This window comes from Hevea brasiliensis, chromosome 12 (assembly GCF_030052815.1).
Source record: "Hevea brasiliensis isolate MT/VB/25A 57/8 chromosome 12, ASM3005281v1, whole genome shotgun sequence".
In the NCBI taxonomy this organism is placed as follows: domain Eukaryota; kingdom Viridiplantae; phylum Streptophyta; class Magnoliopsida; order Malpighiales; family Euphorbiaceae; genus Hevea; species Hevea brasiliensis.
Window position 1 is genome coordinate 5,074,083 of NC_079504.1, and position 144,179 is coordinate 5,218,261.

Genomic DNA, 144,179 nt, shown 5'->3' on the forward strand with positions numbered 1-144,179 from the left:
GTTAGTGTTTTATTCAAACTTTAATTCTAATTGATAGATTTTATTTTATTTTTTTATTTGGGTTCAAAAGAAAGATGAAGCAACATAATTACTCAAAATCTTCCTTAATATCGTCTGCGTGCATATTGATAATATGACATTATAAAATAATAAATTATTAAAAAATTAATTATTAAATAAAAATACATCAAACATGATATATGATATTTAAATTTTATTTATTTTATAGAAAATAATTTATATAAAAAAAATTATATAATAAAAAAATAATAAAAAAAATATGAAAATTAAGAAAAAAAAAAAACTACAATTATAATAAAAGAAGAATAGCTTTATAAAAGATGCAATATGATATTGAGGCAGCGGTTTGTCGCTTAATTTGAATTCAAAGCAAAACGAACCAACCGAGAAAGCTTCAAAAAGGGCAAACCATGAGAGAGAGAGAGAGAGAGAGAGAGAAGCATTTAATTTAAAAAATTTAAATGATACAAGTAAGGCGGTGGAGTCGGTTTTGGCAGTTCAGAAAGATGTTGGGAGCGTGACCGGCACGTGGAGGTGTTGACAGGGCGTAGTAGGCCGTTAAGAGGGTGGGTAATTCAGTGGGGCTCACTTGGCAGCCTGGACTGACATAATTGCAGTACCGTTTTTCCCCGATTCTGCTTCTCAACTTTTGTCGTTATCTTTGCCAGCTCATCACCTTCCGTGCGTCCTTTTCTCTCTCTCTCTCATCCTTCTTTTCATTTCTTTATTTTTTTCTTTAAAAAATCCTTCACGTAAATGCTCTCCAGCCTGGCTCGGTCAAAGTCATCCCCGCTCCCTCTCACCTCCAACCGTACATTTATTTTATGAACAATTTTTCATCATCCGATATGAACCAAATTTTCATTATTTATTTAATAATCCCTCCATTTCGTCCTTAAAAAAAAAAAAAAACTCACTTTACAAGAAATTATATTATAAACATTTAATATAAAATAATAAAAATATATAAATTTTATAATTATTTATTTTTAAAAGAATATTTAATAATTTTAAGTTTTGAAATTCATTTTTATATTTATTTTTATCAAATTATCATTTTATATAAATTAATCTCAACTCCCATCCATTAAAAAAAAATTTGGGTCAGTAAAGTAATTATTTTATATAAACATATGATTTAGAATGATAATTTGATGTTAATAATTATAGTTACTTTTTTGAAAATAATTTAATTATTTTTTTATTAATTTATATAATTCATTCTAAATAAAATCATTATATTATAAAATTTTTCCTGCTTAAGAAAATAAAATTCCGCTCCAATCCTTCTATTAACTTACAAAACGGTCGTTTAACTTTTTAATACCGATATTTTCGAGATGAGTTGGCTTGCCTTCTATAGTTCTATTCCTTTTAACTGCGTCGCTTCAGTTAATTAATTGGGTGTGTGCCAAGTCATTCAATCAAGACCGTCCATCATTGGTTATGGGTACCGTGATGTGGTGGAACATGACGAGTCGTATTGCAGAAAACTGCAGATAAAAGCCATTTTTTTAAGAGTGGGGAGCGAGTGATTATGCGTGTAAGCTGGAGGTACCATGAAACGACGCGTGTCAATTTGACAGCTGTTTACTAGTAACTGCCTTGCTTGGAAGAATCCCCCACCCTCAACGGCTATGACCGGTCACTACAACCGGCCTAACAAGTCATCCTTATCCCTTCCATATATATATGCATCTCTACACCATTCACTCTGTTCTTTCATAAAAACCTAAGGTGAGGCTCCCCGTTCACCCCCACCACCATCGAGAAACAGACCTTTCTCAATGCCCAATTGATTTCCAGTACCTAGTTTATTTAATTCAAACCTTTTTCCTTAATTAATTTGATTAGGTTGTCATTAGGAAGTTAGGATTCTCTTAATCCATGGCTTCTACGGCGAGAAAAGACGTCGATCGGATCAAAGGTCCATGGAGTCCCGAAGAAGACGAGGCGTTGCGAAGACTGGTCCAAAACTATGGCCCTAGAAACTGGTCTTTAATAAGCAAATCGATTCCTGGTCGATCTGGCAAGTCGTGCCGGTTGCGATGGTGTAACCAGCTTTCCCCCGAGGTCGAACACAGGCCCTTTTCACTTGAAGAAGATGAAACCATTATCCGGGCCCATGCTCGTTTTGGCAACAAGTGGGCCACCATAGCTCGCCTCCTCAATGGCCGCACAGATAACGCCATCAAAAACCATTGGAACTCCACCCTCAAGCGAAAATGTTCTTCCTTCACTGACGACTTAAGCGACGATGCAGATGCCCGACAACCTCTCAAAAGATCCGCCAGCGTTGGAGCGGGCACCAACATCTCTGGTCCGGTTTCGGGTCTTCATTTGAACCCTAGCAGTCCTTCCGGATCCGATGTCAGTGATTCCAGCTTGGCCGGCATGTCATCTTCTCCAGTTTACAGGCCCCTGTCGAAAACGGGTTCCCTTGTCCCACCAGTTCTTTCAATCGATGCTGCCTCATCCACCACGGATCCGCCAACATCTCTGAGCCTTTCTCTTCCTGGATCCGATTCTTGCGAAGCCTCAATCCAAGTACCTAATTCCGGGTCAGGAACCGGATTCAATCGCGGAGTAAACCCGATACAAGATGTACAGACACCGGTTGCACCGCCAACTGCTGCTGGGGTGCAGCAAGCTCCAGCTGCACAACATAACGGAGTTGGGTATGAGAGGCAGTTTTTCAGTCCTGAGTTTTTGGCAGTGATGCAAGAGATGATACGGAAGGAAGTGAGAAATTACATGTCTGGTATAGAGCAGAATGGGCTGTGCTTGCAAACTGAAGCCATAAGGAACGCTGTAGTTAAGCGTATTGGCATTAGCAGAATCGAGTAGACAAACAAAGTAGTGTCTAGTGATCAAGATGATCCAGCAGAGTCGAGTCAGCAGGAATCGGGGAGAGAGAGGAGGTGTGGGATGAGAGAAAATGGAGTTGAAAATGATCCTTGTTTACTCAAGTTCCTTTAATCGTTGCTTTATACAGAAGAAATAATTTTGGTAGTGTACAGAGAAACAAAATGGTATTTAGAGTGTTTCTTTTATGGGAGAAGAAGAGGATCTCTGATGATAAGTGGAGATTAAAAAAAAAAAAAAACTTTTTGAATATAAACTTCAAGAGAAGAAAAATCTCCTTGTTGGTTCTGTGTTTTTCTTTTTTGTTGTTCTTTTTTAACCCCAGATATTTAAAGACATGATAAGTGAAAATAATGAAATAGAGGACTTAATGAGGTAACAGTTGACAAATTGAACAAGTGTTTTTCTTCTGGACACTACCTAGTATCCCACCATCGTCGATTTTACAGAATTAAAAGAGAGGGTATTTAATATAAATTTAATTTTATGTAAAAGTAAAGCTGTTTATATTGAAATATGAGATTTTATATAAACTAATTAAGATATATATATATATAATTTATTTTTTTTTAAAAAAAAAAATAGTACACTAAGAAATGCCATTATTGTTGTCGTTAGAAACAGAACACTTGATTATTTTTATTTTTATTTTTTTTTGTGAAAATGAATTTAGTTTATTAGTTTGGTAAGTAAAAGTGATAATCGAGTGGGTGGTACTTGCAAATATTTAAGGCATGTGAAAGAATTGAAGATATAAATTGGCAGTTTCCATTTCAGCATATAAAACATGCCATTCTTCAAGGACCCAACTGCATCTTTTGTGTCATCATTTTTGGACAGAAAAAAAAAAAAAAAAACCTGCATCTTTTCTGTTATGAGAAGGGATAAAAGATGATAGGAATTGCTGTAGTAATTTTTGGATTCAATAAACAAAATGCTAAACGCTATAAAATCTGATCGTTACAATGTTACATCAAATTTGATCATTAGGTCCAGAGCATGCACTCTAATAAAACAGATTTAACAGTATATATATATATATGTGAGACTTGGAGTTGCTCTCTTCTATACATAAGAAACATAGCTGAAGAACATGAAGGCTCAATTAGCTCAAAGAGAGAATAGATTTGCCTTGAAAAATATATGACAAAACCTTAGAAAAGAAGCCTATAAAAAAAAAAGGCAGAAAAAAAAAAAAAGAAATGATAAAAGACAAAAGAAGAGTGATAACTCTAGGAAGGCCAGCTGGGACAGAACTTTAACGAGAGTAGTTAGTAGTCCTATCGAGCCTACTCTTTATTGATTGCGTGAACTTTAATGGTGCTTGTATTGAGAATTCGGATCATTTTTCTCCCCCACGCATCACAGAAATGGGAGGACAAAATGGAAAATGTATAGGGCCTTAAAACATTGGCTAATAATCTTTTATTGCTAATAATACCTTGAAAAAAATTAAAATTCAGAAAAAAGGGATTGACAAAAAAAAATTCAGAAAAAAGGGAAAAAAACACCGAACAGATTTGTGACGCAAACTTTAGCATGCCACTAAAAGGTCAGCCCAGCCCAGCCCAGCCTAGCCCAGCCCAGCTAAGCTAGTAAGCTTCACCGCTAATTAGTTCTCTACTATTGTTGTCTAAAAGTCTTAAAACCTCACATGCTAGAATCTTGGGCCTCTAGGCCTTTTGTTCTGGCCTTTGATCAGACTCTATACATGATCGAAAAAGAATGGTGATTGAATTTTGCAGCATATAAAATTGAACACCCAATCTCTACAAGCAGAGAAATTGTTTACTACATGCATCCTTCTTGGCTAATGATCTCCATAGCTTAGAAGCATCTCTACGATTCGGTTAACCCAACTTGTTTCTTGCCTTCTGCCTTTCTTGCTTTGCGTCCTCTGGGCTATAAGCGGCATGAGCGCCCATTGCTGGGCTCTTTCCCGTCGCCATCTCCAACACCACCACCATAGACATCTAATTTATTTTGATGTTGCTAAAAAATTAAAAGATTCATATTTTGATGCATTTCTTGTCTAAATTATTTATTTATTTTCGCTTAGCTTTTGCTCCACTGCATGAATTTCACCGGCTCTATTTCATTTTTTTTTTTTACCTTGGATTTAGACAATAATAATTTATAAGGTGTTCTGTAATGAATTTTATTTTTTAATACATTAACTATTTTTGACAATTGATTAACATTGTTCAAGTTAAGTAATATTGAATATAAATGAATAAATTATTAGAATTAAAGTTAATGTCAAAATTTTAGGATCTGATTAATAAAATTAGAAATATTGACTAAAATTAAAAAATATTCATAAATATTTATATGCTTTTATCATTTGTTTTTTTCGTTATCACTTTGTAATTGACGAATGAAAATTCATCTATAGGAGCGTGTGGCATGGAATAGACAAAAATTAAAAAAAAAAAAATCAATTCAGCCGATCATCCTATTTTATTAATTTTATGTTTAAAAAATTTGAAATTTTTAGAATTTAAAATTTAATTTAAAAAATAAAACAATTTAAAAGAAATAAATTCATACTATAAGTGATATAATTTTTTAATAGGAGTTTAATTCATTTAATGAAGTATTTTATTAAACAATTTAAAACACTCATACTTCAATTATTTTTTTTTTATAAATAAATCAAAAGTTAGAAATTTAAGTGCATTTATTTTATTCATTCATTATTACAAACAAGAGAATCCAAATGAATATATTATCCTAAATTTTATTCTAACATATAATTTTATTATGAATTTTTTAATTGATTATTTTTTATAAAATTGAATTAATTTTTATATGAGAATCATTTAAAAGGGTGTGTATATATAAAAAGAAAATATTTAGAGCTCAAAATCCACTGATTTCTTAAAGCTCCAAGTAATATTTTGTAGCTCCATATGCGTCATCAGATTAATACATGTAAATAGGATAAAACATAAAAGCATTCCTAAAGCAAATTATTTATTGTACATCTGAGACTCATCGATCTCATCCCAATTGTTGCTTCGGATAGACATAATGCATTATCTAGGCAGGAAGAGAGAAAGCAAATTATAGACAAGACAACATACAAAGAAAAGCTAAGACTCAAGAAATTAGTAGAAGCAGGGCCTCTGTAGTTAAGGATGATTTTCATCACGCAAAAGCATCTCAACTACTTGGCCCATGTTGGGTCTTGCATCTCTGTCTTCCTCTACGCACTGCAAAGCAACTTCAGCTAGAATTTCTAATTTATCTGTGTCATAATCATTTCCCATTATGGGATCTATTATCTCTCCAACCCAGGATTCCTTTGCGGCTGCTCCAGACTTTTTCTCCCTCACCCATGCTACTAAACCTTTTTGCTCCACATTCTCACCATTGTCAACATATTCAACATCCATTGCCGGGTTCTTTCCTGTTACCATTTCCAGCACAACAATTCCATAGCTATAGACATCCACTTTAGAGGTGATGGGTAGATTGAAAATCCACTCAGGGGCCAGGTAACCTCTGGTTCCTCTCAATTTTGAGAAGCCTGAATTCTCAGTTTTAACTCTACTTACCAAACGGGATAGACCAAAGTCTGACACCTTTGGCCGGTAATCGGAGCCCAAGAGAATGTTTTGTGGCTTTATATCACAGTGCAGAACCCACTCTAAGCATTCTTCATGCAAATAAGCCAATCCTTTAGCAGTGCCCACGGCAATTTCAAATCTCTTCTTCCAATCAAGTGCTTTGGAAGAGAGGTTTTCTGCTAAGGATCCATGCTCCATATACTCGTAAACCAAAAGCCTATGCTTCCCGTCAGCACAATATCCCCACATGTCTATTAGGTTCATGTGATTAACCTTCCCAATGGTGCTTACTTCTGCTAGAAATTCAGCTTCTCCTTGGTGAGCTTCATTTAGTCGCTTAATTGCTGCAACTCGATCATCTGATAATTTGCCTTTATACACGATTCCTCCCGCTCCTTTTCCAATTTCTTCTTTGAAATTTCGTGTTGCCTTCTTCAGTGCTGCATAGGTAAACCTTTTGAAACCAGTCGCGGCCTGAACGTAGCCTTGTGTGATTTCGCCTCTGTTCAACTGGTTTCTTAGCAACAAAGCCCACACCAAAATTATGCCCAAAATCTCGAATACTCCAACCCCAATTGCAAACCAAAGCAAGAACTTCACAGACCAAGCCTTATGATTTATCACATACTTTCTTTCCAGCTCGATAACATTATGGGTGCTGTTACAAATAAAGGAGTTGAATTCGTCAACAGTCCAGTCATCGGAGAGCTGTCTTTCCTTAGGCACTTTCAAATATAGATCTCCTTCAAAGTTGGGCGAACGCTGTCCATTTAGCAAGAGCGTCTTGGCGAAACAATAAGGAATATCACTAGGATGGTCGTGCTTGATAAATTTAAATTGGAATCCTTTGCAATCGCATCTCTGCAAGCATTTGTTTTTACATTCGTCGAAGGTGGTATTAGGATAGAAACCGAAATCATACCCATAAAATTCAACATGACGGAGTTTAAGGAAAATAGCATCACTACTCGAACATGAAAGTTTAAATTCCGGTTCACAACCATAAGACCAGTCCGTATGGTTTACAATGTTATGCCCTGGAATGCAAGAACACATCCTACCAGAGCGATGATCATAGGAACAAACACTATTGGGTCCACAAATTCCATGAACAATGCATGGCTGAGAACTGAGCTGCCATGAAATAACCCAAGACCCATTTCCCTCTTCTCGACTGTACAAGCGAAGATTACCGTCGAAATCAAGCTTCAATCTTCTTTGGAGCTTCTCTCCGTAATCAGCAGAGAAAAAAGTGAAATTATCAGTAGAAGAAAAATTACCCAAGGAATCGAGCATGGCAATTCTACTGCTGTTGTACGTAGATCTCTGCTCTTCCCAGGGCAAAGACCCAGGATCTGGCCAGAAAACGCTTGAGATCTCAGGCCCATCATAAAGAAGACGGAGAACATTATCGTTGTCGAAATAGAACTTGTAAAACCCCGTAGAAAAGTTCCAACTGCTTCTTGACGAAATGAGCTGAGTGTTTCTGGTGAAGAGTTGTTGGGGAAGCAGAGTATCTGTGGGTGAATCAAAGCTTTGCCATGAAATAATACCATTCAAGTCGTGTAGAACAAGATTGCCTGAGTCGTATAGTTCCAGACGCAATGAAAAGAGCGAAGCAGTATTAGTGACCGACCAAACGGGTGATCGACCAGCATCAGTGAGGACAAGATTACCAGTTTTGAGTAGGGATAGCTTTGAAAGTCTCCCATTAACTGGTACGTCACGGTTCGCCATCCATACTAGAACACAATCACGATCCCTAGAGCATGAAGGTTGGGTGAACCATATGGCAAAGCAGTAAGCATTATTTCCAACAGGATAAAAACCAGCGGAGAATTTTCCTTTAGGTGAAATCAACAAGTGATCTAGATCCTCCACAGAGAGGGAGAAGCCTATGCTCAAAGTGTTTTGAGACGTTGGTGAACATGAATGTGGAGGAGAAATCGTCAGAAACAGAACAAGCAAGGAAAAAAAGGAACCCATTTGCAATTCTTCAAAGCTGAGAGCCTGAAACAGAGCATTTAAGAATGGCTGACGTACAACAACCATTGACACTTTTTTTTTTTTTCATCATAGGTCTTGATCTGGCTCGACGGCAACTCCAAATAGGAAACCTCTTGTTAGACCCATGAATCTCGTATTCAATACATAATACGGGTCTGTTTGACATTAGTTTTGAAAAGAGAAAAATACTCTTTTTAAATATGTTAATTAAATAATATTAAAAATTAATTTAAAATTAAATTTATATATTTTAATTATAAAAAATTCAAAATAATAAAATAATTATTTTTTAACAACATTAAAAATAATACTTTTTTCAAAAATACTTTTTTACTCAAAATTTTAATGTCAAATAATCAAACTCACACATGAAATTAATAAAATTTTATTTATTATAAATTTAAAATATAAATATTTAAAAATTATATATTTAATAAATAAATTTTATCATATATTTTTTATATGTTAAATTTATAAAAAAATAAATTTAAATATTAAAATTCATAATTTTATATATTTATATTTTACATTAATAATAAATTAAATTTACATAAATTTTCTCCCCTATTATCACTAAATCAAGAGTCTTTCCTACGGTGAGAGTATATATTTAATTAAAATTATAGATTCTCCGTATAAAATGTATGTTATCATTTTCTATGGATTAGACCAAAGCTAAATCAATAGATATTTTAATATTTCTAGAAAAAAGACATTTAAATATAAAACCTAATTCCCCTGAAAAAAAAAACAATAGAATAATTGACAATTTAGTTTTCATATTATATCGTAAAATACATAAGTGATCCCTCCATTAATTTTCAAAACTCAATGATTGCTTCTATAATATTTTATTGCATTCACAAATTAGTCTATCCATATTTTAAATTTTTTAATTCCTCTTCTCATTTTTTCACTCTCTCTCCCATCTCTCTTTTATCTCAATGTCCAGCAACCGCCTCACCCCTCTTTAATTTTTTTTTTAATAAAAAAATTAAAAAATAAGGACTCAACCTAAATCTACCTATCATATGAATAATACACATTTAATTATTAAATTAAGTCAAATTAAACTTTCTCTCTCTGTCTATCTAATCTTATTTCATAATAATATAAAAAAAATTAAGATGTAAAAGATAATTTTTAAAAATAAAAAACATCGACTAGTAAATCGTAAAGACTGAAATATCAATTACTTAAAAGAATAAAAACTCCTTATATCACTTTTAATTTTTTAAAATTATATTATAATTAATTTAAAATTAATTATATTACTTATAAAAAATTAAATATCAATTAAAATATAAAATTTAAGAAAAATATTGAAGAAAGAAAAAGTTATTTTTCTTATATTATTTGAATATAAAAAAGAAAAAATGTTTTCTAAAAAAGAGTTGGAAAGAAATGGAATATATAAATAATATGATTTTTATTTACAAATAAAATATAATTATAAAATATTTAAAATATAAATTATTTATTAAATATAATTCGAGGTTTTCCACATTCTCATCCGTGACAAAACTTATGTTATGCTAGTACACCTCATCAAGTCACGACTCACGAGAAAGAAATCAAAGAACGTGTTCACTCATCTTTCCATTTCTTCACTTTTCAATTATTTACTTTAAATTCATGGTAATGTATTCATAAAATTTATTCTATTTAAATTTGATTATATTATTAAATTTTAAATTTAATTAAATTTATTTTTAATTATTTCAACTAATTTTAAATTTAATTATTATTATTTAAAAAATATTTAAATTTATTCATATTTTATATTTTAAAAATTTAACAATTTCATAAACATTTAAAATTATATTTTATTTAAAATATAAAATTATTATTATAAAAAATATATATTTTATACTTAATTAATTATTTATATAAACGACTTCAAATAATGGATACATAACACATAAAATTTTAATTTAACGTAAACTTATATTATTCTCCAAATACGAATCCGTCTGAAATTCAATTATACATAATTTAAATCCATTTTATTAAAATTCGATCAAATTTGATACCCACATAAACTCAATTATTGCCATCTCTATTGCTAAGTTGAGATTTTTCTATTAATTATAGAGATTTTATATATTTATATTTTAAATTTATTATAGAAAAAAAATTACATGTTTCGCCTATATTTATTAATTATAGTTTAAATTTAAAATTTTTATTTTATTAAAAATACCGTATTACTATTCATCACGGTTTTTTGTTAATTAAAAATTTTAATCTAAAGCAATATGGTCAAATAATTTTTTTTATTAATGATTAACTTTTAAAAAATAATTTAAAATTGTATTTATTAAGTATCCCATGCTAGTGTTTGGAGTTTAAAAACAAAATTAGTGTTTTGAAATAATCTTTAAATTATAAATTTAAAAGCTCAAAATTCAATTAAAATGAAAAAGTAATGGAATCATCTTTCTTAATTTCAACCCACTCTCAAAGCTCAAAAAGAATTCTACCCCACTACATAATTTTACCTCACCCCCCACTTGAGTTCATGAAGAATTCTAAGCGACTCCCTAATTTTTCCTAAAATATTAGTTTCGTTGAAAACGCCAGAGAGAACATGAACCCTTAGTACTTCTAGATGGGCGCAAGGATGATGACAAATTAAGTCTTTTCAAGTATTTAATTTAATTGAATTATATTGAGTTGGGCTTAAATAGTATATATTGAATATTTATTTTTTAAATCTATTTATAATCAATATAAAAGATTTATTTTTATAATAACATTTACACAATTTTGTATATTATACTAAAATATTAAAATTTTAAATTCTAAATGATTAATAAAAACAGACAATTATATAAATTATTTAGTAAAAATATATAAAATTAAATGAATTTAGATAACTTTAAAACTTTAAATAAATTTTAATATTTGAAATTATTAGTTAAGTTTAAATTTAAGGAAGCTTACTTTTATAAAGATCGTATTCGTGTTCCACGGAGAGAGAATTTCCACAAAGGGATAGATGCTACTGTAGATGACTGTAACAACAAAAATTATTTTATTTAAATTAATATTCGATTGATATCCTTAATATCTAAATCATTTTAAATTTAATTAAAATTTATCCTCAAATATAGCAGTGAAACAAATATTTTATGTGAAGGGAAAAATGCTAAATGAACATTAATCTAGAGCGTGTTGGTTATCATTGTGGTTACGCAATTTAGAGCGTGTTGGTTATCATTGTGGTTTCTTTGTTTGTTTTTGTTTTCTTTGAAACAATAAATTGATTTTTATTTTTTATTTCGTGTTCTTTTAAAACAAATTTCTATTATTGTAAAATTTATTATTTTTGCTTCATATGCTATTTACAGTAAATACATTAAAATTTTTTAATCTCACTTTTCTCTCAATAATATTTATCTAGAAATTCAATATCTCAAATTTTATATCAGTGTGTACATAGTGGGTCAACAAAATATCTGAAAAGTGATTATAAATTGAATGAAAATATTTAAATATTTTTAGTTTTTTTTTCCTAACAAATGAAAAGGAAAAACCGAATTGAGTTGAACATGGCTTATTGATGTCCATCATAAAAAATGATAGCCTATTGCAAGTGATTAATGTAACTTAAAAGCAAAGGAAAAAAAATATGTAATTCTATGCGCTTGGTAGATTACAAATTTGATTTCCATATTTAATTATTTTATTAATAAAAAATTAATAAAACATATAAAATAAAGTACATATATTTTATAAAAATTTATTATATATCACTCATATAATAAGTGATAGATAAATTTAAATTTTATTTTTTTAATAAATAATAATAACAAGAGTAATAATAATAATTAAGTCACTAGCAGGAAGATGCAAAATGGTTGCCGGCTTGGACTTGTCCGGATAATGTCCAGATATTTTCCACTAAGCTAATTACCATATTATCAACCCATGGACGTCTCTTCATAAAAAAAATCTATTGAATCCGCGATTAATTTCTTACTTTATATAATATAAAAATGGCAAATTTTTAAATTTAATTTTTGTACTGTAAAATAAATAATTATTGAATATATTATAAGTTTTGGTTCAATAATAATAATACTATTATAGTAATCTTTAAAATTATAAAATTTTAAATTTAAATAGCAATTAAATGAAAAAATAAAATTCTTAAATTTTAAACATATATATTTTTTAAATTAAAAACATATTTTAATAGTAATTTGGCACAGTAACATAATCTGCAACGCATTATCCAAACATGTTGCTTTTTTTTTTTTTTTTTTTTTGTAAAATATAGAACGAAAATCCAAAAACGCAAACGTAAACGAATGTACCCTTAATTAACCATTAATTAAATTTAAGCCTTTTATTTCCTTTCGACAAAGAAATTATATATAATGATTTTATCTCTTTGTAATTAATTTAATTACATATATTTGCAGTTGTGAGTGTAACTTTGTAGTAACTATATATATAACTTGAAAATCTAAATTCAACTTCCTTTTTCTATGCATTTGTAATAAAAAAAATTAATTATATATATTTGTTGAATAAAAAAAGCTACACATTTTATTTATGAGTAAATAAAAAACTAACTTATTCCTAAATTTATGTATGTTTTTTCATTCATTATAGTATTTTCAAATTATAATTATATCATACATTGTGATAAATGTTCAGCTTTTATTCAATATTTTCATATTTTTTTTTAATTTTATATCTAAATATATATAAAATCAAAAAAAAAAAGTAAGTTGATTCAATGGAAGGGAATGGAAATCAAAAAAAAAAAAAAAAAAAAACATTTTTTATTTTTTTTTTTTAAAAAAAAAATTTTATTACACTTTTTTTTTTTTATACACATTATTTAATTTATAAATTTTATATAATAGACTTCAATTATTGTAAAATGAAATTAAAATACTTTTTAATATACTAATATGATAGTCTATTGACTAAAATTAAAAATTATTTTAATTTTATTTTATAAAAATTAAAATTTATTTAAAATTAAAATATTTAATAAAATATTTTAAAAATTTAAAATGTCGACAAAATTTTTTTTAAATAAAATTTAATTGTCAAATAGAAAATTCGGCCAAAAAAAAACTCCAACAAATTCAGTGCCCATTTCTCTCTTCCAAATAAAACTCACTAATTTCAACTCATAATCAGTCTGCATTGGACAGACCGCCATGTCTACTAGCGACCCAGACAGGACCGTTGTAGTACCATGTAATATCAATAAAATAAAATAAGATTTAGTGCAAACTCTAATTTAAATTTTAAATTTGATAAAATTTATAATTAATTTATATATTTTTAAAATTAAATAATTTAGTATATAAAATTTGTAAAATTTATAATTTAGTTTTTTTATTTATTATTAATTATAGCAGAAATAAATAAAATACTCTTAACTTTAAATATTTTTTAATTTAAATAATTTAGTTAATATAATTTTATATTATAAACGAAATAAATAAAATTAAGGGATTATTTATTTATAAAATTTAAATTAAAGAATTATTATAAAATATTTTTTTATAATATAAAATATCAAGGACTAAATTATATCATTAGAAAATATATAAAATTAATGTCATTTTGATCATTTTCATAATAACTAATTGTTAATTAGATGAAAGTTAAATAAAAAGATTAAATTATAAATTTTATAAAATTTTATGAATTAAATTATGAAATTTAAAAATATAAAAATTAAATTATATATTTTATCAAATTTTAGGAATTACTCTAAAATTTACGAGGGAAGTGATGGGTCCCAGTAGTGATGTGCGAGTGGCCAAGGCATAACATGATTGTATGGATAAATTTCCAGAAAATGACGTTATGCTCCGAGTGGACTATAACGAAGGAAATGACACATCACAAACGCTCAATTATAGAAGAAATAATATATTTTAGAACTTTTTGCTTGCACTTTCAAAAGTCATCAACAAAAGCCAATTGATAAAAAATATCAACAAGAGCGACAAAAAGAGAATATGGCCCACATGAGAAAATTGACCCCAAAGCATTGACGAGTAAAAGCTTTGTTGCGGAATTTTGCCCTGAGGCCCACAGCCAAGAAGATCAAACATCAGAGAGACAATTGGTGGAATATCTAGGTGAATAAATTATTATTATTTTTTTAATAGCAACAATATATTGCATTATTTATTTATTTATTTTTTTTCTGAAAGATAGTCGTAATTCATTAAAGGCTAAAACCCATTACAGCGAGAGGCTCTAATAGGGCAGAAAATAATAGGCCTCGAGGCCAAATATTGATAATAAGATATGATTTAAAAAGACCTAGTTAAACAAGTCACCCTAGCCCATAAAATTAAAACCCAATAGAAAGCTGGCTTAGGTGGGTCGCAATCGAACTCGCAAGCCCGAAGCAGAATAATCTCTAGCGCCGCATGGAGGGTCACCTCCCACCCGAAATCTCTGCGCCTTCGTCAAACGATCAACATTGATAGCCCCCATTTACGGCAGAGATAGCAACAAAGTTAGGCACCACACAATCTGTTGAGGCTCAAAACCATGGCACATTGAAAAAGACCCATGGGAGAAGAAACAAAAAGAGAAGGAGGAGATCCCTGATGGCATCTCAGTCTCTTGTAGCCAGAGAGGGCAATTACAATCCCGCAATGGACAGCCAACATTTTTACCCTCGGTTTCCCCTTTCACCTGAACCATTGCTTGAACCATAACCCAGGGCATAGAAAAAACTCTTTATACAGAGCCATGAAAAACTCAAGATCATCAAAGCTTCCATGGCCGTTAGCCAAAAGACACACACATGTAGCCATCAATTCCATCTGCTCAGATTTATGAGAATCCCTATCTATTAGAAGCCCAGATTTGCGAAACCCCAAAATATTAACTACAATCCACCTAAAAAAGGGAGAGAGAAGACCACCCCTGGGCAGAGAAGGAAGATAAGACCCCTTTACCCTTGAGGGGTAGAGGAGGTCGCACATGCCGATGAGGAAAAGAAACTTTACCCTAAAATGAAAAACGAAAGGAGAAAACCTATCCACTTACACTAAAAATGTATTGCATTATATCATTTTACAAAAATGAGCACAACTCATCTGGGATGACTATCAACCAACTACAAGGAAAGGAACTTTTAAAGCAAAGTTTTTCTAGACAATTGGCTGCTGCATTTGCTCTTCTACTAATCCATTTTATCTTAACTTGCGTGAGCAAACGTGCTTATTCTTGGATGGTTACAATCGTTGCTTTAATTTCCCAAGGACAATTCTTTGGTTGCAATAAGACTGTAAGAGTTAGTTTCAACTACACAGTTACGAGCTTTCATTGCTGTAGTAAGCTGGAGTCCAGTTAAAATCGCTTTTGCTTCAAATACTGAATTTTAATATTTCTTATTTTATATATATATATTTATAAACATGACAATTGTGAGAGAGGTTAGTTTTTTGAAACGACTGCGTTTTCACTAAACAAACTCTTTAATCTATAATCTATAATATATACCTAAAAATATAAATGAAGTGGACAATCAAAATTATCAAAAATTCATGAACACTTTATATGTTATCTACTTAATTCTTACCCTTTTATCAATGGATTTTCATTTCAATTATTTATAATTATAATATTAATATTCCCATTTTATTTAATTTCTTATGAGTATAAGTTGCCTATATTATAATTTATAGCATAATTCTAAATATGGCAGATTTCTATTTAATTATTATAAATAAAATTAATACCATAATTTTAAATATAACTATTAATAAAAAAAAAATTCTTAAACTTAATTTATTATAATTTTCAAAATAATAAAAAATTTAAAAATTTCAATTATTCAGATGAATTTTTAAATTTGTTTAAATTATAGCACATGATCACTTCTCAAATTTATTTACATGATATCAAACTTAGAAATTGGAAAAAAAAAATTACTTAAAAACTAAAAACATATATATGATCGCTTGAATAGATAAACGACGTTGTTTCATCAATTCCTAAATTGAGAAAACTGATTACTCTCCTTCGTTCCTCCGCTTTCCTCTCTTCACTACTTGAATGGATAGGAGAATTAACATTGGAGACTGACTTAGTCTCCACGAAGCTTAAGCGTCGGAAGCGTAAACACCAAACCTCATCAGGCTAACCCTTAGGATGTGAAGACTTAAAAAAACTATAATGGAATTGAAAGCTGCAAACCAAGCAAGAGAAAGACAAGCCCTTTAATTTGCTACAAAGCATCGTATATCTAATCAATTGACTGACCTTTATTTTCCCTTTTAGGTTTTAAATAAATTGGTATTATGATTTTAAACTTAGATTTTAAAGTTAATTTTAATTTTATTCAAATTAAATATTCACATGCTGTTTGCCCATTGCCATACTTAAGAGGCATTGTCTCGATTCTAATAATTTGCAGCTCTAATGAGCTCAGTTTGCTCAATATAATAACTTTGAATGGCTCGCCCATGCCATGGAATAGGAAGAACATAAGCGAATCATTCTACGTCGAATACACGACATTAAAGAGATGGGCCTCTGTCGCCCGAATCAGAAAATTGACCCAAAACATTCTGGAGTAAACCTTTGTTAAGAGTTTTGCCCTTAGGCCTAACCCAGATATAAGCGCGAAACCAGTCAGACACAGTTGTGGTGGAGAATCAGGCCCAGCTGGGGGGTGTTTTTTTTTGTTTTTTGAACTGCAAATGTTATTCCATTGCAATCTGGGCCCAGTATACAACCACAGAAGAAAGTCGGTAGGCCCAAAAGTCAAGCCCAGAAACATGGTAACCAAAACAAAGAAGGAAAAACCCAGTCAAGGAGTATTTTCTTTGAAGAATGGTCAAAATTATATTAGGACAATTATATCAATGGAAGCTGAAAAATTTTCAAAATTTGACATTTCAAAGTTTGGATTTTAGTTTTTGTTAATCAATAGTTTCAATGGAGATATTATACGTTTATAACAGATAAAATTGACGGTCAGTAAAGTACAACCATATAAAACAAATACCAAAAATCAATAGAAAATCTAGTAATGAACATTAATCCAGTAATCTTAGTAATTTTACATGAGTTCATATGTTAAAAACCATAGGCCTAAAACTTCGTTAAAATTTGTTTGGTTGAATTTCAAAATATAAAATTTTATGAAATTTAATTAAATTTGTATGTTTAGTTTTACAAAATTATTTATAGAAATTAGTTATAACTAAAATTATTTTTATTAAATTTAATAAATTTTAAAATAATATTCCTGTTATCTTTTGTTTAATCATTTATTAACTCTTCTTAAATGTTAAAAAAAAAAATTTAATATCAATCAAGGTGCCTTGTGTTTGTCACAAATACATGTCTTAATAATTGCACTTAAGTTTATTATACATTTAGTAATGACACCATTTAATTATTAGATAAATCTTTTATATTATACTCGCTTAACTCTACCTTAAAAGTTAGTTCAGGTTTGCAAACCCATATATATAACATCTAATACCTCCATGCAGAATTTATGTGGGATGCATCATTCCCGACTCTTTTAAATTGAATGTCTTTGTGAAACAATCAGGGTCATGACTCGTTCACTCCCACCTCTCCCGAAGAACTCTAAAAAACCTTTGTACATGGCTCACTGACCCATACGGAGTGAGACTTTAATATCAAATGATATGAATCTGCCTAACTCCAACTCAAAAGTTAGTTCACAATGGGAGTTTTGCAAATCCATATATACAACACCTAATACTTCTTTACAAAACTGATAAGGGACGCATTATGTGAAACATGAATCATATAAAATTTAATAAAATTCTGCTATTCAAACTGTGTTAACAAACAATGAAACTTATTTTTTAGGTAGATTTATTTTAAATAAGTTTTAAAATTTGTGATAAAATTCAATAAACAAAATAAAATAGTAGAAAGAGAATATTGAGATAGATTGAAATGGTCACAGGAAAAGGTTAATATATAATTGCCAATTGTGGAAAGAAGATGTATTGCGACATTTTTGTTTGACGGACATGGAAAGACCCCTGTTTCCTTATTTTCAAGATTAATTAGACGCGTCATTCTTCATAAAATCCAGAAAATAAAAAATATATATCATAAGGCAAAATTTTAATTTTTGAAAGAAATTGAATACAAAATAATAAAATTCAACATATGCAAGGAAAAAAAAAAGTATGAAATCAAAATCTCCATCTAATAATAATAACCAATCAACTTTAGTTTAATAGTACATGCTACATTTGTTTTCAATACTAAAAGATTTCGAATTCGTGTTTTAATAATAATAATAATAATAATAATAATAATAATAATCCCACTATCAAGAAACATAATTAAAAAAAAAAATTAAAAATCCCTTATGGCTGTTAATATATTTAGAGGAATGGTAATGAGTTGAGTATTTTTGGATATTCAATCTAATTAAATTCTAATACGATAGAATTTGATAGTATATAATTGAATTTGTGATGTATTCGAATTTGAGAAATAATATTCATGATGGATTCAGATTTTACATGTTAAGTATTAATTATTTAAAACTGTTTATATAAATAATTAGTTAAATATAAAATATATGTTTTTCAATAATATTTATATGTTTTATATTTTAAATAATAGAATTTAAATATTTTATGGAGTTATTAAATTTTAAAATATAAATGATTAATAAAAATATTTTTTTATATAAATTATTAATTAAAACATATAAAATTAAATAGATTTAGATATTATTCAAGTAATAATAATAATCGAGTTTTGATAAATTTAAATAATTGAGGATAAATTTTGATTTACTTTAATATAAATTCAGATAATATGAATATTAATTAAGTTTGAATTGAGTAAGGTGATTTGATGGTAATCCCTTATACATATGTGTGTAAAATAGTGATATGCAAATTAAAGGTTTTTGTTGAACTCAGTTTTTATGGAGGCCACCTCATGGATTTCTCCATCTGTTTATAGTCTCGATCGGATTTTATTTTTTAGCTAGAGAGGGTCTTTATTTCTAACATGGTGCCATGTATAATCTACTGGAAATCATTTATGTTATGCACACTTAAAATACTGCATTAAATGAAATTCTAGGTATTTAATCGTAACCAATTAATATTTCATAAGGCCAGAAATTCTAGCTAGGATCATTGCATTATTAAGAGAGAATATACTGATGCCAACCATTTGTTTTTGATTTGTAACTTGTGCTAGAATCGTGTCTCACACGTACACAAATTAAATTATTATTATTAGAAAACATTTGTCTACGAATATTATATTAAATTAAATAGGTGAGTGTTAAATACATTATACAATTATATTTGATCCGTGAATAATTTTTAAGGCTTTAATAAAAATAGTGATACGATTTTAGTGCAGAGAAGAAATTTCAATTTCTATTTTTTGATAAACAAATAATAATAATTATTATTATTATTATTATGAGAAAAAAAGATATAGGAAAAAGAAATAAACCCTGAAACCAAAACAATTATAGTTAACTTTTTGTAAGATTATTAATACATGAAATTTATATTTACATTTAATTTATTATAAATTTAAAACACAATAAAATAAATAAAATCCATATATTTATTTCTTAAATTTAAAGTCAAGATAAATTTTTCCCATTAATATAATAACGTCCTAATTAGTGATCATTCTCAAGATGCAAAAGCATCACTCATGGTAGGCCTGGCATCTTTGTCTTCCTCCACACATTGCAGGGCCAATGAAACCAGAGCTTCCATCTTAGCTTGGTCATATTTACCTTCTAACGTAGGATCTATGATCTCTTCAATCCATGATGTCACTCCTTTAGCTCTATTCTTCTTGTCCCTCACCAGTGTAACCAATCTTTTGTGCTCTATCTCCCCACTTGTTTGTAATCCATCACTTCCTATTGCTGCACTTTTTGCAGTCACCGTCCCCAGCACCACTACCCCATAACTGTAAAAATCTACTTGGATGTGATGGGCAGATTAAAAACCTACTCAGGAGCCATATACCCTCTAGTTACTCTTGTCTATGAGAAGCTTGAGTGATTTAGATCACCTCTGCTTAGTAGCTTGGATAAGCCAAAATCCGATACCTTTGGCTGGTACTCTGAGTCTAGTAGTATATTTTGAGGTTTTACATCGCAGTGTAGGACCCACTCTAAGCACTCTTCATGCATATAGGCAAGTCCTCTTGCAGTGCCTAGTGCGATCCCAAACCGCTTTTGCCAATCAAAAGCGTTCGAAGAGAGATTTTTCGTCAAGGAACCTTGTTCCATGTACTGGTACACCACAAGCCTGTGCTTCCCTTCTGCACAATAACCCCATATTTCTATCAAGTTTATGTGATTAAGCTTCCCAGTGGTGCTGATTTCTGCTTGAAATTCTGCTTCTCCTTGGTTAGCTACATTAAGAAGTTTGATTGCCGCAATTCGATTATCAGAAAGCGTCCCCTGTTGAAGAATGATTCAAAGTCAGTTACCAAAATATTAGTTTTTTTTACTGAGTTAGATATTGTTAATTTTGTTCCTTTATTTTCTACATTATGCTAGTATTTTGCTACTCTTTTTTCACTAATTTGTTATTGTGTAAAGCCTATTTACAGGCCTGTTGTTTGCTTCATTTTGGCAAGTGAATAAAATAGCAACTTCAGTCAATTATATCTCGTCTTTCTACTATAATTCCTCTGTTTTTCTGTTGCTTTGTTTAATTCCTAAATTAGCTCAAGCCTACTGCATTTTTTTTTTGTCACCATCTATCTGATAAAAGTCCTGTGTGGCAACCTCTTGTATTTACTGCAGATTTCCAACATTTGTGCTATCAGAGCCTGGTTCGTTTGTAACTGGGCGTAAAGATTCATGGCATCTAACGGCAATGTTGTGAGCATTTCTCAGCCATCAATTCCAGTTTTCAAAGGTGAAAGCTATGAATTTTGGAGTGTCAAGATGAAGACATTATTCAAGTCTCAAGATCTGTGGGACTTGGTTGAGAATGGATTTGCTGATCCAGATGAAGAGGCCAGGCTAAGAGAGAACAAGAAGAAAGACTCGAAAGCATTATTCTTCATTCAACAAGCAGTACATGAGTCAATTTTCTCAAAAATTGCAGCAGCAACTACTGCCAAAGAGGCTTGGATGACTTTGCAGACAGTGTTCCAAGGCTCCTCGAAGGTAATCACGGTGAAACTTCAAACTTTTCGTCGAGATTTTGAAATTTTGCATATGAAAAGTGGATAATCAGTGCAAGAGTTTTTGTCTATAGTAGCTACAATTGTTAATCAAATGAGGTCCTATGCAGAAAAGATTTCTGATCAAACCATAGTTGCAAAAATATTGCGAAGTTTGACTCCAAAGTTTGATCATGCAGTAGTAGCTATAGAAGAATCCAAAGACTTGGCTACCTACTCATTTGATGAATTGATGGGGTCACTGCAATCCCATGAGGCAAGACTGAACAGGTTAGATGAGAAGAATGAAGAAAAGGCTTTTCATGTGAGGGGGGAGGCATCACACCAGAAAAATGAGCAAAGAGAAGCAAGCAGTAGAGGACGTGGCAGAGGTGGATTTCGTGGAAGAGGTGGTCATGGCAGAGGATGAGGACAAGGTGATGAGCACCAAAATCAAAAACAGCAGCAGGGAGGCAACAAAAGTGGTGTTCAATGCTACTATTGTAAGCAATTTGGGCATATAAAAGCTGACTGCTGGGGAAGAAAAAAAAAAGAACAAGCAAGTTATGCAGAACAAGAAGAGGAGAAGCTCAAGCTTTTCATGTCTCATTAAGAAGAAATTATTGACAACAGCATTTGGTTCCTGGACAGTGGATGCTCTAATCACATGACTGGTGTGTGGTCACTATTCAAGGAGCTTGATGACACTTTCAAACAAAAAGTAACACTTGGAGACAGCAAGAAGATTCAAGTGGAAGGCAAAGGTACTGTGGCAATAAAAAACAATTATGGTAATGTAAAGCTTCTCTATGATGTCTATTACATTCCTAGTTTGTCACAGAATTTATTGAGTGTTGGGAAACTCATGGCTACTGGATATTCTATTGTGTTTGATGATGTGACTTGTGTGATTAGAGATAAAAAATCAGATCAAATTATAGTTGATGTTCACATGACACTAAACAAATTATTCCCACTTGAAATTTCTAGTGTTGAAAACCATGTACTTATTGTCAAAGAAACTAGTGAGTCAAGATTATGAAATTTACGATATGGGCATTTGAATGTAAAAGGTCTGAAATTGTTGAGTCAAAAGGAAATGTTTTTTGGGTTGCCTAAAATTGAGTCTTTAGATGTATGTGAAGGGTGTGTGTATGGAAAACAATGTAAGAAACCATTTCCTGTAAGGAAGTCTAGAAGGGCATCTAGTTGTCTTGAGCTTGTGCATGCTGACTTGGTTGGTCCCATGAAAACACAATTGTTTGGTGGGAGTAGATATTTTTTGTTATTTACAAATGATTATAGCCGGATGAGCTGGGTGTATTGTTTGCAATCCAAGTCAGAAAACATTTGAGAACTTTAAAAAGTTCAAGACACTTGTGGAGAAGCAAACTGGAAGTTGCATAAAGGCGCTGATTTAATCAATTTTGCAAAGAACAAGTTGCTACCAGAAAGTGGATTGTAGTTGCATGTACTGTTAGGTCCGCAAATTCCATGGATCTCACATAATTGAGTTTTCGCTTGCCATGAAACAGCCCACGTTGCGCTCCCCATTTCTCGGCTATATAGTCGAGCATTGCGATCAGAATCGAGTGCTAGTCTTCGCTGGAGGCTTACTCCAAAATCCGATGATCGAAAAAAAAAAACTATCAGATGAAGTAAAATTTCCCAATGAATCCAGCGAGGCAAGTCTACTACTGTTGTATGGGGACCTCCCTCCTTCCCAGTCTTGATTCCACGGGACTGGCCAATAAGCACTTGAAACCTCAGGACCCTCATAGAGAAGACGAGGAAGATTTTTATCATTGAAAAGTAGCTTGTAGAAACCACAAGAAAAGTTAGTGTGGCTTCTTGATGAGACAAGCTGCATATATTGGTAAGTGGCTGCAAAGGAAGAAGGGTATCCGTAGGCGAATCAAAGCTTTGCCATATAGCATCATCCTCCACATTCTGCAGAACAAGATTACCAGTATCGTGAAGATGCAAAACTGCTGGGGATTGTGAAGTAGTGTCTGTTGACCAAGCAGTGGTCATACCGGCATTTGTTAAGATAAGATTACCAGTTTTTAGCAGCAAGAGCTCTGAGCGTTTTCCATTAACTGGGAAATCGAGGTTTGCCATCCAAACAACAGTGCAGTTTTTACTGCAAGACGGCTTGCTGAACCATATAGCAAAGCAATAAGCATTATCGCCAACAGGGTAAAAGCCAGCAGAGAAATCTCCCCCCGCTGAAGTCAGAAAGTCCTCTGGATTCTCCACAGAGAGAAATGAACCTCCTCTTAAAGCGGAATTAGTTGCAGAAGACGAAAAAATGGGTAATATAATCAAAGATAATACAATCATGAAAAAAACGGTATCCATATTGAAGTTGATCATGTGGAATGGAAAAAGGTTGGTCTGGGTTAGCCTGAAGTTGGGCATTAAAATGGTATGAAACTAATAAATAGGAATGCAAAGATGGCACCTTCCAAATCTATAGGACCAGATGGAAAATTCAAACTTGACCAAAGACTCCTGGTCCTGGTTTTTAAGTTCATGGGTTTGTCTCTCAATGTGGAAAATGGAAATATTTACATTTGTTGTTTTGTGCTGTAACCCTTGTTGGTTTGGACTTTGGAGTATCCTAAGAATAAAGAGGTTATGACAGATGGATACTCGCATAGAAAATAATATATAAATGTATTAAAAAGGAGTACATTGAAATTTTTTAAAATATCATGATAATATTATAATTTTTCAAAAAATTCTTTTTATTTTTATTATTTATAATAATATTATTTTTTATTATTTAATTAATTTCAAATTTTATATAAATTTAAAATTTTTAATTCTATTTGTATTTAAATTTTATTTCATTAATTTTTTTTATAATTATAAAATTAAATTGTCACGACCCAACCTATGGGCCGGACCGGCACTAGGACCTGGGCCAGCCTAAAGCCCCCGAGGCCCGTAGTAAGCCTAACTGTTCATTAACCCAACTCTAAGGCCCATTGGGCCTAAATTCAAGAAAACAAACGGACAGAGTCCGGCCATAAAATGGACTTTCCAACGGGGAGTTTTCGACTCACCCGACCTGTAAACACAATAAACAATCCATTGGGGAGCTCAGCTCACCCTCCACATACTCATCAACATAATAATAAATGGGAGCTCAGCTCCCTCATCCAATCCATCAAACAGACTTAAAATATTAAGTTTACAGGTCCAACATGATAATAATATTACAGACCAAATTCAAATAATTACTGCTAACACATGCGGAAATTCTAGGAGTAAATAAAATTACACAAATATCGATAAACAACCTGCGAAGTATAAAAGCAGGTTAACCCAGAATAAAATATCCTCCTGCGGCCTGTAAAAATTTTTGAACAGGAGTGAGCGTTCGACTCAGAGAGTAAAATATCAATTTTAACCATAATCTCTATAACTATCTGTAACTAATGCACCCTGTAGAGTGAAATGCAACATCAACATCATATTCACATCATAGCATCAAAAAGGTAATTTGGAGCACTCACACACCCTGTAGTATCAATCATAACATATGGGAGCTGATCCCCTATACAGCTCTCTTAAATCCAACCTGGTGCCAGCGAATTACTCAAGCTCGGACTTCCACTTAATAACCAAATCGAGGGTCCCAGCGAATTACTCAAGCCGTGACTACCCCTCGAAGGATCGGGTCCCAAAGAAATTACTCAAGCCGTGGATCGCCTGGCCCTATCCATAGTCCACACACATCACACGCACGCCAACGCACGCACACTGCTCCAAATTACCACAACAACATTCATGGCACATTAACAGTTATGAATGCAACATAATTCGTGCCTAGAGTTTAACTACATAAATATATGCATATAAGTGATGCATGGGCATGCTGAACATATAATAATATCGAAATTACAATTAAAATTAATATTTTACTCACAGACTTGACGACAATCACTGTGGCGGCTGGGCGGAGGAAGAAGGCTGTCCCGGCTCACCTGACAATCATATTACATTTATTTAATACAATCTGACTCAATACAAACAAAGAAAAAGACCAATTACGTCCTAAGTCGTGCCGAAAATCCGGCAGAGTCTCCCCTATACCTAGGACCTACCCAACCTGCAAAATGGCTCAAAACACACTTCTATATTCAAAATCCATATATCCACAGTTCAATCATATCACACAGCCCCTCCTGGGCCCATCAAATCAATCATCCATCACAATACGCAAAATTTCAATTTAGTCCTTATTATTGATCATTTTTACAAAAACTGCCCAAACAAGCTCTAAAAATTATAAAACTTTGCCCCGCGGTCCTTAGCAATATTACTAAGCTATTGCAAAAAGAATCGTAATTTTCTAAGCTACCACGAATATTTTATGGATTTTTAATCCTATTTAAGCACTAGAAAATTACGAAAAAGCAAGGTTCGGGTTTACCTTTGCCGATTCTGACTTCGGGAACGCGCTCGGGACGTCTGACAATGGGGGGCTAGCCAAAACCTCGGTCCAATTCGGGGACTTTTCCGGTAACGGGTCTGTCTGGCCCGAAATTTGCAGACCCAGTCAACTGTCGAATTTCCGAGAATCGATGATACCTACACGAAGCCCATAACACGGGGGTTAGTACATAAATTTTTCAGAATTTTCTAAGCTCATTTAATGCTCGAAAATACACTGCGAAGTTCCGTGGGACCCACCGAAAAACGGTGTCGGAAAAATTCGAAATTTATGTCGTTGCGAAGCTCTCGACGAATGGAGCGTGCTGGTGGCCTCGGTTTTCTCGTGGGATTCACGGTTTTCGAGAAATCTAGCCCAAAAGTCGAAATGGGCTAAAATCTTCCCGAGCAAAAATCGGACAATCCGCTCGATGGATTTCGGCGTTCTTGGTGTCTATGGAAAGCTCTCGCCGAGTAGATGATTTTGGACACAAGACCCGGTCCAATCGGTGGCCGGATCGGCCGGATTTGGCCGGAGAAGTCGGGCCAGCAGGGTGTTTTCATGCGCGTTTTTCCATTGCTCGGCGCGGCCGCCGCATTGGTTGGTCGGGCGGCGACTGGCCGCTGGCCGGGTTGGCGGCGTCGGCCGGTCAGTGAGAGGAGAGAGAAACATGAGAGAAAAGGGAGAGAGCCATCGCGCGCGGGAGAAGAAAAAGGAAGAAGGAAAAGGGCCGGTTCGATTCGACCGGTCCGATCCGGTCCGGTTCGATTCGGTCGGTTCGATTCAGGATACAAAATTTTGAATTTTTACTCTGCCTCGGGACCGAAAAATTTTGCATTCCTGATTTTTCGGTAACACCGGGTTTTGTCCGTTTTTCGATTTCTCACTTTTCTTTGTACTAATTATTTAATTTTTCTTTGATCTTTCTAATGATATTTATTCTTCAATAAGGGTCTATTTAAGTCCTAAAAATGTTTTCCAGGGTTCCCCGCAGTCCAGGGCTAGTCAACGGTCCACGCCGTGACTTCCCAGTACGGTCACCCATCGCTAGGATTCTCGGCTCGCTTAACTTGGCTACATTTCTTTGCTATTATTTTTCCTTTGTTTTTCTTGTATTTTCTTTTCTTGTATTTCATTATTTTATGTCTCCCCACTCATATTGAAGTGTAGTTCTAGGCATCCTAGCTATCCGGACAACACTGGTCACCGGAGCAGCAGAACGCACTACCGAACTTAGGGGTGTTACAATAATAATGAGCAGGTTTTTGAAAAAGAAAATATAATATCAAGTCAAGAAATGGAACAAATTGATGACAAAGATGAAGAAACTCAAGGAGATACTACAATAGATGTCCATGATGCTAATGAAGATTAAATTAATGAAGAAATGCCAAATTTGGAAGAATTACAAGTAAATGAGCCTCAACATGAAGATTTGCCTAAAGAATGGAAATTCCATAGAAATCATCCTCAAGAAGACATTATTGATGATCCATCTCAAAGGATGATGACTAGAGCACAATTGAGAAGATATTTTGGTAATGTTGCTTTTGTTTCACAAATTGAACCTAAATGTTTTGAAGATGCTCAAAATGATGAAAGTTGGATTCTTGCCATGCAAGAAGAACTAAATCAATTTGAGAGAAATAAAGTTTGGAATTTAGTGCCTAAACCAAAAGATCATTCAATTATTGGTACTAAATGGGTTTTTAGAAACAAAATGGATGAAAAAGGCAATGTTGTTAGAAACAAAGCTAGACTAGTGGCTCAAGGCTACAACCAAGAGGAAGGGATTGATTTTGATGAAACCTTTGCTCCGGTTGCTAGAATTGAAGCTATTAGAATGTTGTGTGCCTTTGCATGTTACAAGGATTTTATGCTTTATCAAATGGATGTCAAGAGTGCATTTTTAAATGGTTATATTGATGAGGAAGTGTATGTTGCACAACCTCCATGCTTTGAAAATCATGAGCATCCAAATCATGTTTATAAACTTACTAAAGCTTTATATGGTTTAAAGCAAGCTCCTAGAGCATGGTATGAAAGGCTTAGTAAATTCCTTTTACAAAATGATTTTCAAAGAGGCAAAGTGGATACAACACTTTTTGTTAAGAAGCATCATAATGATATGCTCATTGTGCAAATTTATGTTGATGATATAATTTTTGGTGCTACTAACGAATCTCTTTGCAAGAAATTTTCTAAGATTATGCAAAATGAATTTGAAATGAGCATGATGGGTGAGCTCACATTCTTCCTTGGACTTCAAATTAAGCAAATGAATGATGGCATCTTCATAAATCAATCAAAGTACATCAAGGATATGCTAAAGAAATTTAAAATGGAAGATTTGAAGAGCATGGGCACTCCTATGAGTTCAACAATCAAAATTGACAATGATGAAAAAGGTAAAGAAGTGGATACAAAGCTTTATAGAGGTATGATTGGCTCTCTTTTGTACCTTACTGCATCTAGACCAGACATATTTGCTTGTGTGCAAGATTTCAATCATGTCCAAAAGAATCCCATTTAAGTGCAGTTAAAAGGATCTTTAGATATCTCATTGGCACATACTCAATTGGTTTATGGTATCCAAAATGTGAATCATTTAATCTTGTTGGTTATAGTGATTCGATTTTCTGGAAGTAGATCGGATAGAAAAAGTACTTCGTGTACTTGTCAATTTCTTGGTCTTGCACTAGTTTCTTAGCACAAGAAGAAACAAACTTCAGAGCTTTATCTACAAATGAGGTAATATATAGCTGCTGGTAGTTGTGTTGCTCAAATCTTATGGATGAAACAACAATTGGAAGATTTTGGTTTAAAATATAATCTTGTTCCAATTAGGTGTGACAACACAAGTGCCATAAACTTGGTCAAAAATCCAGTCCAACATTCAAGAACTAAACATATTGAGATCAGACATCATTTTATTAGAGATCATGTTCAAAATGGAAATATCAAAATCGAGTTTGTTGCCTCTGAAAATCAACTTGCTGACATTTTTACAAAACCTCTTAATGAATAAACATTTTGCAGAATTAGAAGGGAAATTGGTATGTGTGAACTAGTTGTTTGAAATTTAATTCATAATAATTTCATGTTTTACATTTTGTTAAATATGTGAGTGATCTGCTGTAATATAAGTTTGCTAAGAAATATTTAAAGAATATTAGTTAACTTGTTTGTGTACTCGTGAAATTAGTTTACTAAGTTGTATGCTAATATTGCGTGACTAAAATTAGTTTGTTATATCATGTACTGTTCAAATTTTAAACCAAAAAATGATTGTCCTTGAAATTTTCTGCGTGTCCAGCAATGCATTTATCTTTTCACATTTGACACAAATCTCGTCGCTAACACTTTGTTAATGAGGTTTATTCATATGACATTGTCTTTTAGCAACACAAATTCGTTGTTAATATTTTATAAACAAGCCCTTTATCATTGTCGCTAATAATATTTAGTGACGAAACATATTTTATTAAATTTCTAAAAATTTCAATTTCTAATATTACAATAATTAATATAAACTAAATTTTTAATATTATTTTAATAATAATTATACTTAGTGATAATATGTTAGAATTACTAATGCACATATTATAAAGATAATTAATTATAAATATTTTTTTACATCTTTAGTAATTTTTTTGTGAACACTAGTTTTGAAACATAATAAAGAATTTTATTACCCTAATTTATTTTAATAATATTTCTTATACATTTTTTATATAGATTTTTTTATTATAAAATTATTATTTCAATATAATTATTACTATTCTCATCATCAATATATGTATTGTTCAAAACCATAGAATGTATTGTTAACATTATTTTAAAATATTATAGAATAATATCTATTAATCTTTTCATAATATTTTTTTAGAGTTAATGGGGTGTTAAATGTTTAGATAAAAAATTTCAAACGTTATAATATAATATAAATGAACTTTAATATATTAGAAAATAAATTTTTACAAATTTTTTATTATTTATATTCTGAAATAAAAAAAAATCAACATGCAACATATTAAAAAATTATTATTGAAAATAATATATTTTATTAATATTATATTATAACAAAAATTAACAAAAAATTTCATTTAAAAAAAATAAAATCACAAATATGCATAATGAGTATAAATAAAGTGCAATGTAAGTTATTTAATAATAATAATAAAGTGCTTATATTAGACGTTGGACCATAATTTAGATGAAGCAAGTCCAAATCTATATTGAAGAAAAATTATTTGCAAATCAAATTTAATTTCTTTTATTTTTGAGAAGCTTGAATGATCAGATCAACTCGATTGAAAGTAAGTTAAAATCTGAAACTTTTGCCAGATAAATAAAGCCCAGAGTATAGCAGAAATTTTCCTTTGAATTATTATTTTTTCTCTTTTGAAGTCTTTTTCAATATGTATTAGAAATTTAAAGTATTGCAACTCTAATTTTCAATTTTTTTTTTCGTTGCGTTTAACTTTTTTTTTTTTTTTAATTATTTTTAATTTGAAAAATTGTGAAAAATAATTAAAATATTATAATTAATAATACGTGTATTACATAAATCAATAAATAAATATTAAATACTTTTAATACTTTACATTTAATTAATAAATAATTACCTCATATTTTAAGTGTTATATACTTGCTCGTATTTAACATTCATTTACTAACTTTGTATAACACATCTAAGTGTAAGATTTAGCCTTGAAGTTCCTTCAATCTCTTTTATATATATATATATATATATATATATATATATATATATATATATATATATATATATTAACGATCCTTCAATCTCTTATATTAATATTGTATGCTTCAATCTCTTAAATATTTTAAATACTTTACAAGTCATGCTAGAGGTCTTTGGTAGTCAGGGATTAGTTTGAGATACAATATGTACTATTTTCTTTTAATAATTATACCCTGTTTTGTTAATAAATATACCTCACTAGAAATATTTCTTAAAATATGTCTAGAAATATGCTCTCATTACTTTTTTTTTTTTTTTTATAGGCTAGGTGGATGGAATCCCTTCTCCTTCTCCTCCTCTCTCACTCTTTCTCTCTAGTCTTTCACAGCTAGAGCACTACGCCCTTGCTAGCTGCAAGAAGATGCACCTTAATTTCGTTGCTGAACACTAATTGATAAATACAGTGGACGACCTGGTAGACTATGGAACATTGACTGCTTGGAAAAGTCCAGTGATGATAATCCAGCATTTTACTTCAGCAGAATGAGCAATCCATCAAGTTCCGGTGACATCATCCGATTTAATTTGATTCAATTTGAAAAAATAATTGAATAAATTAAAATTCTTAATATATCAAATCAAATTGAATTAAATTAAGGAAGAAAACCAAACTAAACAAACTAATCGAATTGGAGCAAATGAATTTAATTACCAATTTGTTACAATTTGAGACTAATTTCATGCTTAATTTTAATTATATTTTCTATTTTTAACTTGAATTTGAGATTTAATGATAATTAATTTTAAAAAAATAAACTATTTAATTAATTTAATTGATTGTTTCTGAAAAAATAAAACCAAACTAAAGCAATTAAATTTTTTAAATCGAAAAAATAAACTGAATTTTTAAATTGAAATTGTTTCAATTATTATTATTTTTTTTTTCAATTTGAACTAAATTCTACTCATCCTTAGCTCAAGCTTAACCTTCTAAAGGAAAAGAGAAATGAAAGGAGACGAGCAATAGTTGGTACAATAGCTTTGAACAGTTCTGGCATGGCAATTCAAGTCTCTTGTTATAAAAGGCATGTTCCTCCTAGACAATGCATGGCTTCAAGTTTCAACCATCAACTATTTCATTCTCAATATGCAATTTTTTTTTTTATTTGCAATATAATTTTTTATTATTAATAAAAAGATTACCAGAAAAAAAAATTAATAGGAACACATAGGTGACTTAGTCCCAAATTTCTTTGACCTAGAAAGGAAATAATTCATAGTCAGAGTCTAGGTTATACTTGAGAAAGTCAATTAATTTTTGCTGCAAATCCTTCATGTGTATCCTCTTCGGTGTTTGCATATGCTCTCTCTAATCTCTATCACTTTACTGCAAGCAACAGAAAATTGTTTTCAGCGGGGAAGTTGGCATAGATCTTCAATAGTGTGCACATATTTCTCTGTACTACACTATTTCTTTGGTGTGTTTCCAATGCTAAAATAAAAACTTATGTGAAGCAGCCACCAGGTGGATGAGATCAATTTCCCATGATCAGCGACTTGCATGCAACTCTCGATCTAATCCTATTTCATGCGGCAGTGACCGAAAGAAAAGTGACAATCCTAAATTAACTTAGAAAATAAAGGTAAATCCTTTATTCTATTTAATGAACTAAATATTAAGAATATAAAATCATTTATTGATTTTAGAATTTGAATATTCGCCATCCTCATTTATTAATTAGACATTTTACGATAAAATAAAATTAACATGTATTTATTTCTATTTTAAATCCAATTAACTAATATTCACATACAAAATGGGCTAGAAATTAAATATAAAATTATTTTTTTAACTTTCACTTGTAAATTTAAATTTTTAAATTGAGTGATTTATTTATCCATTTATATAATTTTTATGAAATTCATATGTTTATAAGGGTCAACGGGCCAGCGCGCACACATATATATATATATATATAGCTTGTCAATTTTATTTATATATAAATTTTATCTATATATAAAAAATCAGGAATCCACCCAAATACGTGTATTTGAAAAACTAGTAGTTACAAATGCAGGGAAAAGCCGAAATCCCTAGTCTGTTTTATTTGGAACATTCCCCTCGTACATTCAACACTCATCAAAAAGAGATGGGCCTCTATCGTCCAAACAGAAAATTGACCCAAAACATTTTAGAGTAATGCTTTGTTAAGGAGTTTTGTCCTCAGGCCTGGCCCATGTGTAAGCACGAGTCACACACTTTATGGTGGAATATTAGGCCCAGCTGGGGAGTCCCTAGTTGGTCTTTGCATCGATGAAGTGTTGGCATTGCGGGAAATTTGTACTTAAAACTCGGTTTACAATTCATCACTTTCTAGTTGCAGAATTCACACTTTCCGAAAAAAAAAATAATAATAATAATAAAATAAAGTTGCAGAAGCATCTCAACGACTCTTCTCATGGTGGGCTTCTCAGAATTTCCATCTTAGATTTGTCATATTCTTCCTATAATCATGGTCGTATAAACCAAAATATGGCACTTTTGGATTATAGTTAGAGTCCAGAAGCATATTAGAAATTTTCCTTTCAATTATTATTCAAATTTACATTTTCTCGCAACGTTTGGTAACATAACAAAGAAATTTTTTTTTTTCTCATTTTATTCAAAAGCAAATAATTTTTTTTTCTCATTTGTTTGGGTGCCACCAGGATTTGATTATAACTTCATATATATTGATGGAGAAAGAATATATAAAAAATAAATAAATTTTGTTAAAAAAAATAACAGAGAAAAAAAAATAATTTAGATAAGTAAAGCAGAGGAATTAATGAAAATAATATTATTATTTTAGGGTAAAATGATCCATCTTAATTTTTTAGTAAGTAAAATTGATAAATAAAAAAAATTAAAATAAAATTCTCCATTTAAACACTTGATTGATAAAAGAAAAAAAAGTTAATACACCATTAATGGCTGGCTTAGGATCAAAGGCTCTGTAAGCTTAAATCTCTTTTCATGTGTTAGGGTAGTCAGTTTCCCTGTGAATAGTCGAAGATTCATCTTCTTCCAACGAATAAAAATATAATAATATTATAATAATAGATTTATATTAGTCTTGATGAAGCAATGATCCTGGAAAATCGAAGAGGATGCTTGGAGCAATTGCTTTCCCTGTGGAAAATCGTTATTCAAATTGAAACACTCTCACGCAAGTCAGAAAATCAAACCAAAATATTCTAATTCTGGATACAAATTAATTAAAAGAGTACATACATAAAAAAATATCTGTTGCATACTCATAAATAAAGATACAAACAACAATATAAAGGAGATATATATGCACTGATAACATGAAATTTCTTTAATTGTGAATTAGAAATTTAATTGTCATGTAAAATATTAAAAATTCCTTTTGCTTATATAAATATACATTCATGAATTATGAATATAGTATTTTTTCATGCACATGCATACACACATATATAATCTATTGGCGTTCTATATAAATAGAATTAAACATTGGAAGAGAGAATAGATCTTTAAAACATCTGAATTTTTTTGAAAAAAAAATTTTAATTCTTGCAAGTGCAATCTCAAATCCCTCTGGTCTTTCTCAACCATGGCAGTAGCATCGTGAGTCTTTAGTACGTATATTTCTACAAGTGATACATTAATCATCAAGTATGCATGTTTTTAAAATTGATTGTTTGAAAGATTAGAACTAAATAGAATTAATATTATATTATATTACCTAGAATATTCTATGCCACTGAAACCCTCATATAATAAATACTCTGCATTATTAAATTAATTTCTTATTATTATAAGCATAAATTACTTTTTTATTCGTGTGCTATACCATAATTAACATTTGAATTTCTATATTTTAAAAAAATAAATGAAAAAGTTTTTAAATTTTAATTCCGTCATATACTTTCATTCCTCCATTTATTTTTCTCAATTGAGTGAAAATAATTTAATATTTATTAAAATAAATTATTATTTTAGCACTAAATTTTATCATTAAGAATACTTTAATTATTAAATTTTATTATTATCAACATTTTTTCCCTCATTTACTACATTTTGATTCTTTAATTAACAGTTAAATAAGAAAAATAGATGAAAAAAAAAGTGAATAAAGAAATCAAAACTTAAAGATATTTTTATTTATTTTCTAAAATATAAGTATTCAAATATTAATAATTACACAACACAGAAATTATTATTATTATCTTCACAAAGCTTCAAGGTGCCTACACAACTTGAACCATTCTTGGTCTAATCCAGCTAAGAAAATAGTTGATGAAAGAAGAAAAATCTTAGCGATTAGCCCTCAGCCTAGAACTTCGTTAAACAAAATAAAATTGTACAGAGAGGATGTCCACGTCGATTGACTTGGTCATAGCAAAGTTCAATAATTACCATGTGCGGAAAGATGGATTTGGACTTTTTGTTGACGTACATCCCCTTTTTCCTTCTTATCATGGCGCCAACCATTTCTTTTTGTTTTGCAACTTGTGCTAGAAAGATGTCCCACACGTACATTTAGAAAATTTTTGTCTGCATTAAAAATAATATATTAAAATTTCATTTTCTTATTTATATTTAATATATTTTAAATATAAAATATATAATAAAATTTATTATTATATTTATCAATCTCACATATTTTAATTTAATAATAAATTAAATATAAATAAAAATTCTCTTATATTAAATTATTTAACTTTTTATTGACGTACACGTAAAGACTTCCCTTTTTTCCTTCTTATCGTGATGCCAACCATTTGTTTTTGCTTGCAACTTGTGCTGGAACCCTGTCTTCAGTTAGAAAATTTTTGTCCGCATTAAAAATATTATATTAAAATTTTATTTTCTTATTTATATTTAATATATTTAAAATATAAAATAAAATTTATTATTATATTTATAAATCTTTCATATAAATAAATTTTTTATATTAAATTAAATAAGTGAAAGCTAAACAAAATAGATATGACTAGATTGATCTAGACAGACCATATTATATCTTAAATTTTTTTTCTTATTTCATTAATGTAATAAAATTATCATTGCCTATTGGAAAAAAAAAATAGATGACTGCTAAGTGCATTATAGTGTTTTTTGTTTGATCAATAAATAATTTTCATTGACTCTAAAAACAATAACTAACGATTTTAATGCATGGAATAATTTTGAACACGTTAGGCTAGGATCTTGGAGGGAAAAGAAATAAACACTAAAACCAGAACAGTTACCATTAATACAATTCAGTAATAATATCCCGATTAATTATCGTTTTCAAGGTGCAGAAGCATCTCAACAACCCTGCTCATGGTAGGTCTGGCATCTTTGTCTTCCTCCACACATTGCAGGGCTAATGAAATCAGAGCTTCCATTTTAGCTTGGTCATATTTACCTTCCAACGTAGGGTCTATGATCTCTTCAATCCACGATGTCACTCCATTAGCTTTGTTCTTCTTGTCCCTCACCAGTGTCACCAATCTTTCGTGCTCTATCTCCCCACTTGTTTGTGAGCCATAACTTCCTATTGCTGCATTTTTTCCAGTCACAATCTCCAACACCACTATCCCATAACTGTAAACATCTACTTTGGATGTGATGGGCAGATTAAAAACCCACTCAGGTGCCATATACCCTCTAGTTCCTCTTATCTTTGAGAAGCTTGAGTGATTTAAATCACCTCTGCTTAGTAGCTTGGATAAGCCAAAATCCGATACCTTTGGCTGGTAGTTTGAGTCCAAGAGTATATTTTGAGGTTTTACGTCGCAGTGCAGGACCCACTCCAAGCACTCTTCATGCAGATAGGCAAGTCCTCTTGCAGTGCCTAGTGCGATCTCAAACCGCTTTTGCCAATCAAGCGCGTTTGAAGAGAGATTTTTCGCCAAGGAACCATGCTCCATGTACTGGTACACCAAAAGCCTGTGATTCCCTTCTGCACAGTAACCCCATATCTCTATCAAGTTCATGTGATTAAGCTTCCCAATGGTGCTAATTTCTGCTAGAAACTCCGCTTCTCCTTGGTTAGCTACATTAAGAAGTTTGATTGCTGCAACTCGATTATCAGAAAGCGTCCCCTGGTATACGATTCCTCCTGCTCCTCTTCCAATTTCCTGGCTGAAGTTCCGGGTTGATTTTTTGAGCTCAGAATAAGTGAATCTTTTAAATCCAGTTGCTGCAGGATGATAGTTTTGTGTAGCTTCATTGGAGTCCTTCTGAGACTTATTCAAGAAACACCAGGCAAGAAGGATAACGATAATCTCAACTCCCCCAACACCATAGGCGAACAAAAGCATGAACTTCAAGGTCCCATTTTCGGGGCTTCCTGCATAAACTCTGAACAAGGACAAAGGCTTAGCATGGTCGGAGGGGCATATACCTAATCCTAATCCTGAAGCTTCCTCATTACCCGAGAATAGGCTTGTTTTAGGAACTTTGATATAGAAATCTCCACCGAAGCTTGGTGTATATTGCCCATTTGATAATAACATCTTAGGGTAACAATAAGGAACGATAGTGTCGCCAATATGCCTGTACTGGAATCCTTGGCAATTACACGATTCCAAACATAATTTCTTGCATGTCTCTAAGCTGACATTTGAATAGAAGTTGCCATCATGGCCATAAAATTCAACATGCTTGAGTTGAATGAAACCGATCTCCGCATGGTTGCTACATGAGAGATTGAATCTCGGTTCACAGCCATAAGACCAATCACCAGTTTTCTTCATCTTATATCCTGGAAGGCAAGAGCATTTGCTACCAGAAAGTGGATTGTAGCTGCATGTACTATTAGGTCCGCAAATTCCATGAATCTCACATACTTGAGATTTCGCTTGCCATGAAACAGCCCACCTTGCGCTCCCCTCTTCTCGGCTATATAGTCGAGCATTACCATCAGAATCGAGTGTTAGTCTTCTCTGGAGGCTCACCCCCCAATCCGATGATAGAAAAGAAAAATGATCAGATGAAGTAAATTTTCCCAACGAATCAAGTGAGGCAATTCTACTACTGTTGTATGGGGATCTCCCTCCTTCCCAGTCTTTATACCACGGGTATGGCCAGTAAACACTTGAAACCTCAGGACCCTCATAGAGAAGACGAAGAAGATTTTTATCATCGAAAATTAGCTTGTAGAAACCACTAGAAAAGTTAGTGTGGCTTCTTGATGCGACAAGCTCCGTATATTTAGTGAGTGGTTGCGAAGGAAGAAGGGTATCCGTAGGTGAATCAAAGCTTTGCCATATAACATCACCCTCAATATTCTGCAGAACAAGATTACCAGTATCGTGAAGGCGCAACTCTGCTGGGTATCGTGAAATAGTGTCCGTTGACCAAGCAGTGGCCTCACCGGCATCTGTTAAGATAAGGTTACCAGATTCCAGCAGCAAGAGCTCTGAGCGTTTTCCATTAACTGGGAAGTCACGGTTCGCCATCCAAACAACAGTGCAGTTGTTATTGCAAGATGGTTTGCTGAACCACAAAGCAAAGCAATAAGCATTATCGCCAACAGGGTAAAAACCGGCAGAGAAATCTCCCCTTGGTGAAACGAGAAAGTCATTTGGATTCTCCACTGAGAGATATGAACCTCCTCTTAAAGCAGAATTAGTTGCAGAAGACAAAAAAAGAGATGATAAAATCAAAGAAAATACAATCAAGAAAAAATGGGTATCCATATTGAGGTTGATGGTCTGGGTTAGCCTGAAGTTGGGCATTAAAATAGTATGCAACTAATAAATATGAATTCGAAGACGATACCTTCATGATCAGATTGAAAATTCAAACTTAACAAAGAAGCGTGGTATGGTCGGCAAATCTTTCTGTTATTTTCTGTCCTGTAGTTGGTTTGGACTTTGCAGTAAACTAAGGCCAAGGAGGTCACTGTTGAATGCGGATCCACTAAGTACTTAAAAATTAGTCAATAACTATGGTTAAGTTTTAATTTAATAATATCAAAATAATGTTTAAAGAAATTTTAATTAATAAAAAAAACTAATTAAGTGCTTTTGTTAAACTTTGGACGATGCTATAAAAAAGAATAGTCAAATTCTCTATTGAAGGAATTTATTTTATTAATGAATCCAATTGATAAATGAGAGAAATCTCCGAATTGAAATTGAACGGGATATGGCAATGTGTTCAAAGCCCAAGGTTTAAGCTTTAAAGATGATCATTTCTATCAGTACCATCACGTTCATGGCCCCCTTCTCTTCTTCTTAATTTATGATTTATCAATCACTGTCATTATGAATCAGGCGGACTGTCATGTGGACGAAAACCAAAAGCTTCATGTTCTAAAGTTAAAATGAAGAATTTTTTTTTTTCCTCTTTAATTCTCCTATCAAGTGCAAAATTCGTAACTTAGAATTTAGAAGCTTCACCATTGACGCAACCTAATACCCAACATTTTAAATGCCGCGCGTGCTCGGGTATCCTGACGTACAAGAGGATGCACGTTAATTTCGCCGTTGAACACGAATGTAAATGCAGTGGACCTGTTAGACTATGGAACATTGACTGCTTGGAGAAGTCCATATTATGATAATCCAGCATTGTCCTTCAGCAGAAAGAGCAAGCCATCAAGTTGGAGGTGAGCATCATCGATTTAATTAAAAATTAAAAAAAATTAAATAAATTAAAATTTTTAATAGATTAAATCAAACTAAACCAAATTACTGAGGAAAATCAAATTAAACGAATTGAAATTTTCAACATGCCAAAATGAATTGAACAAATTTAATTCGATTTAAATCCATTAATAATTTAATTCTATTTAAGTTTCATTTTGAATATTTTTAAATTTATTTTAAACTAATTTCATACTTAATTTTCACTATATTTTATATTTTTAACTTTAATTTAAGAATAAAAATTAATTTTAAAAAAATAAATTATTCGATTAAGTAAACTAAACCAAACTCAGGAAACTAAATTTCTTAAATCGAAAAAAATAAACTTAATTTTTAAATTAAAATTAGTTTGATTATTTTTTTTTTCAATTTGAACCAAATTTTACTCATCCCCTGCCTCAACCTTAACCTTCTACAGGAGGAGAAATGAAAGGAGACGAGCAACACAATAGCTTGGGACAGTTCTGGCATGGCAGTTATAAGTCTCTTCTTGCAATTAAGGCAAGTTCCTCCTAGACAATGCATGGTTTCAACCATCAACTATTTGATTCTCAATGCGCAATTTGTTAAAGGGTTTTAAAGTACATGATAAACATAGTCCAAATTTCTTTAACCTAGAAAGGGGATTGATCGAAATGGTTGTAACCATATACACCTACAGACGTGTTTTTGGTTGTTTTGGTTTGTTCATATATAGAATTAAGAGAAATTATTAGGTGCATTTGGTGTATATGTACATTCTCTCCATAAACATAGGTTTCACCTCTCTGTAAATAAGGAAAAACTATTTTACTATATTTAAGGAAATACTATTTTTTAGTGCTCCCAATATATTCAATAATTAGTCTAAAATTTTGTATTGCATATTCTTTATATTTTTTTTTCACTTAGCATGCGTCATCTTAGAATTTAGGAAGGTCTACTGATCAGATCTTAGACGGATGGTATATGCTAAGTTTTTCTTAAATATTTTATTATTAATAAAATTATCTTGCTTATAAAAAAAAAAACACCTACAGACGTCAACAGAGTGGCATTCTTAAAACATATATAAACTAAATTAAACATCACTTGAAGAATTATGAAAATTCTTCCATTAAGTGAAAAGTCGTAGGTGCCTCAAAAACATTGGAGTTCCAGGGATGCCTCCTCTACTTTTTATTTTTAATTTTTGCCCTTTTGCCCACCTTCCCTCCTTGAACATTATGGATGTCTTCAAGGCATACAAGGGCATATAAGGTTCAAGTTGGATTTTGCGTCCAACTATCATTTGCTTGTCAGAACAGCCATTATCCTGAGTGAATCTTAATTATTTATACTTAATCAGATGAAAATGCAGATCTGACTATTATTCATAGTCAGAGTCTAGGTCATACTTGAGAAAGTCCACTAATTTTTGCTGCAACTCCATCTGTGTTTCCTCTTCATTGTTTGTTTGCATATGCTCTCTCTGGCAACATAACTGCAAGCGCCACACAAATGTTTTTAGCAGGGAAGTTGATGTAGATATAATCTTCAATGGCACGCGCATGTTTCTGAATACTACACTAATTCTTCTTCAATTTCTGTGGTGTGTGAAAAACTTGTGTGAGACTAAACTTGGAAGCAGCTGCCTGGGGGATCAATTTCGCATGAGCAACTGAAATGAAAGTTACAACCCTAGATTAAACCAGAAAGCAGTCATCCTAAATTAATTTATTTTCTAATTAAGGCGGCAATATATTACAGTCCTTCCTATCGAACAACTAAGATGTAAAGTGTTATGACAAATCAACTCAACATGTTAATCGCTTCATTATTAACCTTCTACAGTGAACTTAACTCCAGAAATAAGACCACGTAACCCATTCGAAAACCAAGTCTACCATCATATAACTTAGAAAATAAAGGGTAAATCCACCAAACATATCCTCATTTTAGAGGGGAAAAGGAAGTGGCAAATACGAAATATCAGCAAGTAGTTACTTTTATGGATGAATTAGTGAGAAGCATCCAATGACATCAGTGTTACATGTAACTGGATGTTACATTCCTAACCCACAAAAATTTCTAAGCAGCTGACTGCTTTTTGTATATGCACAAAGGCATAATACAGTTTTTTCAATGTAAACTATTTTTGTATATCTCCAAAGAAAAATCGTACCAACAGATGTAATATATGCTCAGCACCATATACTGTTAAGGGAAAGACATCATCTTCAATTGCAACAGCACATAGTTCGTGCTCATTTCTGTACAGAAGCATCACTTGCAATGCCTTATTCAAGTAAGAACATAAACCTTTTGTAATTCTCCAACTGCTTCAGATATCCTAAACCCACCAAATCAATAAAACATCGAAGCATCAGCAATAGACCATCAAGTACAAGAATTCAAGGATATTTTCTCTTCTTCCAGAAATTCAGAATAATCAAAGAAATTTTACCTGTTTTGAACTCAGGGATAGGCCAACTTTCTAAAGCTATTATATAAAGTTAATAGGTTTTTTAACAGAAATATTCTCTAAAAAAAGGTAATGATAATGATAGAAAGGATGGGGAAACATTTGTATTTGATCAATCCTAAAGTTTGACTCTGCAAATTCTATAACTCAAAATAGCAACTAAGGAGGAAAAATATTGAAGTTAATAAAAGGACATGCTAAGAACTTACTAGCCATCTTTCTAAAATCTATAATTGTGATATTTCTTCATAATGTCATCCACATTAGGTTGTGAGGAAGTTTAACCTGACAAGGAAGGAATACAATCAAAACTGTGAAATAAGTTATGTACAGTACTTGAAGGTAATTGTTTAATACTTTAGTTAAACTCAAACAGAACTCAGAAATGCTGTAATATTGGAATGGTAATGAACCCGTTCATCCTTGTACTCCCTCAGAACATGAATAGTAGATCAGCTTTGTAGCCAATTAGATTTTATTTCTGTTCCAGATGAGTAATAAATTCACAAACATCAAGAAGTTGCTTCTTAACCATTGTTGGAATTTGGAGACTCACAAGCTTTTCCAAGGGTATAACATCTTTTTCCTGACAGTTGAAAACAACAAATTAAGCACAGAGATGCCAAATTATGAATATAAAACCTCTTTAAAACACAAAGATTATATAAAATTGTCTGATTATTTGTGTATTGATTGACATTGACATACTAACCGTGCATTAGGTGGAGATAAGCTGAATTTACCTTGTTGAAAGAGTTATTTTTCCTCCTCTTTCCCCTTGCAACTGCATATATGTCCCAGAATAACTTTAAGGTTGATTCAAAGAATGAAGGAAAGGGATTGGGCACATTTGCAATCAACAATTAGAAGTTTGACGTGGTAGATTAGACACAAGGAAGTTCTCAAATGCAACGAGGATTAGTAATGGAATCAAATTAAGGTGATTTTCCCCTTCTTTGCAGTGTGAACCCTTATTCCTTTACAAACTTGAGCTAAAGCTCAATAGTCAGTTCATTTAATAAAACTTTATAAATATTGCTCAATAAACTATTTAAATCTCAAGTCAGGAACGCCATAAATGGCCAAAGATCTTAACTCACCTGTCATCAGCCTCATAACTGTGAAATAGATGAAAAACTCATACCAAGAAACCAGTAATAAATATAAGAAAAACCAAAAATCCATTTGAAAACTCAACAACACATCAAAATCCAAATTTAACATTTGTGGAGCATAGCATGCTCTTAATTAATGTCAAGACATGAGATTGTAATTGATTTGATCTCTACTTGAATTCTTCGGGTGCTCTGGAAGAATTTTTTTTCCCCCTCAATTATCTAGTACAAAATAAGACCGATTTGTGTGGATGTATGATCACCAGTATATGCATGCCTAGACAATGAGAAGCCATATCGTCATAGATTGAATAATTCAAATGATTATATAAATTTATCCCCATTTGTATTTAAGGAGTCTCTTCTATTTTAAGAGAGAAATTAATTTTTAGATATTAATTAATGTCTCCATCATACTCCAATCAATCAGTCTTACATAGACAACCATAGAAAACGCTCAAATAGCATCAACTTAGCAAGTATGGCCCCATTAGTCACACAGCAATCATAAGCATCAATTTCACAACCTTTTATTCACTTCCAGTTCACTATCCAAGGGGAGTTCATAGCTGCAGCTGGGTCCTTCCCCCACCCCTTTCCCCAACATTTATGTTAAGGACAAAATATATAGTCTGTTGACTTCGACATTCAAGTCCAACCTCATTAGGAATTTAGGCATTGGTTAGAAGTTCTGCCTCTATACAGTATTACAGTTTCTATCCTTTCATTTCTCAATCAAAGGATATGGTGTACAACTACATTCAAGAAAAAAAAAATTATAAAACAAAATGGCAGTGTAAAATATCACATAATCATGTAAAATATACTGAGAGGATATTTAAGATTCAATATATACTAAATTAGGCATTCATTCTAACCACAGGAACTTTTTGGTTTAATCTGTGATGCAAACCCTACCTTCGTATTTTTCTCCAAGTCCTGACTTTTATTGAGAAGTTTCTGTACATTGTCATCACTATGTTTCATCAGACGTTCCTCTCCAACCCATTCATCCCAACTGTTGTATAAATAGAAGAACAAGAAAAGACAACTTCTCAGAGTTGTAACTAGCAGGGTAAGCCACCAGATTATAGAAGCTTAAGCATATTCCTTTCCCGGCAGAACATTTCAATTCTATCTCTTCAAAGTGTGTATATTCGGCTGGTCTAGTATTAATATCACCCAACATGAGTCCACAGACATTCTAGAAGGCATAATCAAATCAAGCAAGATACAATTTTATGAAGAAAATTAAATCAGATGCTGAAATCCAAAGATCCAAATGCTCTTCAAAGCCAAGTCATTGACAACAGTGAATTTCAGAAATAATAAAAGCATAAAACAGGACCATCATGTTGTAATATTGTGTGAAATGACAGCGCAAACTTATAATTTTAATAGGTATGTATGTGTACTACTGAGCTTCCTTGAGAAAAAAAAAAATGCTGAGATATTTAGTAAATCTTCCAGTAGAATGGATAATGGTTGTAATATTCACTAGGAGCTTATCTTATTAATTAAAACCATGACCAAAAAAAAAATGCAATGGTTACAAAAGTCAAATTGGGATTAAAAAAAAAAAAGAAAAAAAAAACTCATATCCAAACCGTAAAATGAAGAAAGTGCTATAAGCACCCAATATGAAGTGAAAACTAGAACACAATAAACAAATTGATCAAGACTTCAATAGCTCCAATATCTACCTGCCCCTCTGAAACAAAAATCAAATTTTTCAGACACATGATAGAAGCTACTTACTGTTTGTTCGAACCCTGCAAAACATATGAGATTATGCAATCAAGATGCTATAAAAGAAGGTAATATAGCATTTAACACAACTCCGCAAATGAAGGTAATATCTTCAAAGCATTGTTAAGTGAAAACACAGGCGAGGTAAAATTGCCCTGAATGAACAAAAGGAAGAAATGCAAACAATATCACTATTGATACTTGCATGGTAATGAACATAATACTTCCATTTATTAAATTCGTATTCAGCTTTCATCAACTTGCAGAAAAAGGGGGATAAAAGAATTTAAATTCCACTGAACAAGATACAGTTTGCTAAAGTAAATACAAGACAGACAAACTTACGTTTAATTGGCAATTAGCAACAGCCCTTGAAATGGTCCGTTTTCATTTTGAAGTAGCATTTGAGAAATCCAGTTCGAAAAATTAGTTTCTTGAGCTGCAGATAACATGCTTGGGCATCAATTATGCGCGTTCATGAGGATATTTGCAAAAGCTCGTCATCCTTGTCCAGCCTTCCATTGATCAAAGAAATGGAAATGCAGCCAATTTGCCTGAGTTACAGCAGGAGGCAAGGCAGAATGATGTACTTATGCTAAATAGCTAATTCAACAATAAGCAATAGAAATGCATATTCTATAATATAGTTCTCAGACATTTTCAAGTATCCATTGTAGAGTAGAAGGATGATCAGGTAATATTTGGAGACAAAAGGGGACAAATTTGCATCCAACGCTACGGTAACATTCAGAAGGGATACTTAGAAATTAAAAATAATGGAAATTTTACAAGGGATTGAAAGCATAGATTAATTACTCTAAATAGGACAAAATGAAAGCAAAATTTTGCAAGCAAAATCCAAGATACGCCACCATCTTTGGACTAGCAATTAGAAATAGCGATGTTTGTATTGAAATCCCTCAATTAATCAAGCTCAACGCATTACCTATGGAACTTGAATGGAAAGAAAGTACCTTGGCTTCATAAATTTGTTGGTGTGGAAAGCGAGGACCTTCTCACCTTCTTCAAAAGGGTTAGGACATTCCTCACGTCGGAGAGCGTGGCAGAGTCATCTTTTGACTTCCAATTGCGGTTAATCTGTTGACCATAAGATTGTACGGTATTTGAAATGTTTATTAACGGCCCGTTGTGCCTCTTTGCTATTTACTCCGATGGACATGCAAATCAAAAATAATAGCGTGAGAAAGGATGGCTATTTATCCATTCCTATTTACTCGAGCAAAACCCCGATAGAGGTATGCTTCCGGTTCAAATTTGAGGTTTATTTATAAATCGGAATTAAATTAAATAAATTGAATTTTTGAAACGTTTTGTTTTAATTTTTTTTAATTTTAATTTAATTTAATTTTTATACTTCAATTTTCGATTCGGTTCTCATTTAGTATGGATCTAGTATGATTCTACATCAGTTGTTAATCAAGAATCATAACCATACTTTCAATTCAATATTATTTTAATTGGTTCTATACAATTGTTGAATTAAGCTCAAGATTTTTAAGAACTGTGGGCATGCCTAAGATCAGGGGTTGCATTGACATTTCTCAAAGTCTTTTTTTTTTTTTAAATATAAATTTCATTGGATAATAAGTCATATATAGCCTAAGATCTAAATAAACAATTTAAGCTCAAGACTTAAAACATAAAAGTAGGGAGCCACTAGAGACCAAAATTTCTAGCTCCGTCACCATAAAATTTATAAGCCAAGTAGAGGAAACCCTAAAGCTATAGAAGAAGGCAAGACTAGCCAACGCCTTCTGTTGTTTGCTTCTTTGAAAGCGGAAAACAACCGGCAAAAGGCCTCATGGATGCCAAACACGTGCTTTTGCAATCTTGGACAAGATATATTTTGATCAACTATTAAGCCTTCTTTCCATTGAAGCCTACTAATACCCTGCAACCCATAACAACACCAGTAGCCTTGGAGGTTGTCATATGGCAGAGCTTACGGCATTCTCATTCTCGTATAGTCTTAGGGTCAACCTTCATTAGTCGGATAACATGAAGGCCTCAGAGATACCATACTGCAATTGTCATAGACCCTTCATAGAGCCAAACACAAGCCATAACCCAATCGATTACCTTTGTCGTAGATAACTAAAGAATAATTGTTCTTTAGTTTAACCCTCGCCAAGACAATGCTATTTACATTCCAGCCCTAAGGTGGGAAAGGTTAATGATGCAGCGAGTAAATCAAGATAAGATCTGAAAACACAGACCTGCATTTCTTATATTTCACAAAAATTTCTAGTTTTAGTTAGACTTTTATTTATCTAGATAAATTTTATTTATATTTTTTATTTTATTTAGACTTTAAAATATTATTATTATTTAATTTAAGTTTTTAAATATTTTTCCTATTTAGATTAAAATTTTTAATTTATTTCTACTTAGATAATGATTTAAAACACTTTGAGTACCATTTTATTTTCATCATGTACAGGTTTTCAAAATTATTCAATAAAATTATTTTATTTCATAAAGTTGTGTTTGATTTATTTTATTTTTAAATTTTAGATTGAATCTTATTATTTTAAGCTCTTGGATTAGTTATTATTTATTTTTAAAAGTTTAATTGTATATCAATCCTTTTTTTGCACTATGTGCTGCATCAAAGAAACTATTTCCTGCTCAAATGGAATAGAGAAAAAACTACGAATCGATAAGATTGAGGACAGGTAAAAATCTCTAAAAATTATAGAGATGATTCTCTCTCAAAAACAAAATGAAGAAATAATCAGTGGCATATACCCTTTGTTAATTACATGTTCTGTGCAATTAGCATTAATCTATGTCCTATTTGTATATAATAAAGATTGCAAGAGACCTGAATTTGACAGGGTGAAAGAGAGGTGGAAACTCCCTTGAAAGGCCTTCTAGTTGCCGTTTTAGTCCGTTGAAAGGAATTATGACTCTCAAGTCAGGTTTGTTGCCTTTTGAAGGGCTTTGTGTAATTGCTTGCGTAATACAATTAAAAAAAAATCAATATAGAAGTGCAGATCATTCTTGAATCACTTGCTTATTATATTTAATTAGAAATGCTGCATATTGCTATGTCCTGTTGCAAATCTTTGGTCAAATATTCAAACATCATTGAATTTTCCAATTTTGGCTATACTACAGTAATTTTTTTAATTTATTTGTTTATCGCATATTGTATTCGTAGTCAGGTAAGAGTTAAAACTTTTTTCTACTTTCTTCCCCAATCTATGAAATGAATAAAATAAGAATCAACTTTAATTTAATAATATTAAAATTATCTTTAAAGGTACAAAAATTTTAATTTAAATTAAATAAAGCAAAAGAAAAGGAAATCCATATAACTTTAATTTAATAATATTAAAATTATCTTTAAAAGTATAAAAATCTTAATTTAAATTAAATAAAGCAAAAGAAAAGGAAATCCACATACTAGAACGAAGATACATGCAGTAAGGGTAGAGGGCCTAGACTTAGCATTTGCCCAAGCAATCTTAACCAAAAGCCCCAATTGCAATTGATGTGATGAAAAATCTAGAAAAATTTCTTCATTAATATATATATATATATATGCTTGTTCAATTAAGTATTTAATTATTATTTTTTTATGTATATGATGAAAATATATAGCTTCAATCACATTAACATTTATCAAAGTTTTAAGTTTGACTTACATATTAAAATTAACTAAATTAAATATTTACATTTAAATTCATACATTTATTATTAATATATATTTTACAATTGTTAAATTAAATACTTCATATATTAGATGTATTATTTCATATATCTATTGTTATTTTGAAAGAACTACTCGAAAAAAAGTAGGAGCTTTTTTTTTTTTTTTAACTCCTACATTCCTCCCTTTCTCATTCTCAAATTTCTATAATGGAACGTCTCGCCTCTAAAAATTATATTTTAATATAACTTTAAAATAAATGTATACTCATCATTATTAATATAAAAATACTGAAACAATAAACCTATTAGTTACATAAATTTCAGAATCAAACAAGATTGGGGCACGTTATTACTAATAACGGACCTCTATTTATTGTTCTTGACACTACAAATGACACCAAAAAAAAAACCAATAACAAATTAATTATTGAAAGATAATATTTCAAACACTATCAGTTTTTCGATCCACCAACGCTTAGACCAGAGCGCTTCATCCTTCCGGGCGTTGGAGGATTGCTAGTGGCGTAATAGTGTCCCTGACCAGGAGTAGATGGACCAGAGCGCTTGATCCCTCCAAATGTTCGAGGATTGCTAGTGGTGTAATAGTGTCCCTGACCAGGAGTTGATGGACCAGAGTGCTTCATTCCTTCGAGTGTTCGAGGAGCTCTAGTGATGTAATAATGTCCCTGACCAGGAGTAGATGGACCAGTGTGCTTGATCCCTCCGAGTGCTCGAGAAGTGCTAGCAGTGTAATAGTGTCCCTGACCAGGAGTTGATGGACCAGAGTGCTTCATTCCTTCGAGTGTTCGAGGAGCTCTAGTGATGTAATAATGTCCCTGACCAGGAGTAGATGGACCAGTGTGCTTGATCCCTCCGAGTGCTCGAGAAGTGCTAGCAGTGTAATAGTGTCCCTGACCAGGAGTAGATGGACCAGTGTGCTTGATCCCTCCGAGTGCTCGAGAAGTGCTAGCAGTGTAATAGTGTCCCTCACCAGGAGTAGATGGACCAGAGAACTTGATACCTCCAAGAATTTGAGGAGTACTAGTGGTGTAATGGTGTCCCTGACCAGGAGTTGATGGACCAGAGTTCTTGATCCCTCCAAGAGTTTGAGTACTGGTGGTGTAATAGTGTCCCTGACCAGGAGTGGATGGACCAGAGTTCTTGATCCCTCCAAGACTGAGAGCATTATTGTACTTGTGCCCTTTTCCTCCGGGGCTAGGACCTCCATTTTTAATGTGCAATCCTTTAAAGAAGACCTCAGTCTCTTTGTTTCCAAAGCCATTTGACTTGGCAACATACAGAGGATGAGCTTCTGAGGTTAAAAACAAAGAGCTCAGGAGGAGAAGAAGAGCAATGAATTTTTTCATGGATCTTGGAGGCATTGATGAAAATTGGAAAATGATATTGCTGCTGATTGAGAGAGAAAATGTGGTTGTTCAGGGAGATTTTTGGGAGACTTTGTAATATATGTTGAGATGGGGAAGCAATATGCTATGGGATCCGCTATATATAGGGTTTGCATGCAACAAAAAAGTGGTATTTGTATGAGATTTAGATTTGAGGATTGACTAGTACATGATTTATGCCCATGAATAAGACACGTGGTAAATTCAAAGGGCCTATAAGGTGCCGCCACCAGCTGCCTTTTGAGGAGGAGGACAGTGCCAGTCCCTGCGTCTCGGAAGAATGCATTTTAGAACAGAAAACCTAGCTTGTTTTTTAATATTTCTACCACTAGCTTGTTTTTTAATATTTCTACCACTAGCTTGTTTTTCACTTTTTAGAATTCCTCCCTCGCCCATGGTTTTTTTTTTCTGCTTTTGCCTGCGTAATTGCAAGCGTAACCTCTGATATTCTAAAAGCCAAAATAAAGTGCAGGCACCATAACCCATGTCCCATTTATTTACTCTACCAATGATCGTGGTGGTATGCTATTTCTGTGAAGTTTAACAATAGCAACATCATAGTTCATACACCAGTAAAGTAGTAGACACAAGTGTATGTAAACGTCATATATGAAGCACAACTCTCTCTTAAACAACAATATCTAAAATATAATGGGATCCTAGTCATGCATGACATTTAATTTACGCCTTCGTTAGAAGGTGAAAAGAAGTTCCCTATGTCAACCAATATATAGAAACATCGCGCAATGCATTTGAAATTCTTTCATCATTCTTGTTAGAAAAAAGAATACAAGTAATAAAGAAAATGATTGTGTATTTGTCTGTGTCTCATTTACAGAGATATTACATCTATTTATACATGAAAATGTGAACTAATTTGGACAAGAATAATAATTGCTATAATTATGCTACACAAATCTCCTATAATCATGCTAATTGCTGTAATTATGCTACACAAATCTCCTATAATCATGCTAATTGCTGTAATTATGCTAACAATTCTTCTCTTTTTTGGTATGAAATGTTATTGATAAAATGGGGGCTGGAAATTAAAAAAAAAAAAAAACCCATTAGAAGGCTGTAAAAAAAGTAGAAGTTTTTTACTATATAAATGCTTAGTTTACAAAATAAATTATACTATTACCATCTAAGTCTGTTAGATGATGGAACGTGGATGTGAGTAACACATTTCAACTAGCATGTTTTCTAAATCGGATTGATCAATTAATTAGTATGATAATTAATTAATATGAATTTAACTGCATCGATCATTAGCTTGTTAGTCGGCAATTTTAATTAACCAGTCAGTTTTCAAAATAATATTAAGAATTACTTCAATGATTAATTAGTTGTCAAGTTATTAACCAATAGTTTAAGTTAGAGTATGAAAAGAAAATCTTATAATCACGGATGAATAGTGTAGTTTTGATTATATTGAAGAGATACAATTTTTTTAGGCAAGGAAAGATACTTGCCCATATGTTAATATCACATGGGTTGGGGGACTTTTCATTTACAACACTATGCTCAATCAATGAGTTTTAATTCTTTAATATTAAAATCATTTTTAAGCCTATCAAATTCTAAATTTGAGTTCTAGTCATAATTAAATGAATCACAAAAATATATGTATACATTGACTAATTTCATTATGATTATTAAAGAAAAAAAAAAATTCTCAGCAGTAAATTAATTGAAAATCCAACATATCTTAATTGGAGCATTGTTACCTTGTTACCAGCACCATTTTTCGATTAAAAAAAAAAAAAGAAAATGCTTACGTGGTAACAGTAACAGTAACTATTTTATTAAAAAGTTATAACGGTTAAAATGCCAAGTTTTCATACATTCATCCCATGACTTATGATAAAAAATAAAACCTCCTCTTCTAATTGCCTTTAAACCAAGCCTAAATAGCACAGATTAATGTTTCCTCATGTACATCAACACCACATTTTATTTGAGCTTTCCAAATCACTAAACTTAACAATAGCTGGACAATCTTTATAAAAAGGATAGGAACTAAAACTTGTTCGCATACCCTTTAATATTGTTGGAGTCCTGAACTGAATGAGCAATCAAATTTTATTTAATTGTTAGGGGTTTAAGGTTTTTAAGTAATGAAGCGAGTTAATAATAAGAGAAATGTTTTCTTTTTTTAAGAAAAAAAAAGGAAGAAGAAGAGAGATGGGCAGCGAATAGAATGGGGAGAGAGTGATCCTGGTGGTGCAAGGTAATGAGGGTTATAGGAATTATAGGAACAAGGAACAAAGTTGATATTTTAGGGTATTGTATATATGAACCATCCCCATGGTTAACAGATTAGTTATTGCTGCTTGTTCCACTTTCAAAATACAACAGAAATTGTCGAGCCTGGGTGAAAAGCTTAACTAGGCTCAACCAAGCCAAACTGCTAAACCTCCAATAAAATTGGAATCTTTCAGCTGGGAAACTTCAAAAAACCCCAATTTGCAACCTTCTTTTTGTCTCGTATAACTGGTCTGTGATCACTATTATCAGAGATTAGATATCTCTATTTTCAATTCTCAACATTTCTTATCCACAGGAAATTAGTGAAAGCAAATTTTGCAAATAAATTATTAGATATATTTGGTATTTATACTCCTCTTTCACAAAGCACATGAAGCCACCAGGTATATTTTAGAATTTTCCAGTTTCGCAGGGCAACTGTAGAGAGATACGGAAGAAAGAAAAATACGGCAGATCATTTTACTCAAATAAAGTCAAGCCAGGCCTCCTACTACATGCCAAATAGCCTAATGTACATTTCTAAAAGGAATAAAGACTCCAAATACGACAATCCAATCCCATCATTGACGACTTTGGCTTTTACAGATCTATTCTTCAATAAACCTAAACACCCCATCTTTCTGTCTGTTACTTACAACTAGCATGGATTAGCAGAATTTGATTCAAATCGAAAAATTGAATTGAATTAAATTAATTTAGTTTAATCAGTCTGATTTTAAAATTTAATCGATTTAATTTAATTTTATATTATAAAAATTTTAATTATTTCAGTTTGATTCAATTTTAAAGAGAAAAAAATCAATTAAATTGAACTAAATTAAATAATAATTTATATATTTAAATCAAATTAAATCAAATCGAATGAATTGTTAAAATAATTTAATTTTTATAAAAAATTTATGAATTATATTTAATTTAATATATATTAATTATTTAATTTTATTAATTAATTATTATTAAATTTAAATTAAATAATTAAAAATTAAATTTAAATTAAAAAATTAATTAAAAATTAAAATTAATTAATTTAAATCAAATCAAAATAAAATAATTCAATCCAATTTAATTTTTTATTTAAAATTTAAAATTTAATTTTTATAATTTACTTCTATTCAAAGGAATAACTATCCTAACAACTAACCCACATATTGCCACAAAGAGTAGGCAGAAGCAGACAACACATTTATTGCAACTGGATACTTTTGCCACCGCCTATTGCGCCTATCCCTCCAATAAAATCCTCTACCAACCCCTTCCTAATTTCTGCACAAAATTCCCTTCCCCTTCTTTCCTCACATTCATATACAAAATTCTTTACCACTAAAGCTAAAAAAATCACTATAGAAACAATCCCAGTTACCATTACTAAATTGGACATTAATTTGGCCAACAAGCGAACAATAATCCATTCATTACAATATGATTACAGATCTAATTAGAAAAACCCATATTAAATAAAAAAAAAAATCCAAGCCAAATTTAGACATACAACCCCTCAAAATAAAATAAAACCCGTAATTAGAGTTAATAAAACATAGTCTTATACATTTAGTTAATAATATCATATTATTATTCTAATTCATCTCCCTCTGTTGTTGAAATTCATCTTTTCATAATACCGAATTGAAAGCAGAGACAGGGAGAGATGCACCTCGTCCTTCCCCCACGTAGCCTGCGGCTTCGAGCCAATCATCGCCGGGAACGGAGACCAAGACGACGACGACGAACTTGAAGCCGTGGAACTTGATTGTGGCTTAGAAAGAGGCAACAGGTACTGGGAGTGGAGGCGACGAAAACCACCAAGAGCTAGTACCACGGATCTCAGTTGTTGGTTACCGCAACCTATATTAGCCGAGTGCCTAGTACAGATCAACTCCCATAGCCTCTCGTCCTGCGCTGTCCTGTGACATTGCTTACTCACACAGGCAGCTCTCCCCAGCGTCCTCGCATCCACATGTTTGAAGACCTCAAAAAGCAAATTCTCGTCTAAATTCACAAACCCAGTTCCCGTATTAAGTCCATCCTCGATTTTTTCTTCTTCCTCCTGTCGGTGCTTTATCTTCTTTGTTTTGACATCGTCTCCAGTGACCGGAGCAGCGTTATTTTGGGTTTGAGTATCAAGTGAGCGCTTCATGAAGAAATTAATGAGCGAGAGAGAGAGAGAGAGAGGAAATGAAGAGCAGAGGGGAGGTTGAGGTGGGAGTGGAGTTGGGGGAGGTGGGTAAGTGCAGGAATGGGAAATGGTTTTGGCGTTGTCGAAGAGGACAGAGGATGCTCTTTGCTTTTCTATGTTTAATTGACGAGTTTGTCCACGCTTGTGTTTGGATTATTTTATTCCTATTTCAGTGTGGTTTGTCTTGTGGGAAAATACTACACCCTGATTAGGCAACACGCGCTCTATAATTGTTAATTTGTTTTGTTTGCTTTCTTTCCACTAAGGCAAAAGCTATGGGAAGAATACTGACAAATAATTAATAAAAATCATATTCTCAATGAAAATAAATATATTTCGTTACATTTTTTTTTTATTATTATTCCAAGAATCTCTTTTTCTGATTAATTTTTAGCATGCCTTTGATTTTCTGCTTCCCATTAAAATTCACTTTTTAGTCATTAAAATGGAGAGGTATAGATCAGGCTGGGCTTTCCTATTTTTAAGGATTAATAGAGTTGTACGTGATAATCATTTCTTTATTGGATTATTAGGTAAAAGATTATTTATATATATATATTTTTTTGGTTAAAACTTGAATTCAAACATTTATTACTTCACAGACGCTAGGCATGCTGTGAGGCCAGAAATTGACATTTCTAAGCATTTTCAGCTGGCAACGATGCCTACATTTGGGAGGTCTAGACGGTGAAACATTGATTAATCAGTTTCAGCCGCCCTGGGGAATATTTGTGTTGCTACTGTCCAAATTGCATGTTTAAAAACACAAATTACAACTCTTCTAATTAATCTTAATTTTAAACTAAACATCACCAAATTAATTAATTATCCTTAAATCTATTCAACATTACATTACTTCCAGGATAGAGTAGTACAAACCTCATGTAACAAGAATGATCAGGAAACAAACTATTAGATAGCAAACAAAGGCTTGATCACATCAATTCATCGAGCCTATTAACAAAAATTCTAAAACAAAGTATTCAAGAATCCCATTTTCAGCCTTCAAAATTTAAGAGTGTTATTTTGTAGATTGGGCTTGACTTCTACCAAGAACAAAAAAATTTTTGTTGTTGGGCTATCTTGTAGGATCTTATTGGGCTTGAATCAACTTCCCGATTTCACCTCAGTTTTTGGAGAGAGATACACATATTAAAATTTCGAACAGGTTAAATTTAAAACAACACTAACAGTAACAATTATTTATAGATTATCCTGAGCCAAACTGAGAATATATATGGTGTCAAAACTTCTCCTTCAGCCATGCAAAAGCATGTATAATTATAACTAATTAAGCTACAAGAAGAAGAAACAAAACTAGAAAAAATGTTCAGCTGATCATCGTTTAAAGATTGTTAGTGGTCATTTGTGACCAATCCCGCTGTGACTGGGGCCAGAATATGCTAGAGATACGTGGCCGATCCCTCTCTTACTAGGACCAGAATAAGCCTGAGCGATCTTGAATGAGTTGGTTGAAGTAGGAGGAAGCCGATTCCCGAGAGACCTGGAGCCGTCCACCTTGATGGAACATGACAGAAGAAGAAGCAAGATAATAATAATGGAGCTGAGTGAAAGTAAAATATGACAAATATGCTTCATTGTTGCTTAATTTGCTATCTCTGCAGTGCTCGTGGGGAAGATGCAACCTAATTAGTTGAAAAGAATGGCTGTTTTGGTGGGTATATATAGAAGTTTTCTTTTGCGACAAGTAGTTGACGTCTAAAATGTTTCAAGGGGGCCAGGGAACGTCACTACACCTATTTTTAAGTTATGTCAACTCCCTGTAAAATTATATACATTGTCGAGAAATGCCTCGTAATTAGCATATTAATTTGAATGCTATCACCATGAGGATGTCAACAGATAGTGTAATAGCGAAAATGACTTTCACTTATCATAAATTATATACATCACAATTGGAATATTATCTAGTTAATAATTTATATAACATATATTTTATTAATAATTTATATTATTATAAAAAATATTTTATATTTAATTAATTATCTATATATATAAATAAATTGAAACTTCAAACTGTAACACCAACCATGCTCATATGGTTGACAATAATATAATATTAAATCTTTCAATGATTTTACAGCTATCCTCCATAATATCTTGCGGGATGTATGGTATCAATTCATATTTCATGCATCTTTTGGGCAACAGAATCACTTTTAAAATAATAATAATGCTGGAATCAATTGAGAGATCTGTACCAAAATTCGCAATTCTAAAGCAGAATTCCTTTGAAAAATTGGTCACTACTACTTGTGTTTTTCAGCCCGTGAATAATGTGAACTCCATGCACAAGTTCCAGTTTATAAATATAAAACCATAATATAAGAGATGTTGGACAAACTGGCAAGTGTCAGCTTCGTCGGGATCCCGCCGGACGATCGGTCCAGAGTTTCTTCATCAAATCTCCTATGAAAATTGTAGGAAAGAATGGTTGTTGGTCATATATTTTAAAAGGATAAAAATGAAAAATGATCTCACAGCCTTCTGGGAAAGTTGATCATAATATTTTAGACGAAAATGCAATCTATGTAGTCGTTAATTTTGCTGCGCATGATCCACAAGGTCTTGTGATGGAATTTTATAAGCTATGAAGAATAATATTCAGATCACGTCACGAGGATGATGGCCATTATTAATATTTGCTTGGACTGATTGAAAATCTTTTGGTGTATAGCAAGGTGCGATGCAAATTAAATAAATCTGGAGTACTTGCTGCTGGGTACACTTGTAATTAAACTATTCAGAATTTAAATATATATATATAAATTTGTATTGAATTGGAGATACAAGTTGGATTAATAATAAAAGCCATCGAGCAGAATATGGGTAGTTTGAGTAATATGAATTTTTCAAGGCAAATTTGTTTCACATGTGTAAAGCAAATGGGGCTTAGAGACTGTATGGTAGAAAAATGCTTATGCATGAATGCAATTTTGCTTGGAAATGAAAACGGTCTGGGAGTTTGCCGTTTGCGACCGGCAAAATGTGTAGAGAGTAGAAACCTGGATTTGGTTTCATACGAATATTAGTTTGAAAATCCTGTTTTAGATTAATATAAAATAAAAAAATTATGGAATCCGTGAAGTGGGTCAATCGCATTTATTCTGAAGAGAAAGTGTTTTGAAAGTGTTGAGCATATGCGCATGCTCCTTCGTTTGACAAATATAGTTTCCATCTACATTTCAACCTGATATATTAACAATATCTATATGCTTTCAATTTTCAGAAGTCTCTAACAAAGACAGCCAATCCATCTTTGGACTTTTGGCAGCAAAGTTTAAACCATGTCCTCGTTTAGAATGCTATCTAGCTAGCTCTGTGCTGTTTTATACGTGAAGATTCAAAGCCAACGCATGCATAGTCATATATCTCGTAGCAATGTACGTCCTTTTTTTGTCCCTTCCCCACGACCCACCGTCTTGCAGTCGGAGAGATCGTCAGGATCAGAGGATGGTTTAACAAAACAATCGTACTCTTATTAACAACAAAAAGCCAAATTCGAATGGACATGTGTCACCTCATGAGTGGCGGTGATCAATTTGTCACAAAAAAGGAAGGGAGAAAAAAGTGCATCGCGTCAAACACGCGCTTTTTGAGCAGAAACCGTGTGAAACCATGCAAAAACAGGATACGTAGTGAGGTTTATTGGTCACGACATGAGTCATGACTTGCGTAAGAGGCTGTTTATACAAAGTCAAATTGAAGCAGCACAACCAACCTTTTCAAAAATTAAACTACTATATATCTCTCCGTTCCACTTCTCAACTGCTGATTTTGTCTCTGCAAAAGGAAAAATGAAAAATAAGAGCAACATGCAAAGTCAAATAAGCTGGTAATGGCCCCCACCCCTTTAGCTACAAAGGCCTTCACCGTCCTTAACAAACAAATTCCTTATATAAATATAGCCATGTTGCTTTGGCTAATTATAGCAACCCCATATCACCAACCTTACAATATCCTTGCTATATACCCGCTACGCCTTCTGCGACTAAAATCAAAGTTTTCAGAAAAAAATTTCCAGTTGAATTTACATTTCAATGACGAAAGGAACATCAATGAAGCGTCAGTGCTTTGTTTCATCAGGTCTATTGCTACTTGTTGTACTACTGTTATCCACACAGATCACTGTTGTCCATTGCAGAGCTCTTCGTTCAGCAACCAGTGCTGTAAACGCTGGATGTCAGCAAGAAGATGTGGCTCATCAATCAGCTAGTGGAGTGGCTTCATTTTCTGTTTCTTCCAACAACTCTGACGGTGGTGGCCCTTTTGTGAGAAGCTGGATGTTTCAATTGGCTTCTGGACCAAGCAAAAAAGGCCCCGGCCACTGAATATAAACCAGTTCTCTCAGACTTGATTAACTCATTTCTCTTCTCTTTTTTATATATAAATATATAATTCTTTTTCTTGAATGTCTATTTGAGACAGTTGTGAATCTGTGTTTCTTGTTTTCTTTTCATTTGGTCATGTAGGAAGGATGAAACTCGTAGATCTACACATGTAATTTGTTAGTCCCAGTGAAAATGAGTTAGTAGTAATACAGTCTTGATGCAATTTGGCCAATGTTGCGCGTCCTTTAGCTCTAAATTGAGGACATTGGTTTCTTTGTTAATTCCAGCGACAAAAACCATTCCGATATTCACATAAATCAATACACCAAAGGCTTCCATCCGCACACCACCCCACCCCCCACCCTCCCTCTCTCTCTCTCTCTCTTTCTCTGTGAGAGAAACATGAACAATCAAAGCGACCTAGAATAACGAAAGATCATGAACCCATTAGTCTAGGAGCCTAGCGGTCAAATATCGAAATGCCTACCTCTCTCTTTGTTTTAAAAAATTTTGATGTAAAATAATTAAATAAAGATACTAGCTTCATGTCGTAATTAAATTTAGTAGTAACTAATAATGCATGCATATTCAAAGTTAAAAGCTTCTAATTAGGTTTTTCCTTGTTTTTCAATTTTGCATCTGTTAATAACCGAACAGCGTACAGCAGGAGAGAGAAAGAAAATTGTCGGATATTTTCAACACGGCATAGTATGAACTTGACTGAGAATAGCAGATGGTACACAACAGGCAACAATAAGCGACCCTTCTTTTGTCCTTTTTCAGGGCACAAGCTCAATTTTCCACCCGATATTCCTATTCGTCAAACATCAGCCACCTAAAAATGTCGTCTAAACCTCATGTATCCATTTTACTTTTATACCTCTTTCCTCTTTTAAAAGTTGACGATTACGAATTTACGATGGAAGACTATTGCACTAAAATTATTAATTACAGTGTTGAATTCAAATAAATCGGATAATTAAGCATCCATGATTTCAGCAATACCTGCTAAAAGTTTCTGGTCAAAGATTGGTGCAGACCATAGATGAAAAGGCCATGTGCCCAAGCCCAATACGGATTAGAACCTAGAAAAGTTGGCGGGATTCCGCAGGGTTGACATCTCAACTTGTCACAGATTTCCCTCTCCGAACTCTTCTTGGTTTTTGAGGTGGTTTAGTCCGGTTCAATGATGATTCCAATTTAAGATGATTCCGGTTTTTATTTTTAATTAATGTACTTCAATTCGGTTCATGCTGCGTCTCCTTAATCTGACCTAGACCACCCAACTAAACTTCAAATTTCAATTCGATTTCCAATTCAGAGTTGGAAGGAATCAAAACCAACCCTTCATATAAGCTCTAGGGGTGGTTCGGTAAATCATTGATCAGAGCTAATCCCGGTCTGGTCCCTGGCCAGATCTAAGCAAAGGTGCATGAAGAATAGTCTCGGGCAGTATAATCTCTCCTTTTTTTTTTTAGTAAAATTTGGAGAAATTATATTATACTTCTATTATTCCATGTAAAATTAATAAAAAAAATTAACACATAATAAAATAACTACTTTACGAAACCACCACTATTGATTTGTTATTATAACATTGATTTATCATTCCATGTAAATTATTCAAAATGGAATCATAGTAATAGCATATAATTACTCATTTATTAAAAGGGCATTCTCTATACTAAAAAGATGGTAATCTAAGATCAACAAAGGTTTTGAACCAAAATCAAAGGTCCAATACAAAATGACACATCAAACAAACAAATTAACAGGTTTTCAGCATTTTAACCATAAAACACGCAGCACCAATAAGTTCTCCCTCAATTGTATATGCCTCACAAAAACACTTGATTCATTAAAGCAACTTCGTCCAATGAACTTTATGCTCAGGCCGAAGTCTCCCAAATTTCATCGAGGAAATGCAAAATGTTATGAATACCATTTGGCTCCCAATTATATTGATTTTGTCACGTGAGACTGAATTTGAATGTAACTTTGTCTTGAATAATTTTTGAAAAATAGAAAAATCATTTGCTTAGCAGAAAAATCATTTCCATGTGAAAAAAGAATTTGTTAAGAGGGATCAGAAGTGAAAACTCAATACTAACTCCTCTTTCCCTTCCAACCAAAAAAAATTATAAATCTATTGAAAAGAGATAGAAAATATGATGAAAAATGCATTAAGAGATGCTTAGCAGAATATCAACAGCATGTTTGCATGTAGGAAGTTCATCTATCAAGAACAAGAATATTCACATGTAATGTAACAAATTCCAAGCATTTTACCAGAAACTTAATTCCAAATAAATACGATTGGTTGAAAAGGGAAAGGAAAAAGCTGTTATAGCACTGCAGAGAATGCCAATCATGGAATTCATCTGGATTAGCTGCCATTACAGATGCAATACTCTAAAAACTGTCATGCAACCTAATGATATCACTCCTCACTCCTCAAAACAAAAGTTGGAAGAGAGAGACAGCAATATTGCGAACAAAATGGACAAACAAGCTGGAGATAAGAACATGGTATTCATGAATATTCACACACTTCAAAGTTAATATTCAGAACGATACAAGCCAGGAACCCATAATACAAAGAACTATGTTAAATGATATGACGAACAATACAGAATCCAGATTATTGCATGTTTGTTATGTTGAATTCTAATTGAAAAGCAACACAAAACATCGGAGAGATCATTTCAACCGGATGACCAAACTTTATTATAGGCATGCTAAATACATATGCAAAACAGCAAACAAAATATAATGCTGGATAAAAAATGGTTGGAACTGCATCAAACTGCAAACCATAAGCTTACCATGATGGAGCAGTTTAGTTAAGCATCCAGTGACTGATACACATACTGCACAAGCAGAAAACATCCAACCAAGTAAATGAATTGTGAGTAATTTATAAAAACAATTGAGCTTGGCTTGGGTGAGAAAAAATTTTACTTTAGTTAATAAAAGCATATATTAGTAAAAAAAAAAAAAAAAAAAAAAGGATCACCAAAAGGGGTGTAGGTGTACACCAGCATTATACGCTAACTCTTTATGAGAGAAAACCATTAACGCTGACTAGGAAATATTTAACTATTAATGGTTGGGCAAAACGATTATCAATAATTAAACTGTAAATAAATGCACAGAGATCATCCACTGTTTGCCTTTACTTAAAATGATGGTAGTTAATGATTAGCCTGTGCTGAAACAAATTTCAAATTACTGGTGCTTGCAAAAGAATGATAAAAACTACAGGAATCAGATTAAAATATGAGCCAACCAAGGAGATAGAAAGCATTATTGGCACCGCATTCTAAATGCTATCTACCTATAGTTTTCACAGTCTAGGACATGCCAAAAACTCTACCAGGAGCTTAAGAGTTATGTTTCATTATTCCAAGCCTGCATATTGGAATTAGAAAAAGAAAGAAAGAAAAAAAAATCTCAAAGTGTCCAAAATCTGAAAGTATAGATTGGAGGGAAGACAACTCAGTGTTCTTCCATGCAAGTGTAAATCTTTAGGCTACACATTGAAATTCCACATAAATTGAATAATATATGACTACAAGGGCTTAATTAACAATAAATACGCCATCTCATTTGGGAGGAAAGGAAACAGCTTTCCTCTTGTATCTCATAATTAGTAATGATCAATAGTGCATGTGCTCGGATGGTCCAAAAAATTTTACTGGTGGAAGCAACACATATAAACATACTTTTATATATACATGCAAAGGAAAATCATATACAATCATATGCACAAATACTCGAGAACGCATTTTCACATTAATAAAGTCATTCTCTTTGTACTTCTTGATGCAAGCAGATAGCTTTCGAATTATAATCTACCTCAAACTAAACATAGCATGATGAGAGACAAGTTCAATTTTACATACCACCCTCCTAGTGCTTTAGGAAATCAGTGCAGCTAGTTTAAATTCGTCAGTACTCCAGTAAGGGCTTTGAAGAGAAATGGGGGCAAGTGCCCCATTGAGACCCTGCCCCTCTATAGATTTGCCATATGTGATCTCAGGACTCAAGAGTACAGGGCATTGGCCAATGTAATTATCCATCACTTCATAATTCATATGCGTGAAAATTTCAAAGTTTAGGACAATCAATAACATGTTCAGTAGCAAATTGTTGACTACTAAACAATCAGTCTTAACTACCTTGTGTTCTAGCATTTTCCTCCATCCCTTGCTTTCTCCCATTTTACTAATCCATTTACTCAAGTTTTCAATCACATTCAACTTCTCATTTTAGCAGAGCGACTATCAAAATATACTATAACGCCCAAATTTGATTCAATCAAGTGAATAAGAGCTCAAAAGAACTACGATCAACGAAAAAGAGTGAATGATAAAAAAGCCAAATTACATTCAGAAAATTAACAACAGCCCAGGTTCAAATAAAAACCCAAGAAAACACACGAAATACCCACATATATACAGCTGAAAAAGTTGAAAATTTGTTCGAATAAAACGAATTAAACCAATCAATAAAATGAGGAGATTATAAGTCCCTGATATTATATTATAAAATAGATATGGAAGAAAAAAAAAACAAATATTGAAACAATTCCGCGCAGTAATATAAGAATCAGTAATTAGGGGAAAAAACCCTCGATGATAATGTGACAAAATTATTATCATATAATCGTTAAGGAAATCCATAATTTAGTACAAAACGTACTCAAGATAATTAAAAACGAAAAAAGAAATCCTCAAAAATACGAATATGAACCATGATAAGATCAAGCCTCAGTCCCAATGGAACTCGATATATCCTCACTGGGCGCCACCATCGATACCACGTCAGGATTCGGCGTCCCCGAGACACCATTATTCACAGCAGAATCAGACTTGGGCCGAGCCTTGACAGTCTCTAGCATGCGCCTGCTGATCTCCTTGGAATAAAGCTGGAGGATCTCAAGGCCGTCGTCCTCGGCGGAAGTAGCGCGGTTAGCCACGGAGAAGGCCTCGTCCTCAATTCGGCGTGCAGCGGCCTCTGCCTCATCGTGGGGTATAGCACCGTAGCGCTTGGAGAGAACAGAGGGTGTAGATAAGGTCTCGATTAAACGGGTGATGACGGCATCTCGAGTGCGCTGAGTCGGAGGCCAAATGCTCAGCGAAATACCGCTGCTGCTGAGCTTCTTGGGCTCTTCTTGCTGTGGCTGAGACTCGACAGGGGCTGATTGGTGTTCCGGCGGTGGCGCAGTGGTGGCAGTACTGGTTTCGGAGTCGGTCATGGTAGCGAAAGAAATGGGAAGTTTTTTAGATTTGGAAGGGAGAGGAGATCGAGAGTATTCAATGGCTGCTTTAAGCGTTAACTGAGAAGTGAGAAGAGCGCTGCCGTGGGGTCAATTGCGGGTGAGGTATAATGACCGGTTACCTTAGATCTAATTCATATTCTTCTATGGTTTTACTTTTACATTTATTTTTTAACATATAGTTTAAAATATCTTATTAATTTCTATTTATCTCTATCATATTTAGGATCAATATGCTTGTTAAATTCATTTTATTAAAAGATTTATTTAAATTTATTTTTATTTAATTTTAAAAATATGCACAAATGAGTTAACTAGAGAGGCAGGGATATGTAACTTAGAAGAAATGTAATACTCCATCATTTAAAATTTGTATAGTGATTCTTGGTTGTGGGTTATAACATATAATCATGTCCAACCATTGGGTGGTGTCATATCTATACAGATTAAAGCAAAGATTTCTAAAAAAATCAGCAAGTGCAGGTAGAGACATATGGGGAAAACCATTCTGAAAAATTCAGCAAATGCAGGTAGAGACAAAAAGGATTAGCCAAGTCCCCACGACATTCCATCACTATTGCAAAAAGATTAAGACCAAATGGACCACAACTCTTTAAGTAGAGCCTCCCACTAAGAAGATCACACAAGTGAAACAAAGTGATAAGATAATTAATTTGTACAATGATCAAACGATTATAGTCCACTCATTTATTTTCTTCTGCATAATTATTTGAAAAAACAAAAGGCAATCAAACACTAATTATAGCTCCTTGAAGACATTAATCATGGATTCACGTGTTTTGCATAAGGCTTCCAATGGTTGTGCTTTAGGCATAGTGAGTCCTGTCCCTTCAGACATATCCACTAACTCTTCACTGGGCCTTTTCCATTCAAAGCATTGAATTAATGAAGCCAAGGCCAATCCCACCACTCTATTTGCCAGATTAGCTCCAGGACATGCCCTCCTGCCCAACCCAAATGGAATCAATTTATATGCATTAGCATCTAAACCTTCAAATCTCTCTGGCCTGAAACTTGTTGGGTCCTCCCACATCTTGGGATCTCTATGAATAGCCCAAGCATTGACTAGCACCATTGTGTCTCGCGGTATATCATAGCCTCCAATAATACAGTCATCAGATGATTGGTGAGGTGCTAAAAGTGGTGCTGCTGGCTTCAATCGCATTGATTCATTTATGATGCTTTGCAAGTATGGCAAGTTGAGATAATCGGACTCGTCTACCAATCGGTTTTGACCAACAATTTTGTCCACCTCGACTCTAGTCTTCTTTAGTACCTCGGGATGGTTAAGCAAAAGAGACATAGTCCACTCAATTGTTGCTGCTGATGTATCTGTGCCCGCAACTATAATTGTCTACATAAACAAATAACATGTTAATGTTCTGAATTTAACAAATGGATGATTACCTTCGCGCTACGAATAAGATATCATAAGAAGTAATTTAATTATTGCTAGATGATGGATGATATTGACGCGGCTTCCTAAAAAAGGAAATATGCATACCAGTAAGAGGCCTTTGATGATTTCATCAGAATAGTTCTCAGGTTCAGATTCTTGTAAAGAGAGCATATTATCAATCATTGTCTTAGTCCTTCCTTGTTCTTGTGAGCAAGATTCCTTGTTATTTCGATGCTCATCTATCAAACCTTGAGCAAATTCATCTGATTTTTTCATCAATCTCAACATCCTCTTCTCTACTCCCTGAAAATCAATCCACTGTAGGATTGGAAGAAAGTCCCCCGGATTTGATGATCCACTCACTTCAAAAATCTCACTTATAATATTGCGAAAGCGTTTTGCCTCCTCCAAATTTTCCACTTCTACTCCAAAATATCGCTTCCCTGAAATCATCCTCATTATAATGTTAAATGATAGCTCTGAAAGCCTCGACTTCATCTCCACTTTTGCAAAATTCGTGCGCGAATTTTCCAAGAGACTCTTGAGAAAGATTCTAACTTCTTCTTGTCTGATGCTCATGCACATGTTGAGTTTATTCGTTGAGAAAATTTCAAGAGCTGAAATGCGACGAAGGTTACGCCAATGTGGCCATAAGAGGAAGAACCTATTGCGGTGTAGTTATAGTCTAGATATTTACCAGCCAGAAGACGAGGCCTATTAGCTAAGACAACGTCGTTTTTACTAAAGCAGTCTTCGAGCAAGGTTGGCGATGATATGAGGACAACATTGCGAAAACCAAATTTGAGGGAAACGATTGGGCCATACTTATTTGATAAGCTATGCACAGTTCTGTGGATAGGCTCATTTAGAAGATGTAAATGGCCAATTATAGGAAGTGTAGGAGGGCTTGGTGGGAGATGTTTGTACCATGTTTGTTTCAGTGAATAGAATTTTGAAAGAAGAAAGATTAAAGAAAGGATAGATAGACAGTGAAACGATCAACAAATCCGGGGGACTTTCTTCATAATTATATAAATATCTCACTTGTTAATGTAATGAACATATGACTATGACTATGGCTATCAGAGCTATCATTTAACATTATAATGAGGATGATTTCAGGGAAGCGATAGTTTGGAGTGGAAGTGGAAAATTTGGAGGAGGCAAAACGCTTTCGCAATATTATAAGTGAGATTTTTGAAGTGAGTGGATCATCAAATCAATGAGATATTTATGTAAAAGGGATGTTTTGTAGTTTATTTTATTTACATAATTTTAAGGATTGTGATAACTGAGACATAACGATGTCTCCTCCTATTAAGGGTGACTTTGTCCTAATGCTCTTTAAGGGGGAGTGATTAATTGGCCTTAGATGGATATTTGGCTCAGCTAGTCACTTTACTTGCCGAGTCCCGTCTTGTTCTCCTTGTAGGCTTCTCCCCTGCCTACAAGGGATTCATGTAATTGTGCTATGTGAACAAGAGAAGTAACTTTTTCTAAAATGCTTATACCTCTCTATTTATTATGCCTTTCATGCTTACGATTTTTGCTTACGTGACGCCTCATTTATATGAAATGCTTGTGATGTTACTTTTATTTACCTTATTAAATGCTAACCATATCTCTGATTTATCACAGATTGTTATAAAATTTTTGTTGGTTAATTTGTCTTAAAGAGTTTAAGCCAAGTATCCCACAGTGCCAATGAAGTGCTATGCTAGGCCCGTGACATTAGATTCATTCTCCCTAATCAATCTAATGTACTATTCTCGCATATCAATTCTAACTTAACTGTCAGAGAGTCCTCTAATTCCGATGGATTTCTGACCTATTTATTTTATGTTTTACAAATTTATACTTATAAAAATTTTTCATAGACTGTAACAGTAAGAAAATTATTAATAAAACACAAGTATGAATTTGGAATTTCAAATATCTGTTAAGAAAAAATTGTATTTTTTTGATCATGTGTAGTTTTTTCATAGGCTTGATACAGTTTTTTTTTTTAATAGGGAATTTAGATGAACAGATAATAGAAGAAAGCAAATGAGTTAATTATAATTATTTTTTATATACTAAATAAAATTACAGTTGTATAATGTTTTGTTAAATTATTTTAATTTGCTTATTTTATAAAAAATTAAATTTCAAAATGAATACATCCAATAGATGATAGCGATTAAACTAAGGTCGGGCATTTTTGTCATGTTAACTATTTTTTTTAGATGATTGTGATTAAACTAAGCATTTTATGTAGTTTTCTTTTCATATTTTTTTAGTTACAACTGAATAGAAATTTTTAGTCATATTATATTTTTTAAGTATTTCCCACACCCTTAAAATGGAAATAAACTATCAGATTTTGAACTTCAATTTTCTAGATTACGAACAAACACTTAATAAATTGTATATTAAATGTTTATATATATATATATATATATTAGAAAACATAAGAAAGAGCTTTTATTAAATAAAGATAAAATATAAATTTAAAGTATAAAATTTTATATTATTATAATTTTATATAAAAAAATTAAAGATAAATCACTTATATAAAATATAATGGTAATTATTTTAATTAAAAAAATCTTATCTTGTTCAAAAAATGTTTGAATTGATTATTTGATGGAAAACACACTCTATTTGATAATAAATTATCACTATTTGACTCTGCAATCTTTCTACATGCTCGATCTTGAAAATATCAAACTTTGATATACTTTCTTCCCAAATAATAAAGAAAATTTTCATAAATCTTCATAAATGAAATAAAACTCAAATAATTTAAAGACAAAGTTAAATATGTTTAAAATATATACAACTCTGAGTATTATTAGAAAAATATAAAATAAATATAAAAAATAAAAATAAGAAAAGAGAGAGCTACGATTCATTGATGGCCACTCAAAGAATTCATCAAAAAAAAAAAAAAAAAGAGATAGAGAGCAATATAAATGTTTTCTTTTCAATCATAATCAATGTTATTTTATTAATTTATCTATTTTATTTTATGCCTTTATTTTTAAAATAAATTAATAAGTTAGCCAAAAAGCATAATTATTTTTATAATATTTAAACTCATTTGGAAACTATAAATTTATAATAATTCAATTGATATCTTTTTAAGTTATTTTTCATATTTAAATTTTAATTTTTAATTGAATATTTAAAAATAAATAAATAAATATAATTAGGTAAAAATTTGATTAATTTTTTTTACTATAAAACATTTATTTAAAAAAAAGCTAAAATAATCTTATGGGAATATTAGAAGTAAAATAAATATTTTTAAAAAAAATTATTTTTAACACTTAAAATTTTTTTTTTCACTTTTTAGAACACTTTTCATATTTTTTTTATAATATTTACCATCTAATAATAATAATAATAATAATAATAATAATAATAATAATAATAATAATAATAATAAATTTTTAAAAAATTTTCCGAAAATAAATTTTTAGATATTCAATTTTTTTTATATATTTTTCTTAGGAGTAAAAAGCTCAAATTTTTCCTGATTATAATTTAAAGTATAAATATTTTTATTTTTTTATGATAAATATCATCTTATGTATAAAAACAAAAATAATTTATATTTTGATAATTAGAATAAAATTTTTTATTAAAAATGTAAATTTGACTTGTTTGTATTTTTTTAATATTAATTATAACAAATAATGAAATTTAAAAAGAGTAATTTTGTTATTTTGACAATAATAACAGCAAAAAAATAAATAATTTTTTTAATATGAAAGTCTGATTTGAAATAAGTGCATGAAAATTTTAAAAATAAAATAAAAAAAATAATTAATCAAAATATTTTCAATTCATTAATTTAATGAATTAAAAAAATAAAAAATTAGTAAATCTCTAAAAACCATTCCCTCCAAAAACCGGCAGCGATTCGATTTGGCAACGGTGAAGTTTTCTCGTGAATTTCCTACAGAGAGGATGAGCAGCCACCATCCGCTGTCTTTCCTGGTACAAGACGATTGTTTTTTTTCTTGCTTCCAAATTTCTTATTACCTTTTCATTCCGTTTTAATTTTTAGGATCAACCTGATATATTTTCCATCTTATTCTTTCTTTTACTCTTTTTGAATTTGAGGATCTTTTTTTCTTTCTTGTAGTCTGTTGGATTAGCATATATAGTGAAATGATTTTGCTCATTCTATGTTTGATGAAATGCTTAAGAAAAGGCGGTTTGGAGTTCTGAGGTACTATGCTTAGCCAAGTGATAGTAATAAAAGGAAGACATCGGTAGGTAACATTTATTCTTGGAAATTCGTAGTAGGTTATTGTTTCAATTGATTTTGTTTTAGCAGTAGGCGATTGTGCTAAATCTGGTGTGCTTAAGTTGAGCTATATTGGGAGAAGTTACGCTTACCCGTTAACGAGGTTATTTTATTTCACGTTTTTACCTAACAGGGACGTTCATCTGTCTCTGTCCCTCTCTCCAATTGGAAAGTCAACAAGAATTTCCTGTATAATTAGCCTATTTAGTGCATGTTTGGCCGGCTTTACGTGCTTTCCATTGGCCTTTTCTAGCCAGCCGAATTAGAATGGTAAGCATTTTTGTCAAGAAATTAGATGCACTAGTCAATCTGGTACAGTAAGAAGTTTTAAGAAAATCATTTACAAGCAGGAGAGGAGATTGATCATGGCTCTGCGTGGTTTGCACAAAGCCTCTAAGGGCTCAGCTTTGGGCATGCAGAGTCCTGTTCCCTCCATCATATCAATATCCTCCTCACCAATCCTTTCCAACTCAAACGACTGAATCAAGGCTCCCAATGTCAGCCCTATAACTCGCCTGCCCAACTTTGCCTCAGGACAAGCCCGCCTTCCAACACCAAATGGAATTAAATGATACCCCTCACCATCCTCACTTTCAAATCTTTCTGGCATAAATTTTGTTGCATCAGTCCACAGTTTAGGGTCCCTGTGAATGGTCCATAGATTGGCTAGTAGCATTGTGCCTCCTGGCACATGAAAACCACCAACAGTGCAATCTTCGGATGATTCATGTGGCAGGAGAATTGGGACTGGTGGAAACAACCTAAATGTCTCATTAATTACATTTTGTAGGTAATTCAGTTGTGGCAGGTCTGATTCATCAAGCAGGCGGTCTTCTCCCACGTGACTGTTTATCTCCACCCAAGCCTTGTGCATAGCATCTGGATGGTTGTGGAGAAGTGATAATGCCCATTCAGTGGTCGTTGCTGAACTTTCAGTCCCAGCAACTAGCAATGCCTGCACATATCCGATAATACAAGATGTCAGAGGTACTTCTTTGGATGGTCCTTGATGTGGCCCAACCGCAAGTGCACGGGTCGTACAAGTAATACAGTAAAGATATCGTTCCCACGAGGAGTTGTGTTAATGATTGAATTTTTGATATAAAAAGTTGACTAAATTGAACAATTCTTGAAATTAAGGTAACAAATTGATGGGTATTTGAGTATGAAATCTATATGATCAAAATTAATAATCTATCCAACAATGTATTAATTAAACTAAAATTGCATCAAATTGAAAGAAGCAAGTTGAAATATGGCAAGATTTTAAAATGGCAAGCAATTAAATTCAATTGAAAATTAGCAATGGTAAAAAGGTGATTCCGGAGTTCGGGATTTCATATTCGAGCTATTTTGGGATTTTAAATTGGTTATCCAATCTTATGAAACTTATGGGTTTTGAGGAGATTAATTCTTAAATCCTTTGAATTCCCTTTCGAGTGAGACAAAGAATGCCTTAATCAATCTAATCCTACTTTCGTGGACTTAGAGTTAATTAAGACCCATTAAGTTCTTTAATTAATCTGTGAATCCTCTTAATCCTTAGCCTATTTCTAGGTCTAAGTTAATTAAGTCCAATTTCTTGATTATCTATCACAGGGCCTTCTCCTTTCGGTGCTTCAACCATGGATTAAGAACATCACTTAATGGGATCCTACACTAAGCATGTCATTAAGCACACAAGAAATGAATAAAACTCATTAAGACCACAAAATATGGATTACCCAATCAAAATCCACAAAATATCTCAAATATTACAACCCTTACTCCAGAATCAAAAGTAAAACTACTCACTATCCATAATGCTTACAAGATATAATGAGTTTAAATGGAAATAAAGCTTTAATCTAAGCTAAGGAATAAGAAATTAAACACTAGAAATGTAGAAAAATGTAAGGAAAGAAAGAAATCTGCAGATCTTGGTTGAAAATGGTGTGGAAGGTGAAAGTGACTCTTCAAATTCTGCCTCTCTTCTCCTTTCCTTTTCTGCTCCTTTTTTTTTTTTTTTTAAATGGGAAAATGAGACTATTTATAGCATTTTTCTGACATGGAGCCCTAAAATGGTATGTTCTAGGAGGAATTATCTGAGGGAATCTTCTGCCAGCTCATTAATGAACTCTTTATGGGACTGCATAAGTGGACTGTATAAGTTATGCAGTCCCTTATGCAGTTTTCGGCTGATTCTGGTTCACTTATGCGAAACTGCATGACTTGGTGCATAGGCTATGCACAATTCCGTGAAGGTGCATAAGGGAGGCAAGAATGTGCATAAGCTATGCAGTCTCCTTATGCACATTTTGGCAGGTATTGGAACAGTGATTTTTCTCCTTATGCAGATCTGCATAGCTTATGCGGCAAGTTATGCACAATTTGGTCAATGCATATTTCAGCTTGAAAACTTGTTTTTGACATCTTTGGCTGTAGAAGTCACTCCTCAGTGGCAAAATTTCTCTTCAGTCCTTCAAAAACACCATTTTTCCTACAAAACAAAGTAAAAATTACAAATTAATCCAAAATCGACAATTATGAAAAACTAACTAATTAACTAATGAAATTAGCTAAAAATGACTAATAATCAAATAAAATGGTTATGAAATTAGACCTAAATGACTATGCAAAATATATGCATCAAATACCCCCAAACTCAAGCTTTTGCTTGTCCTCAAGCAAACTTTAAAATGTGGTGCAAAAATTTTAGGGGTGCCTTATCCAAAGAGTTATGAAAATCACCCATTAAGGTAACTTAACACCCTTTTAGCCATACCAGCAATCCATATACCCATCCTTCAAAATGCAAAGAATTTAATGCTTATCCAAGCTTTCACCGCTTAGCCATCAAGTCAATTATCATTCAAAATCCCCAAACCAACCAATCAAGAGAGAGAGTCATGCTCAAAAGGAATTCTAGAACAATCAATAGTCAAAGTGTCTCTATATGGAATGATGGAATTGAATGAGTGAATGAATAGTTTTCCAATCCCATAGGCAAATTCCCTACTCCCATCTCCACTAATGTAGCAAGTACTATCTAGAGATCAAAGGTCTTTTTAGGGATGTAATGGGGTCATGGGGTTCAAAATGAGGCTAAGAAGAAGAATGGGTAAAAAGGATTCAAAGCATGAGAATATTTCCAATCTTAACAACATAAGGTACACTTCTTATTTTATTTTATTTTATTTTATTTTTTTTATTATTTTTTTTTGTATATATGGAGGAGAGAAGTACACAATGAGAATTGTCAAGTGCTAGCATAGTTTACAAAACACATAAAATGGATGGACATTTTGATACTTTAAACTTGTATTTTGCATTTTCTTTTGATGATTGTCCCTAAAAATGCCACCCCCAAACTCATTTCTTTTAATACTTTGGGTGGATTTCTTTCATTTTGAATGGCAATAGTGAAAAGCACATATACTAGCACTTTTACAAGATGACAAGCACTTCTTCTCCCTTTTATTGTATATTTTTTTATTTTTATTATTATTTTTTTAAAAAGTGTACCTAATATTCAATATTATTCTCATGAAAAGGGTTGGAGTGTTTGGTTCATTGGCTAGATAGCAATAAGGATTTCAAGAAAAATTAGGGATAAAAAGGCTCAAAGGGGTTTTCAAAGGTCAATTTTAATTAGGAAAAAGGGCCAAAGGTTTAAAATGAGAAGGTTTAAATCAAAGAATGCCTAATCATCTCTCTTTTCAAGTACAAGCTGGTATTTCGCCTTGAAAGGTTTAGAAAATTTGTTCTAGGATTGGTGAGACATCATTTGACTACCTTATATCCAATAACTCCCTCTAAACACTCCAATCTCTAAAGGACTAGTTGGGTGGCTTTTTGGCTAAGAAGATATAGGCAAGGGATAGACATTTCAAAACCTTGCACCTCTTAGGAAACTTTCAATCCACAAACCCAACTAAAAGGTGAGTCAAATCACTCTCATAGGCAGCTTTTCAATACTCAAGGGATTTGGCAAAAGATTTTAATGCATGATGCATGATTCCTAAAATGAGTAATGCATTAACTAAATGGAGGAAGTCTATTTGTATGCAATGTGTACAATTTCTAAGTGATGTATAATGTGTGTGTAAATGTGTTATGTATATGTATGTATGGATGTATATGTAAAATATTTACAATATATGTAGATGGAATGGGATGAGATGCTCTATACTCAAAATGTGAAAAATTAAAGCCAAAAATCAAAATGTGCACCCCCAAACTCAAAATTGGACATTGTCCTCAATGTCTCAAGTAGTGGATAACCAAAACTCAAAGCAAATAATATTGACCAGGAATTGTAAAAATTAAGAGCAAAAAGAAAGAGTTACCTGGTATGGAGCAGAGGAGAATTCAAGATATAAAGGGATGCATAAGAAGCTGCATAGGTTATGCAGAGTAAAGTACTGTCCAGATCAAGTGCATAAGTAGGGTGCATAAGCCGTGCGGTTCTGCATGAGTGACAATATGGGTTGCATAGGCTATGCAGGACAGTTGCATAAGGGGAATACAACCTGTGCAGTTCTGCATAAGTAGCAGAAAGGGTTGCACAGGCTATGCAAAACAGTTGCATAAGGAAATTCATAGCCTGTGCAGTGTATACAAAAGTTGCTGCATGAGGATTGGCAAGGGGAAATGTACAACCAGCAGTAGAAGCATTAAAATATATACAGAGTATGGGCAAATATGTACAAAAGGGTAATAAGTGCAATGAAAATCAAAGAAGACTAATGTAATAGCTATCCAATAAAACTTCAAGAAAAACAGAATTTAAAACAAACTAATTCAAAAGAAACATAATTCAAAGCAAACTATAAATGTATGAACATATTTACAAAGAAAAGGTCCTACAAGATTGAACAAAAGTAAAACAGAAGCTAATCTAGTTCTATTGTTTTGCCCTTGTCCAAAGATGTTGCTAAGGGGCTGGTGGCTTCTGCCGGCTGTCGAAATGATGGTGCTGGAGGAGGTGATGGAGGTGGGGGTGGCATGCCCAGAAAGATCATGAGTTGCTTCACCATCTCCTTCAATTCTTTCTGCTTGTCCCTGGTTTCCATGACAAGGTCAAATAGGTGATCATGACGATCCTTGAGTGTATCAAGACCAGTGTCGAGCTTCCTATCCACAAAGTATATATCATCACTAAGCCTGTCAAGATAGGTGAATAAGGCTTTAGTGTTGAATGCAGGAGGGGCTGTGGATGAGGAAGGTTCAGCTGTAGGAGGTATGGGCTGAGCAGAAGCTGCTGGGGTCTCCTGTGCAGGCTGAGGGGGTGGGGTAGGTGTAGTAGGGTGCTGTGGGACTGATGGGAAAGGTTGTGTTTCTGGTTGTGCAATGGGCTCAGTTTCTGCTGCAGGTTGGGCAGTATCAAAATATGACAAATTGAACCCTGTTTTGGTTAAGTGTGCAGTATCAAAATATAAAGTGTCCACAAGTGCTGGTATTGAGTGCTCTGCAGGATTAAAACCAAAATGCTTGGCTATGACAGTTATGAGCCCACCCAAAACAATGTCACCTATGGATTTGGTGGCAATATGCAGCACATGCTCACAAAAGAAATAACCAGGAGAAACCTTAACTTTGTGAAATGCACACCATAACATAAATAGTTCAGATTCCCCACAGCACCAGAACTAGTCCCTCTGCCCAATATGGTGCTAGCAATCAGCCTATGAATAAACCTAAGTGCAGGGTCAAGTATTTGGGAGGTTTTTGATCTTCCAGCAGAGAAAGTTTGAGGTTGGTTTGTGATGATTCTCCAAAATTGGGCAGCATTCCAAATACCCTTGTTGGCTACCTCTACTCCAGTATGTGGCACTCGAAACAACCCATCAATTGCAAAACCAAAAATGCTATGAAATTGGTCCAATGACAGCTCTCTATTTTGCCCCAAGCATCTAAATTTCATAAGTGGCTTATGGTCTACATCATGCAATTTGAGGGTAGCAGAGAATGAAGAAATAAACTCCAAAACTAGAGTTGGATAAACTATCTCCTGCTTATGCACAAATTCCATCCAACCCATACCATCAAGATATGTAACTACATTGTCAAATAAACCAAGAGATTGTAGAGAATCAGCAGATATATACCTAGTGGGTTGTACCCTCCTATCCTTGAGTCTCTTAAAAGCTGCCTTTTGAATTGTATCAGGAAGAGGCCAAGGTAGCTTTGATACATGTGAAGCTACCGAAATTGTCTTTTTGCTGGAAGAGGGTGTAGAGGCTGGAGCTTTTGGCTTTTTGGGTGGTGGTTCCGACAATGGGGTGGGTGGTTCTTTGCGTTTGGATAGAGGAGGGGCAGAGGACATGGGTCGCACAGATTTTGACCGGATTTTTCGTTTGTACGTGGTTGGGGGAGGTGGTGGGGGTGTCGCTTGTGGAGGAGAATCGGGAGTGGGGGGTATCGTTGACAATGGCGAGACTTCGAGAGGAGAAGCTGGACGGGAATGGGGAGGTGACTCCATTGCCGATGGTGAGGATGGAGAGATAAGGGTGGAAATGAAAATGCAGGGTGAAGTTTAGGGTTTATGCGGTGGAAATGCTAGTGGAGAAGAAGGGGAGAGGAAGGGATATGCGGGAATGAGTATCGTGAGAGAAGAAGGACAGTGAACAGGGTTTATCGGGGTGAAGGTGGGAAAGAAAAAATTTTTGCCGAAAGGAAAAAATTTTTGCCGAAAGGAAAAAATTTGATTTAAACGGGTTTTGTAAAAGACTGCATAAGGGGAAAGTGCATGTGCATAGCTTATGCACCAGCTTATGCAAGTGTTGCCCTGTTTTGAAGTTCAGAAAAATATGTCATGCAGAAGTGCATAGGCCATGCACGCTGCTTATGCAGGTCTCGGCAACTTTTGAAATTTGGGGAGTGAAGTCATGCGGGAGTGCATAAGTTATGCACTCCCCTTATGCACCTCTCGGCGGATTTGGCTTTTCAGAGAATCGGGTCATGCAGAAGTGCATGGGTCATGCACTCTGCCCATGCAGATTTCGGCAACTTTTGAAATTTGGGTTGGTGGTCATGCAGATGTGCATAAGCTATGCACTCTGCTTATGCACTCTTCGGTGGGTTTTGAGATTCAGAGTGTGAGGTTATGCAGAAGTGCATAAGCTATGCACATTGCTTATGCATGTCTCGGCAGCTTTTGGAATTTTCGGATTTCTGGTCATGCAGAAGTGCATAAGTCATGCACTCTGCTTATGCACCCCTCGGCAGGTTTGGAATTTTTGGGTTTTTGGTTATGCAGAAGTGCATAAGTCATGCACTCTGCTTATGCACCCCTCGGCAGGTTTGGAGATTCAGAGTTTTTGGTCATGCGGGAGTGCATAAGTTATGCACTCCCCTTATGCAAACTTCGGCAGAGAGAGAAAATGAAGAATTTGAAGTTATGCAAATGTGCATAGGTCATGCACTCTGCTTATGCAAGTTTCTAAAGATGTGAAATTTGACAAAATTAGGCTATGCAGAGTTGCATAAGCTATGCACTCTCCTTATGCACTTGCAATAAAGGTGAAAAATGGCAAGAATTGTGGTTATGCAGGATTGCATAAGCTATGCAGTTGCTTATGCACAATTCAACAAGATTAAGATTGCAATGGAACATGAATTGCAACTGTGAAAAATACCCTAAAATGAGGAAATATAATTCTATGAAGCATAAACCATGAGAATTTTCACCAAAAACACATCAATATATACAAAGTTCATCAAAAATGCATCACACAAGCATGTAGATATGGATCCTACATAAAAGACCTTTGAGAACTATGCCATTTTGACTCAAATTGAGCAAATCAACATTTAGCACATTAAAACTCAATAAAATCTGCATAAGGTTGCATCTATTCACAAATGATGAAATGAAGTCTCCAAGTTTTGCCAAGAAAATGCACCATACCTACCTTGAATCCTACAACCCAAAGAAGCTCAAAACTGCAAAAATGATTCACTTACCACCATATTAACATTATAAGCATATATACTTAAAAGTCACACACCCAACCTCACCAAGAACATAAGCCATCTACTGCAGACACCCTCTTTGCTGCAGATTTCATTTTTCCTCTGCATAAACCAGATTGCAGCTCCTGCAGTTCACCAACCTTTCTCCATTGATATACATTCAACCTCACCAAAAATACAAGCCATTTGCTGCAGACACCCTTTTTGCTGCAGATTTCATTTTTCCTCTGCATGAACCAGATTGCAGCTCCTGCACAGATTATGCAGCAAAAACTTATCAGTTTTTGGGAGAGTTTGAAGGACAAAATTTTCAAGTTAAGGGTCACTCCCCCAACAGTTCACCAGCCTTTCTTCATTGAAATACATCTACAAGGGACAAGATTTAACAATGTCAAAAATTGAATTTGGGGAGATTTAAGATAAAAACTAAAGCAATGAAAATAAAAGTAAATTAGCAAAAGCAAAATAAAAGGACTTGGGATGCCTCCCAAGAGGGCTAATTTATAGTCCTTGGCTGGACTCTTCATGAATTTCACTGAAAAGAGGTGAGGGATTGGAGAGCTTGTAACAGCTTGCTCCCTTTATTGGGTCTCCAGTTATGTAATGCTTCAATCTATGCCCATTGACCTTAAAATTCCCAGATTTTTCACTCCAAATTTCAATTGCTCCATAAGGGAAAACCTTAGAAACTCTATATGGACCAGTCCACCTTGACTTGAGTTTTCTAGGGAACAATTTCAATCTTGAGTTGAACAACAAAACTGAGTCACCTTCTTTAAATTTCTTTTTCCTAAGGTGCTTATCATGCCAAATTTTAGTTCTTTCTTTGTAAATACGGGCACTTTCATAAGCATCCATCCTCAATTCCTCAAGTTCATTAAGTTGTAATAACCTTTTCTCACCAGCTTGCTTAAGATCAAAATTCAAGGTCTGAATGGCCCAATATGCTCTATGTTCTAGCTCCACAGGTAAATGACAAGACTTACCATACACCAACCTAAAGGGAGTAGTTCCTATAGGGGTTTTGTAGGCAGTCCTATATGCCCATAAATCATCATCTAGTTTGATAGACCAATCTTTCCGAGAATTGTTCACTGTTTTCTCCAAAATATGCTTGAGCTCTCTGTTAGAAATTTCAACTTGTCCTGAAGTTTGAGGGTGGTATGGGGTAGCTATCTTGTGCACTACACCATACTTCCTCATTAAGCTCTCAAATTGCTTATTGCAAAAATGGGAACCCCCATCACTAATTACAGCCCTAGGAGCTCCAAATCTACTCAAGACAAATTTCTTCAAAAATTTCACTACCACTCTAGCATCATTAGTTGGAGTTGCAATAGCTTCCACCCACTTTGACACATAGTGAACTCCAACTAAGATGTATCTATTACCATATGAAGGAGGGAATGGCCCCATAAAATCTATTCCCCAAACATCAAATAATTCCACTTCAAGAATATTATTTAGGGGCATTTGATCTCTTTTTGACAAATTTCCACTCCTTTGACATTTATCACAATCCAACACAAATTTCCTCACATCCTTAAAAAGATTTGTCCAAAAGAAACCAGCTTGCAAAATTTTACTAGCTGTCTTAGAGATTCCAAAATGTCCTCCATAATCAGAAGCATGGCAATGATGCATAATACTCTGTGTCTCCTCATTAGGAATACACCTCCTTATTAAACCATCACAACATCTCCTGAAGAGTAAAGGATCGTCCCATCTATAAAACTTCACCTCATGCAAAAACTTTTTCTTTTGTTGCCATGTCATACCTAGAGGTAAAACTCCACAAGATAGATAATTCACAATGTCTGCATACCAAGGTAGTTTAGCAACAAGAGAGAAAAGTTGTTCATCCAAGAAAAACTCATCAATAGGGATTTCATCCAATTCTTCATCATCTAATTTCAACCTACTAAGATTATCAGCAACTACATTTTCAGCTCCCTTCTTATCTCTAATCTCCAAATCAAACTCTTGTAACATCAGAATCCACCTAATAAGTCTAGGTTTAGCCTCCTTTTTACGGAGCAAATACCTAATGGCTGCGTGATCTAAAAATATAACCACCTTTGAGTCAATAATGTAAGGTCTGAATTTTTCTAATGCAAAGACAATTGCTAAAAATTCATTTTCAGTTGTTGCATAATTTGTTTGAGCCTCATCCAGTGTTCTACTAGCATAATAAATAGCATAAGCCTTTTTGTCCTTTCTTTGACCAAGAACAGCCCCAATTGCATAGTTGCTAGCATCACACATAATTTCAAAAGGTAGGCTCCAATCAGGTGGTTGCATGATTGGTGCAGTGATAAGAGCTTGCTTCAACCTGCAAAAGGCATCCAAACACTCTTGGTCAAATACAAATGGTGTGTCATTACTTAACAAATTAGACAAAGGTTTGGCTATTTTAGAAAAATCCTTGATAAAGTGTCTGTAGAACCCGGCATGTCCTAGGAAACTTCGAATTCCTTTGACATTGGTAGGAGGAGCCATCTTCTCTATCACTTCAACCTTGGCTTTATCAACCTCTATTCCTCTGTTAGACACCAAATGTCCAAGCACTATCCCTTCCTGAACCATGAAATGACACTTTTCCCAGTTTAACACAAGGTCAGTATCTGCACATCGCTGCAAAACTTTAGAAAGGTTAGCCAAGCATATATCAAATGAAGATCCATAAACAGAAAAATCGTCCATAAAAACCTCCATTATGTCTTCAATGAAATCTGAGAAGATTGCCATCATGCACCTTTGAAAAGTGGCTGGTGCATTACATAACCCAAATGGCATCCTCCTATAAGCAAAGGTTCCATATGGACAAGTAAAAGTGGTTTTCTCTTGATCATTTGGATGGATAGGGATTTGAAAAAAACCTGAATATCCATCTAAATAGCAAAAGTAAGAATGCCTAGCTAGTCTTTCCAACATTTGATCAATGAAGGGAAGTGGAAAATGATCTTTTCTAGTGGCAACATTTAATTTTCTGTAATCTATGCACATTCGCCAACTAGTTACTGTTCTGGTGGGAATTAATTCATTATTTTCATTTTGACCACTGTCATTCCACCCTTTTTTGGGACAACATGTACTGAGCTCACCCAAGTACTGTCTGAGATGGGATATATGATCCCTGCATCAAGCAACTTCAAAATTTCCTTTTTAACAACTTCTTTCATATTTGGGTTCAACCTCCTCTGATGTTCAATAGATGGTTTACAATTTTCTTCCAAACTGATTCTATGCATGCAAAAGTGTGGGCTTATTCCCTTAATGTCATCTATGGTGTATCCCAAAACTTTCCTAAATTGCCTCAACACTCTTAACAACTTATCAGCCTCTAAAGTACTCAAATTTGCATTTACAATTACTGGATAAGTGTTATTGGTGCCAAGAAATTCATACCTGAGCTGAGAAGGAAGTTGCTTAAGTTCTACCTTAGGTGCATCTTCTTCCTTGAATGATGGTTGCTTAAATTCGACTTTTTCCTTTTGTGTGAGTTGAAAAACTGGAGCAGAAATGAATGGTGGACTTCCCTCTAAGTGTTGAGCATATGCAGCTACATGAGGGTTGTCATAGTCTATGCCTCCTCCATGAACCAAACAATTTTCAAGTGGATCTTCTGGATATTTCTTTCTGAAGTGTTCTTCAACCAGCTCATCAATAATATCAACTCTCAAGCAAGTATCAGCTTCAGAATGATGCTTTTTCATAGTGTTATTAATATTGAAAACCAATTGCTCTTCACCAACCCTAAGAGTCAGCTTTTCTCCCTTAACATCAATCAATGCTCCTGCTGTAGCTAGAAAGGGTCTTCCCAAGATAATTGGGATATTAAAATCTTCCTCCATGTCCAAGATGACAAAGTCAACAGGTATGTAGAACTTCCCAACCTTCAGAGGCACATTCTCCAAAATCCCTTCAGGATACTTAATTGACCTGTCAGCTAACTGAAGAGAAATGTGGGTTGGTTTAAGATCTCCCATATTGAGCTTCTCATAAATGGAAAGGGGCATAAGGCTAACAATAGCCCCTAAATCACATAAAGCTTTTGTAGAACATGATTCCCCTATGTGGCACGGAATTGAAAAACTCCCTGGATCCTTGAGCTTTGGGGGAAGTTTCCTTTGAAGGATAGCACTACATTCTTCTGTCAAAGCTACAGTTTCATCATCTTCAAGTTTCCTCTTGTTTGAGAGAATTTCTTTCAAGAATTTTGCATAAGAGGGCATTTGTGAAAGAGCATCAACAAACGGCACATTTATGTAAAGCTTCTTCAAAACCTCTAAGAACTTCCCAAATTGCTTATCAAGCTTGGCTTTGTGAAATCTTTGTGGAAAGGGAAGTTGTGGCTTGTAGGGTTCAGGAGGTATATATTTCTCTTCCTTCTCTTCAAATTCCTCTTTACATTTTTCTGCACTCTCTTGTTTTTCACTCTCATCAGTTCCTTTCTCATTTTCTCTCTTCTCACTGTTTTCACTCTTCTCATCATTTATAACTTTCCCACTTCTTAAAGTAATAGCTTGACACTGCTCTCTTGGGTTTTCTGGTTGACTTGGAAGTTTTTCAAAAGATTTAGCACCTGAGGAAAATGCTTGTTGTGCAATCTGGTTTTCCAGCATTCTGTTGTGTGTTTGCATCTGTTTCAGCCTTGCTTTCATCTCTCTCATCTCCTCATCATGCTTATTTTGGTTAGTAAGAATTTGTTGCAATAAAGCTTCAGTGGTGGAATTTCGTTCTTGCTGTTTTGGTGGAGGGTTCATATTTTTCTGCTGAAAATTAGGCAGTGGTTGCCTATTTTGCTGATATGGAACTCCTTGTTGCTGATGTGGTTGAAAATTCTGATTTTGAACTTGATTTTGCTGATTTCCCCATGAAAAGTTGGGATGATTCCTCCAATTTGGATTGTAAGTTTGAGAATAAGAATTCCCCATTTGTTTGTTTCCATAATTACCAACATATGCTGCTTGTTCTCCATAATCTACTCCACAGCTGGTAGTTTCCTCTGCATAAGCCACTTGTTGTGAACTTCCAGCTGATGATGATGAACTAACCAACATACTCAGATCTTCCATCTTCTTAGCAAGGACATTTGTAAGTGCATCAAACTTTGCATTAATCATGTTGAATGGATCAAGATCATACATTCCAGCAGCTTGCCTCTTTTGAGTTGGAGCTGGTCCTCTTGGACTACTCCAAAGATGAGTATTCTTTGCAATTTTCTCCAATAGCTCATAAGCTTCATCTTCATGCTTCATAATAAATTCCCCTCCTGTTTGAGCATCAATAATCCCTCTGATTGCAGGAGTGACATTTGTGTAAAAATTCTGATTTATCATCCATTTTGGAATGGCATGATGTGGGCATAATCTCTCTAATTCCTTCCATCTCATCCATGACTCATATAGAGTTTCATCTTCTCTTGGTCTGAAAGCTGTCATTTGATTCCTCAACTCTTGAGTTTTTCCAGGTGGAAAATATTGTGCAAGAAATGCATCAGTGAGTTGCTCCCAATTTGTAATGGAGTTGTGAGGTAAAGAGTCAAGCCAATCCAATGCTCTATCTTTCAAAGAGAATGGGAATAGCTTCAATCTTGCTGCATCATCTGACACTCCAGGTTGTTTTTGCATGTCACAAATCATAGCAAACTTCTTCAGATGAGTATGTGGATTTTCAGAAGGATGCCCTCCAAATTGAGAATTCTGAATCATTTGAAGGACTCCAAAATCCATCTTATAACTATTTGCATCAATTCTTGGTCTTGCTATACTCTCTCTCAAGTCATCAAAACGTGGAAAAGCATGATCCATCATACTTCCCCTAGGCACGTTTGCATTAACAACTTCTTCTCCTTGGGCTTCATTTTCATTGTTTTGACCATTTCCAGCATTACCAACACCAATTCTAATTCTTTCATCAGCCTTGTCTGCTTCTAATTTAGTTTCTCTCAAAGCTTCTTTCCTTCTTCTGGTTTCTTTCTTGTTGGCTTTACAAAATTTCTCAATTTCAGGATTGAACAATAAGGATGTGTCACTCGTGCTTCTAGCTCTTCTCATAAAAGATTAAAAGTACCTGAAAAAGAACAAACAAACACAAAATGAAAAGATAACAAAGAAAATAAAACTAAAATAATCAAGAATTCAATCTTAAACAAACAACTCCCCGGCAACGGCGCCAAAAACTTGATGTGGCCCAACCGCAAGTGCACGGGTCGTACAAGTAATACAGTAAAGATATCGTTCCCACGAGAAGTTGTGTTAATGATTGAATTTTTGATATAAAAAGTTGACTAAATTGAACAATTCTTGAAATTAAGGTAACAAATTGATGGGTATTTGAGTATGAAATCTATATGATCAAAATTAATAATCTATCCAACAATGTATTAATTAAACTAAAATTGCATCAAATTGAAAGAAGCAAGTTGAAATATGGCAAGATTTTAAAATGGCAAGCAATTAAATTCAATTGAAAATTAGCAATGGTAAAAAGGTGATTCCGGAGTTCGGGATTTCATATTCGAGCTATTTTGGGATTTTAAATTGGTTATCCAATCTTATGAAACTTATGGATTTTAAGGAGATTAATTCTTAAATCCTTTGAATTCCCTTTCGAGTGAGACAAAGAATGCCTTAATCAATCTAATCCTACTTTCGTGGACTTAGAGTTAATTAAGATCCATTAAGTTCTTTAATTAATCTGTGAATCCTCTTAATCCTTAGCCTATTTCTAGGTCTAAGTTGATTAAGTCCAATTTCTTGATTATCTATCACAGGGCCTTCTCCTTTCGGTGCTTCAACCATGGATTAAGAACATCACTTAATGGGATCCTACACTAAGCATGTCATTAAGCACACAAGAAATGAATAAAACTCATTAAGACCACAAAATATGGATTACCCAATCAAAATCCACAAAATATCTCAAATATTACAACCTTTACTCCAGAATCAAAAGTAAAACTACTCACTATCCATAATGCTTACAAGATATAATGAATTTAAATGGAAATAAAGCTTTAATCTAAGCTAAGGAATAAGAAATTAAACACTAGAAATGTAGAAAAATGTAAGGAAAGAAAGAAATCTGCAGATCTTGGTTGAAAATGGTGTGGAAGGTGAAAGTGACTCTTCAAATTCTGCCTCTCTTCTCCTTTCCTTTTCTGCTCCTTTTTTTTTTTTAAATGGGAAAATGAGACTATTTATAGCATTTTTCTGACATGGAGCCCTAAAATGGTTTTTATTGATTTGGAAGCGATCTTTCTCATTAGAAGCTTGATGGAGAAATATAGAGATGGGAAGAAAGATCTACACATGGTTTTTATTGATTTGGAGAAGGCTTATGATAGTGTTACAAGAGAGGTCTTATGGAATGCGTTAGAACAAAAGAGGGTATCTATTAGGTATATACAAGTATTGAAAGATATGTATGAAGGAGCAACTACTATTGTGCGCACAGTGGGAGGGGACACAAGAGATTTTCCGATCTCAATTGGATTACACCAAGGATCAGCCATAAGCCCTTACCTTTTTACATTAGTTTTAGATGAACTGACGAAACATATACAAGAGAGTATTCCTTGGTGCATGATGTTTGCGGATGATATTGTTCTGATAGATGAGACACGAGAAGGAGTCAATAGGAAGCTAGAACTTTGGAGAAGTACTCTAGAGTCAAAGGGTTTTAAGTTAAGTAGAACGAAGACAGAATACATGCATTGCAAGTTCAGTGAAGGCCAAACTAGTGATAGGGAAGGAGTTAGTTTGAATGGAGTGGCACTGTCCCAAAGTAATCACTTTAAATATCTAGGCTCAGTCCTTCAAGTAGATGGGGGATGTGAGGAGGATGTTAGTCATAGGATTAAAGCCGGATGGTTGAAGTGGAGACGTTCCACGGGATTTTTATGTGATCGTAAGATTCCCAATAAATTAAAAGGAACATTTTACCGCATGACCCATACGACGGCTATGCTATATGGTAGTGAGTGTTGGGCACTGAAAGAGTCGTATGCATCTAAGATAAGAGTTGCAGAGATGAGAATGTTAAGGTGGATGAGTGGCCATACTAGACTAGATAAAGTCCGTAATGAAAGTATTAGAGAAAAGGTAGGAGTGGTGCCAATTGAAGATAAGTTGAGAGAAGGGAGATTGAGGTGGTTTGGTCATGTGAAGCGTAGACATACGGAGGCTCCAGTTAGACAAGTAGAGCACATTAGGCTAGAGGATAGAAAGAAAAAAAGGGGTAGACCTAAATTGACTTGGAGGAGAGTAGTACAGCATGACTTAGAAGCATTACACATTTCTGAGGATTTAACCCAAAATCGTTCAGAGTGGAAAAAGCGAATCCATATAGCCGACCCCAAATTTTTGGGATAAAGGCTTAGTTGAGTTGAGTTGAGTTGAGTTGGAGCCCTAAAATGGTATGTTCTAGGAGGAATTATCTGAGGGAATCTTCTGCCAGCTCATTAATGAACTCTTTATGGGACTGCATAAGTGGACTGCATAAGTTATGCAGTCCCTTATGCAGTTTTCGGCTGATTCTGGTTCACTTATGCGAAACTGCATGACTTGGTGCATAGGCTATGCACAATTCCGTGAAGGTGCATAAGGGAGGCGAGAATGTGCATAAGCTATGCAGTCTCCTTATGCACATTTCGGCAGGTATTGGAACAGTGATTTTTCTCCTTATGCAGATCTGCATAGCTTATGCGGCAAGTTATGCACAATTTGGTCAATGCATATTTCAGCTTGAAAACTTGTTTTTGACATCTTTGGCTGTAGAAGTCACTCCTCAATGGCAAAATTTCTCTTCAGTCCTTCAAAAACACCATTTTTCCTACAAAACAAAGTAAAAATTACAAATTAATCCAAAATCGACAATTATGAAAAACTAACTAATTAACTAATGAAATTAGCTAAAAATGACTAATAATCAAATAAAATGGTTATGAAATTAGACCTAAATGACTATGCAAAATGTATGCATCAGTCCTCAAAGAAGGAAAGAGATGTATTATGCTATTTACCAGAATAAGGCCTTTGATTGTTTTTTCAGTGTAGAAATCTGCATCTGTTTTTTGCATCGATAACAAAAGATCAATCAAAGTTTGTTTTTTCTGTTCTTTGTTGCTTGCATCAAGCTTATCCAAATCTATAGATGAATCGGTCCTTGTTCGGTGTTCATCCAGGAGGTGCTGGAAAAACTTGTCTTGTTTCTTCATCAATTTCACCATCCTTTTCTCCACTCCTTGAAAATCCACCCACCGGAGCACAGGGAGGAAATCACCTAAATTTGAATTCCGATGAAGTTCCACTACCTCTCTCATTATTTCTTGAAATTCCTTTGCTTCTTCATCCTTCACATCTTTTCCATAACACCTCTTCCCTGCTATCATTCTCAGCATACTATTGAATGAAATATCCACCAATCTTGTTCCAAGCTTCACCCTTATTGAGCTGGTGCTGGAATCTTGGAACAGTTGCTTCAGCAATTGCCTAACTTCCTGCTCCCGAATGCCAGAGAATGTGGCTAGGCGGCTTGTAGAGAAGAGCTCTATTGTTGTAAGACGCCGGAGGTTGCACCAGTGGTCCCCATAGGAAGATAATCCTATTGTGGTGTAGTTGTAATTTAGATGTTTTCCAGCAAGCAACTGAGGGCGATTAGCAAAGATAATGTCATTCTTTGTGAAGCATTCTTCTACTGCAGTTGGTGAGGATACTACAGGGACATTTCGGGCTCCAAACTTGAGAAATAAGATGTGGCCATGCTTCTCTGAAAGTTGGTGTAGAGTTCGATGAACTGGTTCCTTCAACAAATATAGATGACCTATAATTGGCAGAGCAAGTGGGCTTGGTGGAAGGTTTCTGAAGTTTGCAAAATTCTGGGTAATGAGCTTTGAAAAAAAGAGAAAAAAGAAGAAGAAGAAGAGGAGGAGTGCCAAAGTCAAGTTAGCAGCATCCATTCTTTTGTTGCAGTTTTGGTGCTTCCTTTCCCACTTCTACGATCTATTTGAAGTCATAGGAATAGCAGTGATTGAGCAAGGAATTTATTTTAGTTGGGTATTCGGCCTGAGTGCTTCGCTTGGAACTATGTAATTTGTAATTTTCCATTACATGAATTATACCACTTGGTTTTGTTTTTATCCAGCTAATGATACAAGCAAACTAGTTAGAAGCATCTTAGACTTTTAGTACTTTGGCTTGTGAAGTAACCAAAAAGAATTATACCACACAGCATCATGCTATAAATCACTACACTATTTGCTTATAAACTCTTTTGTTGATTGGACAATCAGCTCTTGCTACTTTCATTCATACGTTATCACTACACTCTATTATCAAAATTTGATTTGGCTGATAATTTCTTTTTCAGAGTGTTGGCTTTTCACCAGGTCCACTAGTTATTATTGTATGCATATATTTTTTCTGTTAAAATTTACATGTGAGAGAGACATCCCGTTTGGATGAATATAGAAACATTAGTCTGACCTTGCCTGCACTTTCTTTTTCTCTCTTTTTGTTTTTAACTAAGTAAATTCTATAAGAACAGACAAACATGGTATCATTTGGCACTGCATGTGCCTAAACGATACATAGCAGGTTCCCTACAAAGAAGTGTTCTCAGTTTTCATGAAAGTAATCAAACCTGATAAGCTGTATCTTATTTGGTGAAGAGATTTCAATCTCTCCAACTATCTCTGGAAGTAGTACCAAATCCCCCTGTTAAGAAAATACAGAAATATCACTAGTTACATGACTAGAAATAGAAAGTTCTTAGAACATTAATGGTTTATTGAATTGTGGCTGTTATGCTGTAACAAGTGAACTTGTTGGAGTTAGGTTAGTGTTGTACTTTACCCACATTTCAGCAACATGCATAGTATTGAAGTTGGGGCAGGCCTATGGCATAATGCTTAACCAAGTTTCCTTTGTTCAATTATTTATTTGTGCTGTCCTAAGGATGCCTCTGTGCACTGCACAAGTCAAGTGTGGACAACTTATTTGATGTTACAAAGAAAGAATCCCTTTTGTATACTGGGAAGCAAGCAAACCTTATCAATTATAACAAAGAAACTAATTTGTGCGCTATTGCTTATCATAGTGTGGAGAGTAGGTTGATAATGGCATGGTGAGGTCTACACAGTGCTTCCAATGGAACAGCTTTTGGTTCCCTCTTCCATGTTGATCTCTTCTTTGCCAACCTTTCCCACTCAAAGGACTGAATCAAGCAACCTAATGTTAGACCTATCACTTGCCTGGCCAGACCAGCCCCTGTACAAGCCATCCTTCTAGCACCAAATGGAAACAGTTTATAACCTTCACCTTTTCCACCTTCAAATCTTTCTTCCGTAAATTTTGTTGTCTCCATCCAATGCTTGAAGTTTCTTTTCATGATCCATGTATTGACCAGTCACATCATGCCGCACAGCACATAAAACCCACAAACAGTGCAATCTGTGCATGATTTGTGTAGTAATAGAAGCAAGTGCAGGTGCAAAGAGTCAAAATGTCTCATTAATTATGTTTTGTAGGTAACTTAGTTTTGGTACATCAGTTTAGTTCAATAGGTGCTCTAGTCCAACAACAGCTTCAATATCAGCAAAATCCTTTTGCATTGCTTCTGGATGGCTTAGGAGAAGTAACAATGCCCAATCTGGGGTACCTGCTGAAGTTTGAGTTCCTGCACGAGTTATCCAAAATTACTAGCTAGTAAGCTTCAGTAACAAAAGAGTAAATGCCCAACTTCTGTAGTTAATGTTTAATGAATGCTCACCTTGTAGTCACAATCAATTGTTGCCAAAGTGAGCAGCACTCGAGCGAATCAATTTAAGTCAAGATAATAAGTTTGAGATACATACTTACCATTAGAACACCTTTGATAGTTTGATTAGTATAGAATGGTTCTGTCTGTTTGAGTGATATCATACATCAACCAAAGTCATGTTCTTCTTTTGTTTGCTTACATCAGACAGATTAGCTGATGAAGATGAGTCGTTACATGCTTTCCAGTGCTCTTCATTGAGGTTCTGCAAGAACCTGCCCATCTTCTTCATCAATCTCAGCATCCTTTTCTCCAGTCTATCCCTTGGTAATCCACCCACTGTGGTACTGGAAAGTGATCATTTAGATTTGTGCTCCCAAAAAGTGCCTCGATTTCTTTTATGATATCCTGAAACAATTCTCCTTCTTGATCCATGACATCTTTCCCATAATAATGTTTTCCTGCAATCATCCACACTTTGTTGAAAGTAAGCTCCAAGAACTTTGATGTCAGCACCACCTTAGGTGATTCTTGTGTCCTGAAATAATAGTTTGAGCAACAACTGAACTTCTTTTGTTCTAATACCAGAGAACATTGCAGTAAGCTAGTCAAGTAGAGCTCTATAGTTGTGAGGTGCCTGAGATTGTGCCAGAGGCATAGGCGGAGCCACATTAGGGCCAAGGGGGGCACTGGCCCCCCTGGAATTTCTGAATTTTTTAGGGGTATATTAGTAATTTTACTAAATTAAGATGGAAGTATCACTTTTTTTTTTGTCCTAGACTTTGATAAACTAATACTTATTATTTTACACTACTAATATATGGTTAGTGGACTAAACAACCCATTTTCTGGCCTAGAGGTAATCATAGATTATTTTATTTTTTGTTTATTTTTGTCTCTAATCATCTATAAGGAGAAAACAAAAGTTTTTATCCTTTTAGAGGAATAAGGTTCTTGACTGCTTATCATTATAATTGCATCCTTAATTATATTTTTTTTAATCAGGAGAAAAGTACAACATATGTCATAATTATAATCAAACAAAAGTATAATTATGAAAACAAAGTCTCTTTTTTTAAGAAAAAAAATAAAGTCTATACTTGTGCACCAGAGCGTGTGATAGGAGATTAACTATATATTCCTTAGATTTACATTTTAATATACAAAATAAAATTGATGTTAAATTTATATTTTTACGTTGTTAATTATAAAATTGAATTGTCAAAGTAAAATTGATTATCAATCTTATTAATTACATGAAAATCTACTTCACAATAGAATAGGAGATAAATTATTACATGATTATTTGATGAATTACATTGAAAAATATATATTTGTAAGTATTGACAAAAAAGTTATTATGATTAATTAGATTTCAATTAATCAAAAATAAATGATAACCATTGTAATTTACTTATAATATCTTATTAACTTCTTATTAGAAATTCTCTTATCAATTTATGTTTATTTCATGTGTGTTATTTTTATAAATTACATATTTTAATTAGACCTCCCTCAAAGTAATTCCTGCCTCCGTTACTGGCCAGAGGTCATCGTAGGAGGAGAAACCCATTGTTGTAGAGTTGTAATTGGGATGCTTTCTAGCAAGTGAGCTAGGGGGGTTCGCAAATATTAGATAGTTTCTAGAAAAGCACTCCTCAACTGTGGACAGTGAGGAGATTACTAGGACTTTAGGAGTTCCATATTGGAGAAATAAGATGCCACCTTACCTCCTAGAAAGCTCGTGTAGAGTTTGGTGAACTGATTGCTTTAGCAAGTGGAGGTGACCTATTATAGGATGTGCTGGTGGACTGGGAGGGAGTTTATTGGGGTTTGCAAGTTTTCAGAATGTAAACCTTGCTGCAACCACAAAGAGGACTAGGACTAAGACTGCCAAGTTCAATAAGTGAGCTACCTCTATTCACTTATTTTCCTCCTGTTTTACAGGAGAAATGGAAAGCAGAAACTTGAAAAGAATCACAAAGCAAGTATAGAGTCTCAGAGAAACAGAAAACCAAATCTGAAAAATTACACTTCAATAACATCAAAGCATGGCGATGGCAAGCATAGCAAACTTGCACCCACTAGCTGATAACACATTCAATTCACCTTACCTTGGGATCACAACACTGGGCACGTCTTTGTTCTAGCCCCTGCTACTGCACTGCAAAAGAGTGATATGCAAACAAAAAAGAGATTTTCCAAATTCTGAAATTCCTTCTTTCTCAAGGAAGACAAAGTGTCTGCAAGCAGTTAAGAAAAACTTCCACTTTGTAAAACTCAAATTTAGATGAGGAATTAATTTATAGAACATCTTATCAATTAGTCGATAGAAAACAGTTATTATTAGCGATAGGAGATGGAATTTATGATGCTACCTGAGTAGAGAAATGACTGGTGGGAATATAAATACCACCTAAAGCCCGGATAACTGATTTTGGTTCCTTTAGGCTTTTGCACTCAAAATCTCAGAATCATCCCATAGAATCAGAATTTAATCAGATGAAATTTTTTATTGCAATGGAAAAGAGCACTGGCTGCTTGCCACCAGGAACCAGGAACTTAAAAAAGAACTTGGACGAAGAGAACTTCTTAACTGCACCCGGCCAAAGTGACTAAAAATGGGAACATTTATTGAAACTTTTTTTTTCTTCTCTTTTTTATTTTTATTTATGGGCTCCCTGTGTATGTTTTAGCTTGTTTCTTCAAAAAGACAAAGGTAACATTGTTTTCACAGGAGTTTCGGTGTCTGAAGACTTTGCTTCAGATGGCATGAGATGTAATATAAATTAATCCTGCTTTTCTTACGTAATAGCAGCATGTGTACATCTGATTGCGTTTACTTTATCGTCAAGAATCACATTTTAAAATTTATAAAGTTAAAGACAAAAACTAAGACTTGCTACTCTAATCCAGTCTAAGCCATGGTTTTTTATCGGCCATTGTCCATAGTGGAGTTTTTTTACTATGATACAAACCTATATATTGGTAACAAATACTCTTCTTAAGCAAGTATGCCATTTTCCTTGGATGCTGTAGAAGTTTCTTCATTACACTTTACAAGGCCGAGAGGAGATTGGTTATAGCTTGGCGAGGTTTACACAGAACCTCCAAGGGCTCAGCTTTGGGCATGGAAAGTCCTGTTCCTTCTGTCATGTTGATCTCCTCGTTGCCAATCCTGCCCCATTCAAAGGCCTGAATCAAAGCACCGAGTGCTAGTCCTATCACTTGCCTTGCAAGAAGAGCTCCAGGACAAGCCCGCCGTCCAGCACCAAATGGAATTAGCTTATACCCTTCACTCTCTTCACTTTCAAATCTCTCTGGCATGAATGCAGTTGGCTCCGCCCACAGCCTAGGGTCTCTGTGAATGGTCCATAGATTGACTAGCAACATTGTGCCTCGTGGCACATCAAAACCATAGACAGTACAGTCATTAGAAGATTCATGTGGCAATAGAAAGGGAAGTGCTGGATACAGTCGAAATGTCTCATTGATTACATTTTGGAGGTAATTCAGCTTTGATAGGTCTGCTTCATCCAGTAGACGATCTAATCCAACGTGGGTGTCTATCTCAGCCACGGCCTTTTTTGCTGTTTGTGGATGGTTGAGGAGGAGTGACATCGCCCATTCCATGGTAGTTGCTGAAGTTTCTGTTCCAGCAACCAGCATAGTCTGCACCCATGTTCATATTACAAAAGTTTAGGAATTCCTAGAAAATACTGAAAAACTGAAGGTTGAATAATTGGAAATTGTAAACTTAGCTTTGAGGAACTAAAAGGTGAGGGCTAACAGTTTTGAGGTCCAATCAATTTTATTCAAATTTTCACATTTAGGAATTGATATGAACTGTGCTGAGTTAGAACCATGAGGTAGAACCAGCTAGAACTCATCCTTAAAAATTAGTTTGCAAGGAGAGGGTACTTAGGACTTTTTAACCTCTCACCAGGTTGTTCCTATTAAGGTTGTTTCTTAGCAAGGTGGGATCGTAGCAAGAATTAGTCTGTTTTATATGAAAATGTTAAAAGATAATTTTGAGGCTGAAAGCCAAAACTTTCATTCTTACAAGTGTATGCGGACACTCAAGCTTCCTGATCATATATGCAGGTATATGATTACTTGACAGAACAAAAAGGGCAAAATGTTTAAACCCAGGAACGAGCAGTGAAGGTGTGTATATAAGTATATTTACCAGCATAAAAGCTTTGATATCCACGTCACTATAGAGTTCTGGTTGTTTCTTCTGCAGTGATATCAGGACATCAATCAATGACATCTTCCTGTCACCAGATGAACCCAAGGACGATTCACTTCTCATTTTCCTGTGCTCATCAACCAGGTACTGCAAAAAGGTATCCATTTTCTTCATCAATCTTTTCATTCTCCTCTCCACGCCTTGAAAATCCACCCATTGTAGCACTGGCAAAAGATCATTCAAATTCATGGTACCATGGATTTCTGCAAATTCTCTCATAATATCCCGAAACTGACTTGCTTCTTTATCTACTACATCCTTTCCATAATACCGTTTTCCTGCCACCATCCTCATCATGACATTAAAAGCAAGATCCACAAACCTGGATGACAGCTTCACTTTCACCTCTTTTTCATTCGAGTCCTGGAATAATTGCTTGAGCAATAACAGGACCTCCTCTTGCCTAATACTGCTAAACATGGCTAGACGCGCTGTAGAGAAAAGCTCTAAGGATGCGAGGCGTCTAAGGTTGCGCCACTGTTCGCCATAGGAGGACAATCCTATTGTCTTGTAGTTGTAATTAAGGTGTTTTCCAGCAAGCAAGCGTGGCCGATTTGCGAAGATGACATCATTTGTTGTAAAGCACTCCTCAACTGCGGCTGGTGAAGAAACAACTAGGACTTTACGACTACCGAATCGGAGAAGCAACGCATGCCCATATTTTGCAGAAAGCTCATGAAGAGTTCGATGAAATGGTACCTTAAGCAAATGGAGATGTCCTAAAATTGGAAGAGAAGGGGGGCTGGGAGGGTAATTTTTATTGTTTACAAGTTTTTGTAAAATAAATTTTGAGACAAAAATTAGGGTTAAGAGGAGTGGCAAGCTCAACCAGGAAGCTGCTTCCATTTTTTTTTTCTCTAATTTGCATGCTGCTTCTGGTTCTTAGTCCTCTATTTAGTGCTGTAGCTATAGGGTTCCCACACGCGTCCATGTCACAGGAGAGACTTTTCCAAGACTTGGCTGAAATTTTCGTCTCTATATAATGATGCTTTTCTGATAAGATCAAATAATACAACTTTATGACTTTTTGATGATAGGATTATAATATTAATATACCCAAATCCGCCGATTTCTATCAACACGAATGACTTGTTTTTCTCTGGTTGAGAAAATAAGCGGATGATAAAAGTGAGATATAAAGATAAATTAATTTAATGAATTTACAATACTCTCCATGATGATATCTCTTAGAATATGTTTGGGAAGGGAGGAAAGTAAGAGGAAAAAGAAAATATGAGGGAAAAAATTAATTTATTTTTTATTTTTTTATTTGAATTGAGTAGAAAATAAAAGAGGAGAAAAAATAAAAATATTTTATCTTTTTCTCTTTTCTCTCTAAAATAGGGAGAAAGTAGGAGAAAAATATTTAAAAATATAAAAATATCCCTATTTAAGAGTAAAGTTATAATCTTACTATTCATAATATAATTTTTTTCTCTAATATTTTTCTCTTCCAGTCCAAACAAAGGGAAGAAAAATAATTTTTATTTTCATTTCTTACTTTTTCATTTTTATTTTCCTTTCCTCTTTTATTTTCCTTCTCCCCTTCCCAGACATAGTGTTCCTTCAAACTTGGAAATGATTTATTTATATTTACAGAAATAACTAAAAAACCATTTATTTATGATAACTCCTTTAATGGCATCCTCAGCATAGATTTTTTCTTTTTTAAGATAAACAAGTAAAGTCCAAATATAGAAAAGATACATATACAATTGAATACAGTTAACTAGCCTATCTAAAGATAGATCCAAATTAAATCAAACCGTGATTTATAATGAATATTCTACCCCATATGCCATGATCCAACTCGGAAAGAAATGCAGCAGCTCTAAAGCCCTAATCGTTATTTAGCTCAGACTGAAATTGAGTTTTTTGGTGTGCATTTCAAAAATGAGAAATATCAGCTAGGTCCACACATAGCTGTTGAGCTCCTCAAGTTTTCTGACAAAAATCTGACTCACAAACAATTGTAACAGTTTCTGGGTATAGTCAATTATATCCGTCGATTCTTGCCACATGTCTCAGTTCACACCAGTCAACTTTCAAAGATGCTGAAAAAGAATGTCCCACCATGGGGACCAGAACAAACAACAGCTATCAAAGCACTTAAAGCAGAGGCACAAAACCCTCCACCTCTCCATATCCCTGGTAATGGAGACAGAATCCTGCAGACAGATGCCAGTGACACTCACTGGGGTGCCATTCTGATTGAATCACACGATGTCTCAAAGACATTTGTGGTTATGTTAGTGGACAATTCAAGTCTGCTGAACAACACTACCACTCAGTCTATAAAGAAATCCTTGCAGTAAAAAATGAGATTAAAAAATTCGAGCTCCATCTTATTGGCCACCATTTCACTATCATGACGGATAGCTCTTCATTCCCAAGGATATTAGACTTCAAGAACAAAGGGCTTCCTGAACCACAACTTTTACGCCTGAAAGACTGGTTTTCTAAGTATAAATTCAAGGTCAGCATATTAAAGGAAAAAATAATCTCATCCCTGATGTCCTCTCAAAACCAAGACCAATCCACCTTATTAGCTCCATTTCTACTCTACCACTCATTTTCATGGCTCATCAAACACACCTAGCTACCTTATTCCTCCCCCAGATAGCTTTCCACTTGGAAGTTCACCCTCCATGACTCCTGCAGAAGTTCAAACTTATGCCAGGAGCCATCTATTTCATTTTCAGAATGCAAGGAATGTCCTCAGAAACATCATCCCCCCTATTTCTTATTTCTTGCCAGATTATCCCTTTCTCACCTGCATTAGCCTTCATCCTGAAATGGACATAATCCTTGAAGAGCTCTAGTTTCTCTAGTGTTTAACCACCCTGTACTCTGTAGCCATTGAATTTTTCACCTTGGGTCTTTATTACTGTCTCCAAAATCGCACATCAAGGACACTACTCTCAACATTCCTAGAATGGTTTCAGCCTCTATCCACTTGGGTTTACACACTCAGAAGGCTCATAGACTCTCATGGTATTGAAGACAGGCCTCCAGCCCAATAAAATACAATTCGGTCCATTTTCATTTTCCACCATCCTTTTTCCAGAAGACCTGACGGCCTATTGTGGTCACAGAACCATAATTATGAGTAGAGGACTTTTGAAGGAATCATTATTGATAAGGACCACATGGGACCCCTGAGACAACAACTGGCACACCATTTGTGTGAAATCAATAATTATAGACCAGCCTCGAATACTTCAGTCACATGCACCTCTCTAGGCAATAGCCCCACTGACTGGTCCGATTCTGTCTTTCAAGACTCATAGGACCCAATGGATATTGAAGCCCGTGAAGTTGTAGCAAGTGTTGTCCTCTCCTCATCTGAAGAAAGAGAGCCCTAGTACTATGGCTTTTATGGTAATGTTGACTCTGATAGCTCAGACTACAGGAACTATAACCTGTCCAGATCTCCATAAAACTATGTGCCCGTGAACTTTATCATTGTTGGCTTGTCCCTACTTTAAGTGTGTCGGTGTGCATTATTTAAAGTGTGTTGCTTTATTCAAAGTTTGTAATAAGCTTTCTTTTTGAAAGCTTATCTGTATAATTATTCTTGTTTGTTTTGTTCTTAAGGTCTCTCCTCTATATAAGAGAGCCTCTTCCAGTTGTAACTCAAGAACCATCTTAGATAAATAAAATCCTGTGTGTTTCTCTCCATGGCTTTCTAAATTTCTCTCTTCTCTTCTCTTCTAAAACTCCAACAATGTATGCTATTTCTTATAACTTAGTTGCACGTATGCTCTGCACTCGCCTCATATGAGAATCTTGTGTACCAGAAATGCATCTATTTTTGATCCAGTAAGCTACGGTCCTCATACTGTATGCTGTATATGAGTACAAAAGGGCTCCAGCCAGAAAGTACCAAAGGTGGGAAGAGGCATTAGGTATGAGTACAAGTATACAATATATAGTATGAGGCTCCCAAACCCAGATTGGTATCAGAGCCTGGTTTACGTTAAATAGCATATACTTCGCGGAATAGTAAGAAGAGAACCTCCATACAGCATGAGTTGCCAAACACCTACTCCTTCTACAGAAACTATTCTACAAACACCTACTCCTTCAGATATAGTTAATCTTTCTTTTTTTCTATCTTTCTCCTCACCTCTTCGCAGAACCCTTTCTTCCAGAATAGATAATCTTGTTGAAATATCTACTTTTCTAGAGGATGCTCAAATAGGAGAATCTCTCCTACCTCTTCTCAGCCCTTATAATATTTATAAAAGATCTAACACCCTCACTAGAGGTATTAACTCTATCCTGAACTCCAGAAGGTCTCTGCCCAAAGAATATGTCCAAGCATCTTGCATGGATCAGTGCAATTTATATGCCACATCCTCAGAACAATATGTAACTTTGGAGATCCCTCCTCCACTTGTACCTATATGGAGAAATGAAGGATTCTCTCACCTCCAATTTGGAGCAGTAAGGTTAATTCTAACCTTACATGGAAGACGAGGACTTCCCATCACAGCCCGAGTATCTTTACTTGACATCTGCTTCTTACAATATGAGCTTACTGTCATTGGCCCTTGCCTTACAAAAATAAAGGATCTCTCACTACGATTGCCATGCATAGCTTTCTTTCCATCCAAATATCAAAGGAAACTCTCTAGCCATTGTCATTTTCTAGAGTTTCACAGCAGTGAAACTACACCTCGTGCCGAGGGAAAGTAGAATACCATTAGAGCATCTCAAAACTATCGGAAAAAAGAGTTGGCAAACTGTAATAACTTAAATTTTAAAATATAAATTTTATATTTTTTATATGTAGTATTTAAATATTATTTTAATATTTTAATATATTTTATAAAATTATTATGAAATTTTAAATTTAATTTATTGTTAAATTTAGATTATAATTTTATATTTGGATATTTTCAAATTTAGTATAATTACTATTATTATTATTAATAATATTATTATTATGTTTAATTAATTTATTAAGTATGAATTTATTTTAAATATTAATATTATTTTAATTAGAGTTTAATAAAAATATTTTAATAAGATATTATAAATTTAAAAGTTAAAAGTATTATATATATATGAAGTTGAATGAATTGACATTTTGGGTGCTGCAACCTTGAAGAAACACACACACCCCCGTCTCCCGTTTCTCTCTCATCTTCTCCCCCAACTTTCCTTTCTTTTTTTTTTTTTTTTTTTTTTTTTGGTGGACTTGGACCGCCGCTCTTAGTTCACCTCCGACGACAACATCCAAGGGCTCCCCAGTGGTAGGGCATGGAGATAGGCGGCAAAGAGAGAGAGAGAGAGAGAGAGAACTGTTAGTAGTATGCCCTAGAGCATATCATTTAGTATGTATCTTGTACATATTTTTAATAATAAAAGGCATTTCCATTTTTCCGTTTACATAATATATTTATGTGTAATAGAAAATGTCCATTGATATTTTGTTAGAAATATTATTCTTAAGTTGTTAAGAATATGAGTGACAATATTTCTAGCACAAAGTATCATAAATAGGTTCACAATCGAGGATACTTCATAATAAGGACATGACTTATCCAGAAAGATTGTATTCATGTTTGTTCCCAAGTTATTTATATGAGATATAAATAAGATGGAATGGTGAGTCTCATGCCATATAACAAATATGATAGGCACTTATAAATGATAAGTAGGCCGAACCAGTGACACTTATGACAAGCACATGGAGTTTACTCTTGTCAATGTTTTGTCATAAATCATATCAGTGCATATAATCTTTAGACCTGAGATAGCACAGTTATCTTGTATATAGGTAGTTTGAGTTTGATACTGCTTTCATACTTGTACTGTGTATGGGTATATGGGCATGTGTTGGCTCCTGCTAGTTATATATGGAGGTAGGTGTTGATCAAGAAGGAATCTGTTCCTCTAAGTAAATAGAGTTAAAATCCTATGTTCATTTAATTGTTCTTGATGTTTCAAGTTCCTGGCCAGACAGATAGATTTATTGAGAAAAGAGTTTCGATGAGAAAATCTTTTAATCAAGAACTGGAATTAAAAGAGAACATAATATTCATAGCAAATGGAGTTTAACATAAACCATGACTCAACTTGAGTTGGGATTTTGTAATGAGAGATTCTAGTGCATGGTAACATATGATTATAGGTTCATTTAAGGTAAATCTTATTACTAATTGGGTGGCCATGGCATGCTATGCTAGGTGTTAACCATGGTCTATGAGGTTCATAAAATGATTTAGAGAAATCATTTATGGTAAGAAAGAGTTCGATGATATTAAGAGTTGATATCATGTCTCATTGCCAATTAGTGATGAGCCTAGTAAGTCACACACATACACAAGTTATCACCTATTTAAATATGATTTAATTAATTAATTAAAGAGTTTAATTGATTAATTAAATAGATTTGGTTTGCAATTAAATTGCAAAGTCCCTAGCATGACTTGAAACCAAATCTAGATTATTGGATGTGTAGTATAAATTAAATTTATATTTAAAGTGTTTAAATATGAATTTAATTGATGAGAAATTAATTAATAGAGATTAATTAGTTAATTTATATTTGATATAAATTAATTAGAAGAAGAAAATAATTATTTTGGGTTAAGAACTCAAAATTAAGACACAGGGGCATTTTGGTCATTTTGCAGTGTGACACGTGGCACCATGAGATGGTGACACATGGCTTAACACATAAGCTTGCCAAATATTTTTTAATCATGTAAGATGATTAAAATCAAGATTAAATATAGGTTTGACACTTGGCACAATGTGATTGGGTCACTTAAACCTAGAGCTAATCAAAAGGTGACATGTGGCTAGGGTTTAATGTGTTAACCTAGCTATTTAAGTGGGGTTATGAAAAGAAAACATAACCAGCAGCCTCTCCTCTCATATGTCACGCCACTTTGAGCCTCTCCAGCAATTTCTCTTCATCTCTCATCAATTCAAAGAGATTAGCCATCAATCTCTTGAATTAAGAACACTAGAAATTGTTTCTAGTGTCCTGTTTACATCTCTAATCTCTTAAAAGGCAGAACTTGAATTTCTAATTAATAGAAAAGGCTTTAGAAGCTGTTCAAGGGCTGCCATAGGTGTTCTTGGTGTGGACAAGCTAGAGGGACAACATCCGTGTCCTCAAGACGAATCTCAAAGGCGCATACGCTGCAAAGACATCAAGAGGTTAGTGTAATCGTTCTTGATTTAATCTAGGGTTCTAAAATTAATCTGATTAATTTTAAAATCTTAAATGGCAAATACAGATCCAAAAACATATTAAAAGAGTTTTAATATGTTGTTTATCATTGAAATCAAATAGATAAAAATAAATCTTGCATGGTGCTTGTGACCCTAGGTGAAAATTTTTGAATTCAATGGTATAATCTTGTGTTTTTCACGCTTCCGTTCCTTCAAGAACTTCTTTGGCCAAAATTCAATGTTCCAGCCAATGCCAGTGGCACCACTGGTCCCAATTGACTCCCCTCCACTTAAGGAAGCTTTTCAACCAATCTCGCCGTTGGCAGCTATTAGATTCATCCAAAATGAGGAAAGAGAAAATGTGTCTTTTTTGAGCTTTCTGAATAGATTTTAAGTGATTTGACCGTCAGATCGATGATCCAAGACCACCGATGGACTCAGCGCATCGAGACCTTCAAGATGGAACCAACGCCGCTTCGATCGGATACCATTTGAAAAAGGCGATTATCAAACAGTCCAAATCACTTGATGAGATTTTTTTTTATGCTAAAAAATTAAATATAATTATATGATAATTATTAACGATTTTTGGGCTTCGTTTAAGTGCAATCAGATCGACGATAGCTCACCAACACTCGAGACCGAGTTTCTGGTCGGTCTAGGTGTCTGACGGGCTATCCCTAAAAGGGGTAATATTTATAGTCGTTCTTAGTATTTTCAAATGTCTTGGATGTGTTTTAGGTAGGAGAATTTGCAAAGGTAGTTCCAAGCTCAAATTGTGTAATTTTTACTTTGGCTAAACTACCTGATAAACTTGTAAAATATTTCTGACTTAGTAGAATTGAGTAAAATAATTTTAATCAATATAAGAACGATGTAGAGGCTCTCCAGAAATATTTTTATAATTTTTAAAGTGCTTAAAATAAAAATTTGGACTATAGAAGAGTTAGGGACTCGAGCTGAAGTTTGAAGGATTAGACCTAAATTAGGATTCTTGTAGGCTCCAGATGGGCGTTATAATTATTGTTGTGGACCTGAGACCCTGTGTGTTGTTGTTATTGCATTTTCTCACAGGGGGATTAGGTTCAGTTATAGGAAAGACTTTACTGAAATTTCTGCAAGACTTTATAAAATTATTCTTTTTTTTATTAAATTAATTAGTTAATTCTGTCAATAAATTTGATAAAAGCCAATATGTTTATTTAGGTAATCGTTGCCGGTTATCCTTTCTTCTCCTTCCTACTGGACGAGTTGTAATCGGGTCAATTAGTTTGTGAATTGAATATTAATTATTTTTATAATATTAGTTATATATATATATAGCATGTTTATGTATTTTATAAATATTTAATTATGTACATATATAGTTAATATATTAGGGGCATTTTAGTTGTTGCATATATAATTATTATTATTTATTTGTGATTGCCTCCCTGAGATTAATTTGGAGTTCTGTGTGTGTGTTGGTGTCACACCTTACCCCTCTGTAAGGCATAACATGATCCCGTAGAATACCTAATGAACTACCGAACTTCACCTACCGATAACTCATTAAGTACCCTACAAGGGATTTTAAAATAATTTTCTTATTTTTGATAAGTGGTGAGCATTTCTAATAAGTATTTAAAACATGTAATTAAGTGGAAGGCTAGTTGAAAATTTTGGACCATTTTATTTTTCTGCAAATTTTATAAAAATTTTGACAGAATTCTGTCTGTATTTTGAGAAATCAGTTCTTCAAATACCTGTAAAAAGCACTTCTAAAAAATTTTCTCAACTACTACTTCAATTTCACAATCAAACTCAATCAATTTCACAATCATTTTAATAAATTTCTCAAGTTCAAAATTCAATAATCCTCAGCATACTAGCAACACATTTCATTTAAATTAAATAAAATAGTTGTACTCATATTTCATTAGAGACAAAATAACTTATATACATTCTTACAAAATTTACATTAAGAGAGTTTCAAACTACAATATATATTACAACTTTATACAAATTTTATACAAACTGCTCAAGACTCATTTTTACATGTCCATACATTTATGTGCAATATATATACATCAAAAGAAATATTTACAGTTAGGGTATAAATTATACCCGAAGACTTCAAGCTGAATGATCCTCAATCTTTAGCATTTCATCTGCTTCCTCTAGTCTCAGATTCTGCGACAAAGAATAGAAGCTATCGCTGAGTACTAGGACTCAGTGGTGCACAACATACTAAAATAATCTTTATGCAAAATATAAATCACATTTATTCAAAAATTTGACTAAACATGAACATTAAACACAAAACATGAATTATGAGGTTTTAATGCAAACCAAGTTCATTTCGAAGTATCAAAACACATTTCATAAAACCCACAGTTAGATCATACCATTCGAAACAAATAGAATCTCAATAGCCAGAGGCTAAAGAGAAATCACATCACAAGGCTAGCTAGCTCAAATATATGGATATCCATTCACATCCTTTTCTACTGGCAAACCTCAACACTTCTCCAGAGAAGGAATCAAAATTTGAAACTAATTACCCCCACTAGTCGTGCTAGCGAGGTATTCAAATATATGGTCATGACACTGTGGTTTCAAAATTTATCTTAACAATTTGCTAAACATTGTCATTTCAAATATACCCAATAACTTTCACAATTTAAATCAAACATCATAAGAATTCCATAATTCAATATTTCACATTATTCAAAACAGTATGCAGAAGATGATTATAAAAAGTATACGTTGTGCACAAACCTCAAGTGAGTCGCCTCTTGGCCTTAACTCGGTTCCTCGGGTTTTTTCCCGGTATTCTTTTCAACTGAAACACACAATTTTATAATGTTTCAGCACTAGAACTTAACATAAATCCAAAATAAATTTAGCTTCACATTTACCTAGTTCTAACGTGTTAAATTTGACGTTCTCGAAATTTTTGTGTTTCGGGTTACTATTCACTATACTATTCAAGTCAAATAGTTGACTTTTTAAGGCTTAATAGGTATGGAAACTCCAACTTCACCCACATACCACATTTTGGTCACTAAACTTGTTGGTTTTGGTCATTTTCTCAAAACTTAGGTCTTTTAGGCAAAATTGCCAATTTTCAGTTTTGGTGTCTCTAATTGTATTGTTTCATTGGTCAATTTACTGTTGAAATTTGGCAAAACTTTCTTCATAGAAAATGTTCCTTATTGTCTTAAGTTTATTCTCCTTTTTGAATCACCCCAATTGGAGTTTTGTAGCTCAAGTTATAGCCAAAATACACCATCGCTCACGCAATCGCTCATGCTGCAGATTTTGGTTCTGGCAGATTTTTGATCCAACTTCGTTCAATAATTTGATCAAGTTAAGTCCATAATTTGGTCTAATTTCCTTCATAAAAAATGTTCTACTATGTCTTAGGTTTCCATCGGTTCAAGATTCACCTAAATCGGAGTTTTCTAGAGAGAGTTATAGCCATTGAAACTTTACTGTTTAAATGGCAATCCTGCAGTTTTGCAGGTTCAGTAACTCAACTTTGCTCAATAATTTGATTAGGTTCATGGCATAATTTGGGTTAGTGTTCTTCATGAAAGTTTTAGATCTATATCTTATCTAATTACTAGTAAAATTTCAGGTCATTTTGACCTTCCTAGCTCGAGTTATGACCAAATGAACAAATACTGTTCATTTGGTCATTTTGTGCAGTGGCAGACTGCTCTTAACCAACTTTGATCAATTGGTTCACTAGGTTTTGGTCAGTTTTTGGGCATTTTTCCTTAATGAAAATTGTGTCATTTTATGTTTATTTTCATCCCCAATTGGTGGCATATCAATTAAACTTGTAAAATTTCTGTTTTGGTCCTTCAAAGTTGGCTTGGTCATGCTGCTGGCAGCATGACCATTTACCCTACGAATTTGACTTCCATTCTAACAATTCCCACACATCTCTTTTGGTCATTATTGACCATTTTTCTCTTCACAATAGGTCAAAGTCATCATTTATGCATTTCTCCAAAATTTGCCTCAAAACCCTAGGCCTCCAAACCCTAATCTCACTACTTAATTACCATTAACAATTTCAAAGTTCCAATATATAATCATTCAACTAATTAAGACTTTTAAACTCATTCTAATGCATCAAACCATACAATTTATGTTCCTTTTTCAAGCTGGCCGAAATTCCAGTTTGGTCTACCACATATTTTCATTTCATTTTATTAGTTTCTAAGCTCATTTCAATAACTAATTATGCACTTAATTAACTAATTGATAGTTAAGAGACTAACCTTTGCTTAGATCCTCAAATCTCAATCTTTTGTGCTCCTTTCTTCTTTCAATCTTCTTCTTAAGTTGCAATAGTAAGCTCTGGTAAGGTTTTTAGGGGAGTTGTTAAGGTTGAGTGGAGGAATTAAAGCTTAAGTGTAAGCTTAAATGGAGGAATTCTCATGGAGGGTTTTGGGAGAAAATGGGGCGGCAATTTGGGAGAAAAAGAAGTGATTTTTGTTTTTTTTTTTTCTCTTTTCTTTTCTTTATTTATTTTAGTTATGGAAGACCACAAAAACCTAATTAATTAATTTATTAATTATACCTTTTATGGCATCATGCATGATGTCATGCATGATGTCATCACCCTTTTTACTTTTTCATTTTTCTCTTCTTTTTTTTTCTATTTTTCTATTAGTTCTTTAATTTAATTCTCGATTCCAAAATTTTCTTTTCTCTGATTTTATTTGACAGTTAGGTCAGGAGTCAGCTCTCGGGGTCAATTGACCAAATTGCCCCTCGAGTTCATCGGTTTGCAAATAATTCCATATTTCTTCCGGCTCACGACCTAATTATTTGACCGGCTTAACAGCTTCTTTTTCGTGATTTTCTCTTTTCCATTTGTGTTCATAAGGGTCCTAAGGACCGCAGCGTCACTTTTTACATTCAATTTTGAGTTTAAAATGACTTCGCAGTCCTTCCCGAGAAGGTCACCCATTGCTGTGACTCTCAGCTCGTTTAACTTCTTCTGTTCTGTTTTTCTTGTTTATACTTAACTAATTGAACATTATTAATTATTTGTGTTTATGGTTTATCTAGTTGTCTTAAGTGTGGTTCTAATCCCCTTAATTGTCCGGACCAACACTGGTCACCGGAACAGTGAAATATACCAGGCTATACAAATAGGGGTATTACAGTTGGCACGAGTATGGTGTGGATATGGATATGGATAGGACGAGTAATCATGGTTAGAGCTTGACTCACTGGAACCCAATCCTTATGTATGGATAAGTCGGGTGAGTATGGCTTTGAGTTAATCTCACGGACCCTCACACTTGGATTATTAAGCGAAAGTCCGGCTTAAGTTAACCTCGCTGATAGGTATTGGATTAAGAGAGTTATATAAGGGATCAACTTTCATATATGTATTGATGTGATACACTGAATATGTAAGTAACTCCAAATTAACTTTTCGTATGAATATTGGATGAATTATTGTTATATGTGATGGATGTGTATTTCATGGTAGGTTTGCATTAGTTTTAGATAGTTATAGAAATTGCACTTTTAATCAATATCTAAACTCTCTAAGTAGAACGTTCATTCCTGTTTAAATATTTTTCTCAGGTTACAGGAGGAGCAAGCTTATTTCTTTGAGTCTAACCTACATTTTCCTCCGCAGGTTGTTCTTTTTAATTTAATAGTTTATTATGTCTATTTGTTTATTTATTTGTTTAATTACTAAAACTCCAATGTGGCATTGGTTTTGAATATATTGCATTATTTAATCAAAATTTTATGATATGAGATGATTTGTGCATGCTGTGAGTCAAGGCTGAGGTAGACTTCCCTAGTAGGGAATTTTTTATAGATATTGGGTTGAGTTGGCCTAAGTAAATTTATAGTGTTTTATTTTATTATAGTATGTATGTTAGGCCTTGATTTTAGTCCTGGTTATGAGTTTGGGAATAGTGAGGCTTACTATGGGCCTCGGGGGTTTTATGTTGGTCTAGGTCCTAATGCCGGTCCAGCCCGTGGAATTGGATCGTGACAAAGTTGGTATCAGAGCTTAGGTTTTAGATTCATGGGAAAGTATGTACCTAGAATTGTCACAAGCGAAGTATATGATCCTGTTTCATCTTCTTTTGTAATTCTTTGTTTCTAGATTCTGCGTTTTTCCTTGCGTAGGGTAAAGGTGTTTCAGTTTAGTGTCTCATTTTTCATGGAGTATATAGTGATGTGAACTTGAGCTAGCAAATGTATTGAGGTCTGCTAGGGGGATACGTACTTCAAGAAATGCCGTGTTTCTATTAAAATAGGGCTATTTGGTCTTCCTATCTAGTGCAAGGACGAGTACATAAAGGTGAATTATGGTAGTGTAGCTGCTCTAGATAGGGGTGAGGCTACTATTGCTAGCAATCATTAGTGGATAGCCCAGTCAGAGTAAGTTTGTGGTATCAATAGGTTCAAGAGAGATAAGAGATTGGGAAACCTAGTTTATTGGGACGTAATGTAGTAACTATACAATGTTCTCGATGTTTGTTCTATAAGATGCAAATTACAATATTGACATGTGATTATTGTGTAGAGCTGCGTGCATCCCCATAGTGTTTCATGATGAGAGTGTTTGCAGATAACCTCTGGTTTGGTATAGATATGCTAGAACAGAGTTCTATATTTGTAGAGGAGTTGGGAACTCCAAGTTAGGGGTTTAAAACCCTTGAGCTATAATATCAAAGGTCACAGTTGGGCGGTGACTAGAGTCAGTGATTCGGTTATCCTAGCTTGAGCTAGAGTTATATCAGGAGTTGCTATAAGATTAAAGGTTTCAATATAGTCACAAAATAAAGGTAGTGTCTGTAGAGTAAGACCATCTGATCTCCAATATGAGGTCTTGGACAATTTTGGCATTACAATGGACATTTTGCCTAAAGTTTAGTGAAAATAGTAGCTTCTTTATGTGGCAACAAGGCACAGAGTGTGACTTTGCTCCCCTAAAAGGAGACCGAATGCTATGAATGATGTTTATAGCATGTGAAATAACACTTTAAGGGGTTTGCAGTATGATAAAAGAGCAGATAACCTGACATGATTGTAGCAAGATGGCAGATGCAGTACCTCTTTTACAGTTAATTATAATATAGGGTATGGTCTTATCCTTTCAGGAGAGACAGAAGGTTACTATTGGTGATGGTGACCTATGGAATAGTGTCCCAGATGGGACTGTAGAGTGTGGTAGAGAGTTGTTGGTTTAGGTATCTTAGAGAGGGTACAAGGTTCATTGTAGGAACCATAAGTGATCAGATCATAATAGATGTAAAACCTTTGAATTAAATGACGGGTTTGGGTACCTAGTACCTTAAGTTTTAGGTAATTGAGTGAGTATGGGAAAATAGAATCCCTACAGATCCCCTCCTTGAGTAGTAGGGGATAGTATGTAGTTTAAAGGATAGGAACAGAGTTCACATAGTGAATGCATGGCTACAAGTCCCTGAGTTCCTTTCCAACTTCTTATTGCTCAAGACAAGAGTATATTCTAAATAGAATAATGTTAAGGGCAGTAAGTTAGTAAAGACAAATTACAAAATCCTAGTAAATAGAGAAAGTGTAGAAATAAAAATTTAGACAGTTGGTTGCAGATGCAGCATAACTCAAATGTCAGCAGAAGTACTAGCTAAAGTGGTCAAAGGACCAATTCTGAGTAACATAGAGGTGTAGATAACTTGGTAAATACAGTGAAAAGGTACAAGTTTCTGACATGACAGTCCGGCTTGAGTTAATATCGCTGGTAGGTATTGGATTAAGAGAGCTGTATAAGGGATCAGCTCCCATATATGTATTGATGTAACACACTGGGTGTATGAGTAGCTCCAAATTAACTTCACGTGTAAATATTAGATGGATTATTGTTATATGTGATAGATGTGCATTTTATGATAGGTTTGCACTAATTTTTTATAGTTATAGAAATTATACTTATAATCAATATCTATATTCTCTGAGTCGAACGCTCATTCCTGTTCAAATATTTTTTCCCAGGTTGCAGGAGGAGTGAGTTTATTTCTTTGAGTCTAACCTGCATTTTCCTCTGCAGGTTGTTCTTTTTAGTTTAATAGTTTATTGTGTCTGTTTATTTATTTATTTGTTTAATTACTAGAATTCCATTGTGGCATTGGTTATGAATATATTGTATTATTTAATGAAAAATTTATGATATGAGATGATTTGTACATGTTATAGGTTAGTGTTGAGCTAGACTTCCCTAGTAGGGAACTTCTGATAGATATTGGGTTAAGTTGACCTAAGTAAATTTATAGTGTTTTATTTTATTCTTGTATGCATGTTGAGCCTTGATTTTGATCCTGGTTATAGGTTTAGGAATAATGAGGCTTACTACGGGCTCGGAGATTTTATGTTGGTCCAAGTCCTAATGCCGATTCGGGCCTTGAAATCTAGTCTTGACAAAAACTCTTTGGCGATCTTCTCTCGACTTTCGGGCCAACACTATACCCAGCGAGGTACTAACCTCACCCAAGGAGAATAACCTCTCGCCATGAAAGACAAATGTCACGCCAATACCTGATCTGCCAAGAACCATTAGAACACCTAAACAGCGCCTATGACCAAATAAAAGAGGACTACAACCATAGTCTAATTTCATCGCTATTGCATCTAAACATCAGTCTTGGCCAAGCTGCTCAGAAGCCCTCTTAATTCAGAACAAACTTGCATGCAATAAAAGTCAACCCAAAACAATATATACAACCTTACTCGGAGGAGAAGGTAATCTACTTGCCATCCCCCGCCTAGAGAGGTAGGGGATGGTTGACGAAACCCTAGCAAATATGAGACCTTGTCTCAAAAGAACGAAAACCACACGAGAAAACCTCTAGAGAAATATGCTCTTTTCATCCTCGGTAAAGATTTCAAGTTCTGATTCTTGCAATGAAAACATTATTTCAGTCATTGATTGCCTTCTTTCTTCTTCCCTAGATTTAATATTCCGGCACAAATTAATTAAATCCGGCAACAAATGATCCCTCTTCCTATGCGCTTCCATAATCTTTTTCTCTGCTTTATTGAAAGTCAACCACCTCAAGATATGAAAATAATCACCTAAAACTACTTTGATTTCTGGACTAAACATCTGCCTAAGATCATTGAACGTGTCTGCAACGCTTTCTGAATCCAAATCATCATCAAAATACATGTGTCCTACAATCATCATCATGACATTATAATTCAATACGTAAAACAACTTCATTTCCACTTTCCATGCCTCTTCCATGGAGCTCTTTACCAATTGTTTGATCAGGAAGCCGCACGGATGCTTGCAGAAATTTGGAGACGTTTAGATGAGAAGATTTCAGTGGCTGTGAGACGGCCAAGACTCTGCCAATGGCGTCAAGGGTGGTAAGTTGTACTCTAGGGCCTTCATGGAGTCAAATGGGGATAATTAACAAAGATTATGTCATTCACAAGATTCATCTCAACCAAACCACACCCACCCCCACCACGGCCCCCACAACTCCTCTCCTCTCCCCTCCCCCCCCCCCCCCTTATTTTCCCCCCTCCCTCCCAAATAATAGTAAAAAAAAAAAATCCTTCTCTCTATCAGACTTGCTACTTTATGAAGGCAAAGTTTGAGGAATTTTGCTTCAACATGCAGCAGAGTAGAGTCGGCTAAATATATCATGCTTACAAACTGCTTTAATTTCTTTATTTAAAGTGTGACTATAGCTTCAGTTCAAATAAAAAAGATACTAGAGTTTTAAAGTGAAAGCCAAGGGAAGCTCATTTTTCCTTCTCAATTTCCTACAGAGGCATTCGGATAGATATGCATAACATAACATTACAAGAAAGAACAGGGATAAAAATGTGCAGGACCATGTTCACCTTGCAAAAGTAGCGAAATCCTGTACTAAATCGGGCAGCGGGTTGAGTTGAACTGAATACACGTGATAGACATTAACAAACTCTTTGTTGCACTTACCAATAACACTTGTGCAAGAGAAATGCTCCAACATAACAATACTAACTGCCACACTCTTGCACTCGCAGTGAATCACATAGTTTAACGCTCTCACTTTACCTCACACTGAATCTCTTGGAGCCTAAGGCCAAATTGCAGACCTACCAGAGGTCGACGTTGGTCATGGAAGAAGCTTTCCCCTTGTCAGCAAACAATTAGATATTTCGATTGACAGATGTGAATAAACAGAATCGCTAGGGAGATAGAAATATGAGGAGATTCTAGAGAGGAAGGAAGTGGGTAATTTTCACACAGCAAGTAGGGTTGAAATTCTGAAAAATTACAAGGTTTCATATTCTCACTCAGCAAGTATCATCTTTAATTATTGCAGAAATAGTGGATTCTTCACATCAAACAGTGCTATTACAATCTCAAAATGAACAGGGAGGGAACTTCAAGTCCAAAGGGTCTAAAGTTGGGAGAGAAGTTCAACCGACTCTTGGCGTGGACTGCACAAAGCAACCAAGGGCTTAGCCTTAGAAAGCGAGATTCTATAATTGTAGCTCATGTCCACTTTCTCTAACCCATCCTTTTCCCATTCAAAGCACTGAATAAGCACACCCAATGCCAATGAAACCATGCGCATGCCCATGCCAGCACCGGGACATGCTCTCCTCCCTGCACCAAAAGGAATATACTTGAAGCCATGTTGTTCCCCTAAATGTCCCTCAAATCTTTCAGGCTTGAACTCATTGGGATCCTCCCAAACTTTGGGGTCCCTATGCATCGCCCAAACATTCACCAACAGTATTGTGTCCCTTGGGATCTCAAATTCTCCGACTGTGCAACTTTCAGATGACAAATGAGGTAACATAAGGGGTCCTGCAGGATATAATCTAAGTGTCTCATTTATGACACACCGGAGGTAGGGAAGCTTGACAAGATCCAAATCATTCAGCAATTGCCCATGTCCAACATGGTGATCAATCTCTGCTTTCACTCTCTGTAATGCGTCTGGATTATCCAAGAGGAGTGACATTACCCATTCCAAAGTGACTGCTGATGTTTCTGCTCCGGCGATGAACATCATCTGAATCATATAAATTGGTTTAGAACGTTAAACCTATAAGACCTTGTCTACCACTCCTACTACTTTAACAAAAGCTCAGGTATGAATTCAAAAATTCAAACAAAAATGAATATTGGTTTTCGGAGAATAAATAGTGGTTCACCTTAATTCTAAAGAGCTTCGAGACCAAAATTCTAATATTTATAAAATATGCAAATTCATGCATAATTATGACATAATTCTTCATTGGTTTAAGTCAATGGAGTTCTTCAAGTCTGAAATTAGCAAGATCAGAGTAAAGTTCAAATAGGACAACAAACAATCGCTTGCCTCAGCTTCTGTATTTTTCAACCATTACCAGGATCCAAAACTACAGGGATGCCTAAGTGACTCAACTATTAGTGATCTAAGTTAGCTAGAATAGAAGACGCTAAAATAGACGGTGCTGAGAGTATTTACTACTTACCACCATAATACTTTTGATAACTTCGTCTGTGTAAAATTCAGGTTCTAATTCTTGCAGGGACAGTAGAGTTTCAACCAGAGACCTTTTCTCTTCCTCATCTGATGTTTTGGAATTGATTCTCTTTAGTTTAACTTCGTCTAACAAATTTTGCAAAAATTTATCTCTCATGTTATTCATCTTTATCATGCTCTTCTCTATCCCTTTGAAACCAATCATCCTCAAGACTGGGATAAAATCACAGATATTCAAGGAGAGGCTTGGAAAGAACGTCTCCTTGAATTCTTGAAATAATTGCTTCTCCAACTCTGAATCCTCAGTCTCCACTTCCACACAACGTTTTCCGACGGTCATTCTCATCATCACATTGCAGGTTAGAAGAGAAAATAGAAACTTCAAATCCACCTTTCGCTTGCCACTAGCTGAGACCCTAAACAGTCGGCAGAGTAGCATACCAACTTCATCCTCACGGATGGCAGAAGTTTTCTGGAGGCTCTTCGAACAGAAGACTTCAACAACAGTGAGTCGCCGTAGGATCCGCCAAAAATCACCGTAAGGTGCCCAAACAAAGGCAGAATAGTTGTAGGTGAAATGATCCCCAGCCATGGACTGGGGTCGGTTTGCAAATATTATATCATTCTTGGTTAAGCATTCTTCAACTGCGGATGGTGAAGAAACTACAATAACAGATCGGGAACCAAATTTTAGGGATAGAATTGGACCGTATTGTGACAGGAGAGTCTGTAGCGCCAAAGGAAGTGGCTTCCGGATGAGGTGGAGGTGCCCAAGAACTGGAAGAGCAAGTGGACCGGGAGGTAAATTTTGCTTCCGATGGAACAAGATTTTTTTAAGCAAGAAAACGACGAGCAAGAGAGCAAGGTAATAGTCCATGCTTTCCATTGAAAAGCAGAAAAACGATAAACCCAGAGAGGAAACGAAAGGTTCATCCAAATCAACAACCAATCCAATCTAACTCTCCATATTTTATCCTAATGGTTACAGAAACTATGAAAGACTAAGTTCCTTTTATCCGCGCAACTGAGGAAATAATTTTTATTAATATATTATTTAATTGAATAAAGATATAATTATATAATTTTTTTTATATATATTTAATTTATTTAAAATATTTTAATAAATAGTAAAAAGTTAAATAAATATAAAATAAATTAATATAAAATATTAATAAAATATATTATATAAATTGTTGGTGAATTGAAAATTTATCAGGTAGATATATGCATATTATTCTTTTTAAAGGAAATTTTTTCTTAATTGCTCTGGTTTTATTCTTAGATTGAGTTTGAAGTATTTAAATTGTTTTTTTGAAATAAAATTATTATTTTAAATATTTTTAATTTAATATTTTTATTATTAAAAATTTATTAAATTTAATTTTAAATTTTTTTTAATATTCTCTAATTAATGCATTTAAAAAAATAATTTTCTCACAGTAATGTCGCCCACTTTATACGGTAGAGCCGCCAATCAACCACTTTTGTCTTGATTTGAGTCATATCTTGCAAAGGATAGCAATCTTATCACTAGCCCACTAGAAAACTTTTGCCTGTCCTGCTCAATAAATTAATATTAAATTAATAAATTTATAAACAAATAAAAATATTTCTATATATTTAATATATTTTTATTATAATTATTGTCTAATAATAATAATAATTTAATTTTTAATCTTATTATAATTCCTATTTTCAAAACTTAATTTAATTACATTCACATTTTCAATTATATTTATTTATATTATTTATAATGATTATTAGGATTTTAAATTTTATTTAGATACTTTAAATTCAAATAATATTTTATTAACATATAATTACAATAGTTAAATAAAAAAAATTAAATGCTAAAGTTTGAGAAAACTTGTTTATCTGTTAACTTGTTTATCTGTTTCATTTACTAAAATTTTTAAATCAAACATTAATTAATTTATTTATTTAATGCCATATCCCCACCATAGACAAATCAACTCGGGTAACAATGACCGCGTTTATAACAACCATTTTTTTTTAGAACAACTTGCTTCTTTCCTCTTTACACAAACAAGAGATGAACTATTCATTTTCCTTCCCTTCCTCTAGGAAGAAGCTGAAGGAAAATCCGTTTCTGACGCCATTTATTGCCCTTTTTGAAATTGAGTTTTAAAAATATATATATTTAAAAAAACAGTTTTTAAATTAAAAAAATTATTTTAATTATTATAAAATTTAAAAATATTTATTTTTATAATTAAATTATGAAAATTAAAATTAATATTTTTTACTTGTAAAAATCGCTTACTAACAGAGTTTTTTTTATCTCAATTTTTTAATTACAAAAAAATGCGATTAATTCTAATAATTTTATATGCGATCAATAATTTTAAATAAAAAAAATTAAATGCGACAATAAAATGGATGAAATTAGTATTTTAAAAAAATTTTGCTATTAATTGCAACAATGACTTAGACGACTTTGACAATTCAAATATCCAAGTCTTACACTGCATTCACGTGAGACGACTTTGAAAATTGAAATATCCAAGTCTTACAGTGCATTTACTGATCAATCGGCGACTACTCCTGAGAAGGTACGGCACGCCTAAACTGCTACACTTGCTTTAATGGCTAATGCCTCCAGTTGTCGACACTTGCTCACTCATCGTCATGAAAGCGGCATAGGACTTTTGATAAGAGTAGAAACAAACCAAGCCCAACTGAAATTTAAAAATGAGCAGCTAACTTTTGAGGAAAATAAGCAAATAATGAGTCTGCAAATGAAATACTTGGCAGTTGTATACGCAAAGAAAGAAACTTGTTGCCCACAACCATAGGGCCCAGTGAGATCTTACTTGAAGAATAAGAAGCAAATCGTGTGTTAGAGCATCATCCTAGTGGACGAAAGACCAAGAAAAGGTATAGCAGTTGAATAAGAAATTACAAGAGGGCTTTTGAGTTTTTGCAAAAGGAGCCCTTTCGAGCTACATATGGGCCCCCAAACCAAATGGAAGATTTATTCATATATTAAAGCTCCGTTTATTATGATCATAATTGAGAGATCATAAAAATTATTTTCTCAGAAACACTATTTTAAATATTTGATTGTTTTGAAATTTGGCAGCTAAAATAATCGAGTTTAAATTTAAATTAATTTTTTATTGACTTTAACTAAAATATAAATTTAAAATTTTTCTAAAAAATTTCAATATTATTAATTTAAAATTTACTGATATTTTAAATTAATTTCAATATTCTGTAATTAACATAATTAAGGAGAGATTCTCCCAGTGACCATTTCTAACAAAAATGCTAAATAGAAACTATAATAATGAAGGAAATGTTGCTGCTTTCTTAGCTGCTTTGCAGGAAAAAGCAATTTTTCCTCTTTGGTAATCCTGTTTAAAGATGAGATTAAGAAACTAAAAAATATTTTTAGAATAGCATTATTTTAAATATTATTAAAAAAATTATTTAATTATTTTAAAATTTTCAAGACTAAAATTGGTGGTTGCAATTTACAAGAATCGAAACTGTAACTATAGAGCTCCTAATTCTAATTCCAATTTTAGTTGTAGTTAGATTTCGATTTAATTAAATTAAAAGGTTAAAATTTTATATTTTTTTATTTAAATAATTTTAATTTTAGCTCGAAATCAAATTGGCCAATTCAGTATGCTTTCCTTTCAATTCAGATTTAATTATAATGAATTTCAATTCTAAATTAAATCAATATAATTCTAAATCAATTTTAATTTAGAACGATTCTTGAGCTGGTCTAACTTAAGCAAGACAAAATCTAACATAATCCAATATCAAATCGACAGTGAGACTTCCATTCTCATAACACATTATATATTGCAGACGAAAACATTTTTTATTTTTTTTTTTGGATTTTCGTATGTTGAGAAAATAATTTAAAGCGGGAAAACATTGTTAATTCATGTTATTTAGGGACCTTAAAATATGGAATTTCCTAAAATATGGTATAATCGGGGCCACGGATGCTCGGTAATGAATTAAGACTCTTGCAAGTGTGCCCGGACAAAAGTAGCCTATCCATGCTCTGTGCCTGACACAGCAGCTTTACGACAGACTTACGTTAAAGATTAGCCAAATAAGCTCAGCGCAGCTACACCGAAGAAAACATTCAGGATCTGCAAAGTTCCTGCAACATAATATATGCGACAAATTGTAGATTCTCTGCTACTATCAAATCCTTTGATTGTATTGTATGGATTTATCAAATCCTTTTAGAATTAATTAAGTTTGGTAAAACTGGAAACTAAAAACTATACAGACAATGAAGAAAAAGATGGAGATGGAAGCCCCAACAGACGTTCACCATCAAAATTTGCGATGAAGAAAAAGGCTTATGAATTGATTACTTAGTTTATATATTTATATTAATTATTAAATACAACGGGTATACAGAAATATATGGATCATTTCATAAGTCCTAAAGAAAGATCTTGAGAACATGGATGCATAATTAGCGCAAGCTGAAAATTTGCAACCTTACAAGACAACAACCATCCCCCACCATCGTTGACAAAATGCAGACGAAGAGGACTAGCCTCCGCTGTTTGGTGATGAAAGTCTTCCTTTCACACGTTCTAGTCTGCTTTTGTTCTTAATTTTGCAGAACTAGTAACAAAACTAATCCTCAAGTTACTAGTCTTTTTATATGTTTTGAGAGACTAAGTAAGATCATATATATATTTATATATATATATAAAACAACAAAAACTTAGCTCAGCGGTTGTGAAGAGGGTCTGAAGCGTTTGGAACTTTTCTTTTGCTTGAAAAGAACACATCAAATGAGCGCCTTAAGTGTTGATGTTGCTGCTTCTCTTGCCTTGGTGGTTGCTGGTTGACTGTGTTGTTAACAACCAATGTCTCTTCTTTCTCTCCCGAGACTATCAGCAGCGAAACAAGAATCACAATTATTAGCTTCTGAAAAATGCCAACTTGCTGCCGGGACCGTTGAAAGTGCATTTTCATTTTCTTGGCTGTAAATGAGTTTTCCTCTATAGAGAGAATGAGATTTTCAACTGTTTCAAAATAGGAAGAGAAATGCAAAATACTGGGGGACCAGTGGAAAGCGGTAAGAAAGCTAAATGGCTTTGTTTGGGCAAAGGGAAGAGGAGAAGAGAAAAAAAGGAGATGTGTGTCATTGAGTCCACCCTGCAAACAGGGGACACAACTCACGAAGGAGCTTTTTGTTTTTTCATCAGAGGAAAAAATTTTCTGATTATTATGAAACTAATATATAAATAATGTAAGTTTCATTTATTTTACGGATTAAATTCCTTTATATTTATAATAAATTGAGTTTAATAAAAAATTTCGGAGTAGAATATTTTACAATATATATTTCCTTCTTTATCTTTGCTTTTTATTTTGTGTAAGGTCTCCAACTAAATAAAAAAATAAATAACATGAGAATTTTTTTAATATTTTAATTAAATTTTCATTCTTCATTAAAAATTAAATAAAAATCGAATTGAAAATCAGTTATATATATATATATATATTTATACGTAATTAATATCATAATATATATTATAATTATAAAGTATATAATCTAATATTATCTTTTATTTGAATCTTTTTAGCTTCTTCTTTGTAGCTGCTTGGCCTAGGGGCAGAAAATGTACCGGCTTGCACCTGAAAAGAGCGAAATCAGAAATGCCTGGGCTACTGTCTTATTATTTCTTTTCAACTTTCAAGGACCCTTTTTTCATGCAGAGCAATAGGCTAGGTCCTTTATATAAATTTTTAAGGATACGAATGTGGCAATAATAATCTTTGCTTAAAGTAGAAGTTTTCAGTTGCTTGGCATGAAAAACAAATTAAAGGCAAAAATAGCATAAAGAAAGTATAGGTTTTGAGTGGTCAAATCATTGGTAAATAAGCCAACCAGGCCAGAGGTTCTGCCCAGTAACCATTGAGTATATGGCATTTATATACAGAAGAAGAAATTCTATGATTCCCAAATGCCATTCCTTGACTGGTGGCCTTTCTCTGCTACCATGAAGACTACTTTGACTCAATTGGAGCCTAAGCTGAAGACCATTACTACTCAGTACTCAGTACTCACAGCTTTAATCTGCTCGATGGACTTCTTGGTTTGGGCAAATAATATTCTACGTGTACAGCCAGTAAGTTACTCCTGATTTGCGTTGTAAGCACTGCTCAGATCCACAGTGATAAATTTGGTGTTAGAATCTTTTGGGAAGCAGATACAAAAATACAGTTCCATAAAAGGGAGGGAAAAAATTGCATGAATTTGAATCGGATGCTATTCTGTGAACCACAGATTTCAGTATGATTCTAAATGGAAATTAGAGATTTTTTTTTACGAGGAAATTAGAGATTTTAGTATGTAGAATTGAAGGATTTAAATAATTATATCGTACCTTAAATTTTTTTTCCCAGTTTCTCCCTCCTCTAAAATGCTTTCCCTTTTCTCTTCAAGTTTCTAAATGTTGTGTAATTCAGGGAAGGTCTGGCCGTCTAGCCGTTAACGCTTTCCCTATCCCTTTCGTTAAATAGTTGCTTTTCTTTAATTTTAACTGGCTTTTCTTTTAGTTTGTTAGTTCTCTTTTTATCTCTTATTGGAACATCAGTGCTCTTCTTTAAGGCTAATTATTAGATGTATTAAGAATATTAAAAAATAATATTTTTTCTCTCGTAAGAAAATAAATATAACATAGAGAATTGCCCTCTTCTAAATGGGCTTTTGATGGCTCGGTGGGAAGCTTGCATGTTAAAATCAGCTTACTTCTTGTGCGTTGTGAAGCTCTTTAGAGCATAGTCGGTTGGGAGTTTGGAGGTGGTCTTCGATTTGGTGACCTTTGCCCGGTACATTCCCAGCTTCGGCTGGCACTGGTCCAAATCCTCGTTTTTCTCTTCACATGTGCTGCATCTCCTCCATTCTTTGTCGAGGCAGTGGATGTAGAATAGGCTTTTAGGCGTGATGAGTCACTATCTTTAAGGTATTAATTGCCCCCACTAGATTGCTATAAGATTGTGGTAATATACCTTCAGGATACAAAAAAAGCCTGAAATCTGCAGACAGCAATTCCTGAAAATTTCCCTTAAGAACTCTTTATATGAACTGAATTTTAGAGAGACTAGAAGAAAAGAAGAAGAAGTAGAAGTAGTATATTTGGATTGAAAAAACTCATCCATATTTATAAAGAATGAAAAGTTATAGCACCTAGCTAGATAGACATATCTGTCTATCTCCAATAGACATATATGTCTATCTCCAATAAATACAACTGTTTATTTAATAGACATGTTTGTTTATTAAAAGATACCTATACAAATAGTTGTGACTATTTGTATAGACATATCTATTTATTAACAGACACCTATATAAATAGTTATGCCTTTTTGTATAGAATAAACATGTCTGTTTATTAACAGACACCTATACAAACAGTTGTGACTGTTTGTATAGAATTGATATGTTTGTCTATTAACAGACACATCTACTTGTTAATAAACACATCTGTTCGTAATTTATTTACGAAAATTACAATATGATAATTATTTTATTTCACACATATACTTGTCAAGTCTCATAATAGAATAATATAAATTGAATTATATATATAATTCTATACATATTTCACTCTTGTCATTCCTTCACTTTCTTATATTTTAACAATATAGGAATTCTTTCTCTCTATACTATCTAACATACAAGCTATTTATAACAATCCCCCACTTAACTTGTATTGTTAGATCCCATTGTTCCATGCATAATGAAAAGTATCTTTCGATTTAAACTTTTCCTTAGTGTAAGTATTTCAAAGTTCTAAAGAAATCATGGTGGCCTTAGCTTAAACCTAGATTCCTATTAAATAGAACCGGAAATACTACACACACGAATCAATTAGTTCAACTTAAAAAGTTCACCAAAATTTTAGCACGAATATGGCCTTGTACTACCTCCTGTTTTCATGAACATTTACAAAAGTTATTCTCACTTTTGTTGAAGCGGCACCACTTTCTATGTTCATATAGGTGAAGTTTCCTTTGTAATAATTTTAAACTTCATTAAAAGTATAAATACTTATCCTCATTCCATTAACTTAATACAGTAAGTACTTAATTACAACATTTACTAATGATTTGTTATTACCCTTTAAACTTTATTTAATAATAATACTATAAAGTAGGGTTTCCATCATTAGTAAATTTAATGGAATATTTTTAATCCTAATCCAGCACATATATTTTTTATCATATCTCTCGAGAGCCCTTTTGTAAACGGATCTGCCAGATTATTACAAGACTTGACATAAGTAATAGTAATAATTCTATCAGGGATTAATTGTCTCACATACTCATGTCTTAAGCTAATATGTCTAGACTTTCCATTATAAATTTTATTATAAGCTCTAGACATTGTTGCTTGACTATCACAATGTAAGGAAACAGCAGGCATCGGTTGTGGCCACAACTTGATATCTAATAAAAAATTTCTCAGTCATTCTGCCTCCTTACCAGCTGCTGCTAGAGCTATAAATTCTGATTCCATTGTAAAATGGGTTATACAAATTTGTTTCTTTGATGCCCAAGAAATAGCACATCCTCCTAAAGTAAAACCCAACCGGAAGTTGATTGATTATCATTAATACTAGTTATCCAGCTAGCATCTGTATAACCTTCTAACACAATTGAAAATTTATTATAAAATAAACCAAAGTTTATAGTTCTTTTTAAATAACCAAAAACTCTTGAAATTGCTTTCCAATGTTCAATACTAGGCTTACTAGTGTATCTTGATAATTTACATACTGCAAAAGCAATATCAGGTATAGTGCAATAAATAGCATACATTAAGCTACCAATTGCACTAGCATACTCAATTTGAGCGACTGCCCTGCCAGAATTTTCAGTTAATTTTCAGAGTTTTTGCTTCTTTGACTTTTAAATGATTAAATTTATTTAATATTTTCTCAATATAATGAGATTGGCAAAGAGCAAAACCCCCCACTATGTTTTTTTACTTTGATACCTAAGATTGTATCTATCTCTTTTAAATCTTTCATTTTAAATTTTGAGATTAGATACTTCTTTGTATCATTCACACCTTCCATATTTGTTCCAATTATAAGCATATCATCAACATAAAGACAAATTATCACACCAAAATGATCTGTAAATTTGGAATAAATACATTTATCAGCACTATTATGTTTAAAGCCATATTCCAAAATTGCAGAATCAAATTTCTCATGCCATTGTTTCGGTGCTTGTTTTAAACCATATAAAGATTTAATTAATTTACAAACTTTTTGTTTCATTCCCTGGTAAAACAAATCCTTCTGGTTGCTCCATTTAAACTTCTTCTTCTAAGTCACCATTTAGAAAGGCTGTCTTAACATCCATTTGATGTACATATAAATTATATATTGATGCTAAAGATAAAAGTACTCTAATAGATGTTATTCTAGCCACTGGTGCATATGTATCAAAGTAGTCAATTCCCTCTTTTTATTTAAAACCCTTTGCAACCAATCTAGCTTTAAAAGTTTGAATCGATCCATCTGTGTTATATTTTCTTTTGAAAACCCATTTACATCCTATTGGTTTGGAATCAGGTGGCAAATCAACTAGAACCCATGTATTCTTAAATAATAATGAATCCATTTCATCATTGATTGCCTCTTTCCAAAAGGCCACATCCCTTGTAGTCATTGCCTCTTAAAACGTTTTAGGATCATCTTCTACATTTAACAAAAATTGATATTTTGTTAAGTACAACTGACCTATTGCCTTCTACTAGAAAAACAATAGCCTAAGAAGATATAAAATCTGGATGTAAATTCTTTTCTTTTCTAATACGTTAACTTCTTCTAATTTTATTAGAAGAATCTAACTTTCTTTTGTTGCTAGACGTCGATTCAAAATTAATATCAATACTAGAACCATTGCTTTGACTTGAACTACTCATGGGCTCATGTATAGGGTCATTATGAAATTTATTTTCAATAAATTCAACATCCCTAGATTCTACAATTACATTTAAGTCTAAATTTAAAATTCTATAATCTTTGAAATTTTCGGCATAACCAACAAAAACTCCTTTCAAAGCTCTAGGACCTAATTTAGTCCTTTTAGGATTTGAAACTCTATAATATGCTAAACAGCCCCATACTCTTAGATAGTTCAAGTTAGTTTTTCTATTTTTCTATAATTCATATGGAGAAATCTTAAATTTTCTAGAAGGAATTCTATTATGTAAGTGACAAGCAGTAAGTAAAGCTTCTCCCCATAAGTTTGTTGGCAAATTAGATTTCACAAGCATAGAATTAAGCATATCCACTAAGGTTCTATTCTTTCTTTCAGCCAACCCATTTTGTTGTGGTGTATAAGGTGCACTTATTTGATGTATAATTCCATTTTCTTCACAAAATGAAGAAAACTCAATGAAAAATACTCACCACCTCTGTCACTTCTTAAAATTTTGATTTTTTTTCCTTTTTGATTCTCAACTTCAGATTTATAAATCTGAAACATTTGGAATGTTTCAGATTTATTTTTCATTAAATAAACATAAGTATATTTGGAGAAATCATCTATGAAAGTTATAAAATATCTATTTCCTCCTTTAGTCAATATTCCATTTAATTCACAAATATCAGAATGCACAAGTTCTAATAACTTAGAAGATCTTTCAACTTTTGGAAAAGATTTCTTAATCATTTTTGCTTGTATACAGATTTCACAAGATTTTTTATTATCATCTATATATGAAATTAAGCCATGTTTAGCCATAAATTTTAAAGATTTAAAACTAATATGTGCTAAACGATCATGCAATAAAGATAAAGATGACTCAATAGTATAAACAGAAATATTCATATTATTATTAATACTGAGTTTAAACATTCCATCACATGAGTAACCTTTTCCCACAAATAGTCCATTTATGGACACAATTATTTTATCGGACTCCAGAACAGCCTTATAACCTTTCTTACACAATAGACTAGCAGACACAAGATTTTTCCTTATTTCTGGCACATACAACACATTTACTAATAATAGCTTCTTTCCAGAAGTGAAGTTTAATTCAACACTTCCTTTTCCCACCACTTTAGCGGAATCATGATTGCCCATTAGAACTTTCTGCCCATTTACAACTTCTTCATAATTTTTAAATTGAGTCTTATCATTGCAAACATGAACAGTAGCCCCAGAATCATACCACCAATCATTGGATTTGGTTGTTGTAGCCATATTGAGTTCTGTTACCATTCCAATATGCAAATCTGATATCATTGCAATCAATTCAGTAGTTTGTTCAACTATATTTGCTTTATTGGAATTCTGAGCACTATTATTCGTATCTTCTTTCTTATGTTTCTTTAGAAACCTGCATTCACGTTTGTAGTGCCCTTTCTTGCCACAATTGTAACAAGTTCTTCCTTTCTTTGATTTGCTGTTGCTGCCATAACTAGTACTGTTGCCTGCTGCTTCAGAAAACTTTCTCTTACTTCCAGAATTTTTCTTTTGAAAATTCTGACTTCCTTGCACAAAATTAACTTTTGTAGTAGATTCAGAAACAAATTTCTTATCACGATTTCTTGTCTCTTCTTCAATGCGCAAGTGTTTCTGAATCTGTTCAAGAGAAAAATCTTCTATGGTATACAGTAATTTCTTCCTATAATCATTCCAACTAGGAGGAAGTTTTGCTATTATTCCTCCTACTTGCAACGATTCAGGAACTATCACTTTTAAATCTTTAAGTTTTAAAACAAGGACATGTAACTCATGGACTTGATCCATAACAGATATATTATCAACCATTTGGAATTCAAAATATTTCATGATGAGAAATTTATCCACACCTTGTTTTTCTGAGTTGTATTTGAACTCCAGTGATTTCCAGATTTCCATTGGAGACTTGACAGAAGTAAATAGATCATATAGCCTATCTGACAAGTTGTTAAGAATATGACCTCTGCATAGCAATTCATCTTCTTCACGTTTGTCTCGATCTGCTTTCACTTGTTCAGAATCTTCTGGAGTTGGTGGTAAAGTAGCAGGCAGACTTGGATCAAGTATATAAGAAATCTTCAATGTGGTGAGTAAGAATAGCATCTTGTCTTTCCAGTGAACATAGTTTGTCCCATCAAAACGATCAAGTTTCACAAACTCTTGATTCATCACGGAAACAGCCTTGGACTCCATTGCAATTAATACCTTAAAATTGTTGAGGCAGTGGGTGTAGAATAGGCTTTGAGGCGTGATGAATCACTATCTTTAAGATATTAATTGCCCCCACTAGATTGCTGCAAGGTTGTGGTAATATACCTTCAGGATACAAAAAAGCCTGAAATCTGCAGACAGCAATTCCTGAAAATTTCCCTTAAGAACTCTTTATATGAACTGAATTTTAGAGAAACTAAAAGAAAAGAAGAAGAAGTAGAAGTAGTATATTTGGATTGAAAAAACTCATCCATATTTATAAAGAATGAAAAGTTATGGCACCTTTACTAGATAGACATATCTGTCTATCTCCAATAGATACAACTGTTTATGTAATAGACATGTCTGTTTATTAAAAGATACCTATACAAATAGTTGTGACTATTTGTATAGACATATCTGTTTATTAACTGACACCTGTACAAATAGTTATGCCTTTTTGTATAGAATAAATATGTCTGTTTATTAACAGACACCTATACAAACAGTTGTGACTGTTTGTATAGAATTGATATGTCTGTCTATTAACAGACACATCTACTTGTTAATAAACATATCTGTTCGTAATTTATTTACGAAAATTACAATATGATAATTATTTTATTTCACACATATACTTATCAAGTGCCATAATAGAATAATATATATTGAATTATATATATATATATAATTTTATACATATTTCACTCTTGCCATTCCTTCACTTTCTTATATTTTAACAATATAAAAATTCTTTCTCTCTATACTATCTAACATACAAGCTATTTATAACATTCTTTATCTAGGTTTGAAGTGTTGAGCAAGAAAGAGTTACGGGTTGAGTGGGAGTTTAAAGGCATGTTTACTTGTGAAAAATTGAAGCAGTTTTTCAAAAAAAATTTTTAAGAAAATTGAAAAATAGATTTTCTTATTTTTGCTGATGAAGAACTGAAAAATTAATTTTTCAAAATTTAATTAAGATTTGAAAAATAATTTTTTTTATAACAAATATTTTGTTTTTCATATATTTTCTAAACAAAAAAATTATGAATTTTTTATAACTAAAGCTATGTTGTAACCTTTTAATTTCTAAAATTGAATAATTATTTAAAAAAATATTTATTTACAATAATAAAAATTAATCATATCATTATACAATAAATGAATAATATATTAAAAAATTTTAAAAATAAAATAAGTTTTTAAATATGTTTTTATAATATTTTTTAATTATAAAAGATACAGATAATTTTTTATTTTTTAATTAGAAAGTCGTTTTCTCTCTATTTCCATAAAAAATGAAAATTATAATTTTCTTAAAAAATTGAAAAAACGAAACATAAAAAATTGTGTCCCCTAATGAACAGGGCCTAAGTTTTTCCTCTCAGATTGATTATCGGTTTAAGTTTCAATTTGTCCTTTATATTTATTAAAGAGATTTAATTTAATCTATTTTTAATTTTTAATCTAATTTAACCTATAAATTTTGATTTATGTTCATATTAGTTCAATTAATAAAAATGTGTAATTATTTAATTATTTTTTAAAATATTAAAATATTATTTTTATATTGTATAATTAATTAATAAAAATAAAAATATTATTTTTATTATTAAATATTATTAATTAAACTAAAAATATAAAAATATATATTTTTTTATATTTTTATATAATTAATTAAAATTAAAAGTTATTACCATTCCACTTAATAATATTGAATAATAAAAATAATATTTTTATTTAATTAATTATACAATATAAAAAATAATATTTTAATATTAAAAAATAATTAAATATTAAATAATTTATTTAAATAAATTATTTGATATATAAACAAATTAATTGATTAATTAATTATACAATACAAAAATAATATTTTAATATTAACAAAAGATATTTTTTAATATTATTTAAATAAAATAATTAAATATTTTAAAAATAATATTAAAATATTATTTTTATATTGTATAATTTATATAATTAAAATAATAAATAAATTATTTATATATTATATTTTAATATTAAAAAATAATATTTTTGTTAATTAGGTTAGAGAAGAAATTGAACCTTATTCAATTGATTATCTATCTCCCTGCAATGTTAGTCTTCCAAGCAGCTTCGCTGTCTTTCTTCTTTATAGGCCTCTGTAATGTTGCTAATAGGATAGGAGTCCGCGACGATGACTGACGAATGAAAAAGGAGTTGATGATGTAAGACAATTCCGGATTAACCCGTTTTAATCTAAGGATTCTTTTTTCCTTTGAGCTTGTGCTTTATCTGGATTTGGTTGGAATAATATAGTTATGTATTTTTTAATCAGTCTTCGGCGAATTTATGAATGAATTTAACTCGACACCTTTGTTTTCCGTTATAATTGTGGTACCATTGGATTTTTTTAAGGGTTTGAGAAGGCGATGCCTGGACCTGGACTTGGGCCCAATGAAGAAGGAAATTCAAATGAATGGTTGAACTCGAGCATCAGCGGCCAGGGGAACTTATAGATACAGAACCGGTTCCCCGTCAAATTCAATTTCCAACAAAGTTCTCGCATTTAACTTCTGCAAGAGAAAGTTCCAGAGTTCGCAATCACTTGGTGGCCACTAGAATGCCCACAAAAGGGAGAGAGGAGCAATCAAAAGATACCGAATGAGAGAAATGGCAGCAAATGGTAGTTTAGATAGTAAAAGAGCATCCATCACTTGGTATTGAGGATCATTCACTTCTCCACAAACCATATAAAGAACGGAATGCTGCTAGGGCTGCGAGATTCTACAATTTTAACGAGATTTGGTGTAGAATGGACAACGATCATGCCTGGCAATTTGGCCAGGAAGCTTTCGCACACCCCCAGACTAGAACAATCAACAATCAGAGTTGCTTGAAGTTGACCTGACTGTACGGCTTTAAGACTTCCATTCATTATTCTACAACCGTCGTCTTGAATTCTAATGCTAACTGTGCAAATATCTGTTTCATTAATTTCTATTGATCAGCAATCTAAACTAATTTTGATGGAACTTAATTGAATTTCTGATATACCTGACAAGTGAACAGGCACGGCTATATAATTTCAAATCATATGGGCTTACACCATTTGCATATTTGAAATAAAGGGAATAAACCATGTCATCAAAAACAGTTAACAATATTTACAAAATTTTCCTAGGAAATTTAAATTCCTAGCAATCAAAAGTGTTGCCTCAGGCACAATTAGCAGTTTATTGTGTTAGTAAATGCCATTCATGCTTGCTCTTAAATCCCAAAGCATCAGATTCACTAGCACCAGCAAGGACAAAACCACCGAAGATCATGGCAAAAACTTATTCAACAGCCCCTCCATCAATCAAGAATTTGCTGGTACATCAAAAATGTTATGTTTCTGGTGTTAGGATTCCTCTCCTTTGGGCCTTCCATTCTCATTCACTTGTAGCATCCTCAAATCATTACATGCCCAAACAGTCATTCCTTAAGGTCTTCAAAAAAAGAAGCTGGAACCTCTGGAGGCGAAGGCATACTCGCAACACATTTGAACTGTCCCCAGAAAGTAAGTCAGTTTAAACAAAATAACCAATTTGGCTGTGCTACAAATCAAATTGAAATCCTGAATTCTTGATTATGAACTGAAACCATACCTTGTGCTGTTTGTATTTTTCTCGCACAGCTTGTAATCCACCTCCTCTTCTACTCAAATACAAGTCATGTATGATAAGAACGCATTCCTTCAAGTCAGAAGGCTTGTATCCAGAGTAATGTTGCAGGGTTAAACTCTGTACAAACGTCAAATTAATATCATTGCTTTCCGAGTATAAATACTGACATATGTTAACGTTATCTGAAGCAAGACTCTTACCCAGGGATGCATCTTTTGTTTAGTTATGAATCTCACAAGAAAGATAACAGAAGCAGCCACCAATGAAGGCAAAAATTTCACACAATTATAGTCCAATAAGCTTAACTCAGCAAGGTAGTACCCCAGGAACTCAAACTGCAAATTCAAGCTCTGCACAAGGCACTAAAATAATGTTAGAAAACAATAGATATTCACCACATTGCCTCAAAATACAATAGAACAGAATATTCAGCACTGCAAATTTAAGCCATTTAGAAGTGAAACCTCACCTTGTAATCCTCTTGTGCAACCCTGGTAAATCTCCTGCAACCCAACACAGCAAAAACAAAAAACAAAATTTAGTCCAATAAATTTTTGTGCTTTGGCAATACAGATCTCGAAATATTAGCAAATAGCAGATTATATAACAGTTGTCTTACCTTAGGAACGTCTTTACTGTAGGACTGCCCAATTCAAACTTCAGTGACTTCAGTATGTCAGCCTCCATCTTCACCACCTTCAGAATAACCGACAAATCATCATTAATTAAGGTAAAAAGGTACACCAGTAATAAAAACAGAACGCAATATAAAATGAAAAGCAGGGTGCATAAGATAGAAAGGGAGAGAGGGGGGGAGGGGGGAAGAAATTACCTCTTCTTTGGTATATGTATTATCAGTTATATAACAAAAGTCTTCCACATTTGGAGGGCTGATTTCTTCATATTTTCTACATATTGCAATCACAATAAAGAAATGTAAGGAAACTCTACAAACATCAGTTGAACAATAAGCCTTAATCCAAAAATACAACAAATTGAAAGAGATCGGGTTCTTACGATGCAATGAGCATTGAGGAAACGCCCAGTAGTTGAAGTTTCTGCCTGTTAAGAACGTTCAAAGACAGAAATCTGTCTATGTACGTAATAGTGAGATACAGACTATCAGAGACAAGCTTGTACTCCTCTGCAACCTCCACCAACCAATCCACCAGAATCCCTCTCATGTTGGGGCTAACATCCTTTTGAACTTTTTCAATGTAATCAGGCAACGGTCTTCTCTTTGGATCCATCTAAAAGTTAAATACATCATCAAAACTAAACCCAACTGACAGAAACACAAAGCTTTTTTTAACAATGTACATTATTTGATTAAACCTAAAGAGCCAAATCCAATACCCAGAACCAAATTAAACGCCACATAACTCTTGATTGAAAGGAAAAAAAAAAAAAAAAAGGTTCAGGTAAAACACATGCCAATACCCGTTATCATTTCAAGTCCCCAATTCCCAAGTCTCAAGCTGACATTGCTTAAATTCCTCTCTTTGTGTATATAAGAAAAGCAATTGGCAAATAGATGTTTCACGCAGATCTTGAGCTATTTTGCTAACGCAGAGTTACTTACCTCCATTTTGTGAAGATACTCATAAATGTCAGATGCATATGGTCCACACATCTGGGGGTCATCAGACATTCCATCAACAACCTCTGAAGCTTCATCCTTCTTGACTACGATAGCCTTCTTAGCCTTTGGCTTTGGCTTAATTTTCTGCTTCCGGGCCAAATCCCCAGCGCTCTTATTCACTGGAACGACAACGTTTGATAAGTTAGGCAGCTCCCCCAACACCACTCTCTTCTTGAGCACAGGCTGCTCCTCCACCGTAGACATTGCCGCTGCTCTTTTTTTGGCAGCACGAGTAACGCGAACACAATTCTCTTGCTCTGCCATTGAACCGGCCATTCACTCGCTCTCTCAATTCCCTTGGGGTGGGCTTGAACAGAGAGAGAGAGAGAGAGAGAGAGAGAGAGACAAAGAGGGAAGGCCGAGAGGTGAGAAATTGAGCGGAATAAGTAATGGAGGTGAGAGAGGGAGTGTGAGAAGTGAAAGTAAAGAGAGAGCGCCATTTTGTGTTTTGAAAAGCTGCTGTTGGCGCTTGTTGGTTTTGCAGTTTTGGTTTGGAAGCTTTGAATTTTGAAGGTTTTTTAATTTTTCAGTTTTTGGGTTAAATTTTAAAATCCCACTGAAAAACGAAAGTTTTTTTTGGGTTGAAGGCCTCGTTTTCCGCGCCGGCGGGCTTCTTTTATCTTTATTAATTATTTTTTGTGTCAGTGTGGGCCCACCGACTGTCAAATCAAACTCCTATTTTTTTTTTTTTTTTACTTCCTTAATTAACAACCATCGTATGATGAGAAAAAAATTACAAAATATATTTAAACTCAATTCAATTCAATTCAATTTAATTTTTATTTTAAAAATTTAAAATTGACTATGTAGATTCACTTTCTTCACTCTAAATAATTTTGAGTTAAATTCTTAAAAATATATAATATTTTTAGATCATATTATACTATTCTCCTCCAAGTCAATTTAATTCTATCCATTTTTTTCTTTCTATCCTCTAACTTAATGTGCTCTACTTGTCTAACTGGAGTCTCTATATGTCTACGCTTCACATGACCAAATCACCTCAATCTTCATTCTCTCAACTTATCTTCAATTGGCACCACTCCTACCTTTTCTCTAATACTCTCATTGCGAACTTTAGAGTATAGTATGACCACTCATTCACCTTAACATTCTCTGCAACTCTTATCTTAGACGCATACGACTCTTTCAGTGCTCAACACTCACTAACATATAACATAGCTGGTCGTATGGCTGTACGGTAAAATTTTCCTTTCAACTTATTGAGAATCTTACGATCACATAAAACTCCTATGGTACGTCTCCACTTCAACCATCCGGCTTTAATCCTATGACTAACATTCTCCTCACATCCCCCATCTATTTGAAGGACTTAGCCTAGATATTTAAAGCAATTACTTTGGGACAGTACAACTCCATTCAAACTAACTCCTTCTCTATCATCCGTTTGGCATTCACTGAACTTGCAATGCATGTATTATATTTTCGTTCTACTTAACTTAAAACCCTTTGGCTCTAGAGTACTTTTCTAAAACTCTAGCTTTTTATTGACTCATTCTCGTGTCTCATCTATCAAAACAATATCATCCGCAAACATCATGCACCAAGGAATACTCCCTTGTATATGTTTTGTCAATTCATCTAAAACTAATGTAAAAAGGTAAGTGCTTATGGCTGATCTTGATGTAATCCAATTGAAATTGAAAAATCTCCTGTGTCCCCTCTCACTGTATGCATAATAGTAATTGCTCCTTCATACATATCTTTCCACACTTGTATGTACCTAATAGATACCTTCTTTTATTATAACACATTCCATAAGATATCTCTTTGAACACTATCATAAGCCTTATCCAAATAAAAAAAAAAACCATATGTAGATATTTCTTTACATCTCTATATTTCTCTATCAAACTTCTAATGAAAAAGATCGCTTTCATAGTTGAACGACCAGGCATGAAACCAAATTGATTAAGAGAGATAAAAGTATCATGACGTAGTCGATGCTCCACAACTCTCTTCCACAACTTCATAATATGACTTATGAGTTTAATTCCCCTATAGTTTGAGCAACTCTGTATGTCTCACTTATTTTTAAAAATAGGTACTAAAATACTCCTCCTCCATTCATCAGGCATTTTCTTTAAGTTTAGAATCTTATTAAATAATATAGTTAACCATGCCACTCCCATATCTCCCAAACACTTCCACACTTCAATTAGTATTTCATCGAGTCCACATGCTTTACTCACTTTCATTTTCTTAAGTTATTCGTTTACTTCTAAAGATTTAATCCTTCTAGTATAATTCACATTCTTTTCTATTGTTTTATAGTCTATATTCACGCTATTATCATTTTTATTATTATTAAAAAGATCATTAAAATAATTTCTCTATATTTCTTTAATGTCCTGATATTTCACTAACATTTTTCCTTCTTTATCCTTAATGCACCTAACTTGATTAAGATATTGACATTTCCTTTATCTCCTCCTTGCTAATCTATAAATATCTTTCTTCCCTTCTTTAGTTTAAAGTTTATAATATAACTTTTCAAAAGCCTATGTTATTGCTTGACTAACTGTTTTTTTTGTCTTTTTCTTTGCTATCTTGTACTGTTCATATGCCTCATTATTATCACATTTAGGTAATATAAAATATATTTAAATGTATTAAAAATAATTAAAAAATTAAATATATCTGTTTTAATTTTAGATTAATAAATAAAAAAAGTTATGTTGTTTTAATAATAATCTCAATGTTTCAAATTATTTATTAAGTTGAATTTCAATATAAAAATTAAAATAAATTTAAATTGTATATTATATTGACTTCACTCGCTTTAATGAGAGCATGAAGAAAAATATAAAACTATCACTGGTAAAATGGGTAATAATGAATCCAGCAATATTTTGATTTGAAATTAGAATTAAATTAAAATAAAATTATTAATTTAAAATTAAGATTTAAGAAAATTTTATTAAAAATAGATATTAAATTAAATCAAAATTAAATAGTTCAATTCCATCTGATTCTACACAAAAGAAATTTTTTTTTAATTCTTAAATTTAATCAAAACATATATTATAAATTTCAATTCAAAATCGGCTCAAAAAGTAAAATGTTTTAACATATTTAACATATTTAAATTATGGGCTTATGGCGTGGGTAGAATGAAGGAAGCTATTTGCAATTTTCAAAATTAGATATACGATGCAATCATAAAAAGCTAAAATTCATATGAATATAAATTTTATAATTATTACATTAAATATTTATATTTAAATTTAATTATTTTATATAAATTTCAATTTAAATGTTTAATATAATAATTATAATATTTATTTTTATATAAAATTAAGCTTATATTAGATGATCATTAATAGATTAATATAAAAAAAATTAAAGAAATATGTCCAATTTTCATAATAAAATTTTACAACACATAATGTCTGATCAAGTATTTTTATGTGCTTAATAATTCAACCTATGACTTCTATGAAACTATACTAAACGATGTGGAATTTGACAATAAACCATCTCTCTCAAAGTTATTGCAGAAAAACTTATTTAAATCTTACTTAAATTTAATTTATAATTAATATATAGATATATAAATTACTTTTATTTTATATACAAATTTCACCATATATATTATATTTTAAATATATCATATTTTTTTCTTAACAGAAAACAGATTCATTAATATAAAAAATAGAAGCCCAAAGCTTACATAAAACAATTTGAACAAAAGCCCAACCACAGAGATGGAATAAAAAAAACAACGCCACAGAAAAGCTAGCTTAAGCCGACAACAAAAAGAACAAGAAATGCAGCCACCGGTCGGTAGTGTTGCTGCTTCAAACACCATTTGGAAGGGAGAAGAAGTCGGCCTTTCGTCTGTCAACTCCCAATAAAGCCCAAAAAAAGCATTCACAAACTCATCAAGGACAACCTTCCAAAACATTAAGGAGGCCTCCCAACACACAAAAAAGGCAATTCCTCCTCTGTGGCTCGCGTGGAGGGCCGAATGGTAGAACTCTCTCAGCATGTTGCCTTCAAGGGTCTACACTTCACAGCTGCAGCTTGGCCGGTAGAAGACCCCAAAGGTACCATTCCTTACGGCGACATCACACCCCCACGGCAAGCCTACCCAAATCGTGTCATCATGAGGAAAGCTCCCATCGACGATCCAAACCACCCATACTTTAACAATTTGAACATGCAGATCACTTCAAAGTCCCTCCCTAAGCTCTCCCTTAGATCTGCAGACAAAAGTTTGCACGAAAGATACCATATTTACACCCAACCTAGAGGTAGGAAGGGGGAACCCTCTCTCTGGGCCGGAAGGGAAGCTCCCTCTGCCATATGGGGCACAGGGAAGCCGTAGCAAGCAAAAAGCCTAGTCTCAGAGGCAACCAGAAAAAAATAGAGGAAAAACTATCAAAGTAGGAGAAACTTCAATTGGCCGCAACACCTGAGTCTACCATAAATTAAGTATATGCAAGTATTTTCCGATTATTGTTGTTGCAGCTAACAATAACTCATGAATTGGGGAATGGGGATGCTCTTCTAGAGAGGTCAACAATGGAAACAGCTTACACTGCAAGAAGCTGTTGTAAATATTATCAATAAAGGTAAAGATGTAAATCTAGCTGATCCAAATTTTGAAAAGTTTAAGTTTGATATATTAAATTTTTATTTAATTTGTACTCAATCTCGCTTATTTAGATTTTTGTTAGCCTCGACTTTTGAGTTTAGTTTGAGTTATGAAATTCATTTATCAAATTTGCAAGCTTAAATTAAATCTCATTCAGCTTATTTAATATGCTTCAAAGTCCTCAATTCTGCATTATTTATATTTGCCATATATTTATCTATTATTATTATTATTTCAGTTTTCAATTTTATCATGCATACATTTAATGATACATATTTTAAATCACAATTATATTTAATCCATATATTTATTTATAGAATCTAATTTATGTAAATTAATTTAATTATATCACATATTAATTGTACCTGTACTTAATAACATATTTGACCTTTTTAACTTCAATATTAAAAACTTGCAGTTGAATTCTGATTTCAACTATTAAATATTATAATCCATTAATTAACATAAATCTATTTATTTAAACCCTAAACAATATAAATATATTTTAAGATAATTTGATAAATAATTATTAATTTTAAATATATTGTAAAATGTAAACTAAATTACTCAAATCACTGCCCGTACAAATTAACTCAAATTATCAATACAACTATTTACGCTTATATCAATACAAAACTGTCATATTAATAAATGAAAATTTAAAAATTGATATAAATTTAAAAAGACTCCAATAGGTAGGAGGGGGCAGCCATAAACAAAGCATTTCATCCATGGAAAATGCCCTTTTTTTAAAAAAAAAAATCACTAAAATTTATATGTGCATCATAATTAACTTTAACGGAACAATATTAGAGTCATTTGCAAAAGTGTAAAGTCACGATTTTATTTTATTGTTAAAATTAAATAAATTAAAAGTATACTAATGATCGTGATAATAATTAATTTTTAATAGAAAATCCAATCCAATATACGCCATCATTCACACCATGCAAAATTCACAGACCCCTCTATCTCAAAACAAAATAGAAGGAAAACAAACAATTTAGATACCTAAATTACTTTGAAAATATATATGATGTGGTAAAAAAAAGTATAAGGTTATTGCAGCGTCAAATGGTTGATGGTGCAATCCGAGACAAATACAATTCAAGAAGAGCTCTTTCTCTGGGTTGTGAAGTGAGAATTGAGCTGTTACCTGTCAACATATTTTCAGTTTTAGTACATCAAATATTGATTAAATGGCCACTTTATAAACATGTTTGATCGATATATATTGAAAAAATATGAGAATGAAAATGCATGGATATATATGTTTACATTTTAAGAATTTTAATTTAGATCGTTGAAATAAAATTTTATGACAAAATTAAATATTATTCTAGAAAATAAATGTCATCTGATTCAGATATTCAAAATTAAAAATATAATAAATTTAAAATATATTTGAACATATGAAAGATTTAAGATTATTTTCGAGTGCGTCTATAGTCAATCTATGTATATGTGGAAGGATGATATGATATACATATATATGTAATTGCTTAAGTGAATTCTACATTGTGTGCATGTACTTAACATTTTACTATTTTTTAATGACACTACGGTCATGTGTAGATGAAAGTATTTAATGTGCTTCTCTCATCTTTAACAACTTCGATTCTAACATTTATTTATTTTCTTATATTTATATGGGAGAATTATCCACTGCATATTATAAAATCTTTTCATTTTTACATATATAGAGAGAATTTATAGCATTTTACTTGTAAAACACATGGAAGCCAAACCATATTTTCAAGAGTAAAATCTCCATATATCTATTGTGAAGGTATGCTATTTTATTTTGTAATGGACCTATTTTATATTTTATCCAAGAAAGATTTAGCCTTAAAAGTTATTAGCGCGGTATAAAATTGATCATAATGAAGGTGGGTGTGTATATATATGTGAAGTACCTGTAGGGTAAAATTCAGCCCAAGGGGACAAGTTGACATCAATAACTTGTCCAAACTCAGGACGTTGTACATTATTGTCGTCCTCCAAGCCACTTCTTGGGCTTATGTGATCATCAAGATTTATGTTTTGTCCATGAAGAAGAGCTGCAGGTGATGGTAAGAATAATTCAGCTGCGTGCTGCACCTGGTTTCTGGAAATTGCAGAGGAGAATAATTGTGAATTGGTATCATGAAACATAAAGATTTTGCTGTATTTAAGTGTAATATATAAAAGCACATGCACCTTAAGGGAAGAAGGCCATTGGAGTCCAAAAAATTCAAGATCTGAACTTGTGGCTCTCTTTGACGAAGCCAATCCAAGACATTGTTTGGACTTTCTTCTGTGACAAGATCATTTACATATGCATTCTTTGGAGGAAGATGTGCCTGATTACACTGGCAAGCATATTACTCGAAAAAATTATTTTGCATGTGATTGCTGCCTAAAGAAAACACTTTAATTTCTCTGCATATTTTTTGGCACTTTTTTGGGCATCATCAGGTCCATGTGGATAGATCATAGATGAATATAACGACTTATACATAGCATACCTGTGAAACTGGTGGCGCACCAGAAGAATTGTACTTTTCTTCCAAAACTTGCTGTTACATCATGAATTCAGCAGTTCTAAGATATAGGTTAAGAAGGACTACTAGTTAATCAGTATATGTTAATTACCTTACGCATCTGCACGCGCTTCAATGCCTCTTCAAGTATCTGTTCTTGGTACTCAGCCTCAGGTAATGTTGTGGTATGGGAAAGATTGCCCTCCAATATCCTGAAAGAAATTGGATTTTTGATGGTTTCTCGCTTTCTTCAAAGAATTTGCAGACAATAAGGGTTTTGTGTTTATTTTAGATGCAAACAAAAGGGTACCTTATTTGTTTCTCCATATCCTCCACTTGGGATTTGAATCTAACAATTTCTTGTTGAAACTCCTGAAATTTTAAGTAATATGATCATTCCTGTGAGTGAGAATATATGAATTTTTCTCAGTGCAAATTAAGCTGGGGCAAGCTAGTAGTTATCGTGCAATAATACCTCCAGCTGAGAATCAGTGATCGCGGGGTTGCTTCACATATAATGGCAAAAAAAAAAAAAATTAAACTAGTTTAAAATGGAGAAGATAGCATCTAAATCTCTTCAAAATTAATAATATAACGAGAAAGCAGGAACCCATTCTGAAGGGGAGGAGTAATTCCAAACCTGGCCGCTTGATGATTTCGATCGCCTTCAGCTTTTAACTTACCAAGAGCCTTTTCTAGGAACTGCAAGCAAAATCATTATTTGAAGTCATTTATTTCGTAAGTCTTTGAAACTCATTGAACGATGATATTAGTACTGAAGATTAGAGAGTGCTTAATTAATTACCTCTTGCTTATGTAGCCTTAATGATGAAGGAAACAACAAAGATATCCGTATCAAAGAAGGAAAGAAACCCATCAAATATCTATACAAGAAAAACTCAAAAACTATACTCATCACTTGAAATCCAAGATCAAGATCTCCATACCTTCCTCGTTCATGCTCAGGAAGATTCACATATCTCGTCAGAATTTCCTCAATGCTTCAAAAGGCCAAAAAATGATTGAAGTTATTTAGTTGTAATACAAACATGTCTCACTTATTTTCTTCCATGTTTGAGTTAATTCTCATAGGTTTTCCAATTAGTAATAATAAGAAAGATCGGATGTGTAGATATTTATGATTTTGGGCAGACCTTTTGTTTCCAGAAAAGAGACTGAGTCTCCCAGATGGAGAGAACATGATGAGAGCTACATCAACATCGCAGAGAACAGAAAGTTCATAAGCTTTCTTGATAAGCCCATTTCTTCTTTTGGAGTAAGTAACTTGCCTGTTAGTTGTATTTTCAATTCTCTTGATCTGAAGCTTCACTCTTCCCATGTCTATCCAATTTGTTTCCTTTTTTTCTGGTTTTCTGAGAAAGCTTTAGTAAAAGGAGAACGAACCTGCCTTGCTCATATATTTATATATAATATGCGAACACAGGCGGAAGCTAATGGAAGAAAAAGAAACGAGAGTATATATGTTATTATGTGAAGAGTAAAGGAGATTATTTAGAAATACAGACAATTGATTTTGTCACTATCCGGCCATCCTTATAGATGACGAGAGAGAGAGAGATTGAAGGCGAATTATTAAGTATATTTATATTTAATATACCTTCATTTATAAAATAATAAATTTTAAATTTTTATTTTTATATTATAATTATTTTATATAAATATATAATATATTATTTTTTAATATACTAAATATGCCCTATAATTTATCAAAATTAAGATGGCTGTGTATTCTTATTTATTTATTTTTTATCTAATTTCTTGATTTTTATTTTTTTCCTTAAAGTAATATTAATAATAATAATAATATATTTCATAAATAAATAAATTTTATTTGATTATAAATGTAAATAATATTTAAAAAATAGATAATATTAATGAGGATAAAGGAATAAATAAGGTTATAAATTAATAATGGAAAGGCTTGCAATAAAAAGGAGAAAAATGAAAAAAATGGAGGAGGAGAAAGAGAAGAAAGGCATCTTAACTATGATGTGATCGAGGATAGAAAAGGGGACCCATGTAGCCCTTGCACATGCACTTATACTTTCAGTTGTAGTTTGGCGAGGACGATACCCTGCCACCAAAGGTTACCATTTGCTACGTGCCCTTTTTCACCTGTTTAATGTTTATCAACCGGCCCCACCCTCTCGATAATATTATATTATATAATATGTCCTTTCTCCCACCCCTACCCGCACGTGTGGCCCACACCCATCTTTTTCTTCACACCTAAATTGTGGGCTACGCTGAGCGCGGCCCATTGATTTGTAGTCTCTTTTTGCATCAATGGAATAATTACTGGTAAATTATATGATAAAAAGTTATTTTTTATTAAATATTTTTTATTATAAAAATAATAAATCTACTATTACAACTTTTTTAGGGTTAATTGTAAAAAACCTTTGAAATTTAATAATTTTTATAATTAAATTCTTATATTTGATTAATATTTTAAATTAATTAGACCATAAAAAAATCGTTAGTAAAATTAATAGGAGTTTCACGTCAGCTGTCATATTATCACTATAGAAATCACATAATCACATCAAAAATTTTAAATTAAGGCTAATTGTCAAGAAAATGTGAAGTTTATTAATTTTTTTTAATTAAACTCTAAAGTTTAAATAATTACCGAGTAAACTCTCACGTTTAATTAATGTTTCAAATTGATACAATTGTCAATAAACTATTAGTATATTTCAACAAATAAAAAATTAGAAATCAAATTCTATTATACTTTTTGTCATTATCAACACTTTATCTCTACTCTGCAAATCATTAATTAGTGTATGTGATTTTATTGTTAATTTTCTTTAATTTTGTATCTTTCTCCTTAAAAGTATTTCTTTACTAAAGCAAATGTATCAATAATTTCGTCTCCAGGTCATTGGATTAAACCACTAGAGGAAAGAATAGTTATTATTCTTAATAATTATTCATTAATATCAACTATTAATAAATTTATAAAATGTAGCTTCCATTAAAAAATAGTCAAAATAAAAGTCATTACAATTACCTCATAAGCCACATACTAATGATTTATTGACGGTCGGATCAATTCGAGACATCAATTAAACGTAATAATTTAATTAGTAATTATATAAATTTTAGAGTTTAATCACAAAAATTAATAAATTTTATGATTTTTTTGATAATTAACCTTTATTTTGGAGCTTATATAGTTATAATATAGCAGTTGACGTGAAACTCACATTAAATATATTAATAATTTTTTGACGATCAGATAATTTGAGACATCGATCAAATATGAGAATTTAACTTGTAATTATATAAATTTTAGATTTAATTGCAAAAATATCAAATTTCAAGATTTTTTTAACGATTAACTTTTTTTAATATAGATTTTATGATTAATAATTTTAAATGCTGAAACTTAAAATCTCCCAATTTCTTTCATACGCCTTTTAAATGTGAAATTCTTTTAGTTGATATGAAACCGCAAAGTTTGAACTTTTAATTGATGTACAACTATTTAAAAAACTAGGGTATAATTTAACAATACATAAATTAATATTTTAAAAATCATAATTTTTAATTATTTATTAAATAATAAAAAATGTATTAAATAAATTATTAAAATAAATAGTATATTAATAAATTTTTTATTAAACTTTATCCAAGATATATTTAGGATATTGTATGATTAGTTTATCTTCTCTTTTGAAGATGAAATGAGTGAGGGAAAAAGTCTTGAATTTGAGTTTTTTTCACCTATATATTTTAAAATTTATCACCTTGATAATAATAAGGAACATCATCTCATTCTTTCATTATTTAGTTTACTCCTATTATTTTAATTTATTAAATTTTTAATAAATAAAAATTTAAAGCCTTAAATTTCTTTGAATATTATTAAGATGTTGTTTACCTTAAACCAGCTCATAATCTTTAAAACTAAGTTTATATGTTTATTTATAATATGTTTTAGACTTATAAATTAAAAAAATAAATAAATTGAGGGGACCACCTTTTTTATTTTAATGCTCATAAGCACTCTCTTTATAGACTAGTTTACCAATTATCTTATAATATTATCTTCATTTAATTTTTAAAATTTCACCACATATCTCAGTTTATATATTTTTAATAATTTTAATAATAAATATATTTATAACACACTTATAAATAATTTAATTAAATATATAATTATTTAAAATTTTAAATATTTGTAGAAGAGTAATTTGGTGGGATTTTGAATATTGGGTTATGGATTATTTTGTTTTAACAGGGAGTAATTTCTATGGAATTGTTTAACTCACATCAAGAAAAGAGGTTTGGGCATTTTTGTTGGGATACCGTGCATATCATTTTCCATATAAACTTCAGTTATTGGCATGGGATGGAGTAAGAATGATATATTTTGATGAAAAAATGATTGGAAATATTTTAGTCTTTGCACAAGAGACCACTTCGCACAAATATGTCCATTTTAATTAGGGCAGAAAGCAAAAGGGAAGGGTTGGCAGATTTTATGAAATTGGCTACTCATAATCTAGGCTTTGCAAAACTTCCATGGAGGGATGTATCATATGTTCCAAGTGCACTTGTTTTTCTGTTTTTGATATTGCCAAACTTCAAATTTGTGAATGCTACTTTGGGTGAAGATGACAACATAATACTTGAGCAAAGTACAATTGAGGCTTTTACACCAATGGAAACAGATACTTTGTTAGAATTATTGCAACAAAGTAAGGATGATTTAATTGTCATCACAACATGTTTTTCACTGACGTTGATAATGCTAACAGCACACTGGATAGGAGTAATGAATGCCAAATTGTTTTTAGAAGCAATCGAGAAGGTACTTCCGCTAGAACTTGTTGATACAATTGCTGCTGCAAATACCTTTATTGGAGCTGATTTTCAATATCCTAATGAAACAAGCTGGATGTACTTGATTCAAATTCAGTTTCCACACTTCAGCCTTGAGGACAAGGCTGATCTTCAAGGGGTCAGCAATGATAGGAACAGGGGTCTAGCTGAGGTTGCATGCAGAGGAAAAATAATTCAGAGCTGGTTGATATATTCTATAAGGATTAAGAGGACACTAGTAGCAATATGAGCTGTTATGCCAGCTCAGCCACTTCTGTTAGAGGAATACTAATAGCATATGATGCAGCAGCCTAAGGTAGTTGCATATAGGAGAGGGAGGGTTGAGTGAGAGGCATGTACTGTGTGGTTTTTCTTCAAGCTAATTAATAGCTTAGGGGCAGTAAGACTACTGCTGGGGTAAGAGAGAGAGCTTTGTATCTTGTATCCACCAAGTCCCGTTTGGGTATTTTAAATAAAAAAAAAAATCTCTATCTTCTTCCTGCTATCATTTCCTTGTTCTGTCCTTTTTTGTGTATTTTCTGGTTGTGTTTTCCTTTCTCTATCGTGATCCTTCTCTCTTGGATGCCCATTTGCAAGTCAACTCTACAGAGTCAAGTTCTTTCAAGGATTGATAATTTTTATTATGATAATTTTTATGAGATTAATAATATTTTAAGAATTAGTTATCTCTTTCAAGGATTGATCCTTAAATTCTCCTAATTTTTTATTCTTCTTTGTTTGTTCTACATGGAGATGGAAGCTAGGTTTTTCTGTGATGGTTGACATGAGAGTTAAGTAACGTGGAAGATCTGGAGAAAGAGAAGAAGCAAATATGAAGAATTTGAAAAAGCTTATGTCATTTTATCAAAAAAAAAAAAAAAAAAGGAAAAAGCTTCTGTCAGCCTGTATTGTAATTGCTTTTACAGTGGCTTTATAGTGTAATTAAAATTACATCAATACAAGTAATGATGAATGCAAATAGAATAATCATTACATCATAATAATTTTTTTTCTCTAACCAAACATAGTAATTAAATAAAAAAATGTAATTTTGATTCCATTACATTATTGATTATAGTGTACCAAACACAGCATAAAGTTGATGTTATATTGCAGCATAAAAACATCACAAAATGAAAATCTCAATACAAAAAGTAAAGAGTGTTCCACTTCCAAGATCATTTGCAACTTCTGACACTGTAAAACTAAAATTAGCCAATTCAAATATCAATTAACCTCTTTTTTTTTTTAATTACTAGTTTTTTTTTTTGGCATATACGAGTTGCATGTTATTATACTCATTATAAAATTTGTGAATTAATTTTTTTTATATATTATATAATATTATCATAATATTATAAATTTTATATTCAATGTATAGATTAAAATATTAATTTTAATGCCATTTTAATTAATTATATAAATAAACATATTTATCAATTTAAAAATTATTTTTTTAATTTAATTATATTTTTATGAAAGTTATATGTTATATTATTAACATATAATATTAACTTAGTTATAAACTCAAATGCAATATAATAAAAAAATATAATAATAAGTTTTAAAAATATAAATAGGTGAAAATATTTAAAAATTAAAATAAATTAATAATAAATATAAATTAGCTCATTGAATTTAATTCATTTAAACTCTATTTTTTATAAAGAGTTTGATCTGGATATCTTATTTTAATTTTTCATAATTTAAACTAATATTAATGAAATTGCATATCTAATATGTAAAAGAAATTTTTTGTAAAATTAAAAAATAGAATAATTTTTGAAATGAATTTTTATTAGTTTAGTGTATTATTATCATAAAATTTTTATTTTTATTGCATTGATATCTTGAATTTTTATATTGTCATATTATTTAATACAAAAAATGTTAAAACCTATTTAACATATTTAATAATAATTATTATTTTTTAAATTATATATTATATTATATATATTATAAATACATTATTGATTAAAATATAAATATAAATATAAATTAATCATATATGTTTTAATTAAAATATTTTATATATATATATATATATATATATATATATATATATATATATATATATATATATATATATATATATATATATATATATAGGTTTAAGTTTCTAATTTTAAATTAAAAATTATGGCAAAATTTTTGCATAATAAATTTTAAAAAATAAAATTTATAAAAAAAATATAAAATTATATTATTAATATTTATAAGAATATTTTTATTAACTCAAAAGTAATAATATATATAGGATTATAATTATAGAAATATTATATTAAGAATTATAATATATTTTTTAGAATAAGTAGAATTACTATTTCAATAATGTTAAAATCTTAATTTATATTAATTATTGTAATATAAAAAGGAAATTGTTAGGTATTTAGTGACAAATATTTCATCGCTAAAAGTTA

General features: G+C 32.9%; 12 protein-coding genes, 2 long non-coding RNA genes, 1 other non-coding gene and 3 pseudogenes across 16 annotated transcripts; 3 read left to right on the forward strand and 15 right to left on the reverse strand.

The window, feature by feature from the left end:
- Positions 1-1,732: 1,732 nt before the first annotated feature.
- LOC110663676 (transcription factor MYB44) lies at positions 1,733-3,174 on the forward strand. The gene has a single exon (XM_021823063.2). The coding sequence runs from the start codon at positions 1,909-1,911 to the stop codon at positions 2,866-2,868; it is 960 nt and encodes a 319-aa protein (XP_021678755.2). The 5' UTR covers positions 1,733-1,908; the 3' UTR covers positions 2,869-3,174.
- Positions 3,175-5,762: 2,588 nt separating this feature from the next.
- Positions 5,763-8,561, reverse strand: LOC110663675 (putative receptor protein kinase ZmPK1). The gene has a single exon (XM_021823061.2). The coding sequence runs from the start codon at positions 8,508-8,510 to the stop codon at positions 6,021-6,023; it is 2,490 nt and encodes an 829-aa protein (XP_021678753.2). The 5' UTR covers positions 8,511-8,561; the 3' UTR covers positions 5,763-6,020.
- A 10,328-nt stretch (positions 8,562-18,889) lies between these two features.
- LOC110663657 (putative receptor protein kinase ZmPK1) lies at positions 18,890-23,993 on the reverse strand (annotated as a pseudogene).
- A 587-nt stretch (positions 23,994-24,580) lies between these two features.
- LOC131171060 (uncharacterized) lies at positions 24,581-26,609 on the reverse strand. Its single transcript, XR_009141809.1, has 3 exons — positions 26,077-26,609; positions 25,570-25,627; positions 24,581-24,990 (listed from the first exon to the last, which is right to left on the reverse strand). It is a non-coding gene; the product is annotated as an uncharacterized LOC131171060 (long non-coding RNA).
- A 9,257-nt stretch (positions 26,610-35,866) lies between these two features.
- On the reverse strand, positions 35,867-38,589 carry LOC110663674 (putative receptor protein kinase ZmPK1). Its single transcript, XM_021823060.2, has one exon. The coding sequence runs from the start codon at positions 38,519-38,521 to the stop codon at positions 36,074-36,076; it is 2,448 nt and encodes an 815-aa protein (XP_021678752.2). The 5' UTR covers positions 38,522-38,589; the 3' UTR covers positions 35,867-36,073.
- Positions 38,590-41,375: 2,786 nt separating this feature from the next.
- LOC110663724 (protein MRG1-like) lies at positions 41,376-46,986 on the reverse strand (annotated as a pseudogene).
- Positions 46,987-48,873: 1,887 nt separating this feature from the next.
- On the reverse strand, positions 48,874-49,803 carry LOC131171470 (uncharacterized). Its single transcript, XM_058131613.1, has one exon. The coding sequence runs from the start codon at positions 49,801-49,803 to the stop codon at positions 48,874-48,876; it is 930 nt and encodes a 309-aa protein (XP_057987596.1).
- A 3,676-nt stretch (positions 49,804-53,479) lies between these two features.
- LOC110663673 (F-box protein GID2) lies at positions 53,480-54,400 on the reverse strand. The gene has a single exon (XM_021823059.2). It carries the CDS (start codon positions 54,230-54,232, stop codon positions 53,678-53,680), a length of 555 nt encoding a protein of 184 aa, XP_021678751.1. The 5' UTR covers positions 54,233-54,400; the 3' UTR covers positions 53,480-53,677.
- An 8,804-nt stretch (positions 54,401-63,204) lies between these two features.
- On the reverse strand, positions 63,205-64,072 carry LOC110663672 (WPP domain-containing protein 1). The gene has a single exon (XM_021823058.2). It carries the CDS (start codon positions 63,881-63,883, stop codon positions 63,389-63,391), a length of 495 nt encoding a protein of 164 aa, XP_021678750.1. The 5' UTR covers positions 63,884-64,072; the 3' UTR covers positions 63,205-63,388.
- Positions 64,073-64,420: 348 nt separating this feature from the next.
- Positions 64,421-66,277, reverse strand: LOC110663656 (cytochrome P450 81Q32; the record flags this gene model as incomplete). Its single annotated transcript, XM_021823044.2, is given in 3 exon segments — positions 64,421-65,279; positions 65,430-65,974; positions 65,977-66,277. Coding segments are annotated over 3 exon segments (1,461 nt in total), but the record flags the coding sequence as incomplete, so codon positions are not given.
- A 2,830-nt stretch (positions 66,278-69,107) lies between these two features.
- On the forward strand, positions 69,108-70,532 carry LOC110663671 (uncharacterized). 2 transcript variants are annotated; one of them, XR_009141926.1, is made up of 3 exons: positions 69,108-69,308; positions 69,457-69,891; positions 70,412-70,532. It is a non-coding gene; the product is annotated as an uncharacterized LOC110663671 (long non-coding RNA). The 2 variants fall into 2 exon arrangements; XR_009141927.1 differs by lacking the exon at positions 70,412-70,532 and having other exon boundaries at positions 69,457-69,586; positions 69,755-70,083.
- LOC110663670 (cytochrome P450 81Q32-like) lies at positions 69,962-87,541 on the reverse strand. Its single transcript, XM_058130890.1, has 2 exons — positions 86,606-87,541; positions 69,962-70,576 (listed from the first exon to the last, which is right to left on the reverse strand). Exons 1-2 carry the CDS (start codon positions 87,539-87,541, stop codon positions 69,962-69,964), a joined length of 1,551 nt encoding a protein of 516 aa, XP_057986873.1.
- Positions 82,930-83,037, forward strand: LOC131171614 (small nucleolar RNA R71). Its single transcript, XR_009142274.1, has one exon. It is a non-coding gene; the product is annotated as a small nucleolar RNA R71 (small nucleolar RNA).
- A 759-nt stretch (positions 87,542-88,300) lies between the features above and the next one.
- Positions 88,301-90,264, reverse strand: LOC110663723 (cytochrome P450 81Q32-like; annotated as a pseudogene).
- A 1,856-nt stretch (positions 90,265-92,120) lies between these two features.
- Positions 92,121-94,540, reverse strand: LOC110663669 (cytochrome P450 81Q32). Its single transcript, XM_021823057.2, has 2 exons — positions 93,530-94,540; positions 92,121-93,012 (listed from the first exon to the last, which is right to left on the reverse strand). The coding sequence occupies exons 1-2, from the start codon at positions 94,436-94,438 to the stop codon at positions 92,398-92,400; spliced, it is 1,524 nt and encodes a 507-aa protein (XP_021678749.1). The 5' UTR covers positions 94,439-94,540; the 3' UTR covers positions 92,121-92,397.
- Positions 94,541-111,059: 16,519 nt separating this feature from the next.
- On the reverse strand, positions 111,060-113,275 carry LOC110663668 (cytochrome P450 81C13). Its single transcript, XM_021823055.2, has 2 exons — positions 112,265-113,275; positions 111,060-111,819 (listed from the first exon to the last, which is right to left on the reverse strand). The coding sequence occupies exons 1-2, from the start codon at positions 113,159-113,161 to the stop codon at positions 111,199-111,201; spliced, it is 1,518 nt and encodes a 505-aa protein (XP_021678747.2). The 5' UTR covers positions 113,162-113,275; the 3' UTR covers positions 111,060-111,198.
- A 14,222-nt stretch (positions 113,276-127,497) lies between these two features.
- Positions 127,498-130,097, reverse strand: LOC110663667 (putative cyclin-A3-1). The gene is made up of 8 exons (XM_021823054.2): positions 129,703-130,097; positions 129,138-129,370; positions 128,953-129,028; positions 128,740-128,816; positions 128,590-128,623; positions 128,321-128,470; positions 128,103-128,237; positions 127,498-128,001 (listed from the first exon to the last, which is right to left on the reverse strand). Exons 1-8 carry the CDS (start codon positions 130,036-130,038, stop codon positions 127,930-127,932), a joined length of 1,113 nt encoding a protein of 370 aa, XP_021678746.2. The 5' UTR covers positions 130,039-130,097; the 3' UTR covers positions 127,498-127,929.
- A 5,176-nt stretch (positions 130,098-135,273) lies between these two features.
- LOC110663666 (agamous-like MADS-box protein AGL104) lies at positions 135,274-138,510 on the reverse strand. Its single transcript, XM_021823053.2, has 11 exons — positions 138,060-138,510; positions 137,853-137,906; positions 137,711-137,726; positions 137,546-137,607; positions 137,381-137,411; positions 137,216-137,277; positions 137,018-137,117; positions 136,891-136,941; positions 136,583-136,734; positions 136,300-136,490; positions 135,274-135,539 (listed from the first exon to the last, which is right to left on the reverse strand). Exons 1-11 carry the CDS (start codon positions 138,242-138,244, stop codon positions 135,454-135,456), a joined length of 990 nt encoding a protein of 329 aa, XP_021678745.2. The 5' UTR covers positions 138,245-138,510; the 3' UTR covers positions 135,274-135,453.
- Between the last annotated feature and the right edge of the window lie 5,669 nt (positions 138,511-144,179).

Excerpts from the sequence above, each read along its gene's own strand:
- LOC110663676 (XM_021823063.2), top strand. The coding sequence starts at position 1,909 with ATGGCTTCTACGGCGAGAAAAGACGTCGATCGGATCAAAGGTCCATGG.
- LOC110663675 (XM_021823061.2), bottom strand. The coding sequence starts at position 8,510 with ATGGTTGTTGTACGTCAGCCATTCTTAAATGCTCTGTTTCAGGCTCTC.
- LOC110663674 (XM_021823060.2), bottom strand. The coding sequence starts at position 38,521 with ATGCCCAACTTCAGGCTAACCCAGACCATCAACCTCAATATGGATACC.
- LOC131171470 (XM_058131613.1), bottom strand. The coding sequence starts at position 49,803 with ATGCCTCCAAGATCCATGAAAAAATTCATTGCTCTTCTTCTCCTCCTG.
- LOC110663673 (XM_021823059.2), bottom strand. The coding sequence starts at position 54,232 with ATGAAGCGCTCACTTGATACTCAAACCCAAAATAACGCTGCTCCGGTC.
- LOC110663672 (XM_021823058.2), bottom strand. The coding sequence starts at position 63,883 with ATGACCGACTCCGAAACCAGTACTGCCACCACTGCGCCACCGCCGGAA.
- LOC110663670 (XM_058130890.1), bottom strand. The coding sequence starts at position 87,541 with ATGGATGCTGCTAACTTGACTTTGGCACTCCTCCTCTTCTTCTTCTTC. Across the intron at positions 70,577-86,605 it reads CAATCAAAGGCCTTATTCTG|GCATTGCTAGTTGCTGGGAC; the intron begins GTAAATAGCATA and ends GGATATGTGCAG.
- LOC110663669 (XM_021823057.2), bottom strand. The coding sequence starts at position 94,438 with ATGGAAGCAGCTTCCTGGTTGAGCTTGCCACTCCTCTTAACCCTAATT. Across the intron at positions 93,013-93,529 it reads ATATCAAAGCTTTTATGCTG|ACTATGCTGGTTGCTGGAAC; the intron begins GTAAATATACTT and ends ACATGGGTGCAG.
- LOC110663668 (XM_021823055.2), bottom strand. The coding sequence starts at position 113,161 with ATGGAAAGCATGGACTATTACCTTGCTCTCTTGCTCGTCGTTTTCTTG. Across the intron at positions 111,820-112,264 it reads TTATCAAAAGTATTATGGTG|ATGATGTTCATCGCCGGAGC; the intron begins GTAAGTAGTAAA and ends TATATGATTCAG.
- LOC110663667 (XM_021823054.2), bottom strand. The coding sequence starts at position 130,038 with ATGGCCGGTTCAATGGCAGAGCAAGAGAATTGTGTTCGCGTTACTCGT. Across the intron at positions 128,624-128,739 it reads ACAGTAAAGACGTTCCTAAG|GAGATTTACCAGGGTTGCAC; the intron begins GTAAGACAACTG and ends GTTGGGTTGCAG. Across the intron at positions 128,238-128,320 it reads AACAAAAGATGCATCCCTGG|AGTTTAACCCTGCAACATTA; the intron begins GTAAGAGTCTTG and ends ACGTTTGTACAG.
- LOC110663666 (XM_021823053.2), bottom strand. The coding sequence starts at position 138,244 with ATGGGAAGAGTGAAGCTTCAGATCAAGAGAATTGAAAATACAACTAAC. Across the intron at positions 137,412-137,545 it reads CGAAATCATCAAGCGGCCAG|CAACCCCGCGATCACTGATT; the intron begins GTTTGGAATTAC and ends TTATATGTGAAG. Across the intron at positions 136,491-136,582 it reads AATGGCCTTCTTCCCTTAAG|AAACCAGGTGCAGCACGCAG; the intron begins GTGCATGTGCTT and ends TGCAATTTCCAG.